Raw genomic sequence first — 129,225 nt, 5'->3', positions numbered from 1 at the left:
GAAACGTAAATTAATATTTTGGTTTAGGGTTAACTGAATATTAATTCTGACCTCATATGTATATAAAGCTATATACAAAATTAAGAGATCACTTTAGTTTCTGAATCAGTTTTTCGGATTTTGCTATTTATAGGTTTATGTTTGAGTAACATAAACATTGTTGTTTTATTCTATAAACTACAGACAAAATATTGTTATTTAGAGCATTTATTTGCAAAAAATGAGAAATGGCTGAAATTACAAAAAAAGATGCAGAGCTTTCAGACCTCAAATAATGCAAAGAAAACCAGTTTTAAGAGTTCAGATCAGTCAATCAATCAATGTTTGGTGGAATAACCCTGGTTTTTAATCACAGTTTCTGTTCATGCATCTTGGCATCATGTTCTCCTCCACCAGTCTCACACACTGCTTTTGGATAACTTTATGCTGCTTTACTCCTTGTGCAAAAATTCAAAAATTTGGGCAAAATCAAAGAAACTTATCATTTTTAAGAGGTGTCTTAACATATCAGGTAAAATATTAGATTTGGGCCACATTTACCTGCTGTGTGAACGTGGGCTAATACACAGGGACAGACAAGCAACACCTGGGGATAGTAACGAGAGGGCTGGGCAACAAATGAGGCACAGGTGGAAACACCAGTGACTAGGCGGGGCTACAGCAAAGACGTGCTACAGAGCACATGGTGAGGAAAACAAGCAGAGGAGAAGTAAGGTAAGACAAAAACAGGGCAAAGGTGTGACACACAGGAGCCTTTCACTGTGTTGGTTTTAATCCAGAGGTCGCTGCATTTCCTTCTTTCTACCCACAATCCTTCTGGTGTTTTTGTAGAATTGTAGATTCTTGTTCAAAGAACGTTGATTACTCTGGTTGATTACAAAACCTGGTAAATGTAAGATATTGTAGTAGTGATGAACTCTGAAGCTACATGAAGTTTGGAGGTGTGTAGTGCTGTAGTGTACAGTCGCTGTGGTTCTCAGTCTCTTCCACTGTGTTTTAATATCACTGACAGTTGGCTGTGGAATATTTAGTAGTGAGTTGTGAAATTTCATGACTGGACTTGTTGAACAGGTGCTGCATTCTATCACAGTACCACAGTACTGGATTTTACTGAGCTCCTGAGAGAGACCCATTCTTTCACTAATGTTTGTAGAAACAGTCCCAGCATGCCTAGCTGCTGTTTTTGTTACACACCTGTGGACACATTACCGTGGAGAGAACTAATGTTAGCGGAGAGTTAGCTAACATTACCGAAGAGCTAGCTAACATTAGCATAGAGGTTAGATCGGGCCCAAAAAATCCGACCCGACCCAGCCTGAGCCCGTGCACGTTCTGCCCCATAAACTGGCCGTTTGAATGAGCGAAATATGATCAGAATTATGTTAATTAACACTGTAACATAGAAGCATAGAACTATTATTTAATAAAAATGATTTTTAAGAACAGCTACACACAGTGCTGCAAGTCAAACGCGGAGGCGTTCACGTGCGCCCAGAGGTACGTGATTATAACATTTTTCATTATAGTTTAATTTTATTTTGTTTTTATTTTTTCTCCTACAGTTCAGTGAGTTTTCATTCGTTTTTAGGGTGGGCTTGCTAGTTTTTACATGTTTTCACACATCTTATCAGAGAGATCAATCTAAGAAACAAACGAGAGAGAGAGAGAGATTTGCGTGTTCTGGTATGAGCTCCTCACAGGTAAAGGTTCTCACATACTGTTTTTCCTCGTGCTCATATTCTAATCCCATACATACCGTATTTTTCGGACTATAAGGCGCACCGTATTATAAGACGCACCATCAAAGAACGCCTATTTTCTGGTATTTTTCCATAGATAGGGCGCATCGCATTATAAGGCGCATTAAGTGACACTAGAAAGGGTGCCTATATCAAAGTGAACAGGGGTGGCGCCATGTTTCCCTTCCCCCACCGGGGGTGGTCGCTTGCCGGTGGAGCGTCTCAGTATACAAATCTAGCTCTTTCAAAGTCAAACGAGTGCTGGATATTAATCTACACAGATTCCTCTCCTGAAAACTGTTTATTTGGGTGAGTAAAGTGCTTCAGTTTATTTACAGTAAGCTTAGATTTCCAGATTTCCACTAAGGCTTGCTGCACCAGCGTTAGCATAGCTATCCGCTAGCACGCTAGCTAGTCCCCTAAACTAGTAAAGTTAACCCAAACTTAAACGACAGCGTTACACTGAGTAATCCTGCGTGTTCTGGTAAGACAGTGAGATATTAGCTAGCGATTCGTCCCCCGTAGCTTGTTTTAACACGGTAAACAAGCAGATTACAGGCTGATAAAACTCACCTCTGAGAGAGTTAGCGCTTAGCATCTAGCTAATGCTAGCCAGGCAAAGCAGCACAGACTTACAGGCCGATAACTCACCTCTGAACAGGGAACGCTTAGCGATTAGCATCTAACTCTAATAATACTGCTCCAGCAGTATTAAAAGTACTAAATTTAGAAAATACTGATCTCTGAACAGTGAAAAAGTTAGCTAGCTTAGCGGTTAGCATCTAGCTAATGCTATTGCTGCTCCAGCCACGGAGCTGCACGGCTCTGCACGGAGTGTGTGTTTACTTTAGATAATTTAGATAATACTGATCTCTGAACAGTGAATAAGCTAGCTAATGCTATTGCTGCTCCAGCCTCGGAGCTGCACGGCTCTGGACTCTGTATAGCACTGAAACTCTCTATAACGCTGCACGGAGTGTGTGTTTACTGCTCCTTACAACCTGACGGGTAAAATCCATACAAAAGGCGCACCGTATTATAAGACGCACTGTCAATTTTTGTGAAAATTAAAAGTTTTTAAGTGCGCCTTATAGTCCGAAAAATACGGTAATTCTGCAGTTTCTCAGTGTTTTCTGTCGTATTTTGCACTTTAAACAAGAACTAACGCCACGGACCGCGATGTGCCACCGCGCACCGGCACAACACCGCCCGCTGTACAACTCCGGGAGTGAAAACAGCGCTTATGAATAAATTAAAAACGAAAATGAGGGTATTCTATCAGTAATTTCAGTTCGTTTAGTGATTATCACATTAGAGCTTTATATATAATAAAAATAGAATTAAAAAACAGATGCCTACATCTCAGATTATTTTCTGGAGCCCGACCCGAGGAATGAGGTGGGGAATCTAAGCTCTACATTAGCAGCAAGCTAGGTAACATTACCGTGGAGAGAACTAATGTTAGCAGAGTGCTAGCTAATATTAGCAGCAAGCTAGGTAACATTACCGTGAAGAGAACTAATGTTAGCGGAGAGCTAGCTAATATTAGCAGCAAGCTAGGTAACATTACCGTGGAGAGAACTAATGTTAGCGGAGAGCTAGCTAATATTAGCAGCAAGCTAGGTAACATTACCGTGGAGAGAACTAATGTTAGCAGAGTGCTAGCTAATATTAGCAGTGAGCTAGTTAACATTAGCAGCAAGCTAGCTAAAGTTACTGGGGAGAGAACTAACATTAGCGACAAGCTAGCTAAAATTAGTGGGGAAACAACTTTAGTTACCTAAGATATTATGGCTACATTTTGGGTCTTAAATTATATTTATTGAGGTCTTAAAAAGGATTAAAATTGACTTTTAAAATGGTACAAGAACCCTGGATGAGGTGAGGTGGTAATTATGCAGCATTCTGACCTCACTAACTCTAGCTGTTTTACAGTAGAGACAGTTACTCCAACAAAAGTAGAAGAAACAAAGAATGAGTTTCCCAATACTTTTGTAGTTTGTAACTAGAAGTCTAGTTGTAGTCTGGAGAGAAGTGGGCGGAGTCTGATTCAGAATAGAAAGCCTAAAGGCAATGAAGTGTGCTGAGTAAACAGTAAAGCAGTCTGACCTCATTGACTGGATGTGTTTATATCTGTGTGTGTGTGTTTGTGTGTGTGTGTGTGTGTGTGTGTGTGTGTGTGTGTGTGTGTGTGTGTGTGTGTGTGTGTGAGTGTGTGTGTGTGGTATAATAGGTTGGTATTAAATGTCTCATTGTAATCAAAAAGGCCTGACTTCCACAGAACATACATGCAGAGTGTGAAAGCACACACACACACCCACACACTCACTCACACACACACACACGCCTCACGCTAACCACACACTCCCATAGCTTGTTCAGGAACATAAATATGTTTTACATAAAAGATTTAAACAGCCATCTGCAAGCTCATGCAAATGCACATATGCTCAAACACACACATACACACACACACACACACACACACACACACACACACACACACACACAGTCCCTGTTTGCTCCATCACAAAGAGTGGCCTTGTTATGACTGTGGCGGCATTGCCAGCAGCAGGAGTGTGACCTACCGCCCTCGGAACCCAGCTGTGATAACGCACTTTACACAACAGCATGGTGCTCACACACACACACACACACACACACACACATTTAAGACAACAGGACGGCATATAAAAGATAAAACAACATAAAACAAATACAGAAGTTTATTCGTATCTGAACAACCGTCTGCTTTCAGCTATCAGTTCTTTTATCAGTGTATTTGTGTCTATATACACTGATCAGGCAATACATTATGACCACCTCCTTGTTTCTACAACCATTGTCCATCTTATTTATCAGCTCCACTGATTATACAGGACACTTTGTAGTTCTGTAGAATGATTACAGACTGTAGTTCTGTATCTGTTTCTTTGTATACTTTATTCTTTTTTATTCTCCTCATTTCACCCTGTTCTTCAATACTCAAAACCCCACAGTAGAGAAAACCACCATATAGCAGCTATTAAAACTATTATTATTATTTGGATGGTAGATCATTTATTCTCAGCACTGCAGTGATTAGCGTTGATTAGCATGGTGGTGGTGTATGAGGTGTTAGTGAGTGTTGAGCTGGTGGTACAGTGAGTGGATCAGATACAGCAGTGATTAGCATGGTGGTGGTGTATGAGGTGTTAGTGAGTGTTGAGCTGGTGGTACAGTGAGTGGATCAGATACAGCAGTGATTAGCAGTGATTAGCATGGTGGTGGTGGTGTATGAGGTGTTAGTGTGTGTTGAGCTGGTGGTACAGTGAGTGGATCAGATGCAGCAGTGATTAGCAGTGATTAGCATGGTGGTGGTGTATGAGGTGTTAGTGTGTGTTGAGCTGGTGGTACAGTGAGTGGATCAGATACAGCAGTGATTAGCATGGTGGTGGTGTATGAGGTGTTAGTGAGTGTTGAGCTGGTGGTACAGTGAGTGGATCAGATACAGCAGTGATTAGCAGTGATTAGCATGGTGGTGGTGTATGAGGTGTTAGTGTGTGTTGAGCTGGTGGTACAGTGAGTGGATCAGATACAGCAGTGATTAGCAGTGATTAGCATGGTGGTGGTGTATGAGGTGTTAGTGAGTGTTGAGCTGGTGGTACAGTGAGTGGATCAGATACAGCAGTGATTAGCAGTGATTAGCATGGTGGTGGTGGTGTATGAGGTGTTAGTGAGTGTTGAGCTGGTGGTACAGTGAGTGGATCAGATACAGCAGTGATTAGTATGGTGGTGGTGTATGAGGTGTTAGTGAGTGTTGAGCTGGTGGTACAGTGAGTGGATCAGATGCAGCAGTGATTAGCAGTGATTAGCATGGTGGTGGTGTATGAGGTGTTAGTGAGTGTTGAGCTGGTGGTACAGTGAGTGGATCAGATACAGCAGTGATTAGCATGGTGGTGGTGTATGAGGTGTTAGTGTGTGTTGAGCTGGTGGTACAGTGAGTGGATCAGATACAGCAGTGATTAGCGTGGTGGTGGTGTATGAGGTGTTAGTGTGTGTTGAGCTGGTGGTACAGTAAGTGGATCAGATACAGCAGTGATTAGCATGGTGGTGGTGTATGAGGTGTTAGTGTGTGTTGAGCTGGTGGTACAGTAAGTGGATCAGATACAGCAGTAATTAGCAGTGATTAGCATGGTGGTGGTGTATGAGGTGTTAGTGAGTGTTGAGCTGGTGGTACAGTGAGTGGATCAGATACAGCAGTGATTAGCAGTGATTAGCATGGTGGTGGTGTATGAGGTGTTAGTGAGTGTTGAGCTGGTGGTACAGTAAGTGGATCAGATACAGCAGTGATTAGCATGGTGGTGGTGTATGAGGTGTTAGTGTGTGTTGAGCTGGTGGTACAGTGAGTGGATCAGATACAGCAGTGATTAGCAGTGATTAGCATGGTGGTGGTGTATGAGGTGTTAGTGAGTGTTGAGCTGGTGGTACAGTGAGTGGCCTTTTAGTGACCTCTGATCTAGAGAAGGACCAAAACAAATTGTGCAGCAACAGATTCAGAGCTTCTTTTATGGTGGTCACTTTCTATATACTATATTCTATATACAAACAAACATTCTGGATTGTTATAAATGTCATAGAACAGGAACTGTTATCATATCCCATGACTTTGAATGTTAAATACCTGCATTTCTAGTTTAAAAATTGATTTTCCCATCCATCTGTCAGACCTATCATCAGACCTCACTCCAACCACGTTATACACACTCATTGTTCAGCCTCTGTCACAAGATAGCGCTTCACAACTTATACAGGTGTGGGGGGGGGGTTCCCAAACCGTAACCATCCCCTGAGGTATCATTTCATTATTAATTCATACGCAGCTGTCCCATGACTTTTGTCATGTCAGTGTATGTAAGCCCTAATTCATAGATACTGATCTGTTCACAATAAATGGAACTTTTAAAGACTTATCTCACCACTGTAACTACCAAAGGTGTCACGCATTAAAGTATGAATACTTTGTTACCTTACTTAAGTAGAAATGTAGGTTATCTATACTTTACTGTAGTAATTATTCTACATTTTCACACAATAATTTAAACCTTCTCCTTCTTACATTTTAATAAAAAACAGCCTCGTTACTCCTATTTTATTTCAGCTCGTTTTTTTTTTCAGCTTCTCATCGTTCAATAAACCCCCTATCCAGATAAATCTCTCCATCCAGATAGAGTGAATCTGATTGTGATTGGATGTAGAGAAGTATAAACATATACCATATATATAGACTCCCTCTTGGTTTATACTGTGATCCCACCCCCACCCCACACTCCAGCAAGAACATAGCAGACGTATGTAGCCTAGTATCCAAACTCCAGTCCAACTAAGCTTCATTAATATATACATATATATATATATATGTATATATTAATGAAGCTTAGGACTTAGCTTGCACTATAGGACTTTGTGGGCGTGGCCTACGCTTTTGTTCTTAATGGTTTCATTTTTTTCCCTTTACATTACTTTTACTTTTATACTTTAAAAAAAAAAAAACTGGTTTTAAAACTACTTAAACACTTTTACTTAAAGAGTAAAAAGCTTGAGTTGATATTTCATCTGAATGAACTTCTACAGGAACCCTAAATCCCTAATATCTACAGATCTGAAAAAAATGAAGAGGCCACCTTAGTTTTTGCTATTTATAGGTTTATGTTTGAGTAAAATGAACATTGTTGTTTTATTCTAGAAATTACGGACAAAATTTCTCCCAAATTCCACATAAAAGTATCGTCATTTAGAGCATTTATTTGCAGAAAATGCGAAATGTCTGAAATAACAAAAAAGATGCAGAACTTTCAGACCTCAAATAATGTAAAGAAAACAAGTTCATATTCATAAAGTTTTAAGAGTTCAGAAATCAATATTTGGCAGAATAACCCTGGTGGTTTTTAATCACAGTTTTAAACATGCATCTTGGCATCATGTTCTCCTCCACCAGTCTTACACACTGCTTTTGGATAACTTTATGCTGCTTCACTCCTGGTGCAAAAATTCAAGCAGTTCAGTTTGGTGGTTTGATGGTTTGTGATCATCCATCTTCCTCTTGATTATATTCCAGAGGTTTTCAATTTGGTAAAATCAAAGAAACTCATCGTTTTTAAGTGCTCTCAGGAGTCACAGTAGTTGAGTTCTTTACTTCAGTTTATTAGAGTCACTGCTGACCTCTAGTGGTAAAGATCAGAACTGTAATTCTGTAACGATTAATTCAACTTTATTCAAGAGTCATCAACCAAGCTTCAGAGTTCTCCAAACCAACCTTTAATCACGAAATATTATAATCTCTTAGAAAAAAAGAACAATCACAATGTAAATAAGGAGACGTACAGTATATTTCTCTTACCCACACATTCACACATCATACAAACGCTTTAAAAAATATGTTTTAGCACCATTTACGTAGAGCAGTGGTCCATAACGCTGGTTCTGGAGGAACACTGATCCACACATTGCTGCATTTCCACTGATTTGACACTCCTGCTTTAGCTTAATGAGTTAATGAGTAGCATAAGGCGTCTTGAAAGCAGGGAAGGCACTAAAATGTTGTGGATTGTGGGCGTTCAGGACCAGGGTTGAAGAGCACTGATGTGGACACACAGTAAATCAAAGTAGAGATGAACGAGATAAAGGTGAGATGGTTCAGGAGTGGAGGGTTTAGCCGTTTGGACACCCGTAGCAGCTTATAGATCAGACATCGTTTGTATTGTTGAGTTTTAACTGTGATTTTACAAATCACTCGATCCAGTGTTTCCCAGTCTTTGGTCCTGGAGTACCGTGGCTCTGAACGTTTGGGTTTTGCAGGTTTTAAACTGGTTCTAGCTATGAAAACCACAAAGTAGATCAAACTTACTGTCAAATGTCATGCAGTAAACAGAACAGTCCACACAGCAGTAGAGTACAGAATATATTTAAACAAGGAAACACTTCTGTTCTCATTTCCAAAATGGACAAACAGTGCTCTCTCTGACTTCGGCTGCTGATGTATATAATTTATACAGAATCTAAAAACTTTTATTAAGAAACATTTCCATTTATAGTTCCAAAATTTCTAGGTATAAACTGGGCAAGTGTAAAACGTACTAGAGAAACTAGAATAGTATTTAAAGGGAGTCTGGTTGTTGGCTGCTGAGACATTCGGAACCAACAAATACATTAATTATTTTCTTTTCTGATAAGACCTTATGTCTGTTTAAACATTGTAAGTGTTAAACTATTTTGCTTATTTAAATCAGTCTTACTTAGAATTTTCATCTAAAAAAGTCATTGAACTCAAAAGAAGCAGTGAGCAATTATTTCTGATTCTTTTGTCCAATTTAAAGCTCCACTAGGTAGGATTGAGATTTTGTGCTCGTGGGCTCCCCCTACAGTTGTAGAGTGTAATAAATGTTTCAGGAGGATTAGTTTCTCGTTCTCGTTTTCTGGCTTTCACAGACATATTCGGTCTCTTTCCAGCTTCTGCCAGAGTTTCTGTATGTTAGTTTGTAAAGAATGAACCAGTAGTCCTTGTAGAACTGTTAGAACTAAAGGTCGGAAAGCAGGTCGCAGTTCTCGCGAGCGTTGGTCGCGGCCGCCTCGGAAAACTTACAGAGTCTGGTTTGAGCTCAGAGGAGCTCCGGCACAGACACGAGAGCACTGCTATTCCTCCTATTACACCTCAATGCAGCGCTGCAGTGAGTTTCAAGCTGTAATTTTACTTCTTTAAAAAGATCAAAAATCAAGGAAATCCTACCTATTGCTGCTTTAAAAGCAAAAAAATCTGTGATTTTTGCTTGATTTACTAATTTTTGGTCTTATTTCACTCATTTTGAGACTTCCCGAATGCTTTTTTAAAAAAAAAAAAGAAATCTCCTTTTTTAAAGAAACGTTTGTACTCCATTGGCAGATTTTTTTTTGCTAAAAATAAGCATATGTCTCAATTTACATATTTCTTTCTATTTTTGCCAATGTATTTTTTGCAGTGCAAATATTATTATAATCTATAAAAATCCGTCATTTTTAATCACCATTATTATATTATTATGCACCCCTAGTACTCTCGGACAAAGACTGGGAAAAGCCGGCGGCCTAAACCAGTATACAGTATATATAACATCAAGCTTTTTTCTTCTTCATATAAGTTAACAACAATCAGTTAGATTCAATATAAAATGTAAAAAAATACAGAACAATAAGGAAAAAAAAGAAACGAAGAAAACAATGCCCTGTTGAAGAAGAAGAAAGACGAAGGATGGACAAGAAGAATGGATCAATCCAGAATAGAAATATTGCCAGTTTGTACAACCTTGGGCCTTAAAGAGTCTCTGCAGCCAGGTGGCTACTGGTCGCCCCGATGGGAATCGGGGTCCGTCTTGTTTGCACACTCTTGGAGTCCCTCTTTAAGCTGTGAGAGCTGCTGACCGTGGCTGGCCAGGGTGTTGTTGATCTGGGCCAGGTAAGTGTCCGAGTGGCTCTCCAGCTCGCTTCGAATCCTCTCGAGTTCATGAGCCAGTTCGCTCAGACTTCCGCACCGACCTTCTACCTGGCTCACCCGACTCTCAACGCCCATAACCTCTTGCTGGACGCCCAGTGCCGTACTGCGGCATCCCTGGATCTCTCCGGCCAGCCTTCTCCTCAGGCTCTGGAGCTCTGCCTTCATCTGGATGAGCCGGCGCTCTCCAGCCCCAAGCAGGTTCGACTGTCGGCCCACAAGTTCAGTTATTCCTTTCACCTGAGTGGCCAATCGATGCTCACGTTCCTCCCAGGTGGAGTTGGCGTGCCCAATTTCACGAGCGAAAAAGTGCACAGAATCCCGAAGTCCCTTCAAGGTGCGATTGACTGAGTTTACATTGATCTTGAGGAGCGTGATCTCACCCTGCAAGGAACCCTCTTGGTCCTCCTGGGCGAGCTGAGTCAGAAGACCCTGCAGGGTCCTGTTGAGGTGGTCCAGCATGTCCGAGTGAGTGTCCAACCGGCTGGAAACCTTCTTCTCCACATCTTTGCACTCCTCCATCTCTGTCTGAATGAGCTCCACCTCTGGATTGGGTGCAGGAGAGCAAGCAGAAGTGCAAAGAAGCTCAAGGTCCGTCAACTGCTTCTGCAAACCATCCAGATCGGCTTCAACTCGCCTTCGGACGTTGTCGATTTCTGTCTCCAGCGCCGGAACAACATGACCCTCTAGAAGAGCAGGAGCCGTGGCATTGCTCAGCTCTTCCACTGCCACAAACAGACGCTCCTCGAGGTTCTTCAGCTTGTCATCCAGAAGAGTTTTAAATCCATCAAGAGTTCCTGCCCCATGTCCATCAAACCCTTCTAATCTTCCTTCGCCCCGATCGCTGGTATTGAGCCGACCCTCTATGTCCAGCAAGCGGGCGTCCAGCTGGGTCTCCATGTGGTGCGTCTGCTCGGTCAGTGTCACCTGCAGCTGCCTCTGAGACTCAGTCAACCCTTTAACAGATTCCTCCAGCAGCAGAACTCGCTGGGACAGGCTGTTGACCTGGCCACAGCAGTTGTCGGTCAGGGTAAGGCCCTGAATCTGAGCCTGCAGGTCACCCAACTCCTTCCGTAGACCCGTTTCACGGCCGTCCAGTGACAGCTGCATTTGCTCCTGGCCATTCAGGTGTTCCTTTTCACACTGCTGCTGTACCTGCAAGTAGGAGACAGAAAAGGACATAAAAAATAGATCTATAGACTAGTCTTTCTTTTTTAAAATGAATCCAGGAACTGTGTGAGAATATTGGAGCTACATGGGATAAATTATCACTAGACTCTATTAGGAACCTCTACAACTCCACATGAAGATGCCTTGCACCTAATTCTGTATCTGGAGTTCAATAAACGTGAGCAAGAGTTTCCCATTTGAGTCTTTTTGAATCAATTAAAACATTTCTTAACCCATAAGAAAGTTAAAGTCCTCAATATGAAAGTACGTCCATTACATTACCTGTCCAATTCGTTCATCACAGTGGTTCTCCAGACCGGACAGCCTTCTCTCAAAGCCATCCAGAATCTCAGCCTTCACACCAGCCAGCCTGGCGTCCAACAGCTCCTCCAGCAGCGACTGGGTCCCGCCAGTAAGCACAGGCCTCGCTGTGTCCGCTTCCAGCAGCCTCTTCAGCTGCCCGTCGTGACCCATCACCATACCATGGATTTCATCCAGCATGTTGCTCTTCACCCGAAGCTCGTCCTTGACCTCTGTGACCCTGCCAACTAACTCCCCAAGCACGGGGAAGCCCTCGCCGCCATCCAGGGTCTCTGGGCCACCTTCAGGTATGACTCCAAAGCCCACAGTGGAGTCAGGTCTGCGGGGGGAGCCCAGCAGGGTGGTGATCATTTTGGTGGTGTCCTCACGGAGAGAGACGCGAAGACGGTCCTCCAGACCGGCTACCAATCCGTTCAGAGTGTCCAGACCCTGAGAGAGCCTGCGGAGGTCCTCCTCCATACGGTCCAGACGCTCGCCAGAGACGCCACCAGCCTTTGGTCCTGGACCATGAGACCAAAAAGAGATATAATTGTGGTTTTTTTTGCACTATAAAAGAAACTTTAAACAGTTAGGGATTAAGAAACCACAGAAGGTATAAATGGTTCAGTTCACTGATTCATTGAACAAAAGTCAATTGATTTAATAACCAATCTTTGCAATACCCTACTCGAAGCACAGGGGGGCAGTACAGGGTAATTATATGGTGAGCAAAAGGTGAAATTTGAAAGAGGAAACCACAAAAAGTAAAATGGTTCAATTGGATGATTTACTAACCCATTTAGCATTAACCAAATGAATCACCTACAATGGCTATTCATACTAATAGGAAACTTTGATTATTTATTATTGCAATACCCTACAAAAAGCACAGAGGGCAGTAAAGGGCTGTTCTCTTGTTTTGTTGCATTTTAAGAGGAAAAATGCTGAAACCTTGAATCAGAGTGGTGCATTAACAGAGCAAAGTGGGATGAAACCAAATAAGAAAAATGGCAAATTCAATAGGCTGATTCACTAGACAATGGTCAATTCATTTATTAACCCCTTAGAATTTGGGAAATTAATTACTTACATATGGGTCTTTAACTGTTTTATTGCACTATAAGGTGGCAAAAGATTGAACTTTTAAAAAATTCAATAATAGAGCATTGTGGAATAAATGATTCAGTTGGGTGATTCACTAGAACAAGTGTCAAGAGAGTAATTGAAGCACTCTATTCAAATATTAATGCTAATTTCACTGAGGTAATATGAATGAATGATGGTGGTACAATCTTTCAATGTGGGATTAAAACCACAGAAGGCAATAATGGTTCAACTGTCTGATTCACTGAACAAGAATCAATTGATTCATTAACCAAATGAATCACTCTGACTAAAGGAATGCAAATGAATGGAAGAATATGTGGCGCATTTGTTTCATAAATTTGGGTGATTCCATCAGATTTCAATATCATATGAAGCATGCACTACAGTACAGGGATATTATATAGTATTGTTGCACTACAAAGGTGCAACTGGGATGAATCCACAGATGGCATAAATAGTACAATTGATTTATTACTCTGAATTAATCACTCTAACTGTGTATTGATGCTAATATAATTGAAGGAATATTAATAATAGATAGAAATCGCTACACTGATTAATTGAGAAATATATAAATAGGCACATGCTCTGTGATATACCTTGTGATTCCATTAGTCTGCAATACTATATTGGGGACACACGGGGGCAGCACAGGGCTATTATATATTTTCTTTAGCACTATAAGTGAGCAAATATTGAATCTGTAATGTATGGTATCATAACAGAAGGTGTCAAGAGTCAACTATTTATTAACCAGAATGAATATTGGTCCAGTTGGTTCAGTGTAACCTTCATCAGTCACACTTTCTGACTATTTAATGCTAAGCCAAAAATAGAAATATAGGTATAAAACTTAATTATCTATTTTTTTTTCATTTGGTGTAGTATAGAAGAAATATATTTTCATTTATTTTCACAATTTTTGCCTTTTTTTTTTTTGCCAATTTCACCCCCTCACAATAACTGAGCTTTACTTGATTTTTCGTATTTTGTGTAAATTTTATCAGTTGAATTTTTTTGACCATTTGAGGTTAAATGCAAAAATAGAAAAGTGAATGTAAAAACTCATTATTTCATATGTTCATTTTTCATCTCTTCCCCTCACAATCGGAATTTTAGGAAAAATGGAAAATTTCTCTTTTTTTATTTTTCAATCTTGTAACAAAAGTAAACTTTATATTTGAGTTACAAGATATAAAAATAAAAAAATTCAATTTTTTTAAATTTTCTTGAAATTTTGTTTGCTAAATGCTAAAATGAAAGAAATAAAAACTAGAAAATTGGATGAAACCCCAGTTCTTACTCACTATATCGAAGATAAATAATAAATAATACATTTTTACACCCAATTTTATATTTTCAAATATTTTAAACTTTTAGAAAATGAAACTGTTAAATGTTAGACTGATCCAATTGGTTGGTTAATTTGGCTGATCCATTAAAAAAGAGTCAAAGGTTTCATTAACCAGAATGACTTTTGATTCAATTGTTTGGTTTAATTGGATAATTCTTTAAGCAAGAGTCAAAAGATTCAGTAAACTGATGAATATTGGTTCAACTGACTGATTCTTTAAAAAAGAGTAAAAAAAAGATTCAGTGACCAGATGAATATTGATTCAGTTGGTTGATTTAGTTGACTAATTCACTGAACAAGAGCCAAAAGATTCAGTAACCAGATTAATATTGGATCCATTGGTTGGTTCAGTTGACTGATTCACTTAACAAGAGTCAAATAATTCATTAGCCTGAATGAATCAATCAATCTTACTGGTTATTGATGCTAATCTCAACAAAAACACATGCATTTTGTGAATGCAGGAGAACAGTTTTAGTATTAATCAACCCAAATATGCCATTTAATTCAGTTAATGACGCAATCTCAAGTTTACCGTATCCTGTTTTCGGGCCTCCAGCAGGCAGATGTCCGCTGGGAATGGGTCTGTTGTCGGGGTAAGGGAACGGTTTGCCCGGTTCCAGTCCTGACCCGGGGATGAGGGCCTGATCTGGGGGGAATCTGGGCTGCCCGTGGGGGAAACCCTTGAATGGAGGTCTGGGTCCCTGAACAGAGCCTTTAAATGGGGGCATCATGCCATCTGTAGCAGTTGAGGATCCATCCAGGCAGTTATCTCCTGAGTGGCCGGGGCAGCAGCGCCATTCCAGCTCCGTCACCGTCTTATAGCCCAGCTTGTACTTGGGTTTAAAGAACGTTCGATACCTGTGAAGATAAGAGGAGAGAATAGTGGTTTTTAGTAATGGCTGTTCTGGACAATATCCAGAATTACTCAAGTATTACAGATGACATGTCTCTCCAAACCATCACTGATCAAGTTTTCAAGTTTCCACCAATCAGTGATGGTTTGGAGAGACATGTCTGTCATCTGCTGGTGTTGATCCACTGTGTTTTATTATCAAGTCTAAAGTCAGTGCAGTTTTGTTTTCCCACAAAATCTTACAGCACTTCATATCTTACAGCTTCTCTCTGCTGCTGACAACTTTTATAGAGATGCAGATTTCATTTTCCAGCAGGACTTGGCACACTGCCCACACTGTAGCAAAACGTACCAATTGATCTTATATAATATTCAAATTTTTATGAGACATTGATTTTTGGGTTTTCATTGGCTGTAACCCTTGTGAAAAAGAAGTATACTTAAATTATGCTGAAATAGGTCTGTACTTAAGTTATGTTATTTTGGAACCAATAATTTGTACTTAATTACTACTTATTTGTAATTAAAATGATACAAATTTGCACTAAATTAATATTGAGTACACTAGTCGTATGTTATTTTCGCCACTGTTTAATATAATTTAAGTATATTTGTGTGATCTGTCCGACTGAACATTAAGAGCATTTTCACACCAGCACTGTTTGGTCTGGTTAAAACGAACTCTGGTCCGTTTGTAACTTTAGTGCGGTTCGATTGAGCAGGTGTGAAAACAGTAATGGCACTCGGGTGCGGATCAAAAGAACCGGACCGAGACCTAGAGCTAGAGGAGGTGATCTCGGTCCGGTACCAAACGAACTCTGGAGCGGTTCACTTGTGGTGAGAACGTGATCCGGTCTCGATCGGATCCAGCTATTAAATATAAGCCATTTATTTGAGCTAAACTGCTGATAAAGCAAGCACAGTTTAAACTGATATATTAACCAGATAACGCTAATTACCACAGCTGTGAACAAACACTGTGTCCCGTCTGCGCTGCATTCACTGCTCACAGCCGCGTGACTCTGTTTATTATGTATAAATCTGCGCTGCATGCAGAAACACAGTGTTTGAAAGTGCAGCGTTTCAGTGTTCAGTGTTAAAGCACAGATATTTGCGCTGGAACACAAAATCTTCTCGCTGTATTTACTTTTTTCGTATATTTATATTTAACATACTCCCGTGTCAGACAGCTCTGACCAATCAGAGGACACGGGCTGCTCACGTGGTTTATTGATGCGCATTTTGGTGCGTTTACATTTATGCCTATGTGAAACCAGAACGAACAGAGCGAGAAAACGCTCCAAGTAAACGAACTCATTAACTGATTCTGACCAGAGAAACGAACTGCAGGTGTAAAAACGCCCTAAAAATTTATTAAAAATGTGATTAAAATATAGATTTAACATCACATTCATTTCGAGGAGTGTATAAAAACTGGGGAAAACAAAAGCAGTATATCTCATTGCTACAAGTTTACCGACACTAAAGTAACTAAAGTAAACTTTTTAGATATAAATTTAACACATAAAAGTTCATTATCACAGTTTTAATTTGTCAACACTAAATTATACTTTTGTAGCAAATTTGACTGAAATAGAGTTTTATTGCAGAAATATCGACTCCTTTAGACTCATTTAGTAAAAGTATAGTTTTATCATAAAAAGCACAGTTTCATAAAATAATACTAGGCATATATTTGTTACTAAGTACATCACAAGTATAAAATCAGCACAGCCAAATAAAGTATACTTTTTCAAAGTAGACTGAAATACAGATTAAGTCGGTAAAAATGTAAATGTAAGTAGAATTATTGCGCATATAGTTCAAGTACACTATTATTATATTTAAATACAAAACTTTTTCACAAGGGAAGCCATAAATCAACAACAAAATAAATACACACTTTAAATAGATCACTCTGTGTGTGTAATACATCTATAGTTTGACATTTTGAAATGACTGAATTACTGAAATAAAGTAACTTTTCAATGATAATCTAGTTCTTTATTTGAGATGCACTAGTACATGCATGCAGACTGGAGTGCAGATCTGATCATCCAATCAGATCATGACCTGAATAACAGCTTCCAACATCTTGTGTTAAATCTACTTATGAAAATGAACACTGTTGTTGCATCTAAAAGGGATAAATTAATACTCTGATATAAATCTGATTTATTAGCAGTGATTATCGACCGAGGTGCCCAGTTAAAACACTTTGGTTAGTAGAACGTTTTCTGAACGTTACATTTAACATTGTTCTAATATTTTCAGAATGTTTTTAGAACGTTTTTACTTAGCGTTTCTTAAATATTCTGGTATCGTCACTGTGTCACTTGCATCTTGTGTTTTAATTTTTTAGTTATTTCTAAAGTTTTCATAACATTATTTTGTCTATCTGGGAACATTATGTGATATTATGTTCTAATATCCTTGTGATGCAAACCATTATGTATAATATTTCTGGAAAATTATTTCGGTAACATTACAGGCTAACATTCCTGGAAGCTTTTCAACATTGCTAACATTTCGACTGTGAGACAGCCCCTTCCATCAGGCTGTGAGGATGCTGAACTCTCTTCCTGCTCTACCCCCCATCCCAATCCTGCCCCCAGCACACACTCACTCAGCATCCTGACCCCCCACTAATACAGTACTGAACCTCTGCACTACAATGCACAAAGTACTGGTCCCTTCCAAACGGACTTGCACTAAACACCCAATACCTGCACTACTGATATACTTGCACTGTCAAAACGCAATCCTTCTCTGTGTTCTGGGTGTCCACTAGGTCCAATTTTGGACATTTATTTCCAATCTACAGATCATAGTCCACTACAGGAGACAATGTGCCAGTGCTGGTTTGGTGGAGTACCTACATCAAAACCGGACACTTCTGTCCCCAGATGCACTTGGTGGTGTAATCTGCCTTGACGTAGGTGGCCACTCCATCCTGCACAGTGCAGGTGATGTTCTTCTGGACAATGTAGGCACAGTAGTTTCTGACAGAGAGAGAAAGAAAGATAAGAGAGAACAGTGTTAAATAAAGCAATGACCCATTGACAGACATCCCAAGTTGCAAAAAAAAAAAAAAAAAAATCCCCCCCACCAAAAAAAAACTTGCACACACACCAAAGGATAACGAAACTTTACTTTTATATTAATTAATTTGACCTTTTTTTTTTTTATTAAATTTAGAGTATTCAGATTCAGAGGTGAAATGAGTTTTATCTTTTTTCTTTTTGGAAGGCCCTGCCTCTGCTTTCCTTTTTTTTTTTTTTTTGAAAAAAAGCCTTTATTTGACAAAAAATGACAGTTACAATATCACAAAAAATTGCACAACATCAAAAACATTTCATATCATATTACAATAATTATTAATATTGCCTCCGCCATGTTCTGCTTTCTCTCACTCACTGAACAAATCCCGTCCGGGAGGGGGGAAAAACACTGCCCGCCCACACTAAAAACTGATTGGCTGTCTCACAGACTCTTTGCAGAGAACAGGCCAATCAGAACCCTCTCTGTTTTCTCTCTGTTTGTGTGCAGTGCACTCTTGGGGCACTCGTTTTAAATTCTGGGAGATTATATGTGACTCGCGAGCATCAGGGAGCCACTGCCGAAATGCGGGAGACTCCCGCAGCTTCAGGGAGACTTGGTTTGTCTGCATTGATAAAAGCAATTCCAGCACCTAGAACATTTCATGGGGTGACCAAACAAACCTAGAGCTGACAAAACAGACCTACGTACAGTAAATTCCTGTAAAGAAAAAGTGGAGGTTTTAGCCCACAGACATGGGCAAGGTTAGGACACAAACCAAAGGCACACAGGATTAAAAAAACAAAAGTAACCCAATCTAACAACTAATCCAAAAAGATGAGAAAACGTGCAAACAGGCAAACTGCAGGTGATAATATGCCCAGTGTGCAACAGAGAGGTTGGCAATCCTTCGCAAAGTATGAGTGCAAAGATCGAAATTTGACTAGTTTGGCCATTTTTTTTAACCATGTTGTAAGTGAATAGTCAACTGATCCAGACTATGAAGGAACACTGCAAAAAACTAAATCTTAACAAGTGAAATTTTCTAAATTTAAGGCAATAAATCTTATTTTCTTCTCTGATAAGACTTGCGTAAGTGTTTGATTATTTTGCTTATTATTTGAATAATTATCTTAATCATTCTTACTTAGAATTTGTACCTTATTTTAAGTAATTTGATCTTAAAATAAGCACAATCAAGCATCAATCACGTTATTCTAAATCTTGTGTTCAAAAACAGTGACTTTTTTTGCTTGATTTGGGTGTTACTTCACTCATTTTGAGACTTTGCCACTGACTTTGCCATCTTAATTTGCATAAATTTTGTCTAGTTTTTGCCAATGGATTTTTTTTTTGCAGTGTAAGGAATCTCTTGCTCTTCCTTTCAGGGGACTATCCTGATGAGAGCCAGTTTCATCATAACATTTTTGAATATATTGATGGTCTTTATGGTGACTGCACTTAAGGATACTTTTAAAGTTGTTGAAATGTTTCAGATTGACTGAAGTTTTAATTTAGTTGAGTAGTTCTTGCTTCTCATAATCTGGATTAGAACATTACTCAAACATTCACTATTCACTGTATACCTGTAACTCTACCTCTTTACTACTTTACAACTGAATGAATGATGAAATTTCAGAGTTAAACAGCTGAGAGTTGATTTTCACTCTCAAAGTGTAATTTTAACTCTTTCAGATTTAAACGGTGTTCAGTGTTGGAGTTATTTGACAGAGTTGAATATTTCAGTGTTAATCCCACTAAACCCAATAAATACTGGCCAACTCTACAGAGATTTAATTAAACTCCGCCCAGTTAAACATGTTATTTGCATAATGGGTGTTACCATCAGTGTAAAATCATCTTGCCCACCAGGGCTACCTTCCATTGGGTATTGTGTTATATTTTGTTTAATGGTTGTTTGTCTAGCCAATATATTGTAGGCTATAAGAGCAAGTTACAATTCTTTGTACAGTAAATTGTGATAAAGTGTTGGTAATGCACTAAGAAATACAATGGAAAATTACACGCTAACCTGTCCTGAATAATAATTTAATAATAAAAAGTCATATCAGTTGACTAATCTTCTTCTCATTTATTTTAGTTATTTTTGTATAACTCTTTTCTGTGTTAGTGTAACAATTTAGGAAGTTAAAGAAATACAAATGTGAGTTAAACTCTGGCAAGGTGTTAAATCAGGGGTGTCCAAACTTTTTTTGTTGGGGGCCAGAAGGAGAAATATATTTGAAGTCACGGGCCACAGACTCTGTAATAAAACAAATAATAAAATATACCACTTTAAATAATACATTTTCCTGATTATTTCATTTACACACCATTTTACTTGACTTACTATCTTTATCTTTGACAGTGTTGTGTAAACTAAGATTTTTCAAATTGATGTTTCATTTCATGATGTCTCTTAATATTAAACTCCTTAATTACGGCAACTTTTAGACTCTTTGGCCCGTTTTTCTGCTCTAGAAATGCGCACCCTCTCCGCTTTTAGACTCTTTGGCCCATTTTTCTGCGCTAGAAATGCGCACCCTCTCCGCTTTTAGACTCTTTGGCCCGTTTTTCTGCGCTAGAAATGCACACTCTCTCCACTTTTAGACTCTTTGGCTCGTTTTTCTGCGCTAGAATGCGCACCCTCTCCGCTTTTAGACTCTTTGGCCCGTTTTTCTGCACTAGAAATGCGCACCCTCTCCGCTTTTAGACTCTTTGGCCCATTTTTCTGCGCTAGAAATGCACACTCTCTCCACTTTTAGACTCTTTGGCTCGTTTTTCTGCGCTAGAATGCGCACCCTCTCCGCTTTTAGACTCTTTGGCCCGTTTTTCTGCACTAGAAATGCGCACCCTCTCCGCTTTTAGACTCTTTGGCCCATTTTTCTGCGCTAGAAATGCGCACCCTCTCCGCTTTTAGACTCTTTGCCCCGTTTTTCTGCGCTAGAATTGCGCACCCTCTCCGCTTTTAGACTCTTTGGCCCGTTTTTCTGCACTAGAAATGCGCACTCTCTCCGCTTTTAGACTCTTTGGCCTGTTTTTCTGCGCTAGAAATGCGCACCCTCTCCGCTTTTAGACTCTTTGGCCCATTTTTCTGCGCTAGAAATGCACACTCTCTCCACTTTTAGACTCTTTGGCTCGTTTTTCAGCGCTAGAAATGCGCACTCTCTCAGCTTTTAGACTCTTTGGTCCGTTTTTCTGCACTAGAAATGCGCACCCTCTCCGACGGTTTGGCCCGTTTCTGACACCTAGTCTTCAAACTTTGAATCTCACATTATAAAAACCTGCTTAACTGCGGGCCAACTTTCATTCTATTTCTAAAATACCTCGCGGGTAGTTTGAACACCCCTGTGTTAAATGTTTAACTATTTTGAAAGTGTTGATTTAACTCCAAAGAGTGTGGAGCTACAGAATATAAACCCTGAAAAAGAGTTAAAATCAACTGCTATTTGCTGTGTAAGATCGCAGAACAAGCGTCCAAAGAAACCCATAAGTGTAAGAATTTTAATTTGTTAAAGGATGATGATGATAAGCTCTATATTAGCATAGTTTCTTATCAAATATGACCATAGTTTCCTACTGAATTCTTTATAACAAGCATAAAAAAGGACACTATAGTCTCAGTAGCTACTTTCCCGTTCCACCTTAAAAAAAAAGTGCAACAGATAGCAGGGGCTGCAGCATTTAAGGTGGTATGTAAAAATAAAAGAAAATATATAGAAAATACAATTGTCCCAATTTTTAGGGGGAGGATTTTACCACTTCAATACTTGAGAACAGAGAACACAGTTCACCTCAGAATGAGCAACACTCAGAATAAAGAAAATAAAGAATGAAAGAATAAAAGAGTAAGAATGAAAGAGAAAGAGAGAACACTCAATAACAGGATGTTCTTCTCCAGCCAGCGAGCCTCAGGCCTGGAGGGGCTGGACCTCACGGTCAGGGCTAAACGAGAAGCATCAAGCTCCACAGCTGTCCTGCTCTCTCTCTCTTTCTCAAACACAAAAGCTTTTGAAACTCGATCGCCCATCACAGCTCCGTGTCCCTCCCTTCCAATAACAGATTAATTCATCAGGTTAAAGATCTGAGGCGCAGCTATAGCAACTGTTAAATGTTATCTGGCTTTGGACCACACCGAGGCGCAAAAACAGACCGGCTGAGTGTTTCCTGACCGGCTGCAGGTCCACATCTGTCCCTCGCCCGGCAAACGTCCAGCCCGTGCAGCAGCGGAGCACGACTGGACCTCAAACTGTCTCAGATAGTTAGCCTCAGGACATGTTTATACACGAAAGTCCAAACTAAAAAAAAAAAGAGAGTTGATGTGTTTGTTTTTTCGCAGTGAAGCTTGATTTAGGGCGAGTGTCAGCGTGTCTTTGCTATCGTAACGACGGGAAAAGTACACCTGGCTTGTGTGACTTAAAACACACAAAGGCATGTACTAATTCCCTTAATTAATCATGTTTTTTTTTTTAGCGTAACGTGAAATAAACCAATCAGAGTGTCTCTTCCCATTCCCTTTAACCCTAGAACGCTAATGCTGGGTGATTTTCACCCACACAATTTTTTTTATGTGATTTTCATTGTGTTGCTGCTGTCTGAGCTGCATGGGATTTCGGGGAGCTTCAGGGTGATGATCATTGATGTCATTAATGTTATGGTTGATTCCTCCTCCCATCTATGTTTTTTCAAGAGGCATGCATCACAAGTTGATTTTTTAATCTGATATTAGTGATAGAGAGTAAGATATTTTTTGGGTGTTTATATTTATCTGATATTAGTGTTTGTGTGTTTGAATCAGGAGCTCACATGTTCCAGTAATGGGTGGACCAAAGACTTTTTGATAGGACATTACCTGTTAAGGATTACCTGATTTTTTATACAGTCATCCATGATACCTTTTTATTTTATGTGATAAATGTTGTAAAATTAAAGAAGGGTTCCAAAACTTGTCATACAGTGTATACCCAACGTTAGTGATGGTGTTACTAATTTTAACGTTAGTGGTTTAGACGTGGTTTAACGTTAGAGTCAGGTGCGCTCTGACGTTGGCCGATTGCTATTTTAACGATGCAGCTACCTGAACATGTCCAACAAACGCTTCTCAGCAGAGGAAACTAACAAGAGCTGCTTGTTCACGCTGTAAAAGTATGCAAGCAGCTCATTTACAGGAACAGCAATGTTATTTTATTTTGCGTTGTGTTTATCGTTGATGTAAAAGTTGGGTTTGTGCACTGCTGTGTGTCCATATGTCCTTAATAAGTGGGAGTGTATGCATGATGAGAGCATGTGTCACGTCTGCGTTGCCAAGATAGCAATGGACATCTGACTGTTGACCTCTGTCTAGGTTGTATTCACTCAGTGGAGCACCTGTGTTTTCTGTTGCAAAGATAAACAAGCGAAACTCCAGAAATGTACCTGAACACACCTCATTTCATAACCAGACCACCACACCCATCAGTGTAGATATATTCACAAGGTGGAGTCTCTTCTTATCCTGGACACAGATTGGTTTATAGAAATACGTGTTCTTGGGTGTATCTTTTGTTGCCACTTCAGTAAGTTGCCTTTCCAGGTGACGTGTCGACTGCATGACCTACAGGACACAAAACCCGCATAACTAAACTGAAACGAAAGGGAGATTGCGCCTTCGCTGTGTTTCTGCTTCTAAATTAAGGAACAGTCTTTCTTTAAATATCAGACTTGCTGAATCTACATCATCCTTTATAAATCGTTTAAAACCTCCTTTTACTTTTTTGCTTTCGAGAAAGAATTGTTTTATTGTAAAGCACTGTGGCTCTGTCTTAGGAAAGCGTTTCTATAAATAAATATTACTTACTTACTTCCTGCTAACAGGTTTCAGCACAACACTTGTTCTTTTTTTCTATTCCTCTTCAAACAAAAAACAATTACTTAGATGAACAGCTTTGAACATCTCTGCTGTATTTTTTTTTCAGTCAGTTTATAAGGTAGAGTCACCTGGAATTCAGGCTTTCAGTTAACAGCTGTGCTGAAATGTAATTACTTAAATTTCTTGTAGAGTTGTAAAGTAGTGAAGAGGTAGAGTTACAGGTAAACAGTGACTAGTGCAGTTACAAAGACCAGTCAAAATGTTATGATAAAACTGGCTCTCATCAGGACTGCTCCAGGAATTCCCTCTGTTGTACAGGATAAGTTTAACTGCAATTTAACAAGCTCCCCAGATAAGAGAATCGAAATGCTTCTTCACAGAGTATTTTGTATTTTGGTTTGTTCAACACTGTTTTTAAGTTTCTACATGATTCCTTATGTGTTCCTTCATAATCTGATAGATCACTTCACCATTCATTTATAATGTAGAGAAAATATTTAAAAAATAAAAATATATAATGTTAAGCTGTGAGCAAACTTTTGACCGGTCTCAGAGAGAAGCATTTGTGACTATGTGAGTCCCCTGAGCTTTGTGAGTGTGTGAATGTGAGCTGGTCTCGTGGTGATGTAAACACTGTGTGTGTGTGTGTGTGTGTGTGTGTGTGTGTGTGTGTGTGTGTGTGATCAGCTGACTCCGGCGGGTAAAGCCGCTGAAAGCCTCTCACAGCTGAGCGAGGCGTAAACAGTCAGTGTGGGCTGGAGTCGACACATCTGGAGAGAGCTCATGACCTTCAGACTCAGAGTGACAGATCCAGATGTGGAGACTTTCGCATCGCTACACCCCAAACACACACACACACACACACACACACACACACACTCAGCCCCGCCCACTTCAGCCATGTCTGCCAATGTCTTTAGAGACTCCAGCCGTATTCTATTCATGCAGGTGTCTGTAGCTCTCTGATGAGAAGAGCAGGAGAGAGACAGAGAGAGAGAGAGAGAGAGAGAGAGAAGACAAAACCAACAATATAATCTATTACAACTACTTTCTAATATTATTGATGTATTGCTTATTATTACACGTTTATAAAGTCTCCACACTCTTATTTCCTTTTAGTTTAAATTATCCTGCATAATAATTATAATTGTTAATTCTGTAAATATTTCAAGTTCTGTTGTTGTAATTGTGTGTGTGTGTAATCTTTCTATTAATATCTTTCTTTATTTATTTATTTTTCTGTTTTCTGTTTTATGCTTTGGCAATAGTGGTGCTTGTTACACTAATGCCAATAAAGCACTGTTGAACTGAACTGAACTGAACAGAACAGAGAGGGAGACAGAGTGAAAGACAGAGAAAGACAGAGAGAGAGGGAGAGAATGAGAGAGACAGAGAGAGAATAAGAGACAGAGAGGGAGAGAAGGAGAGGGAGAAAAGGTGAGGGAGAGAGACAGTGAAAGAGAGAGAGAAAGACAGAGAGAGAAGGAGACAGAGTGAGAGAGAGACAGAGAGGGAGAGAAGGAGAGGGAGAGAGACAGTGAAAGAGAGAGAGAAAGACAGAGAGAGAAGGAGACAGAGTGAGAGAGAGACAGAGAGGGAGAGAAGGAGAGGGAGAGAGACAGTGAAAGAGAGAGAGAAGGAGACAGAGTGAGAGAGAGACAGAGAGGGAGAGAAGGAGAGGGAGAGAGACAGTGAAAGAGAGAGAAAGACAGAGAGAGCAGGAGACAGAGTGAGAGAGAGACAGGGAGAGAGAGATAGTAAGGGAGAGAAAGAGAGGGAGAGAGAGACAGAGTGAAAGAGAGAGAAAGACAGAGAGAGAAGGAGACAGAGTGAGATAGAGACAGAGAGGGAGAGAAAGAGAGGGAGAGACACAGTGAAAGAGAGAGAATGACAGAGAGAGAAGGAGAGGGAGACGGAGTGAGAGACAGACAGAGAGGGTGAGAGACAGTGAAAGAGAGAGAAAGACAGAGAGAGAGAGTAAGACGGAGTGAGAGAGAGACAGAGAGGGAGAGCAGGAAACAGAGTGAGAGAGAGACAGAGAGGGAGAAAAAGAGGGCGAGAGAGACAGAGTGAAAGAGAGAGAATGACAGATAGAGAAGGAGACAGAGTGAGAGAGAGAGGAAGACAGATAGAGAAGGAGACAGAGTGAGAGAGAGAGGAAGATGGAGTGAGAGAGAGAGAGAGAGAGAGAGAGAGGAGAGCAAGAGGGAGACAGTGAAAGAGAGAGAGAGAGAGAGAATCTCTCAGTTTAGTCTATTAAGTCTGTTAAGTCTATGAAAGCTCTTTAAATTAGCACACCATATTTTAGTTTTCAGAAACGCCGACACTGGCCTCACACAGTCCTCCATCATGGTAAAAAAATTTTATGGCCAAGGGGCTTCAAGAAGGACGTAGGACCATGACAGTTAGTATTTTTTGAAAAAAAGAAGTAGTTAAATATCTTTAAAACCGTACCAAAACGTAATATGATACAATTTAGAAACCCCAACCAGGCACCCTAGTAGTACAAGAGCAGTTCACCAAAAGTAGGGTGAATTAAGGGCAATTAAAGGGACATATTACATAGTTAGAATAGGTTTTACCAGCCATTTAATGGGTCTGTCACTTTTATTTCAGCTGAGTGTTTAAAACACATTAGTGTTAGCTTGTGCTAAATGTCAAAATAGGATCAAGCTAGTTCATCATTCTTAACTGTGATAGAAACACTAAACTGGTTATTTAAAAGTTTTTAAATCTCCCTTATCAGCTGACTTGCCACAGACAGATAGATAGATATAGATTCCTCCCTCAGACGAAGTCTTCTGGCTAATCCTGCTGTGTACTGTCTTAAGTTTTTTTAATCAGCAGACCGAAATGGTGTTTCTTCAACTGATCTAGTGGGTAGGTACGGGTGAGGATTGGTGACAGGGTGGTTCTATGCAGCCAACCAAACAGCTCAGGCATGAATGAATTTGTTTGGTGTTTGGAGTGTTTATAGAGGTAGTTGAGACGAAGCGGATGAAATAAAAGATTTTATAAAAGTTTTATTTTTATCCAAATAGTAAATTTAAGTGTCTAAACATTTCTTTTTTTTATAATTTTGTTTCTAATTTTTTCCCATTTTCTCCACAATTTACACAGCCAATTACCCAATCCACTTATTAGGACCCCCCTATCACTAGTCATGCCCCAACACACCAGGAGGGTGAAGACTAACACATGCCTCCTCCGATACATGTGAAGTCAGCCACCGCTTCTTTTCGAGCTGCTGCCGATGCTGTAGCATTACAGAGTAGCATCACAGCGCTAACGCTCGGAGGAAAGCGCAGCGACTCAGTTCTGATACATCAGCTCACAGACGCCCTGTGCTGCAGACATCACCGTAGGAGTGATGTGGGGAGAGAGCGCCATCTACTACTGTACCCACCCGGAGGGAGCAGGGCCAGTTGTGCTCCCTCTGAGCGCCGGCAGCTTGATGGCAAAGCTGCATGAGCGGGGGTTCGAACCTGCGACCTCCTGCTTATAGTGGCAGCGCTTTAGACCGCTGGACCACCCGGCGCGTGTCTAAACATTTCTGTTTGGCGATGTAGCTACAAGGCTAATATATCTTGGAATCTTATGCTTCTTCAATTAGCATACTGCAATATGCACACCATAATCATTATGCCTTCACCCTATGATGGGTTGTTAAAGGAGAATTTCAATAATTCTCATTATTAAAATGGTCCAACACCAGCAGCATCTTGAATCGAGGAATCAAGGTCTTTCTGAGACTCTGGCTTCCACTCCCAGTCTCTCTGGCTCGCTCTTTTTGCAGTTTGGTAGCTTCACAACCTCACAAAAATGCCAATTTGACAAGCCTGACAGACAGATTCACACAGTGCCAGAAGTTTATAGGCAGCAAGAGACATGCATCACTTCCTGGAGACAAAACTTGGAGGGCGAGAGGAACATTTGACGTCCAGACCCACTGTGAAGACCACACAGAGCTGTGTTGCTAAGATCTCAGCTGGGTGCTAATGGTGACGTTTCTCAGCTGTTTCTCTTCACTAATTCTCAGCAGCTCATTTCTGGAAGTGTGAGGTGTGAGGTGTAAGGTGGCTCCGGGCGTGAGGTAAAGTGTAGTGTTTTAAGAGTGAAGAGAGGAAGACGAGGAAAGGCCAGCCTTCATCAACACACACCTCACACTCGCCCAGAGAACATCAAACCTCCTCCAGCCTCGCTCTCGGCCTGGAGAGAGCTCTGCTTCCACTGTAATATTTGAAGGATCAGGTTTCGGTCACCAAATCCCGTCTGAGTTTCCCAGGAGGAAAGCAGAATTCCTTTCGGTTTTTGTCAGGATGCCTTTCCTTCACCTCCACCTCCCAAAACAGACTTTTCTTCTGTACTGTTTCTTCTATATCGCATCAGTTACCTCCATTACCTCCACTAGTGACTCACATACAGATGACTCTCTTTTAATTTCCAAATAAATTGTAAAATTTACTGATGATCCGTGATGGTTTGGAGAGACATGTGCAACATCTGCTGGTGTTGATCCACTGTGTTTTTTATTATCAAGTCTAAAGACAGTGCGGTTTTGTTTTCCCACAAAATCTTACAGCACTTCATGCTTTCCTCTGCTACTGACAACTTTTATGGCGATGCGGATTTCATTTTTCAGCAGGACTTGGCACACTTAGTCTTATATAATATTCTACACTCTAAAAAACAGAGGTACAATAAAAGTACTTTTTTGTACTCAAGGGTACACTCTTCATTATTGCACCCTCAAAGGTACAATATTGGTCTTTACAGGGTCAGATTTGTTCCCTCTGAAGTACAAAGTAATTTCTAACACCAATAAGTACAAAATTGTACCATTTATTCAGCCAAAAGGTTAAAAGTCAGCAGAGGTGGAAAGTAAGGAATTACATTTACTCACGTTACTGTAATTGAGTAGATTTTATGAGTAATTTGTAATTTTTAAAGTAGTTTTTAACATAGGTCATTTTAATTTTACTCTAGTAGATTTTGACACAAGTAATTTGATTCGCTACATTGGAAAACTCCCCGTTATTGAGTAAAAAATAAAATGCTGGAAAATAAAATAATTAAACCAATAAGGGACGTGATTTTTTCCTCACATCCACTCTAAACCCCTCCTCCCTCTGCCCGCTCCTCTGTGTTTTTTCATTTAAAACGATTATTTTTTTTTCTACATAAATAATTAAAAGTAACTATGTAACTTTTACTCAAATGACGACATTTTAAATTGAGTACTTTTTTTTACTTTTACCCGAGTACATTTTTAGATGGGTACTTTTACCTTTACTTGAGTAGAATTTTAGCAAATTAAAGGTACTTTTACTTAATTACAATTTTTCAGTACTTTTTTTTTTCACCACTAAAAGTCAGTGCAGTTTTTTTGTTTTCCCACAAAATCTTACAGCACTTCATGCTTCTTCCCTCTGCTACTGACAACTTTTATGGAGATGCAGATTTCATTTTCCAGCAGGACTTGGCACACTTAGTCTTATATAATATTCAAATTCAAATCTGAGATATTGATTTTTGGGTTTTTTCATTGGCTGTAAGCCATAATCATCAACAATTAAAGAAAAAAATAGATAATTCTGTGTGTGTAAAACATCTATATAATAAAAAATATATGAGTTTCACATTTTGAACTGAAAAACTGAAATAAATTAACTTTTCAATGATATTCAATGATATTCTTTTTTGAGATGGACTAGTAAAACAAATATACTGTACAGTCTACTGCCTGTAAAAGTATATGGAAAGAACTCGATATTGGACTTCCTGATTTTTTGGGGGTGTTAAAATCAACCAATTCATTCAGATGATCCAAAACATGCTTTCATGTTTTTCATATTAATTTAAAAAACCCACATCCCACACACAGCTGGATATCAGAGTCTGAGGCGGTGTCATTTCTGTTTCTAGTAGTTTTTAACAGTCTTGCTTCTGCACTGATATTTTACACTGCATTTATTGTTTCTTCTAAAATGTATAAAGAAGAATGATCTAAAATAACTTCAATCAGAAGCCAGACTCTCAATCAATTCATCTATCCATCCTTTTAATCACAATTGCCATTCCCTCATTGCATCCATCCATCCATTCATCCATCCACCCATCCATCCCTCTATCCTTTCAATCACAATTGCCATTCCCTCATTGTATCAATCCATTCATCCATTCTTTTAATCACAATTGCCATTCCCTCATTGCATCCATCCATCAATCCATCCTTTTAATCACAATTGCGATTCCATCATTGCATCAATCCATCCATCCATCCATACATCCATCAATCCATCCTTTCAGTCACAATTGCCATTCCATCCATCCATCCATCCATCCATCCATCCATCCATCCATCCTTTCAGTCACAATTACCATTCCCTCATTCCATCCATCCATTCATCCATCAATCCAATCACAATTGCCATTTCCTTATTCCATCCATCCTTTCAGTCACAATTACCATTCCCTCATTCCATCCATCCATCCATCCATCCATCCATCCATCCTTTTAATCACAATTGCCATTCCCTCATTGCATCCATCCATCCATCCATCCATCCATCCATCCATCCATCCATCAATCCAATCACAATTGCCATTTCCTTATTCCATCCATCCTTTCAGTCACAATTATATTCCCTCATTCCATCCATCCATCCATCCTTTCAATCACAATTGCCATTCCGTTATTGCATCCATCCATCCATCCATCCATCAATACATCCTTTCAATCACAATTGCCATTTCCTCATTGCATCCATCCATCCTTTCAGTCACAATTGCCATTCCCTTATTCCACCCATCCATCCATCCATTCATCCATAATTTTATCCATCATATACAGTATAATTGTGTCTATATAGGTATAATCTGTGTATAGCAGTTGGTCAGTATTGTTGAGCTGTATCATCTGTATAATCAGAGATATTAGTGTTTAATTCTTCACCTGTTCTGATCAGGGTCAGATGTATCACAGCTAATTGAATGTGAGCTCGGTTTAGTCATTTATCTGAGAGGGGATTAGTCTGTGGGTTGTAATGGAGTCTGGGTCTAAACAGAGGGCAGCAGTTTCTACATGCCGGGCCGGTCAGCGCGGGAAAAGGGGTGAAGGTGGGGGGCTCTAATGGGGTTCACAGAGAGCTGAGAGTGATACTGTGTCTCTCTCTTTCCATTTATCTCTCTATCAGACACACGAGCGTGAGCGCTCTTTCATCAGCCGGAGAGTTCAGGTCCAGGCCAGGCCATCAGCCCGGCTCTACAGAGGACAGTCAGTCTGAGAGTAAATATAGAGGCTGATGGACGCGAGCCAAGAGTCGCCGGCTTTTACAGACCAGAGGAGAAAAGAAAGAGAGAAAAAATGCATAAATCTAATGCTCCTGCTCAGACCTGCCACTGCAGGTATGCATGATAATACAGGATATTCTCAGAACCCTGTAAAATAGCTATTCACATGAAGACAATCCAGTTTCAATATTACAGTATGACCAATTCTCTTCTTGTTTCTACACTAAATATCCACTGATATCCCCATTTATGAGCAGTTCATACTTGTATAATAAGTACAGACTGTAGTTAGGACCCACACGAACAGTGACAGTTTCTTAATTAGGGCAATTGGGCACCACCCCACCACAGGGCAAGAAGGAGAAAAATGTTTTCAGCACATTAAACCAGTGTAAAACTAGCTGTGACTGTTTTGGACAGCCAGTCCTGCCTCTAAGTATCCCAGACCAGGAGGGCTAGTACTTGCATGATTGTTTGACATGCAAACCAGCTATTGGGCAAAGGCTTTCCCACCCATATTAAAAAAACAAGTTTTTGGACACAGCTCTATTTGCCAGTAGCATTTGCACTCCATCATTTAGACAACAGTTTTTGGACCTGTTTGGCAGTATTTACACTGCATTGCTGCATTCTAAGATTGCAGTGGCTTTAAATTCCTAACAGATATAAGGTGGCAATAAATATAAGGTAGTAATGGATTTAAGACACACCTGGAGTTAAAGGGGCACTAAACCCCCTGATTTTAGCTGACTCCACCCTCCAACCTGGATGATGTATGGGTTTAGGGGCAGGGAAGAAGGGAGAGCTGATAGGCTCTCCCTAGTGCCTCTGATAGCGGTAAAGAGAGGCAGATGGTTGGACGTCAGACGTTGTCAGCAGGGGGGCGGTATTATTGATTGACTGATCTGCATATTATCCATGCCTATAGCACAACGAAAGTGCGATGCAGTGGCAGAAATTACCACAATAAAAGCGTTTTTTTTAAAGGTTAGGAAATGTTTATAAAAATTATAAGTAGGACTGGTATGTTTTATTAATTCAAAGAAACACATTTCAGCTATTAATGGAAAAATATATGGTTTAGCACAGGGGTTACTAATAGGTGGCTCGCGGTCCGGGTCCGGACCGAGACGTTGTCCAATGCCGACCCAAACCGACAAACTACTTAGAAGGATTTCATTTTGACAGTGTTTATTTAAAGGAAACTTTAACTTTTCATGTTCACACTGCAGCGACGCAGCATCGCTCCCAATCACTTTCTCCTCCTTTCTCTCGCCGCTTTGGGGCGTGTCTCCTGAAAGAGCAAGCAGTTTATCTGCCACCAGCAAGAATGTGTAGAGTTGTAGTTCAATGCTGTATATGAACGAGGCGCTGTTCTTTTTTTATCGGCTGGTGAACCCCCAGCTAAAACATCCAGTTCAGAACCAGCTGGTCCACCATCTCTATTATTTTACAAAGGGGATCTTAAAGCACAAAAAAGCCTGAAAAAGCTGTAATCAGCCTCTCCTCTGTTTTCTCACTCTGTAGTTCAGCCTGTGTGTGGTGCTGAAGCCCTGTCCGCAAAGCGCTGATTGGCTACCGCCCAGCGAAACTCGCTTCTCATTTGCATAAAGTTAGAAATATCTCAACCTTTTGTCGCTCGCTTCGCCTCGTTCGCGCCTCGTTCCATAGAAAACAGTGGGAGGCGCCGCGTCGCTGCAGTGTGTGTTTAGCGGCGCAGTAAACGCACAGACCAATCACGTGTGGTGTAAGATCACCAAATGCTCTCCTTTGCCAATCCGATCTGTGCAGACCGCTGCCCCATCTAGTGAATTAGGACATGGCTGGGAGAAAACCCTTTATAAAGAGCCCGAGAACTGGCGGGAAAAACAGAACGGACGGAAAACTAAAGACACGCCGAGCGCGAGAGAGAGACAGGGGAGAAATGTACACAAAATCTGGCCAGAGAGGCATTTTATTATTTTTATATATTTTTTTTTTCATCATAGTTCAAAAAACCTCAGGGGTCAGATGTTTCATACACACACATTGGCGATGGTCCGGACCTTGGACTGACGACATTTTCTCCAACTGGACCATACTGAATTCTAATTAAATACCCCTGATATAGGACATTTGTAATTAAGCAATAATACACTCAAAGTCCATGCTATAACAATATTGACACTGTGTGTTTAATTTGTGTTTATACACAAATTAAGTTCATGCATAAATTAAAGCACTTTATAAACGTTACAAATGTTTTCAACATTATTAGCGCACTTTTCAAAGCCAACTTAAAGTTTGCTTAGGAACTTCATCTCATCTCATCTCATCTCATTGTCAACCGCTTTATCCGTGAAGGGTCGCGGTGGGGGGCTGGAGCCTATCCCAGCAGGCATCGGGCGGAAGGCAGGATACACCCTGGACAGGCCGCCAATCTGCTTAGGAACTTTCCTATTATATTTAGATCACATTCTGTTGAATAAATGTTGTCTAAAATGTGCTCAACTAAACCAATGCTAAAGCAACATGGTCTATAGACATGCTAGCATTTCTACAGCGTTTCTTTCACACTCAGGACTCGGATTGGACTCGAGTTCCCTGCTAATGCTCAGTCACACGTGTTTGGGTTAACAAGCACATTAGCCTGAGTATTGAGCCTGCAGTCCCGCAAGCCTAGCCACATGCTAAACAGCAGGCCCTGCTCAATAGGGCAAAGGAAGTGGCTAAACCCCTGTTTACTTAAAGTTTTAACTTGCTTAAGAAGGGCTGGCGCAGCCATTCAGTGCCACACTAACGCTCTGCGCCTGCTAATCGACTTTAGTCAGGAAAATCCCTCCATTTTCTTCTTTTTCTTTTTTTTTCCACCAGCAGCGCCATTCAGGAACTGTAAATCAGCATTCTGCTAACAGTGAAGACTCGCAGGCATGGGAAACGGATTGATAGACGAGGTTAGAGAGCGGGAAAGCGTGGAGCTGCGGAGTCTGAGGACTCTGCGGACTCTGCGGAGACGCTCTGCGCTATGTTAAATCAGATTTAACTCAATTAGGCAGCTTGTTAGCTGTTTTTTTTATTTTCAGTGTCACTCAAGCCAGGCCAAAAGCTCTGAACTCCAGGCTGGGCTAATTCATATTAGCGCCGATTCACATGACGTTCCACCGCTACAATGCTCACAGCTGTCGGGGTCAGCGGAGGCTGTTAGCGCTAATGCCATGTTTTGGGGAATGCTGGTCTTCCTGTGGGAGCTCGCTGATGGATGATGGTGGCTCTGGAGCGATGGGTCTCCAGTGGACTTGGACTTGTATAAAGTCTCTGAGGTCGTGACCTTCTGCAGCCTGTGTGACCTCTGGGTCGACTCTTTAACAGCAGGCTGATGGCCCACACACTTACATCAGCCTTCCTGAGAAAGAGCTGGAAAACCTATCGTGGCAAATCATTGTAGATGTACAGGGGTTGGACAATGAAACTGATACACTTATCATTTTGGTGTGGGAGGTTTCATGGCTGAATTGGAGCAGCCTGGTGGCCAATCTTTATTAATTAAGTGTGTAGGTTCAATTAGCAGGGTAAGAGCACAGTTCTGCTCTAAATATTGCAATGCACACAACATTATGGGAGACATACCAGAGTTCGAAAGAGGACAAATTGTTGGTGCACGTCTTGCTGGAGCATCTGTGACCAAGACAGCAAGTCTTTGTGATGCATCAAGAGCCACGGTATCCAGGGTAATGTCAGCATACCACCAAGAAGGACCAACCACATCCAACAGGATTAACTGTGGACGCTGTAAGAGGAAGCTGTCTGAAAGGGACGTTCGGGTGCTAACCCGGATTGTATCCAAAAACATAAAACCACGGCTGATCAAATCATGCAGAATTCCTCAAATGTGCACCTCAACTCTCCTGTTTCCACCAGAACTGTCCGTCGAGAAAATTTATTAAAGATTATTGTGGCCTAAAACCAGGTGCTTCAGTTTAATTTTCCAACCCCTGTATATACAGTACTGATCTTAAAATGTCTAGTTGTGTCTCTAGTATGAATGAACACCATGTGAGGAAAAAAAAGTGTTCACTTGTTTCTATTTAAACCTGTTTTAGATCAGTGAATTAGAGGTCTCTGTAGAAAGACAGTATTTGGCTCTTTCTCATTAATATACATACAAATACATGCAAATATATTGCCTCTGATTGGCCAACAGCACTGCAGCAGAGAACACCTACCTGCTGCCTTCCCCCACAGTCAATTTTACAGCTCTAAAACTCAAAAAGCAAAATGTTTTCAGAGGTACAGCTTTAGTTATAAAGGTACAGCACTGAGTGCTCGATAAAGTTAACCCCTAAACTTCACTCTTACGTCAGACTTGTTGATTAAGTCTTGGGCACATCGAAGCCCCAGAGTTGCTCTTTATCATAAAATCTGACGTAAACTGCTCTCGCTTTGACCGGTGTTCTGTCAAGTTGAGCTGCCTTGTCAAACCGTGCTTCCCTATTGTTTATGTAAGGTCTCATTAAAACGCAAAATCAACCGGAGATCCGATTTAAACCTACAGTTACTTACGCAAGATAGCTAAAGCTAACTAGCTCTGTAAACAGGAGCTAGTCCTGAGCCAAGGTGGGCGAGGCCATGAAGTCACAGGTTGACGTAGACACCTTAACATCTCTCTGATCAACTCGTATTTCTGAGGCTTTTCTTTTACTAGCTACTGCAGACAATGGACGCTGAGAAACAGTTTCATAAGCAGCATCATATACAACTAAGAGAGACTTATATTATTTCACAAAGAACAAGAAGAAGTGGATTTTAGCAGAATGAGACCTTTGATCTGGTTAATTGTGTCTAATCCCATTGGAGTTTAACTAAAACATAAAAATGTTAAATTTCCTATATTATTATTATTATTAAGTCTTGATACAGTCAATTTTTAACATCCACTGAAAAAAAAATGCATTAAGGCACTTGCTCAAGGCAAAATAAGTATCATTAAAGTATCGTCCAAAGTGTATTCATGTCAACTATGGGTAAAAAAACCCAGTTTGAGATCCCTAGTTACTGTAAATCAGACTGTTAAGCCTCTCTTTTTATTTCAGTGTATTGCGAGACGTTGCTCTATTGTCCAGAAAGCAGCTGCATCACCAGAGAACAATCCAGAACAACCTCCAGAGTGGCGGGAAACAAGCACAAGTACTTCACAGCACTTCTGTAGTAATGAATGTAGATTAGATGGAGTGTGAAGAGACACTTTGTTAAGCCACCTGAGCTGTGAAACCCTGGAATAAACACTCTGTTTCTCCAGGTGCAGAAGATCTCGGTTAGCACAGCTGCTGCATGCCGATCTACGGCTTTCTTTCATTAGCGAAGCCCACCCCGCCAAAACATCACGCCTCTACCAGTCATCAGAAAACTGATCCCACTGATTCACTCTCACATCTGAGATGTGTCAGATGATGAGGAGTTACAGTATGGAAATTTTTAACCTTCAAACTTTACTTAACATCAGAATCAAGCATCAGTTTTACCACGTTGAAGCCCCAGAGTCCGCTTTATATATAAAAAAAAACTTGTCAAACCGTGCTACCCTAGTGTATATCTAAGGCAGGGGTGCCCAAACTTTTTTTGTTGGGGGCCAGAAGGAGAAATATATTTGAAGTCACGGCCACAGACTCTGTAATAAAACACATAATTAAATATACCACTTTAAATAATACATTTTCCTGATTATTTCATTTACACACCATTTTACTTGACTTACTATCTTTATCTTTGACAGTGTTGTGTAAACTAAGATTTTTCAAATTGATGTTTCATTTCATGATGTCTCTTAATATTAAACGTTTAGAAATGCGCACTCTCTCCGCTTTTAGACTCTTTGGCCCGTTTTTCTGCGCTAGAAATGCGCACCCTCTCCACTTTTAGATTCTTTGCCCAGCTTTTCTGCACTAGAAATGCGCACTCTCTCCGTTTTTAGACTCTTTGGCCCGTTTTTCTGCGCTAGAAATGCGCACCCTCTCTGCTTTTAGACTCTTTGGCCCGTTTTTCTGCGCTAGAAATGCGCACCCTCTCTGCTTTTAGACTCTTTGGCCCGTTTTTCTGCGCTAGAAATGCGCACCCTCTCTGCTTTTAGACTCTTTGGCCTGTTTTTCTGCACTAGAAATGCGCACCCTCTCTGCTTTTAGACTCTTTGGCCTGTTTCTCTGCACTAGAAATGCGCACTCTCTCCGCTTTTAGACTCTTTGGCCCGTTTCCGCTCCAAAAAGGGAAACGGGCCGCAAATGGCCCGCGGGCCGTAATTTGGACACCCCTGATCTAAGGTCTTGGTAAAGCGCAGAACCAACCGGAGATCCAATTTAAATCTACAGTTACTTACACAAGATATCTAACACTAACTAGCTCTGTAGACAGAAGCTGTAAACAGAGTAAGCAGAACTGTTAGCTCCTCCTTAGCTATAGTCCCTAATGCTGTAGCTCGGGTTCAGCGCCACCTGTGGGCGGTCCTGAGCCGAGATGGGCGAGGCCATGAACTCACTGGTTGACGTCGGAGATCTAAAACAGCGAGAAACTCTGTGAACACAGAGTTTAAACCCAGTGTGATGCATGACACAGACCATCTATTGGGTGGCATATTGGGTACCGTATTATTTGCACTATAAGGGGCACTTAAAATCCTTTCCAGTGTGCCTTATAATCCGGTGTATGAATTTTATTGGTTGAGGTATTAAGAAAAAGTAAAGTCACCCTACTGAAGTACAGAGTTATAAGGGTGAGTTTTTTTTTTCAGTGAAGTTTCTCCAGCACTAAGGCTAGGTGCAGCAGCATTAGCATTAGCCGCTAACCACAGCACTAGCTATTTCGCCAATCAGAGGTTATATAGGTGTGTATTGGACTGTAGCCTGTGTGTATGCCATGTTAAAACAACCGGAGTATTCTGGGATGTCTTAATCTGAGTGAGCATGCATGACTGGGCCCTATTTTATCAATCTCTAGGCTGAATTCAGGACGTGTGAGTGTGTCTTTGCTATCATAACGACGGGAAAAGTTTGCACACCTTGCAAGGCTCGAAACACGTAAAAAGGCATGCACTAGTTCTCTTGATTAATCATGGGTGGGTTTCGGGCGTAACATGGAATAAACCAATCAGCATCATCGGTTACCAAGCTAAAATTCAGCTCCTTTTTTATAATATTTTTCTTATATAGACTTTTAGATCTTACTCTGATATCAGGACACACCTGAACATTGAGATTGAGAACTGCAGTAATCTGATTATGAACAGATTTTGAATGCATGTAGCTGCTAAACAAAAAATGCAAAATTAACTGTAAAAAATGACTGTTTTTTAAACATTTTTTAAGGTTTTTGTTTGACAGCCATTGCTACCAGACATTTTTTTACGTATTTCTTTTTAACAATTTATTCACAGAATATATTAGCATAACAACAGCAGAAAAGCTTTTGTTTTATTTTTAATAAAAGAATACTTTTTTTTATTTACAGTTAGTTTCTGCTTAAATTGCTAGTTAAAACAAAAACAAAAGAACATTTATGTATTGTACTTTTTTGTATTGTTTTTTTTTTTTTTTTTGCTTCATAAAATCACCATAAATTTCAATAAAATAAATAAACTTTGTATTTATGTCATTTTAATAGGATTTTCCAGAGAAAGATTTTACAGGAAAAATACTGTACTTTTTTATAGTATTCCAATTTTAGAAAAATAATATTATTGGACAAGTTTCCATGATATTTTATATGATCTGTGTCAAAGCTCTGACCCCATCTTTATCCAACTTTAAATCCAAACAGATAATCCAGCTTTTTACAGACTATAAACTGCTGTGCTGCTGACTGGAGCCGTCAGTCGTTTTTAAAAAAGGATCCATTCCTGGAGATCCTCCACATCCAGCGATTCCAAGCTGACTGGCAGGAATCCCGTCAGCTAAAGAATGGATTCTTACAGCTGGTGAGGAACATAAAATCCACGCTGTCTATTTACTGATGGTGGAAAGTCTTCTCTGGGGAGGACAGATGTAGCACTGTTTCTCCAGCACAGCAGTAGAGGCTTATTTTAGTTAATAAATCTATTTATTACATTCGGTATTGAAAATTAAAACTAAGAGACTACTTAAAAATGATGAGTTTCTTTGATTTTACCAAATTGAAAACCTCTGGAATATAATCAAGAGAAATATGGATGATCAGAAGCCATCAAACTGAACTGCTTGAATTTTTGCACCAGGAGTAAAGCAGCATAAAGTTATCCAAAAGCAGTGTGTAAGACTGGTGGAGGAGAACATGCCAAGATGCATAAAAACTTTGATTAAAAACCAGGGTTATTACACCAAATATTGATTTCTGAACTACCATTTCTCATTTTCTGCAAATAAATGCTCTAAATTACATGTTTATTTGGAATTTGGGAAAAATGTTGTCTGTAGTTTATAGAATAAAACAACAATGTTCATTTTACTCAAACATAAACCTATAAATAGCAAAATCAGAGAAACTGAAGCAGTCTCTTATTTTTTTCCAGAGCTGTAATTATCGGTCATAAAATTGTAAATCAGGTCAAAAATATGGTAACAAATGATGTCCATGCATCTTTCTGCAAAAAAAAAAAAAATGCACTAAGGTTGCACAGTGTGCATGGTGCTCCGGCATGGCTAAGATAGAAGGCTCGGGTGACTGTTGTCAGGGTTTTAATCAGTCAGTGGCGCACCTGTATTTTCCATTGCCAATAAATAAAAACTCACCAGAAATTTACCCATCAGCGTAGATTTTTTATTAAACCCTGATATGTTAAAGGTCTCCTTCTGCTAAAATTAACTTTAAGGGTTAATTTGACCTAGTACTCAGTGTTATATCTTTATAACTAAGGCTGTATCTCTGAAAACATTTTGTCCTTTGAGTTTTAGAGCTGTAAAATTGACTGTGTGGGGAAAGGGGGCAGGTAGGCGTTCTCTGCTGCAGTGCTGTTCATTTGAAATGAAATGAAATAAAACGATGGAATAAGACGTTTAACAGAGCAGGTGCAAGGCATGAAAATGGACGGTTGATGGGGTTTAAGATAGCAACAAGCATTGTGATGCTGGTAAGATAGGACCCAAAGTTTTATGCCTTGGACAGAAGAGTACAATACAATACAATAACTCCAACAAAAGCAAAATAAACTCTTTTTAATACTCTCGATTTGAGAAGGAACTATAAATGTGCCCACTTTTGTCCATATAGTAAACATACAGGGGTTGGACAATGAAACTGAAACACCTGCCATCATTTTAGTGTGGGAGGTTTCATGGCTAAATTAAAGCAGCCAATCTTCATTAATTGCACATTGCACCAAAAGAGGACAAATTGTTGGTGCACGTCTTGCTGGAGCATCTGTGACCAAGACAGAAAGTCTATGTGATGCATCAAGAGCCACGGTATCCAGGGTAATGTCAGCATACCACCAAGAAGCACCAACCACATCCAACAGGATTAACTGTGGATGCTGTAAGAGGAAGCTGTCTGAAAGGGATGTTCGGGTGCTAACCCGGATTGTATCCAAAAAACATAAAACCACGGCTGATCAAATCACGCAGAATTCAATGTGCACCTCAACTCTCCTGTTTCCACCAGAACTGTCCGTCACCACAATCAATTATTGTGCTCTAAAACCAGGTGTTTCAGTTTCACTGTCCAAACCCTGTATTAGTTTGCTTATCCTGTTTTTTGACCCACAAAAAAGCCCAAAGCCAGAGAAATAAAAAAGAAAGAAAGAGAGAAAGAAAGAGAGAGAGATTATAATAAAGTGGTGGTCGGGTGAGGAATGTGTGCCCATAGGGCGGGTGGCCTGCCGCAGGGTTAAGGGGCCGAGGGCTGAGGGTTAACACCCACCCAGCAGGTGAGCTGGAGGACTGTCTGGATTAATGCAGCTCTAAAAGCAAACCATGCAGAAGAACCGGAGGAGAACCGGCTCTCTGTGACCACAGGTTCCCAAAATTAACTACTTACTAAACTGTACTTTATCAAACTAAAGATAAAACTCATGAAAACCTGATGTTGTGAGCTTAAAAAATATATTTCAAATGTTGCTGGTAGACCTTGAGTGAGGTTAATCAATCAAATCAGATTAACTAGAACAGAATTCAGTGATTAATCACAATTAATTTCTCATTTTCTTCTTCTTAAGACTATGATTTAAATAATGTTAGCTGGCAAAATTATATTTGTATTAGTGTCAATCACTTCCAAAAATGAATTGTATTTCTAGCTCCATATTCCACATTTAACAGCTTGGAAAGGAAACGTGCCAGCAGCAGACTCTATCTATCTATCTATCTATCTATCTATCTATCTATCTATCTATCTATCTATCTATCCATCCATCCATCCATCCATCCATCCATCCATCCATCCATCCATCCATTGTGATGGAAGGTGTTTATTGAAATGATTCATAATCAATGACGTGTGATGATTCATAAACAATGACGACTATTAATGATATTACTTTTTGTTCTATGCGATGATAATGTGTACTGTGACCATTCTACCCTCAGTGAGCTTTTTTGAAATGCTGAGTAAGAGTTTTCTCTATCTGGCTATGTGTATGTGTTAAGGAATGCACGTCACAGTTGTTCTACAAATTCTGGCGCCAGGGTCATCTTCCTTTCTGCTTGCAATGTTTTGAGAACCAGCCTGATATGCTCACTAAGGGATTATGTCATATCACATGTCAGAAGAAGTTGACGTGTCACAATGGTGGCACTGTGCCCATAATTGGGAAGTAAGGGATGGGAGGATCTAAAAGGTATAAAGAGAGCTTGGCACCTCTTGCAAGGGAGGAGTTCACTCTGTATTCATTACGTGTGTCTTCTCAATAAATCTTGTTACTCATTCTGATCAAGACTCAGAGACTCTGAATATTTCTTTCTTCCTGTCATTATTTTTCCACCACAATTTGGCGTCACGGAACAGGATGAGCATGGTCTTGCGGCGGAGGGGGAGAGACTAGCACCTACCGAGGACGCTCTCCAGCAAAACAGCTGGGCCCCAGAAGCAAGGGAAAATTCCACAGAATAAAGGACAAGTACCGCGGGGGTAAGTGCGGCCTCTCCCCCCCATTCGCAAATCCAGGCCTCATCGACAAACATTGGTGGTGAGTGACAGGTTAACTAATTTACTCATTAAGGAAATTTTAAATGTAAACAATTGTTCTTAAATTAATTTACTCCCCTCCATCCTTCCTTCAGCACTCCGCCCTGGACAGTGAATAGTTACATGACGGTGTACAAGACTAGCCTGGTCGTGAGGCCTTTATTGATGTATGTAAATATATCTTTAAAGTAAAGAGAAGACTAGCCTGGTCGTGAGGCCTCTATTGATAGACGTGTCATTAGAGTATAGGTCCCGGGACCGTGGGGAGGAGTGCATAAAATAATACTAATAGTACAGGGTACTGATTGTGTATTAAGCAGGGATAGAAGAAGGAAGGTGAGACGTGATTATTGGGGCTAAATTACTCTGAGTCATTAAAATCGAATGAGAGAACAAAATGGGATCCCAAGTAACTAAAGAATTGAAATTTAATCCAAAAATTCATGACGCAGCTCTTTTCAATCAAATGAGCCAAGACTATATGTGTATGTCTGTGTGTGTGTGTGTTTATGTAGTGTTGTTCAAAGGTTTGGAATCATTAGCATATTAACCCAATATACATATATTAAAGTAGGGCAGAATATTGAGCCATGCTGGAACTGTTCAATGTAACATGTTTCATTATCTTTATGGAAAATGCTGTAGAATTCTGAGGATGGCAGTTTAGTGAATATGTGAGACTGCTTCATGTTTAAATAGTAGTGATGAGTTATGTACAAATGTCCACATTGTGAAAGTCATCCCTGATTGAAACAGAAAAGAGATGAGGATTCCAGGCTTTTGATACAATGTGTGTGTGTGTGTTTCTGCGTGTGTTGAATAAAGCAGTGAGAGAGATAGACAAAACATCTCTTCTCTGCTATCTTCTATCACATTTGGTGTGTGTGTGTGTGTGTGTGTGTGTGTGTGTGTGTGTCTGTGCGTGTGTGTAAGTGTGTATGTTTCTAACATTTGTCTAACTCTGATATTCTGTAAGCGAATCTAATGATGAATATAATGTGTGTGTGGCTGTGTCAGAATCGCTCCCTATTCCAGAAATAGTGCACTATATAGTGTAAAACCATTTTTGCAGTACTGTTTAAAACCGCAGCAGTACATTCTGTTCCCTATATAGTTCACTATGAAAAACCTAATGCATCACAAAATTTAGAAATTCCAAAATATACTATAATGCAATGCAGTGCTGTTGTATTAGACGTCCTCAGAGCAGGACAAACATGGTTTATTGTTTGGTTGTTCCATAATTCGTTTAGTAAATAGAAAATGCTACATAGTGAAAGAGTTAATGAGTGAGCCATTCTGAACACAGCTTCTGTCTTCATGTGGTTTAGGCCTTTTCTATTATTATTCTTTTTTTATTGAGACTGATTTCAGCTCAGTCTCAGCTGAATGAGATTTAAAGAATACACATATCTAATTTCTCTAGTGGTTCTCATGTATCTCAGTCTATGCTGATCTTTTGATTCTCTTAATGAGGATGGTAGATTTTAGAAACCAGTAAGGAAAGATCTTACTTTCTTTGGAAAGCTTTAATTTGACAAACTTAATATTGTATCTATTACGAGCTGCAGTGAATTGGGTCTCTCTTTCTGACTTTTAAACAAGGAGACATCAGATGTTTAAAAAAAAAAAAAAAATGGAGCTTTTTGTTTTGCTTTCCATATGTTTTCTATTTCTCGCAATGAAGAACTTGCTTGCATATTCTTGGCTATATTTTGAGTCCCCATCAGAGCACAACAATATAATGTTAATGTTTATACAGTTTAGAAATATCAAGCATCGTTTGGCTGGAAATAATTTTTGTTTTAGTTATTTCATGAGGCTAAACAATTTTTAACCATGTTAGAATTCCTTTCAGGATTTCTTTTTTTTATTATTATTTTTTTCTTTTAAAGTTTTTTTTGGAGGGATTTTTTCTCTTTTGACTGATTGTTGCTCAGTGCTGTTTTCTGGGTGTTTGAGAAGGCGGGGGTGGTGCTCATCACAGGAGTTTTGACCCTCAGAGACAGGGTCCTCTGCAACAGTACTGTGAACATCATCTGAACCAGAGCACTTCATGAGGAGAGTCTCAGATGAGAGACTGTGTTTGGTCCAGCTGTCGGTCGATGGCTGGACTGCGTCTTCACCGGACCTGCTGTGATTGAAATGTTACAGCACTGGTCCAGGAAACTGGTTTCAGATCTGGAAGAACTGAGCGATCAGAGACCGCTTCAGACAGCACCTGCTCAACCATCAACACCACCCACCCCCAGCAGCCAATCAGCCCAGTGGATTCACCCCTCAGCCTGAGCCAGCAACAGAGACGTGAGACCAGATTTTTTATTTTTATGCCTGTTTACTTTTTTCCATTAAAAGGAGTGATTTTATTTAATTTTTGATGTTTATGCCTCATGTAGAAAATGTTTGGTTAAACTTTAAATCTGGTGGTGACTCAAATTATGACTGTTTTACCTTTCCTTTAAAAAAAAAAAAAAAAAAAAAGGGAGGTTTTAGCTTTTTTGGTTTCTCTTTTAAATAGTGTTTCTCATCAAAAACTTTGATGAATTAAAAATAATATCTAGTTCAGGGAAAAATCTTTAATTTCATTGTAAACAGTAGCCAAACATGGTTGCTGGGCAGATTAATACATTAAAGGCCTATCACACATTGGCCCTCAATTTTCACTGGAAAGTTTTTTTTTTTTTTTTTAGGTTTACATTATGTAATTTATGTTGCCTAATGACTATGATTTGTATAAAACATTTTTAATAACAATCATCTCCATTAAGGCTTATGTAAGGGAAGTTGTTTACTGGCTTTTGACAAAATTAATACATATAAACTCAGATGTAGTTGTAACTAGCTAAAGTAACCAAGCATGCTGGCTTAAATAAAAATCAACCATTTAAAATCTTATTAATACATCAATGTAGACTATCAACTACAAAAAGAGCTTTGCTTGCTCCAAAGGTTTTTTAAAAAATATATATATAGGGTAAGATAGAAATCTTTCTCTTATATGTGCATTAATATTAATGCTAAATTAATTCAATATATATAATAATAACTAGCTTGCTAAACCACCAGCTAACAGTCTTGCAACTATGCCAAACAAGTGAAACTTAAATATGTTTTTATTTTTTGCAATTAATTTACAGGTAGCACAGTTCGCAAAAATATATATTGGAACTGAACAAGGAAAATAAATATTAGGCTAATGACTTCTAACAGGACCATTGCAGCTCATAGCTTCAAAATCACTGTCATAGGAACTAGTTAGTCTAAACTTAGGTGGACCATGCCTACAACAGCTTGTGGACACAACTCCACACACATTAAAATTCTAACATCAGCCAAATGTTTTTAGACTCATCTTTGGTGCATAAATACAGAATGCAACGCTAAATGTTCTCAACAAATGAGCTGGAATTGTCGATCTGTCAGGAGTCCTGATATATACTTAGCTGCTAAGCAGTTAAGAGATTTTTACACTTTTTACACTAAATGAATATTAAAATCCAATCTAAATAATCTTCTCTCTTTTTTTATGTGTGTGAGTTAGAACTGTAGCTGCAGCATTTTGACCACAATGTAATTTGTAAATTGTAGAGAATAATAATTGTAATCCAGAGAATAATGCATTACAATACTCTAATCAAAACAAAGGTGTAGATCAGCTTCTCAGCATCTAGTGTAAGAAAATGTCTAATTAATGTATAAAAAATATATACATTATTGTGGTTGAAGATTAAATTAGACAATGTGAAAGGTTAAAAGAAAATATGAAGGCATTTGATAAATAAATGTTGAGACTATGTATTCTATAGTCTAGAGCGAAAACAGTGACAATGTTGAAAAACATTGACTTGATTTTAACACTTTTAAACTTCATGTTGTAATTCTGGAAAAAAAAAAAAAGAGAAAGTTAATGTAGTAAAATTTGTTTATGAATCTTCTCAGATCCATGGTGGGCATGACGAGGCAGGGAGAGTCCGGCGTGGGGACTGGTGTGCAATAGGCCCCAGCATGTCCACAGCTGAGATGAAGAAACACTTGTTCTCATACTCTGTATGCGGACACTTGTCATTACTCCCGGGGCTTCTTAGGCGTTATGTAGACCATCATGGAATCTTGGATGATTCCATTTGGTCTAGAAGGGGGGAGTGAAGGGTGTGATTGGAGATAACCACACCTTCACACTCTTATTCTTAAATGTTTTATACATTTATATATACAGTTATTATTTTTACTGTTCACATTATAATTCACTTAATAACCTTATGATCTCTGCTCTCTTTTTAACTGTCACTATGACAAGGCTTTGGAGGTTGTTGTTTTTTTTTTTTTACTTTTTTCAGGAATCAGGAAGGTCAGAGTGTTTTCATCAACAGTGAGAGCTGTGAGGAGAATGTGACCCTGAGTGGCAGAGAAGCTTCACTGCTGTTCTGCTGTTCTGGGACCAGTGCATATGAACTAGGAGACAACAAGTTATCTGAGTGAAGTGCTGGAAACCTCTCCTCAGATAGCCAGAAGATCTTTACATCCACTCTTTTCCTCTGTCTCATCTTCTCACAGACTTTAGGACACTTAAGGACTGTCTGCTGTGTTCATGAAGGACACAGTGCTGAACAACATCATGATAAGAATCTGTTGCTCAGACAGACTGGAGCTAATCACGTCATTAAAACTGGACAACATGCTGTTAACTGGACTCTGCTGACGTAATCATATTGATAAGTTCTGTACAATCACATGTCATTTGCAAAATGTATAACTGCTTGGATGAAGTATGAGGAATTCTCTCTGGCCCTCGACTGGCTTTATTTTCTTTCTTTCTCTCTCTCTCTCTCTCTCTCTCTCTCTCTCTCTCTCTCTCTCTCTCTCTTTCTTTCTTTCTTTCTTTCTTTCTTTCTCTCTCTCTCTCTGGGGCGCGAATGTGTTGACCTATCGAGATTTTATTTGTTGATGTACTTTTACTCTTTTCTAATATATATATCTATTAATTTTTGTTCCGCCATATGCAGAAGAAAGGCCAGTTTCCTGCAAGTTACAGTAGATACAATAGAGTTAGATACTGCATTTGGGCTAGACCGTTTGTTTAATGAAGGTAAAGAAAATTAGCTGTAAAAAGAAAATTTCATTATTGATTCAGAATCAAAGGGGGGAGTGTGATGGAAGGTGTTTATTGAAATGATTCATAATCAATGACGTGTGATGATTCATAAACAATGACGACTATTAATGATATTACTTTTTGTTCTATGCGATGATAATGTGTACTGTGACCATTCTACCCTCAGTGAGCTTTTTTGAAATGCTGAGTAAGAGTTTTCTCTATCTGGCTATGTGTATGTGTTAAGGAATGCACGTCACAGTTGTTCTACAAATTCTGGCGCCAGGGTCATCTTCCTTTCTGCTTGCAATGTTTTGAGAACCAGCCTGATATGCTCACTAAGGGATTATGTCATATCACATGTCAGAAGAAGTTGACGTGTCACAATGGTGGCACTGTGCCCATAATTGGGAAGTAAGGGATGGGAGGATCTAAAAGGTATAAAGAGAGCTTGGCACCTCTTGCAAGGGAGGAGTTCACTCTGTATTCATTACGTGTGTCTTCTCAATAAATCTTGTTACTCATTCTGATCAAGACTCAGAGACTCTGAATATTTCTTTCTTCCTGTCATTATTTTTCCACCACACCATCCATCCATCCATCCATCCGTATTAAATGACATTGTGTTTACATCGTTAAACCAAAAAAAGAAAAAACTCTAAAAGTGAAAACTGCGTTAATGTGTTTTTAAAAAATTTTTTAACATGGATTATTCACATTACCAGTTTTGCTACAAACTCCTCCCATAATTCATTCATTTTCCAGAACCTGATTATGTTTTAAAGTTTTTTTTTTGTTTGCATAGACAACATGACAAAAGATGAGATAAATTACAATCAACCACAAAAATCGCTTCTGATTAATTTGATTTAATTGATTAACCTCACTAGTGTGGATAGATGGTCAGTAGGTCAGATCAGCAAGGTATGAAAAATATGTTTTAAGCTCACAACATCAGGTTTCCATAAGTTAAATGAATTATAGGAGAAGTTTGCATCCGAACTGGTAATGTGGTTAAAAAAAACACAGCATTAATTCGTACCCAGGATTAGCCTGAAGACTTCTTCTGAGGGAGGGATCTGTACCTGCTGTCTGTGGTAATCAGCAGATAAAGAAGATGTAAGCACTTTCATATAATTAGCTTAGACCTATTCTAATTTGTGTAAAAAACAAATGAAATGGCACAGAGCAATCAAACCCAATGAAACCCAAATTAACTGTAAGAAATCTTGCATTTTTTATGATATGGGGTGGTAAAAGTATTGTGATCTCTGCTTCTACATCGTTGCCATCAGTGTCAGACTGTAGCTGCCACAGTAAACCCGCTGAACTCAACTCGCCCCATTTTTCTGGACGTCCAGAGAAAAAAAAGAGCTGCACATGAACAATGCCCACCACAGGTTAACCCTATATTAACTACAGTAACTGCCCACATGAATCCTGCATGGCGGGAACCTTTCTGAGGACAGTGGAGAGGGAAAGAGGAGGACAGAAAGAAGCAGAACACCAAACAAAACAGGCTAACAGGCCAGCTGTGATATCACAGAGTTATCATCAGTACATTTAACACGTTAAATACTGAAGTAATATCTGACTGCTGGCAGTCTTTAGTATCAGACAGCGTTTGTGGGACATTCCAGGATTTTGGTGCATTTCAGGGGTGGTCACTTCTGAAAATCTGATCTTCAATTTGATCATTTTTATTCATATATTTATTAAATACAGGTAATAGACTATCAAAAAGTTTGATTGGTCAAGCTCAGGTATCAAAGCATTTTTTTAATTAGATTATGTAATATATTTGGTAACTTACAGTAACAGGGTTGCGAGTAACAGGGTTGCAAATCTAGGCTAAGTTGTGGTTTACCCCAGGAACAGATGCTAACTGTAAAATTTAGCTATGTATACAAGATCAAGGACAAACATGGTTATATAAGTATATAAAGTAAATTTTGGCTCTACTCATTATTAGTCTTACAATATGAGTAACAGGGTTGAGTTCACTGAGTGACACACACAACTTGGACAAAAACATATTTGGAAAAAAAACTTGAAAATTGTTAGAGCACTTACTCTTGGTCTTGCCATGTGGGCAGAAAATGTCCTTGTGATGTCACTTCCTTTGTGCCAGTAGACAAATATTTTTAACTCTTTCTCTGCAGGTAAAATTCCTTATGGTAACAGGGTTGAGCGCATGTTGTGGGACACAACTTAACAGCATAAAAACTGTAACATGCAAAACAATGTAGACCAAAGAAGTTGTTTTCATAAGTAAAGGAGATGCAGATCAACAATATACAAGAGGAAGTCATTTATTTAGAGCTTATTTTAATTGTTAAATTTGCCAAAGGAGTTGGTCACCCGATGTGTGGGACAAGAGAAAACGGCCATTTTTTGAGGTGGTCCAAAGGTATTCGGTCTTTTGAATAATATCTAAGGAGTTTATTTTTCCACCATATTTTCCAGTTTGTCTTATAACAAGTACATTTTTCACAAAAAATAGTCATTTAGAATTATAGTACAAAAAATAGTACATTTGAAATTTAAGTGGTGGGACAGGAAATCCTGGAATGTCCCTTGTATCAATATCAGTCTGCAGTGTAAACAACAATACCTGATGCTAAATGAATTATAGTTTGCTTGATAATTTGCTTATAGTTGATGATTATGGCTTCCCGAAAATTATAACATTATATAAGAGTACTCGGTACTTTTGGCAGTGTGGGCAGTGTGCCAAGTCCTGCTGGAAAATGAAATCCGCATCTCCATAAAAGTTGTCAGTAGCAGAGAGAAGAAGCATGAAGTGCTGTAAGATTTTGTGGGAAAAAAAAAAAAAAAAAAACTGCACTGACTTTAGACTTGATAATAAAACACAGTGGATCAACACCAGCAGATGACAGACATGCCTCTCCAAATGTCAGTCCTGATGCTGTCAGTCTGCCCATTCAGGACTATGGTTCGCCTTAAGACTCAATGAACTACAATGACGTTCAGCCTCAGTCACCTTCTGATTGCTCATTTCCCACACCTGTTTATATTAGTATAAATAGTCTTCTGTTTCTTCAGTTCCGTGCCGAGTATTATCTAGTTTACTAGCTCTGTTACAACATGGTTTCTCTGCTCTCTTGCCTTATTGCTTATTGTTACCAACTCTTTTCTGCTCTTTGTTTATTCTCTTGTCTAGCCCTATTGTTCTGCTGTTGATCTTTAGTTACTGTTGGGATCTGTGTTAACAATAAACCTGTGTTTTATAATCAGCATTTGTCTCACCTTGTCCCGGCCCCTGGTGACACCAAACCATCACTGATCATCAGTAAATTTTACATTTCATTTGTAAATCAAGGGATCAGAGTCTGGAGGAAGAGTGGAGAGACACACAGTCCAAACTGCTCGAGGTCTAGTGTGAAGTTTCCACCAATCAGTGATGGTTTGGAGAGACATGTCTGTCATCTGCTGGTGTTGATCCACTGTGTTTTATTATCAAGTCTAAAGTCAGTGCAGTTTTTATGTTTTCCCACAAAATCTTACAGCACTTCATATCTTACAGCTTCCCTCTGCTACTCACTTTTCAGGAACTTTTATATGTAGATGTGGATTTCCTTTTCCAGCAGGACTTGGCACACTGCCCACACTGAAACCAAAAGTACCAATTGGTTTTAGTTATATAATATTCTAATTTTCTGAGACATTGATTTTTGGGGTTTTCATTGACTGTTATCCATAATTATAATCAACAATAAAATAAATAATTGCTTAAAATAGATCACTCTATTTATGTGTTTAATACATCTATATAACGAGTCTCATTTTTAACAGACAAATAGAACTGACGCTTAGATACACAACTCTGGCTGATGGGCAGCTTGTTTGACATGAAGGTCGATGTCGGACGTTTTTTCCAGTAAATTCTGCTGCTTTTTGGACCAAATTTAAGAACATCAAACCAGCAACTTCTAAAGAATTATCTCAAAAAAGATCTTGGGAACATCGGGAACCCACAATGTGGTAACTACAGGACCGCACCAACACACCCACACACAGAGCGAAAGTTTGGTTACTCACTTGTGGCGGCTCATGGGTTTGCCGGGGTTGTAGTGTGTAGGGTTGAGTCCAGCCTTGAACAGGTTGTATCTGTAGGGGTTTCCATAGAAGGTTCCTTTGGCGTCGGCTGAAGCCAGTAGGAGTCCCAGCAGAAGGGGCAGCAGAAACCCCCAACAACACGTGAGCTTCATCTCTCAGCTGGCCGAGCGCGGGAGGCCAAGAGCATAGAGGCGGAGGAGAGAGAGAGAGCGAGGCGAGAGAGGGGGGAGCGAAAGAGAGAAAGAGAGAAAGAGAGAGAGAGGGGAGTTGTTTTACAGTCCGAAATGTAGATTTCCTCAAATCCTGCAGGAGAACCACTCCGATCCAAACATCTGCTGCACCGGCACCATCCTGCCCTCATCCACCACTACAACTACAGACGGAGATTTAAGGAGAAAGAGAGAGAATGCAAGTGAAAGAGGCCATCAGTAATAGTGCGATCAATAATAGAATGAGATCAAATGAGAAAGAAAGAGCAAAGAAAATTGAATAACAGCAAAAGAAGGAGAGAAAGCGAGAGATGGAGAACAAACAATATAAAGGTGAGATCAAATGAGGGAGAAAGAGAGAATTAAGGAGCAGAAGAATGAGCAAAAGAGAAAGTGAGAGAAAGAGAGAGAAAGACAGGGAAAGTAAAAAAGAGAAAGAACGAGCAAATAAGAAATTAAAACAGAGGTAAAAGAGAAAAAATAGCAAAAGAGTGAGAATGTGAGAAAAAATGGGGAAAAAGAGAGAAAGAGAAAAGATGATGGAGGGATTGAGAGAAAGGATAATAAAGAAAAAAGAAACAAGGAAGAGTGAAAAGCAAGAACAAAGAAGTAAGAAATGAAAATAAGAAAGAAATTGAGATTTAAGGAGAAAGAGACACAATGCAAGAGGAGGAGACAGTGAGTAATAACACAATCAGAAATAGATCAAATGAGATCAAATGATGAGAAGCAGAGAGCAAAGGAAATCAGATTGAGAAATGGAGAGCAAACAGATAAACAGAGTGCAAAAAAGAAAGTAAGATCAAATTAGAAAGAAAGGAGCAAGAGAATGAGCAAAAGAGAGAGAGAGAGAGAGAGAGAGAGAGAGAGAGCAAGACAGGGAAAGTGAAAAAGAGAAAGAGGGAGCAAATGAGAAATTAAAACAGAGCAAAACAGAGATAGAGTAAGGGAGAAAAAGAGTGAGAAAAACGGAGAGAGCAAGAGAGGGAAAGCAAAAGAGAAGGAGGGAGCAAATGTGAAATTAAACAGGGCAAAACAAAGGTAGAGTAAAGGAGAAAAAGTGAGCAAAAGAGTGACAGAAAGAGAAATGGAGAGCAAACAGAGAAACAGAGTGTCAAAAAGAAAGGAAGATCAAATGAGGAAGAAAGAGATCATTAAGGAGCAATAGAATGAGCAGAAGAGAAAACGATAGAGACCAAGAGAGGAAAAGTAAATGAGAAAAGGGAGCAAATGAGAAATTAATACAAAGCAAAACAGAGATAGAGTAAGGGAGAATAAGTGAGCAAAAGAGTGAGTAAGTGAGAAAATGGATAGAGGGAGAGAAGAAAGGCAAGACAAAGTAAAATAGAGCAAAAAAGGAGAGATGGAGAGCAAATTAGACGAAAGATAAACAAGAAAGGAAAAGTCAGAGCAAACAAGAGAGAAAGAGAGCATTAAAGAGCAAGAGAATGAGCATAAGAAAGAAAGAGTGAGAGAAAGACAGGGAAAGCAAATGTTAAAGAGGGAGCAAATGACCAAATGAAAGAAATGAGATAAAATACAAATAAGAAAGGAAAAGGGAGAGAGAGCAAGACAGAGAAAGCAAGAGAAAGAGTGAGCAAATGAGACATTAAAGAAATAAAGAAAGAGAGAGAGACAAAAATGCAGCAAAATGACAAAATTGAGAAACAGAGTGAGCAAAAGAGAAAGGTGGAGAGCAAGTACACAAATTATAAATATGAAAAGTTAGAGACATGACAAAGAGAGAGAGTGCAATAAAGGGAGAGAAAAAAGAAACAGAAAATGAGAAATAAGAGAGAAATTGATAAAAACAGGAAGGGTAAATGAGCAAAAGAAAGAAAAAAGACAAAACAAAGGAGAAATGAGCAAAAAAGAACAAATTTGGAAAGAAGATAGAGCAAAAGAGAGAGTGGAGAGTAAATAAGATGAAAGATAAATAGATAAATGAGCGAGAGAGCAATAGAGGGATAGCAAAATAGAAAAAGAGGAAATGAAAAATAAGAGAAAATGGATAGAAAGAGGGAGAGCAAATGAGCCAAAGGAGAAAGAGAAAGTAAACACACATCTATAGATAGACAACTATTAATAAATCCCTGAACTAATAAAACACCTATCAGATCAGGGATCAATAACACTGCCCTGAGCTCATCAATAATCAGAGCTTTAACTGCAGCTGCAGAAGAAGAGTTTCACCAGGCAGAATGAGAGAGAGAGAGAGAGAGATAAAGAAGTGATAGAGAGAGAGAGAAAGAGAGAGAGAGGAGAGATAGAGGGATAGAGATGATGATCAGGTACCTACAGTGGAGCAGCAGTGTGATATCCCTCTCTCGTGAGCGCTCAGCAGCAGCAGCAGCAGCAGTGTGTGTGCGAGTGTGTGAGTGAAAGTGAGTGTGTGTAAGAGTGTGTGAGAGTGTGTCTGTAAGAGTCTCCCCCAGTTGGGCAGCCAGAGCGGCCAAATCTGCATAGCCCCTCCCCCTGAAGCCCCACGGCCAAGAAACACACACCAACACGAGACCAGCCGCCGGGACTGGGGCAAACATCCCTCCCTCTTTTCTCTCTCTCTCTCTCTCTCTCTCTCTCTCTCTCTCAGTGTGTAAGACTGGTGGAGGAGAACATGATGCCAAGATGCATTAAAACTGTGATTAAAAACCAGGATTATTCCACCAAATATTGATTTCTGAACTCTTAAAACTTTATGAATATAAACTTGTTTTCTTTGTATTATTTGAGGTCTGAAAGCTCTGCACCTTTTTTGTTATTTCAGACATTTCTCATTTTCTGTAAATAAATGCTTTAAATGACGATACTTTTATTTGGAATTTGGGAGAAATGTTGTCTGTAGTTTATAGAATAAAACAACAATGTTAATTTTACTCAAACATAAACCTATAAATAATAAAATCAGAGAATCTGATCATTTTGAAGTGGTTTCTTAATTTTCTCAGAGCTGTATGTAAGTATATGTAAGTAATTACATATCTCCCTCTCTTTCTCGGTTTTATCACACGTTCTCTTTTTAACTCTTGTTATTTATTTTATTTCTCTTACTTTCATTTTTTACTCTTATTTGTCTTTTTTCCTTTTTTCTTTCTCTGCCTCTCTATATTTCTTTGTTTGCTCTTTTTTGTTTGTCAATTTTTTTCTTTTCGTTTAATTTTTATTTTTTTTTTTTTACTTTTTCTTGCTTTCATCCTCTGATAGGTTTTATCATTCTCTCTGTTTGTTAAGCTTGGTCATCTGTTACTTTTGTTTCTTTTGTTCTTTCTTTCATTCTTATGTCCTTTTAAATCATTGTCTTTTTTTTCCTTTTTTCAGTATTTTTCCTTGCGTTCTTTCTCTCCTGTTGTTTGTAACTTGTCTCTTTCTTTCTTTCTTTCTTTCTTTCTTTCTTTCTTCTCTCCATGTTTTTACTCTCTATCTTGTTCTCTCTTTATTTACTTTCTGTTTCTCCTTCTCTCTCTCTCTTTATTTTTTTTCTTTTTTTCTTTCATTTTTTTACTTATCCCTCTCTTTCTTCTTTTTCTTTCTTTCTTCTCTTCATGTTTTTGTTGTTTCTTTACTTACTTCCTCTCTCTCTCTCTCTCTCTCACTTTTTATTTTTCTCGCTCTCTCTTTCTCTCGCTTTTTATTTTTCTCTCTCTCTCTCTCTCTTTTTTCTTTCTTTCTTTCGTTTTCTTATTTACTTATCCCTTTCTTTCTTCTTTTTCTTTGTCTTTTTTCTCTTCATGTTTTTACTCTGTCTTGTTCTTTCTTAATTTACTTTCTCTCTCTCTCTCACTTTTTATTTTTCTCTCTCTCTTTCTCTCTCTCTCGCTTTTTATTTTTCTCTCTCTCTCTCTCTCTCTCTCTCTCTCTCTCTCTCGCTTTTTATTTCTCTCTCTCTCGCTTTTTATTTCTCTCTCTCTCTCTCGCTTTTTATTTCTCTCTCTCTCGCTTTTTATTTCTCTCTCTCTCTCTCTCGCTTTTTATTTCTCTCTCTCTCGCTTTTTATTTTTCTCTCTCTCTCGCTTTTTATTTCTCTCTCTCTCGCTTTTTATTTCTCTCTCTCTCTCTCTCGCTTTTTATTTCTCTCTCTCTCGCTTTTTATTTCTCTCTCTCTCTCTCGCGCTTTTTATTTCTCTCTCTCTCTCTCGCGCTTTTTATTTCTCTCTCTCTCTCGCGCTTTTTATTTCTCTCTCTCTCTCTCGCTTTTTATTTTTCTCTCTCTCTCTCTCTCTCGCTTTTTATTTCTCTCTTTCTCTCTCTCTCTCGCGCTGTTTATTTCTCTCTCTCTCTCTCTCTCGCGCTTTTTATTTCTCTCTCTCTCTCTCTTTTTATTTCTCTCTCTCTCTCTCGCTTTTTATTTCTCTCTCTCTCGCTTTTTATTTCTCTCTCTCTCTCTCTGCGCATGCGTGGCGTTTGTGGAGCGTGTGGAGCGAGTGTGTGTGTGAGAGCGACTGTTTCCCTTTCTTTTGTGTTTATTTTTGTTTTTCTTTGGTTATTTGGGGTTTAGTTTAGGTTTTTGGGTGTAAGGGGGGGTAGTGAGCACAGGACTGGGCGGGTGGGGGCAGTGGGGTAGGGAGTTTTGTGGGGTTTAGCGGGGGTGGACGCCGGCGTGCAGCATGGCGGGGGTGGCGGGTGCAGGTGTAGGTGTAGGTGGGAAGTTTGACGGGCTTTCTCGCCGGCATGGCGTTAAAGTGCCGGTCGGGGTTGATTTTTCGGTTGAGGAGGTCAGTTTAAAGGTGGGGGCTGTTGTGGGGTATGACTCCATTTTTTCAGCCTCCCGAATGAACAGTGCCGTTGTTTTATTTTTGGACAGTGTTGAAAAGGTGAATCAGCTGGTGGTGTCGGGGATTTCACTGAAAGGCACACACATCACTGTGTTTCCCCTGGTTAAACCAACCAAGAAAGTTATTCTGAGCAACGTCCCTCCTTTTATTAGTGATTCTGTTCTGACCCGCGAGCTGTCCCGGCATGGCCAAGTAATGTCGGGGATAATTAAGGTTCCCTTAGGCTGTAAATCTCATCTCCTCAAACACGTCGTTTCTTTTAGGAGAAGGGTTTTTATGGTTTTAAATGACAATGCTGAGGAATTAAATCTGGCTCTCAGATTCAAGATAGACGGCTTTGATTATGTTGTGTTTGCTACTACTGAGACCATGAAGTGTTTCGGTTGCGGGGCTGAGGGGCACATGGTGCGTAGCTGGCCGGAGCGGGCAGGGGGGGCTCGGGCTGAGTCTGCCGCTGCTGACGCTGCGCAGCCCGCGGTGAGCCGGGCGGAGGTTCCGTCGGCCACGGAGCGGGAGGAGGCGGAGGCGGAGGAGGAGGCGGATAAGGTGGATAAGGTGGATGAGGCGGACGTTGCTGCCGCGGAGATCGGCGACACGGTAACGCTCTCTGATTCCCAAAACAGTGTAAACAGTTTTAATGCTGACGAAATGGAGTGCGGAACGAGTCAGGCGCGAGAAAAAGAGCCCGTGTTTAAACGGCCGGCTCAGAAGGAAACCTCCGGCCGCCAGGCTAAAAAATCTAAAGTATCTAAAAGCCCAAAACCCAGTGTGTCCTCTCAGCCCCGGGCTGAAACCGGTTCAGCGAGTGAGTCGGAGGATTCTGCTGCGGAGTGCGCGCGCGGATCCTCCGACTCACCGCGCTCTGATAACCGCACTCTCGGTAGTTGCAAATACACTCCTGATCAGGTGCATAAATTCTTAAATGAAACTAAAGGTAAACGAAATGTAAAAGTAGAGGATTTTTTCCCTGATCTGGAGATGTTTTTAAAGTGTTCTAAAGTTTTAACGAGGAGTGAGGAGGAGGGGGGGATAGGAGAGCCAGATGTGCACAGGTTGCGTAAACACGTTACAGCTGTAAGGAAACTACTTGGCCATCCCGATGACGACTCAAAGGTATGAACTGCTCTTTTTCTCCGTCTCTGTTCTGTTTTTTAGCTTTGCTTTGTTTTTATTAATGAGTGATTTTAAAGTAGCCTCTTTTAATGTTAACGGAGCACGAGACGTGAGAAAAAGAGCAGTTCTCTTTGAACTTTTAAAAACTAAGCGAGTGGACGTTGCTCTGGTTCAAGAGACTCACAGTGATGGGGTGAACGCGGTGGACTGGCAGAGGGAGTGGGGGGGGGAGGTGTGTCTTTCACATGGAACCTCTAACTCCAGCGGTGTTGCTGTCCTTTTCTCACCTTTTTTTAAGCCCCAGTCCTGTGTGTCTGAAGAGGTAGTTGGGGGTCGTCTTTTAAAAGTAACTGTAAAATTTGAGCTTTTTTATTTGATTTTTATTTGTATTTATTCGCCAGTAATACCAAGAGACAGGTGTGTTTTTTTAGAAAAACTCTCTGCTACAGTGGCACAGTGTGATACACAACACTTTTTATTTATTGGGGGTGATTTTAACTGTACAGGTGATGTTTTAGATCGAAACCACTTTGAACCTGATCCAGCTTCCAGGCGCATCCTTAATAATTTTATTGAAACTCATGACTTGGCTGATGTGTGGCGCTCCAAACATAAGACTGCCCGACAATATACTTGGGCGCACACTAGGGATGGTTTTATTTCTATGGCTAGATTGGATAGGTTTTATTGTTTTAGACATCATTTGCAGATTTTTAAGGAGTGTTTTATCACCCCGGTTGGTTTTTCGGATCACAGTATGGTGTCAGGTAGAGTTTTTATTAATCATGTAAAACCTAAGAGCGCTTACTGGCATTTTAACACAAGTCTTTTACATGATCTTAATTTTAGACGTTGTTTTACTTTTTTTTGGGGCACTTGGAGGTCTAAAAAAGTTGATTTTATTTCTGTACAACAATGGTGGGATGTTGGCAAAATACAAATCCAGCAATTCTGTAAGCAGTACACTCTCAATGTCACGAACAGCATAACACAATCTGTTACTGTTTTAGAGAAAGAGATATTGTTTTTACAGAGCACTGCAGAGGCTGGGGTGGACCAGGACCGCACCCAGACACTTAAGGGCAAGAAGGCTGCCCTAGCTGACCTGCTTGGCCTTCGGGCACAGGGTGCTCTGATCAGATCTCGTTTTCAGAACCTCTCTGAAATGGATGCCCCGTCGCAGTTTTTCTTCAGTTTGGAGAAGAAGAATGGCCAGAGTAAGGTCATTCACTGTCTCCGTGCAGCCGATGGCAGGGAGCTCTCTGACCCATCAGAGGTCAGAGAGAGAGCTGTGGAGTTTTACTCGGAGCTCTATTCCCCTGAATGGATGGAGGACCAGTCGGCACAGCAGCGCTTTTTTGAAGGTTTGCCACAGGTGTCTCCTGCGGCCAATGAAGAGCTGGAGCAACCCGTGTCCATGCAGGAGCTGCATGGGGCACTTCAGGGCATGGCCAATGGGAAGGCTCCTGGGGTTGATGGTCTGCCTGTGGACTTCTATAAGTCTTTCTGGGAGGTGGTGGGGGAGGACCTGCTGGAAGTGCTAAATGGCAGTCTGGCTGGGGGGCAGTTACCCCTGAGCTGCAGAAGAGCGGTCCTTGCCCTGCTGCCGAAAAAAGGAGACCTCACGGACATCAAGAACTGGAGACCCGTGAGCTTGCTGTGTGCTGACTACAAAGTTCTCTCCAAAGTACTAGCAAACCGGCTGAAGGAGGTGATTGGGCAGGCCATACATACGGATCAGGCATACTGTGTTCCGGGTAGGTCAATTTTTGATAACATTTCTCTTATTAGAGATTTATTGGAAGTGTCTGGGTGGGGTCCCCGCTTTGGACTGGTCTCCCTGGACCAAGAAAAAGCTTTTGATCGGGTTGAGCATGAATATTTGTGGGATACTTTTAAAGCTTTTGGTTTTACATCGACTTTTATTTCCATGATAAAAGTGCTTTATACTGACATTGAGAGCGTACTGAAGGTCAATGGTGGCTTGTGTGCTCCTTTTAAAGTTGGGAGGGGTATTAGACAGGGCTGTTCCCTATCAGGAATGCTGTACTCTTTAGCAATTGAACCCATGCTTCACCGACTTAGAAAAGAGCTTTTAGGTGTTTTTATTCACTCTGAAATTCCACGCTTTTATCTATCAGCTTATGCCGATGATGTCGTTCTTGGCATCACAAGTAATCGAGATGTTGGAATTTTAACTGATATTATTAAAGATTTTAATAAAGTTTCGTCAGCAAAAGTGAACTGGGCTAAGAGTACGGGACTCCTGGTAGGGAACTGGGGAGGAGAGGAGCCAACCTTGCCAGAGGGTTTAAAATGGGCTAAAGATGGTTTTAAATATCTAGGGGTGTTTCTGGGTAGTGAAAATGTAGTTAAGAAGAACTGGGAGGGGGTTTTACAGGCTGTACAGAACAAACTAGACAAGTGGCGGTGGCTTTTACCCAGGATGTCTTTTAGGGGAAGAACACTTATTGTCAATAATCTTGTAGCGTCTTCCCTCTGGCATAGGTTGGCTGTTCTCGAACCCCCTCGAGGACTTTTAACTGGCATTCAAGTTTTAATTGTTAATTTTATGTGGGATAATCTTCACTGGGTCCAGCGTAGTGTTTTGTTTTTATCAAGGGATGAGGGCGGGCAGGGTCTTATTCATCTTGATAGCAGGAGGGCAACTTTTAGATTACAGTTTTTACAGAGATTTTTATTTGGTTCTTTTAACTCCCTTTGGAGACATTTGACTGGTTTTATTTTGCGTAGAGCGGGGGGGCTGGGTCTGGAAGAAACTGTGTTTTTATTACGAACTGATGAGTTTTTATGTGCCAGAATGTCTTCTTTTTATGCAAGTGTTTTTAGGGCCTGGCAATTATACTTGGTGGAGAGACAGGCCTCCAGTATGTCCATGTACTGGTTTCTTCAAGAGCCCGTGGTCCATGGAGCCCGCCTGGCCATCGCAGAAGGTTCCTTGTCCAAAAGACTGATGGAAGTGGGACTGGTTACTGTGGAGCATCTCCTAAAGACTGTTGGGACGACCCTGGATGGTGTGGAGGAACTGGCTCACAAGCTTGGAATACGGTCAGTCAGGGTCGTTTCTCAGATGCTCCACAGGTTTCGGGAGGCGCTGACAACAAAAGAAAGGAACCTTCTGGAAAAATGGACACCTGGGCAGGCGGAGCTTCAGAGGACGGACCCTTTTCCATGTCTTTGGGTCAGGCCCAATTTTAACATTTTAGACACACAGAGCCCTCTTTTATCGCTGGACGGACTAACAGACATGCGGTTTGACGGTCTACATGCCAAGGCCATGTACAGGGGGTGTGTGAAGGTGTTCCATCAAGACAAACTGGCCGGGCTGGTCGACACCCCCTGGAGGGCGCACTTTGGCCTTGGCTGTGACGTCAGACCAGCATGGAGAGCATTGTACAAGCCACCATTGACCAAGTCCGCTGGAGACTTGCAGTGGAGAATCTTGCATGGAATTATCGCTGTGAATGCTTTTGTATCCATTTTAAACCCTGCAGTGACCTCTGAGTGCCCTTTTTGTTTTGAAAGGGAAACTGTTTTTCATTGTTTTACTCAGTGTACAAGACTGGCTTTACTGTTTAGGGTTTTAACCTCCCTTTTTACTTGTTTTAATGAATGTTTTACGCTGTCACTTTTTATTTTGGGTTTTCCATACTGCCAAAAGAGGAAAAAGAAATGTCACTTGTTGAATTTTATTTTGGGGCAGGCCAAGAGTGCAATTTATTTTAGTAGAAAGAAGAAAATAGACTCAGGCCAAGTTTGTGATGTTCTTTTACTTTTTCAACGGTTAATACAGGCCAGGGTGAGGGTTGATTTTATGTTTTATGATGCAATGAACGATCATGTTGGGTTTGAAAATGTGTGGGACTACGAAGGAGCTTTATGTAAAATTTTAAATGGTGAACTCATTTTTAATGAACTTTTAGCTTAAACCAACCTGTGTTTTTTATGTAACTGATGGTCTGTTTTAACTAATATTGTTAATAAAGTGTGGTTAAAACTCAAACTCTCTCTCTCGCTTTTTATTTCTCTCTCTCTCTCTCTCGCTTTTTATTTCTCTCTCTCTCGCTTTTTATTTCTCTCTCTCTCTCTCTCGCTTTTTATTTCTCTCTCTCTCGCTTTTTATTTTTCTCTCTCTCTCGCTTTTTATTTCTCTCTCTCTCGCTTTTTATTTCTCTCTCTCTCTCTCTCGCTTTTTATTTCTCTCTCTCTCGCTTTTTATTTCTCTCTCTCTCTCTCTCGCGCTTTTTATTTCTCTCTCTCTCTCTCGCGCTTTTTATTTCTCTCTCTCTCTCTCGCTTTTTATTTTTCTCTCTCTCTCGCTTTTTATTTCTCTCTCTCTCTCTCTCTCTCTCTCGCTTTTTATTTCTCTCTTTCTCTCTCTCTCTCGCGCTGTTTATTTCTCTCTCTCTCTCTCTCGCGCTTTTTATTTCTCTCTCTCTCTCTCTTTTTATTTCTCTCTCTCTCTCTCTCGCTTTTTATTTCTCTCTCTCTCTCTCTCTCTCTCTCGCTTTTTATTTCTCTCTCTCTCGCTTTTTATTTCTCTCTTTCTCTCTCTCTCTCGCGCTGTTTATTTCTCTCTCTCTCTCTCTTTTTATTTTTCTCTCTCTCTCTCTCGCTTTTTATTTCTCTCTCTCTCTCTCTCGCTTTTTATTTTTCTCTCTCTCTCTCTCTCTCTCTCTGTGGAACATAAGTTTCAATGCTAAAGCACATTAGCCATAATTAGCTATTAACAGCACCCTGCTCCCACACACACACACACACACACACACACACACACACACACACACTTCCACAAGCATTCACACCTTTGTTAAATTAGGTTTTATCGCGCTGCTACTAAAAGCTGCTGAAATCAGCCTCTTATTATGTTTATTATACGTCTTTTTCTTTTTTTCTTTTGTATTTTCTCTGTTCCAGGCTGCTGTGAGGTTTGGCCTGAAGTACAGATCTCCCAAAAACCTTCCAAACAGCTTCTGTATCAGTTACACTCAATTAGCTTTATTATCAATAACTTTATATAACTTTCTGATATATTTGTAAGTGTACTGAAGAGTTTTAGTGGTAGTTTGTGATGAAACCCTGGCTCACAGAAGGTTTTAGGTGATGTTGTGTTTGGTCTGCTGGATTCTTCTCCTCAGAGCTGCTAATCCAGATCTTTGTTAGTAACAGAGAGCTGTGAATGCAGAGCAAACGCTCCAGTGTAAACCCAGAGTTCCTCTCACTGAACTCTAAACTGCTTCCTATTGTTGATCCAGCAAACACAGCAGGGTCGTTAGCTCCACCTGTCCTTCTCTTAGACATCCACCCCTCCATCCCTCCATTCTTCCACCCCTCCACAGTCTGCTGCCTGGGTGAGGGACTGGCCGACCCGTCATCTGTCCCCCACCCATTGTCTTCATTATACTGATAACACTGTAGTAACACTGAGGTCAACCCTCAGTTGTGTGAAAAGGTGTTTGCCCCTTCATGATCCTTCTTCATGATTTCCTTTTTTTGGATGATTGTCACTCTTAAATGTTGAGGATCATCAAAAAAAATGCAGTTTTTAAATAAAAGTTTTTACTATTAAGGGAGAAAAAATATCCAAATATCCAAATACCCAATATCCATCCATGACCCTATGAGAAAAAGCTTTAAACGATTCTTTCACAGCACTGTGAGGGAATTTTGTTCCAATCTTTTTTAAAAAATAGTTTTAATTCCGCCACATTAAAGGGTTTTAAAGCATGGCCCTTCTTTTTTAAGCTCCTGTCACAGCATCTCAATACGATTCAGGTCAGGACTTTGACTAGGCCACTTTGACAAGTCTTCACTTTTTTTTCTTCAGCCATTTAGAGCTGGACCTGGTGGTGTGTTTTGGATCATTGTCCTGCTGCAGAACCCAAGTTTGTTTCAGCTTGAGGTCTTTCAGCTCATTTAAGACTTTTTGGTAGACAACGGTTCTTTTATGGCTTTATTTATCACAGCAAGTCTTCCAGGTCCTGAAGCAGCAAAACAGCCCCAGACCATCACACTACCACCACCATGTTTTACTGTAGGTACAGTATAACGTTTCTGGAATGCATTTTTACTTTTATGCCGGATATGAGACACAAGTTAAGACGTCTCTTTGTGATGGTGGAGTCATGAACACTGACCTTAACTGAGGCAAGTGAGGCCTGCAGTTCTTTGGATGCTGTTGTGGGGTCCTTTGTGACCTCTTGGATGAGTTGTTGCTGTGCTCTTGGGGTAATTTTGGGCGGCCAGCCACTCCTGGGAAGGTTCACCACTGTTCCACATTTTTGCAATTTGGGGATAAAAGCTCTCACTGTGGTTCGCTGGATTCCCAAAACTTTAGAAATCTTTTCCAGACTGATAGACCTCAATTACGTTTGATTCTCATTTGATCCTGAATTCCTTTGGATATTGGCGTGATGTCTAGCTTTTGAGTATTTTTTGGTGGACTTCACTTTGTCAGGCAGGTTCTGTTTAAGTGATTTCTTGATAGGAACAGCTGTGGCAGTAATCAGGTCATGGTGTGGATAGAGAAATTGAACTGAGGTGTCAGAAACCACAGTTATGTTTTAAATGGGGGAGCAAAAACTTTTTTACACAGAGTTAAGTAGGTTTGGATTTTGTGTTTAATTCATGATTTCTTAAAAATCTTGTCCTTCTTTCTCTTTTCCACTTGTTTTGTTTCATTTTTTCTCCTCATCATTTAATTTCATTCTCCATTCTCCACCTTTCTCGGTTTCTTTTTTACTTAGGCTTTCTTTCTATTCGTACTTTCTTTTTTTTAATCATTGTCTTTCTTTATATTATATAAATTTATTAAACACGGAGTGATCAATTTTAGGCGTTTATTTCTTTTATTGTTAATGATTATGGCTTACAGCCAATGAAAACCCAAAAATCAGCGTCTCAGAAAATTTGAATATTATATAACTAAGACCAATTGGTACTTTTGGCAGTGTGATCAGTGTGCCCAGTCCTGCTGGAAAATGAAATCCGCATCTCTGGGAAAACACTGCACTGACTTGGGCTTGATATAACGCAGTGGACCAACACCAGCAGATGACATGTCTCTCTACAGGTATTAGGAATGCTGTGAGCTTGTGTGCATTTGCACATCTGTGTCAGCAATGGCTTTAATTTAAAATATCTAAATGAAGGATTCATTATAAGGGTCTCCACATACATTTGGATTTATGGTGTAGATGTTGGAGGTTTGGAGAAGAGTAGTTAAGGCAGAATGATGGATTCTGTGGCTTCTTCACCTCTTTTCCACTAATCACACTACAAGGCAGGTCAGGTGGCAGCAGACAGTCGTCAGTGACGGGTCAAACAAGAAGAGGAAATCACGTTCCTCAGAAACGTGTCTCTCCTGGCCTGGGCAGCTCCTCAGGGAGCCGTATTCTTCAGCCTGCCCAGAGATGATCACTGGCAGCTGCCTGAGCTCTGCACTGCCTCCCTCCCTCCCTCCCTCCCTCCCTCCCAGTTACTCCAGATCCAGCTCAGAGAACCCAGGAGGAACTGGGGACAAATAGTGCTCAAGAATCTGAAGCAATGATTAAGTTAAAAAGTTCCTATAGAATGATAAAAGGCAGAGATAAAAAATCTTAATTGATCCTCAAACAGATCTGCTGTCCCTCCTTCGGAGCTGTAAAACAGGCCATTTTCAAAACCCCTAAACTGTTACATCACAGTCTTGACTCCTAAATAATATCCTAAGATTCCTTTGCCTTCCTATCATTTTATTTGTTTCTCTCTCAATTTCTTTTTTACTTAGTCTCTCTATCACAAATTCTTTATTTCTTAATCTTTCTTTTTTTGCATCTCTGCATTTCTTTCTTGCTTTCTTTTTATCCTATACTTTCTATCCAAAGTTCCTAATTTGTCTTTTTCTTTCTTTCTTTTTCTTTCTTTCCATTGTTCTTGTTTTGTTTTGTTTTAATTCTTTTATGCTCTCATCTATCTTTTTCTTTCATTCTCTGACTCTTCTTTGTTTTTTCTTTCTTGTTTTCTTTTGTTTTATTTAAACTTGTCCCTGTTCCTCTTTCTTTCTTTGTTTCTTTGTTTGTTTCTTTCTTTGTCTATTTTTTCTTTCCATTTTTCTTATTTTGTTTTGTTTTTTTTTTCTTTTCTTTCATTTTGTAACTCACTCTCTCTTCTTTGTTTTTTCTTTCTTTCTTTTGGTCGTCTGTTTTTTTATTTCTGTTTTCTTTGTTGTTTCTTTCATTTTTTCTTTTCTCTGTCCTTTTTAATGATTGTCTTCCATTACTTTTTTCAGTATTTCTTTCTTGCTTTTTTATCTCCTGTTCTTTTTATCCTAACTTGTATTTTGTTCCTTTTATTTCCTTTTTTTCTTTCTCTCTAGCCAATCAAAGGAGAGTTTGTTCAATTTTGAAAAATACAAGGGACTTTATTCTGAGGTAAAATAACAGGGTGGTAAATAGACATGTAACATTATGTTTTATTATAAATACATCAAAGAAAAATGTAATTCTCAATAAATAGATTCTATACGATTCTAACGATGAGCTCTTCATTTCATGTGGGATGAAATGAAGAGCCGGCTGTTCTTCAGCTCTTCAGTGTGTTAATGTGGTTCTGCTGATGTTCTGAAAGTGGATTTCTCTGGTGGATCAGTTTAATATACAGAGCTGAATTCCTCTCTCTCAGATGAAGCGTAGAACATCTGCTAACGGTTAGAGATAAGCGCTCTTATCTATCTTATCTCTCAAATAGCTTCCATACACTGCAGCTAATATAGCGCTGCCATTTCATTAGCATATATCCTGGGTTCTGCTCACCTCATAAAGAACCGCTCAGTTCCTCTCAGGGTCTCTGGGAGGAGCTGACGGCTGGTTTCTTTATAAACTGAGGAATTTCAGTACCAAGAGGAGCAGCTTTTAACTGCTGCCCAATTACAGCACTGATTCTGCACCTCTGTAATGACCCGACCCGAACCTGCAGAACCTACAGCAAAACCTACAGCAGAACTTACAGCAGAACCTACAGCAAAACCTACAGCAGATACTTCAGCAGAACCTTCAGCAGAACCTACAGCAGAACCTTCAGCAGATCCTACAGCAGAACCTACTGTACAGCAGAACCTTCAGCAGATCCTACAGAACCTACAGCAGATCCTAAAGCAAAACCTACAGCAGAACCTACAGAACCTACAGCAGATCCTACAGCAGAACCTACAGCAGATCCTACAGCAGAACCTACAGCAGATCCTACAGCAGATCCTACAGCAGATCCTACAGCAGAACCTACAGAACCTACAGCAGATCTTACAGCAGAACCTACAGTAGATCATACAGCAGATCCTACAGATCCTACAGCAGAACCTACAGAACCTACAGCAGATCTTACAGCAGAACCTACAGTAGATCATACAGCAGATCCTACAGCAGAACCTACAGAACCTACAGCAGATCCTACAGCAGATCCTACAGAACCTACAGCAGATCTTACAGCAGATCCTACAGCAAAACCTACAGCAGAACCTTCAGCAAATCCTACAGCAGAACCTACAGAACCTACAGCAGAACCTACAGCAGATCCTACAGCAGAACCTACAGCAGATCCTACAGCAGATCTTACAGCAGATCCTACAGCAAAACCTACAGCAGAACCTTCAGCAGATCCTACAGCAGAACCTTCAGCAGATCCTACAGCAGAACCTACAGAACCTACAGCAGATCCTACAGCAGATCCTACAGAACCTACAGCAGATCCTACAGCAGAACCTTCAGCAGATCCTACAGCAGAACCTACAGAACCTACAGCAGATCCTACAGCAGATCCTACAGAACCTACAGCAGATCTTACAGCAGATCCTACAGCAAAACCTACAGCAGAACCTTCAGCAGATCCTACAGCAGAACCTACAGAACCTACAGCAGATCCTACAGCAGAACCTACAGCAAAACCTACAGCAGAACTTACAGCAGATCCTACAGCAGAACCTACAGCAAAACCTACAGCAGAACCTTCAGCAGATCCTACAGCAGAACCTACAGAACCTACAGCAGATCCTACAGCAGAACCTACAGCAAAACCTACAGCAGAACTTACAGCAGATCCTACAGCAGAACCTACAGCAAAACCTACAGCAGAACCTACAGCAGATCCTACAGCAGAACCTACAGCAAAACCTACAGCAGAACCTACAGCAGATCCTACAGCAGAACCTACAGCAGATCCTACAGCAGAACCTATAGCAGAACCTACAGCAAAACATACAGCAGAACCTACAGCAGATCCTACAGCAGAACCTACAGCAGAACTTATAGCAGAACCTACAGCAGAACCTACAGCAGATCCTACAGCAGAACCTACAGCAGAACCTACAGTAGATCATACAGCAGATCCTACAGAACCTACAGCAGATCCTACAGCAGAACTGACAGCAGAACCTACAGAACCTACAGCAGATCCTACAGCAGAACTTATAGCAGATCCTACAGCAGAACCTACAGAACCTACAGCAGATCCTACAGCAGAACCTACAGAACCTACAGCAGATCCTACAGCAGAACCTACAGCAGATCCTACAGCAGAACCTACAGAACCTACAGCAGATCCTACAGTAGAACCTTCAGCAGATCCACAGCCTTCATTTAATCATCAGCTGTTCCAGCAGACCTCACTGTAGACCATCAACCATCATCCCACACACATCACCCCGAGACGAGCCCAGAGAGCCATTACACCATTACACATCTTCACCCGCTCATCATTTATCTCCTCCACTCAATCCTTCTTCCATCTGTCCATCCATCTCTCCGTCCGTCCGCCCGTCACACAGCATCCAACAACTCTATCAGCCTCCATCAGCATCCATCATCCAGGAGCACCAACACTCCTCCTACAGCTTCAGTCTATCATTCTATCTATCTATGTTTCACTCTGTCTTTATCTTTTTCTTTGATTATTTTCTTTCTGTTCTTTTACCTTTGTTTTGTTTTCTTTTTTAGCCTTTCTTTCTGTTTCTTTGCTTTTCTGTTTCTTTCTTATTTTCAAAATTCTTTACTTACTTCTTCTTTTCCCCATAATTTCTTTCTAACCTTCTTTCATTTATTCTTACCTCAATACCTTCTTTCCTTCTTTTTAACCTTCTTTCCTTCATTATTTCCTTCTTTCTTTCCTTCATTATTTCCTTCTTTCTTACCTTCTTTTCTTCATTTTTAACTTCTTTCTTACCTTCTTTCCTTCATTCTTTCCTTCTTTCTTACCTTTTTACTTCTTTTTTACCTTCTTTCCTTCTTTTTTACCTTCTTTTCTTCTTTCCTTCATTATTTCCTTCTTTCTTACCTTCTTTTCTTCATTTTTAACTTATTTCTTACCTTCAGAGAGCCGACCCATTTAGAGGAAGGTATTTTTAAATGTTTGATCACGTGTCTCACAGAAGGCCGATAATCGATAGCGTGACCTCATCATTTACACAATAAACCCAGATATTAACATCCAACAGTGTAAAATCAGAACTCTGACTTTAACAGGCCTGAACTGACAGCAGTACTTTAACCCTTAACTCCCCTCACTTCTGCTTAGAGAGAGAGAGTTGGTGACTCCTTCAGGGGGCATTAAGTACCCACCCCTGATTCCTAATTGAAAGATTTAAAGGTTTTTGTTCGTGGTTTTGAGAGGAATGTATGTAACCCATATAATTTAACTGCACAACCCAACTGGGACCGATCTCACACAGGTCATTCCAGATTCAGACCCTTCAGAAACTGTAGAGGCTGGATTTGTTCCTCTTGAAATACACTATGTGGATAATGAAGCATTAGATCATCTTCTCCTTCACTGTTTATTACCAAATCAAGGATATTAAAGGATAAATCCAGTGTCAAATTGACTTGGGTTGTAGTGAAACATGAATTATAATGAGTATGAACTTTTGTTGAATAGCCCACTTCCATTCTCCTCCAGCATTCACAAATACAGCACTTTTAGCTGATACTTTACCATTTAAATTCACAATAAGTCGACGGACAATCATGAGCGAATAGATAGGTTAGGGAAACAGATTGCAAAATTAAAAACCCTCATATTTTGCCTTTCTTTCCATATTTGTCCCAATATCAATTCCTGTTTCTCTAGTCCTCTAGTCCAAAATAAATGCAAGTATTACCATATTTTGATAAATATTTTTTTCAGTATTTTATCTCTTTTTTAAATCTCATAAGTCTGTACAGTCATTAATTGTAGTACTTTTCTTTCCATTTATTGTATATTTTTTACTCTGGGCCTTTTATTATGAAGCCCAAAATGGCAGGTTAGCCATAATGGCTTACAGCTAATTGGCGATGCTAACTGTTCTCTTAGCTGAATGAATCTCTAGGGTTTGATAACAGATGGATGGTACTCTGCTGGTTAGATTAGTAGGTTCTGGGGTTTGATCATTTTGAACTCCTAGTCTCTAGCTGATCTTTGGTATATTTTTTGTTGTTTTTTATTTATTTTATTGTTTCTTTCTTTTATTTCATTGTTTTTAGTTATTGCTTATTTACATTTTGCTCTTTTATGTGTTTAGTTTTATTTATTTATCTGTAGTTGCATTTTTATGTCATGCCGCCATGCTCTCCTTCCACACTCCCGGACTCCATTTCCCAAAATCCAACGGGCAGTAATGTCAAATGTTGAGACGTATTGTCGAATATCTGTTGCTACTGAACATTGCGTATTTTCCTGTATCTTCCTACTGCCTTGTTACAACCTATTTTTTTCTGTATATGGTTTATTGTCTTTTTGTCCAATAAATGTTTGCCCTCTTTTTAGATTTGATGCACTGTTGGGCTGTCTTTTGGTCGAGATCCTGGACTGTTTATTCTACTACGATTCCTGTATCTGGTGAGAGCTTTGTTTGCTTGGCTATTCTGGTTATTATATCTGGTTTTCTGCCTGTTAAACACCTGTGGTTTAATGATTCCTACACTTATTTGCTTATGCTTATTTTTACCTTATTTGTTTTATATATTTTTTTATAATATCTCATGCATCTTATTATAAAGCCTTTTTTTGTCAATCCCTTTCCTATGTAATTTCTTGGCTACATTGTAAACAAGGGCCACCCTCAATGTTGATTGATTGATTGATTGATTGATTGTTATGATATGTGGATCATGTCTATAGTTCACTGCAGTCTTTAGTTTTTGAATGCAGTTAGCGGCTCAATGCTAGCTAAGGGCTGAACTCAGCAGTGATGACTGGAGTGTGTTAGCCCTGATGTTGCACTGCTGGTTAGATATGGTAAGTTCTTCTGTTTGATATTGATATATTTATGATGTCTGTATATTCCTGTGATCTTCAGTTATGAAGGTTAGAACACCAGCACCAGGATACAGCGCCGGTCACTGGGTTTTACTGTCTTCTACACTCTTATATTAACTCCCATTCAGAGAGCCCTCTCTGAGGATCATTCCAGCCTGAGTGCTGGTTATTGTATCAGGCACTAAATTCATCCCCACAGGTCTGGAGACGACAGAGCAGCTGAAAGAGAAGACAGATTGGAGAAGGATTGTTTTGCTTCTCCACTGAGATAAGGAATGTTTAGGAGCTGTGAGAAATACACACTCAGCCTGCAGAGCCAACACAATACCATCAGTCAATCATTCACTAACAGCCTCTGTCCTCTGAGGATAATTACTACAAGCCTTGGTCTGCAATGGACGTGTGAGACCAGACACTGAGGACACTGTACTCTCAGGGAGGTCTGGGGTCATCATTCAGAGCCATGGAGAAGACCAGGTGTACAGGTAAATTAAAGAAAAGTTCATTCATCTCAGTAATTAATTTGAAAATGTGAAACTCATATATTATATAGATGTACTAAACACAGAGTGATCTATTTTATAAGCGTTAATTTCTTTCATTGTTGATGATTATGGTTTACAGCCAATAAAAAACCCAAAAATCTCTCCAAACCATCACTGATTGGTGGAAACTTCACACTAGACCTCAAGCAGTTTGGACTGTGTGTCTCTCCACTCTTCCTCCAGACTCTGCTCCCTTGATTTACAAATGAAATGTAAAATTTACTGATGATCACTGATGGTTTGGAGAGCAAGTTGGGGAATTGGGGATGAGATGGGGAATTGAGAATGAGTTGGGCAGTTGGGGATGAGTTGGAGAACTGGGGATGAGTTGAGGAATTGGAGATGAGTTGAGGAATTAGGGATGAGTTATGTAGTTGGGTATGAATTGGGGTTGAGTTTGGGATTGATGAGTAAGGGAAATGGGGGTGAGATGGGAGTAGGGGAGGAGTTGGGGAATTGGGAAGGAATTGGGGATGAGTTGAGGAATTTGGGATGAATTGGAGAGGAGTTGAGGAAAAGGGAAGGAGTTGGAGAATTGGGAATAAGTTGATAAATTGTGGATGAGTGGAGGAGTTGGGGAATTGAGAATAAGTTGAGGAATTGTGGATGAGTGGAGGAGTTGGGGAATTGAGAATGAGTTGGGGGATTGGGGATGAGTTGGGGAGTTGGGGAATTGGGGATGATTTGGGGAATTGAGAATGAGTTGGGGGATTGGGGATGAGTTGGGGAGTTGGGGTTGAGTTGAGGAATTGGGAATGAGTTAAGGAATTGGGAATGAGTTGAGGAATTGGGAATGAGTTGAGAAATTAGGGATGAATTGAGGAATTGGGAAGGAGTTGGGGAATTGAGAATGAGTTGAGGAATTGGGAATGAGTTGAAGAATAATGGATGAGTTGGGGAATCAGGGATGAGTTTGGTTGGTGCTTTAACTGACATTTACAAACACCCTGATCTTATGAACACTCTTTCAACTTTTGTTGCTGTATGCAATCAAATGCTCACTGGAAAGCTCCAAAGCAGTCTTGTAGAACGTCTTATCTGGAGAGAAGAAACAGTTACTCCAACAAAAGCAAGATAAACTCTTCTTTTTAATAGCATTGACTCCAGAAGTTCATGATCTGTATGTGTGTGTTTTGGCGTAACTTTGAGGTGATTTGAGGCACTGAGTGACGTTAAATGCATTGATGCTTCAATGGAAAACTGATGTTAACTGACGTAAATTTTTCGCGATCACATCTAATCACATCTAATTTACTGCATTTATGGTAAACTGCGAGTCGTATAAATCTGATTATTGGCAGAACGATGGCTTTAACTTAATCAGACTGAAGACTGGAGCTCTGTGAGCTAAACTACGCTCAGTTCTGAAGCGTACATTAACCAGATGGCGTACGAAGTCCAGCTCACTGCCGAGGAAATCAAATCTGACTCTCTCCTCCAATCCAATCACACGAAAAGCAGGCATGCATGCATCACTGCAGATTTTCTCTTTCTGTGTGTATATGTGTGTGTGTGTGTGTGAGTGTATAAGTGTGTAAGTGTGTGTATATGTGTCTGAGTGTGTATCCTGGCCAGGCTCTTGCAAACAGTAGAGTTATTCTATGCGATCCATATGAAGGATGAGATCATAGTGTATCCAGCACTACATTTGTCTTACGCCACTACAGTTCAGTCTAGATGAGGTTATATTAGATTTTTAATCAAAGCTGCTGTCTCCAAACACACACACACACACTTATACACACACTTACACACACACTCATACACACACAAGCACATGTGAACGCACATAATGCGTATATATACATCGATCCTCGTGGGTATACAGAACTAAGCTGCAAAACATCTGGATTTAATTACTATCCCAAACTTTGAGCACACACTCAAATCCACACACTCCAACTCCAAGACAATGCCTCTCTTCATTTAACCCCAACATCTTCACCCAGTGCCTCCCGAGCTCCCTCTCTCCAAACCCCGGGACCAACGAGAAACAAAAAGAAGCTCTAAGGCATCAATTATTCCTTGTTTCTCTCTTTTTCTCTTCCAAACCCACTTAATTTATTAAGCAATCTCTGCTGGAACTGCACTCCTAAACTTAAAGGGGGGCATATTATAGCTCTTTTTACAAAGGTTTACATTTAATACGTCTATTTTTATCAGACCCGTTTAAGGGCTCTGTCACTTTTATGCAAATAAGCTACTTCTGGCCACGCCCCATGTTTATAATGAGCATTTACCACATGTTAGTGTTAGCTTGTGCTAAATGGCAAAACACAAAAAAGCTAGTTTATGCTTAACTGCTTAACTATTTGCATGTACTTACATCATTTTCCTCATCTGCTGCCTTGCAATAGACAGTAGGTACAGATCCCTCCCTCAGAAGAAGTCTGCTGGCTAATCCTGTTGTTTGAGGTTTTCAACTAATGGGCAATGTTTCTTTAACTGGTCTAGTAGGCAGGGCTCTAGTGGGAGTTAACAGGTGAGAGGTGGTACCCAGTGTTGGGCACGTTACTTTGAAAAAGTAATTAGTTATAGTTACTAGTTACTTCTCCAAAAAAAGTAACTGAGTTACTAACTGAGTTACTCCACTATAAAAGTAACTAGTTACCAGTAAAAGTAACTATCATGTTACTTTTGTTATTCGCCCGTAAAAAAAAAGAAAATCAATTATGTATTTATTATTATTATTAGAAAAATAACAAACAAAAATGAACCCAAAATGTTGACAAAAATATAATCTAGCAAATTAAAAAAAATAAAATAAAAATTCTCCACACAACCAAAGAAAATTACTAAAACTTGTAATACTGAAAAAAACGGAAAAACGCGTCTGGGGATGAAATTAAACAAACCAAGCCACACTCAAAGGAAATATGTATATATAAACAAAACAAAATAATGAACAAAAACAACAATCTAATGACCGTTAAAATGCTATTAATATTACAGTTTAACAGCTGGATCAAACAGCTTCGCCAAGGAGGAAAAGAGAAACCGGAGCAGCTAAAAAGAGCTTAACGTCCTTAAATCGGAACTTGGGCTGTCCACGGCAATTACTGAATTAATTAGAGCAGCAAATCGTCACAATTGTGCCTCACTTCACCACGCCAACCCACGTAAACCACAGGCACAGCGGCCAGAAGCTTAAGTTCACCGGAAAGAGGAGGGGTTAACCAGGGCAAAGAGAAGTAAAAAAAAAGAAAAGTTCATAGAGCTGCTAAAGTAACGTGCAGTAACGGGGTGTGGGAAATGGTAACGGCGTTATAGTTACAGTCATAGTAATTAGTTAGATCAGTGTTTCTCAACCAGGGTGCCGTCTGGCTTCATCGGGGGTGCCGTCAAAATATTGCGCCTCACGTGCATATTTCCTTTCCAGAGTCAGCTCGTGTCGGGGTGTGTCCCAATTCACAGGCAGCACTAATCGCGCTAATTGTGACGCGCTATTTTATTTCATATTCCGCCAGCAACACCCCCCGTTCTCACCTGAAGTACTGCGCCAGCACCCCCCCCCCCCCGTTCTCACCTTAAGTACTGCGACAACACCCCCCACCCCACCCCCCCGTTCTCACCTGAAGTACTGCGACAGGCCCCACCCCCCCCCCTTTCTCACCTGAAGTACTGCACCAGCACCCCACCCCCGTTCTCACCTGAAGTACTGCGCCAGCCCCCCTTCCCCCCATTCTCACCTGAAGTACTGCGCCAGCACCCCCCCCCCGTTCTCAACTGAAGTATTGCGCCAGCACCCCCCCCCTTCTCACCAGAAGTACTGCGCCAGCACGCCCCCCCCCGCCCGTTCTCAACTGAAGTATTGCGCCAGCACCCCCCCCCCCCCCTTCTCACCCGAAGTACTGCGCCAGCACCCCCCCCTCCCCCGTTCTCACCTGAAGTACTGCGCCAGTACCCCCCCCCCCCCTTGACATCGCGCATATATTTAAAGGGTGACGTGATAGAAAAAAGGTTGAGAAACGCTGAGTTAGATTACTCCTTACTGAAAAACAGTAACAGCGTTAGTTGGTTCTATGCAGGTTTCCTTATTGTGATGTCACAATAAGGGAGGAGGAGCATCCAAACGGCTCATAGAAGCTCATATGATTCCTGACCAAAAACTATTTTAGCTGATTTTTTTTAAATATACAATTACGCTTATACAAAGTGCACAAAATATATTTTTATATTAACTCCGGTTATCTTTGTCTGATAATAAAGTTTGTTTGATAATCGGAAAAATATCAGAGTGACAAAAAAGCAAAAACAAAAGAAATCTGAAGGGGGATATTTGCTGGGAATATTTACATTATTCCACAGAGCACCAGCTCTTTAAGTTCAGTAGAAATGCCGCTGCCCTACACGCCTCATGTTTTCAGCTGCACACATGCTTGTCGTTTCTGTTGTTTGGCCGGCTGTAGAGCTTAATGTGGACCCCGGCTCTGTTGGCTGGGAGACTGGGGGGGGACATGCTGGAAATACGAGGTGTGTTAAGATGCACATGGAGCTACAATGAAGCCTTTGTTTCTCAGGCCGAGGCATGTTTATGAGTCCTGCTCTCAAACGTAATTAAAACAGGGTTTTACAGGTGAGACCCTTTAGCTCCCGCTGACTGACGCAACCGCGAGGGTCTGCAGATTTTCAACATCCCACTGAAGGCTTTTCCAAACCCCTGTGGAATTTACCTACACAACAATTCATACGGTGGAAATGATTATAATTATTAAAAGTGGAATCAGGAAATTAATGCATTTGAAGAGGCCTAATGTGCCTGAGGTCATAAAAAATGACCATTTTCACCTTCCTTATCCATTAAGAACATAATCCATCATCTACCACATGTTTACCACAGTTGATGTAATGTAATGAAGTTAAATATGTGTGAATGAAATGATGGGATACAGTGGGGAAAATAGGTATTTGATGCCCGTTGTGCATGTGTTCCCACCTATGACAAAGAATAGACAGATCAGTCATTTGTATCGTAGGTTCTCTTCAACTGTGAGAGACAGAATCTAAAAAAAACAAAAAATCCAGAAAATCACATTTATGATTTTTAAATAACTAAGAATTTGATCATCTCCCAACCAGCGAGAATTCTGGCTCTCACAGATCTGTTTTCTTTGTCTGTGCTGACTACATGTATTAATTGCACATGTTTGAACTAATTAAAGACACCTTTCCACACACTTAATCAATCAGCAGTGTTGCAATCCAGTGTAAATATTCCTGGGAAGCCCTTGCTGTGTGTGGGTGAGCATTCCCAGAGGAAAATTTTATTGCTTAAATGTTGCTCCATAATGTCTCAGGAGACATATTTGTGATTCTCCCTTGTCTCATTTAGATATCAACTTTGTCACAGATGTTTCTCCTAAAAATTTTTTTTCATGGTCTACATTTATTTAAGCTTCTCTGTATTTAGTAAACTATTACTGTTATTTTTTTTTATCAAATCTGAGCACAATGTAAGACTGTATTGAGATCTGTAGTAAAACTCAGGAGGAGATGCATGTGAGATCATGGAAGTCTTTGTCTCAGGAGAAACAGCTGAGCAGCAGGAGATTTAAAGTAAAATCTCTCTTGGGTTTCCTTCTAATCTCATATCTGTCTAGGAGAAACAACAGAGACATTAAGGAAATCTCCTTTTTAATTTTTCTTTCCTATGGGTTATCCTGCTGAAAAATGCCAGAGGAATCCCTGCAAAAAAAAAATGTTCTGAACATATCAGTGAGCTAGTACTGTCCCTATTATCTCCCCTATTAAAGTCTGTCAACTAGCCAAAATGCCTTTGTCTGCAACATTAAGCCATGGCACTTCCAGCAAGTAGATCACCTGAGTACTAGCCACATGGTTTAGCCCTATAAAAGGGGCTCATTTGCTCACAGTCAGTGCTGAGTATTAATGGTTCTATCCTCGTTCAACGTGTTCTTCTATTGTCTGTGTTTATCTCTCGTTTTTTTACGTATTTTGTTTCGATTCCTGCCTGCCTTTTAATATTTCCTTGCTGTGTATAATCCCTGGACTATTTACCTATCCTGATATGATATCTCTTTGTTCCTGCTGTTTGCCATTGTTGCCATTGTCTTTTCTCTTTGAACATCCCTTTGCCTGATAAAAAAATATATTTTTATATATCTGCCCAGCCATGACAATAGTACATTTACATGCCTTGCAATAGACAGTAGGTACAGATCCCTCCCTCAGAAGAAGTCTGCTGGCTGATCCTGCTGTTTACTGTCTGAGGTTTTCAACCAGTAGACTGAAATGGTAAATGTTCCTTCAACTGATCTAGTGGGTGGGCTCATATGCTTCCTGACCCAAAACTCTTTTAGCTGATTCGCAGAAAATAGATGGATCTTTTAGAAATATACAATTAGTTCTAAAAGTGAGCAAAAGTGATTTTTATATTAACTCAGGTTATCTTTGTCTGATAATAAAGTTTTTTGATAATCGGAAAAATATCAGAGTGACAAAAAAGACAAAAAACAAAAGAAATCTGTAGGGGGATATTTACGTTATTCCACAGAGTGGCACTTTGACTTCAGTAGAAATGTCGATGGTCCTACACGCCTCATGTTTTCAGCTGCACACATGCTTGCCATTGTTGCCATTGTCTTTTCTCTTTGAACATCCCTTTGCCTGATAAAAAAGTATATTTTTATATATCTGCTCAGCCATGACAATAGTACATTTAGTATGTATTTAAGTATGTATTACTTAAAATGCTTTAAATGCTAAAAGTATGCACTTTTCTATGTTAAGCATACTTTTATAATATATACTTAAATACCCATTTATTTTACAAGGTTTTGCTGTCTGTGATTTTTCACCAAGACGTGCACTACCCAAAAGTGGCAACTAAGAGCCTTTTTTAGGGCAATAAGGGGAGCATTTGTTTGCATTCTTGAGGCAAAATTTAGGGTCTAATCAAACCACATCTTTAATCATTTACCAATTTGTCTGAGACACAATTGTATGTTTGTGCTAATTAATAATTTTTTTAAGTAATCTTGGAGCTCCTCTTGAACTCCAGCCTGTTGAAGTTATTTCCATACTTAAGGTGGTCTGATCAGAACATACATAAAGAACTAATCTAATCTGATTCATGCTTTTGAAGAATTGCACCACAAAAAGCATAGAAATCCTTCAGAATTATCATTAAACAAATCCAAACACTGGGTCTTTCATCTGTCACTGTTAATATCGTTTAAATCAGGGGTGTCCAAACTATGTCCCGCGGGCCATTTGCGGCCCGTTTCCTTTTTTGGAGCGGCCCGTGAGGTATTTTAGAAATAGAATGAAAGTTGGCCCGCTGTTAAGCAGGTTTTTATAATGTGAGATTCAAAGTTTGAACGCTAGGTGTCAGAAATGGGCCAAAGAGTCTAAAAGCGGAGAGAGTGCTCATTTCTAGCGCAGAAAAACGGGCCAAAGAGTCTAAAAGTGGAGAGGGTGCGCATTTCTAGCGCAGAAAAACGTGCCAAAGAGTCTAAAAGTTGTTGTAATTAAGGAGTTTAATATTAAGAGACATCATGAAATTAAACATCAATTTGAAAAATCTTAGTTTACACAACACTGTCAAAGATAAAGATAGTAAGTCAAGTAAAATAGTGTGTAAATGAAATAATCAGGAAAATGTATTATTTAAAGTGGTATATTTCATTATTTGTTTTATTACAGAGTCTGTGGCCCGTGACTTCAAATATATTTCTCCTTCTGGCCCCCAACAAAAAAAGTTTGGATACCCCTGGTTTAAAGGCACATGGCCTGTGGTGTTGCTAATTAGGCTTAAGCTCATTTATATCTTCGTATGGGTCCAATAAGTATATCCATCTGCACAATTACTGTTAAAAATGCTAAATACTACAGCAACTGTGGGACATGTTTGTATGCAAAATATGAATTACAGGACCAGTGCACATTCCACCCTGTGTGTCTCTCTCTTCCCAGTTCTTCTGGAAAACTTCCAGAAGGAATAATTATGAACCAGTATGAAACTCCAGTGCCCAAAAGTCAATGTTATTCACACCATGATTATTCTGAGGCTAAATATTATTCCAAACACTGGGCCAACATCACCACTCTTGCTGATATGAGAAAGGTGAGTGTGTTTTGAGTTGAGAAAACCAAAGAGGACTTTAAAATCTAAAGATAATACTAGACTTAATGGAGGTCAATGAGTTTCTCATGTAGTTGGTGTACATGATGAAATCTAGTATAGCCATGAATTGAACATTAAACATTTGAATTGTTTCCTTTTTGTACAAAACAGCTCAAAAACATCAAATAAGAAGTTAAAATAGTGTATATAACGATATCTCACCAGCTCTATTCTTACCTGTTTTAGTCCTTTTCAGAACAAGCCGTTTAAGGGCTCTGTCACTTTTATGCAAATACACAGTTGCTGGCCACGCCCCATGTTTACACTGAGCGTTTTCCACAGCTTAGTGTTAGCTTGTACTAAATTGCATAACTGTGATATAAACACGAAGCTCATAATTTAAAAGTTCTTACATCTCCCTCATCTGCTGACTTTACCACGGACAGTAGATACAGATCCCTCCCTCAGAAAAAGTCTAGCTAGCTAACCCTGCTGGGGTAACTACTGTCTGAGGTTTTCAACTAATACACTTTGAGTGGAGTTCACTAGAACTTCACAGATTGCTACAGTAATCCTTCACAACTTCTTCATTACTACATCATGGAGCTGGTGCTCCTCCACTTTCTGTTTGAGGATGCCGCACAGATGCTCAACAGGGTTTAGGTCATTGAGAGACATTAAGAGCATTAAAATTGTTTTCAAATTACTATTATACTAAAAGTACATTTTCTATTCAATATAATTCATGAAAATACACATTATTTGTTCTCTGTATTTTCATAAAATGTATTTTTTAAGCGATATACTTTTTATTTTTTAATTAAATGGTGTGTAGAAAAAAAATAAGTAGTGGCATTAAATACTGCTGAAAGCGCACTTTAGTGTTTTTTTTCCAGTAGCATTAATATGCAAAGTAGTACATTTACTACATACTTAAGTGTGTTAAAACATTATACTAAAATTTGCATTGTATTTAAATATAGGTTAATTACAATTAAATACACTTACGTTGTCAAAAACTGTTCCAAAATAGTAAATTTATTATGTATTTAAGAGCATATTATTTTTAATGCTAAAAGAACATACTTTTCCATGTTAAGTATACTTTTAAAATATATACTTAAATGCACCTTTTTGTACACTATGGATACTTTATCATCCATCCATCCATCCATCCATCCATCCATCCATGGCCCGTTCAGAACCTTAACCCTCAGATTCTTTAACTGATCCATGAAAGCAAAATGCAGTGCACTTTAAAACTAAACCACGACAATTAGTTGCGCTTCTGGAACATCATGAACATCATTCAACCACACAGTGCTTTTTTTCGCTAATATTTCGTATTACCCTACTACCAATGAATCAAATGATTCTGTGCCAATAGAGCATCAACATCAAAGCCCTGCAGTCCTGCAGGAATATTGGAAATGTAATGGATGAGGCATGAGCTCAGCTCCTAATGCGCCTCCATGGTACTTTAAAATCCTTCACTGGTGGATCAAACCACTGTTTCCAGGAGGTAGCGGCTGTAATTACAGCGCACACAGGACAATCTGCTCATTATCGGCCCGTGACCGAAACCATGACTCAAACCTACAAAGCTGCACCACCTCCCCGGCCGGGGGCTCGGAAACCACACTGTGTTTTGATTAATATCATCATGTTACGATTACATTATCAACAAGCGTAAAAAACAAAATTACCCCCGAAAAATAAGCCTGAGGTTTGGTCTGATAGTGGCTTGGGTTGTTGGCTATCAGTATCTCACAATGGGGTTATTGTGTGAGTTTGCTTGTTTTGTGGTTTTAGGGACTCTAAGGGGTTTTTAATGGGGTGGTACAATCAAACTACAGCCTTCCAGACACCAGATACTGAAGATACTGGGTGGGCTGGGGTCAAACCAGTTCGTTTAAACAACATTTGAATATTTAACATTACAGTAAAAACTAAAGTCTAAAACTTAAGACTTAATGTTTTGAACTCTTTCAGGTCTTAGAACACAGTAATTATATCAGACAGACACATGCCCTGATCTCTTTTACTCCAGAAGACATACAGCTGCTCAAAGATATAATCATTTAAAATGTAAAAGGAAGCAGAATTGTTATATTTTCCTGGAACTGATAATGTTTTGCTCAAATTTTTTTTACACATTTTTGAATGTATAGACTTTAAATATATTTACACCTGAGATATATTTTTAAAAATGGTTAGACTAGAGTGTTTATGAGCATAAGAAACAACACTCACTCAGTCTGCTGGTTGAGAAGCTCAGACAGTACACAGCAGGACTAGCCAGCAGACTTCTTCTGAGGGAGGAATCTGTACCTACTGTCTATGAGACACAGTCAGCAGATATACGCGAGATGTAGGTACTTTTAAATTATGCGTTTTGAGTCTTGCCATTTAGCACAAGATAATACTATAATGTTGTAAATGTTCAGTAGCAACAACTTTTTTTACATAAAAGTGAAAGGGAAATGAAACCTGAAAGGGAATGAAACCAGTAAGTATAGAGCTGGTGAGATCTCTTTATGTAAGAAAGAATTTGTCTTAAATGTCTTAAAATCAATTCTGACGTTGAAGATCCAAGATGTTTCAATAGATTAAAGTTATTTACTTTTCGTAATGAAATTCATTACATTGTGTTACATGTTAAATGGAAAAAGGCATTTTCAAGCTTTAGTCCAGGCAATACTGTCCTCCTAGACCTCCTGATGTCTGTAACCACAGTGAAATTAGCTCTTCTCTTTGGCCTGGATACAATAGGCTTTCTTCCCAGCACCAGTTAGCTTCTTTACTCTTTTTCTCAACTCTTTCCCATCAATCTGTAGATCCACGCCAAGTCGATTTGCCATCTGACCTCCTGAGGAAACCGAGATTCTCATTTCTGCCTCCAAATCTGGGCGTATTTTACTCTTTTTACCCCTCAGGCAATGCAAGCAGTTTTGTCGTCTTTGTGGCTTTGCCTTCTCCATTGTAGTCTTGGACCAATAGTGCAATAGTGTCCAAGGCTTTAGACCCAGCCAAGCTTCTTAGAAGCCTTCAATAGAGGGCTGCCACCCAAAGTGCCCCAACCATTAACCCGAGCGAGGCCGCTGGAGGCACGAAGCTGAACGCCAGCATCTCAAGTGCAAAAACCGACCCCTTTTTGGCAGAACTCAAAGTTGGCTTTTCCTCAAAGAGACCTCTTCTCCTGTCAGAGCTTCCAGAACTCTGTTCTCAAATCTGTCTCTTAAGCTCTACGATAAACAAGGAGCCTCACTTCAGATCTGCTGCTGCAGAGACTTGGGGGATGAGGGTTTCTTGCCAAGTGAAGCAAAGCAAGTCAGCTAGAGCTCGAGTAAAACATATACAATAGATGTCAGGAAACTTACCGTACTTCATTATTCCATTCATTAACCTTAACTGAGTAGATGTTCCAGTGGGAATCTTCTGGTTCATCTAATGCAGGGGTGTCCAAACTACGGCCCGCGTGCCATTTGCGGCCCGTTTCCTTTTTTGGAGCAGCCCGCGAGGTATTTTAGAAATAGAATGAAAGTTGGCCCGCTGTTAAGCAGGTTTTTATAATGTGAGATTCAAAGTTTGAACGCTAGGTGTCAGAAAAACTCGCCAAAGAGTCTAAAAGCTGACAGAGTGCGCATTTCTTACGCAGAAAACCAGGGCAAAAGAGTCTAAAAGCGGAGAGAGTGCACATTTCTTGCGCAGAAAACCAGGGCAAAGAGTCTAAAAGCGGAGAGAGTGCACATTTCTTGCGCAGAAAACCAGGGCAAAGAGTCTAAAAGTGGAGAGGGTGCGCATTTCTAGCGCAGAAAAACGGGCCAAAGAGTCTAAAAGCGGAGAGAGTGCGCATTTCTAGCACAGAAAAACGGGCCAAAGAGTCTAAAAGCGGAGAGAGTGCGCATTTCTAGCACAGAAAAAACGGGCCAAAGAGTCTAAAAGCGGAGAGAGTGTGCATTTCTAGCTCAGAAAAATGGGCCAAAGAGTCTAAAAGCGGAGAGGGTGCGCATGTCTAGCGCAGAAAAACGGGCTAAAGAGTCTAAAAGCGGAGAGAGTGCTCATTTCTAGTGCAGAAAAACGGGCAAAAGAGTCTAAAAGCGGAGAGAGTGCACATTTCTTGCGCAGAAAACCAGGGCAAAGAGTCTAAAAGCGGAGAGAGCGCGCATTTCTTACGCAGAAAACCAGGGCAAAGAGTCTAAAAGCGGAGAGAGTGCACATTTCTTGCTCAGAAAACCAGGGCAAAGAGTCTAAAAGCGGAGAGAGTGCGCATTTCTTACGCAGAAAACCAGGGCAAAGAGTCTAAAAGCGGAGAGGGTGCGCATTTCTAGCGCAGAAAAACGGGCCAAAGAGTCTAAAAGCGGAGAGAGTGCGCATTTCTAGCGCAGGAAAACGGGCCAAAGAGTCTAAAAGCGGAGAGAGTGCGCATTTCTAGCACAGAAAAAACGGGCCAAAGAGTCTAAAAGCGGAGAGAGTGTGCATTTCTAGCGCAGAAAAACGGGACAAAGAGTCTAAAAGCGGAGAGGGTGCTCATTTCTAGCTCAGAAAAACGGGCAAAAGAGTCTAAAAGCGGAGAGAGTGCGCATTTCTAGCGCAGAAAAACGGGCCAAAGAGTCTAAAAGCGGAGAGAGTGCGCATTTCTAGCACAGAAACAACGGGCCAAAGAGTCTAAAAGCGGAGAGAGTGTGCATTTCTAGCGCAGAAAAACGGGACAAAGAGTCTAAAAGCGGAGAGGGTGCTCATTTCTAGCTCAGAAAAACGGGCAAAAGAGTCTAAAAGCGGAGAGAGTGTGCATTTCTAGCGCAGAAAAACGGGACAAAGAGTCTAAAAGCGGAGAGAGTGCGCATTTCTAGCGCAGAAAAACGGGGCAAAAGAGTCTAAAAGCGGAGAGAGTGCGCATTTCTAGCGCAGAAAAACGGGACAAAGAGTCTAAAAGCGGAGAGGGTGCGCATTTCTAGCGCAGAAAAACGGGGCAAAAGAGTCTAAAAGCGGAGAGAGTGCGCATTTCTAGTGCAGAAAAACGGGACAAAGAGTCTAAAAGCAGAGAGGGTGCTCATTTCTAGCGCAGAAAAACGGGCAAAAGAGTCTAAAAGCGGAGAGAATGCGCATTTCTAGCGCAGAAAAACGGGACAAAGAGTCTAAAAGCGGAGAGAGTGCGCATTTCTAGCGCAGAAAAACGGGGCAAAAGAGTCTAAAAGCGGAGAGAGTGCGCATTTCTAGCGCAGAAAAACGGGACAAAGAGTCTAAAAGCGGAGAGGGTGCTCATTTCTAGCGCAGAAAAACGGGCAAAAGAGTCTAAAAGCGGAGAGAGTGCGCATTTCTAGCGCAGAAAAACGGGACAAAGAGTCTAAAAGCGGAGAGAGTGCGCATTTCTAGCGCAGAAAAACGGGACAAAGAGTCTAAAAGCAGAGAGGGTGCTCATTTCTAGCGCAGAAAAACGGGCAAAAGAGTCTAAAAGCGGAGAGAGTGCGCATTTCTAGCGCAGAAAAACGGGACAAAGAGTCTAAAAGCGGAGAGAGTGCGCATTTCTAGCGCAGAAAAACGGGACAAAGAGTCTAAAAGCGGAGAGAGTGTGCATTTCTAGCGCAGAAAAACGGGGCAAAAGAGTCTAAAAGCGGAGAGAGTGCGCATTTCTAGCGCAGAAAAACGGGACAAAGAGTCTAAAAGCGGAGAGAGTGCGCATTTCTAGCGCAGAAAAACGGGACAAAGAGTCTAAAAGCGGAGAGGGTGCTCATTTCTAGCGCAGAAAAACGGGCAAAAGAGTCTAAAAGCGGAGAGAGTGCGCATTTCTAGCGCAGAAAAACGGGACAAAGAGTCTAAAAGCGGAGAGAGTGTGCATTTCTAGCGCAGAAAAACGGGGCAAAAGAGTCTAAAAGCGGAGAGAGTGCGCATTTCTAGCGCAGAAAAATGGTCTAAAGAACAAAGAGTCTAAAAGTTGCCGTAATTAAGGAGTTTAATATTAAGAGACATCATGAAATGAAACATCAGTTTGACAAATCTTAGTTTACACAACACTGTCAAAGATAAAGATAGTAAGTCAAGTAAAATGGTGTGTAAATGAAATAATCAGGAAAATGTATTATTTAAAGTGGTATATTTCATTATTTGTTTTATTACAGAGTCTTTGGCCCGTGACTTCAAATATATTTCTCCTTCTGGCCCCCAACAAAAAAAGTTTGGACACCCCTGATCTAAGCAGTTTGACTCTGGCAGCAAGACCCAACTAAAGGCAATCTGCAAGTGATAGAAGGATAGAAGGAACTCTTAGCTCTTCAACACTTCAGGAAAATGCTTGTAGTGAAGCTATAGCATTTAAGCTAATTGTTTTCTACATCTTTAAGCAATTAGCAATTCATTTTTTTCAGTATTTGGGGACTACATTCACTTTAGAAAGCTGAACTGACTTTGAATCTACGTTTATTTGAAGAGAACATATTATGCAAAACTTACTTTTTGCCTTAATAAATAATAAATATACATATGAGCATCTATGAGACATTTGGATGCTCCTCCCTTATTGTGACATCACAATAATAAAACCTTGGCTCCACCCCTCACCTGTCAACCCCCACCAGAGCCCCACCCACTAAATCAGTTGAAGAAACAACACTCACTCAGTCTGCTGGTTGAGAAGCTCAGACAGTACACAGCAGGATTAGCCAGCAGACTTCTTCTGAGGGATGGATCTTTACCTACTGTCTGTGGAGACACAGTCAGCAGAAGAGGGCGATGTAAGTACTTTGAAATAATGGGTCTTTGAGTCTTGCCATTCAGCATAAGATAATGCTATAATGTTGTAAATGTTCAGTAGCAACAGCTTTTTTTACTGTATAGAGCTGGTGAGATCTCTTTATCTGAGAAAGAATTTGTCTTAAATGTCTACAAAATGTCTACATTCACTTTAGAAGGCTGAACTGACTTACATCAGATCTGATTTCACAGCTTTTCATGACTGTGTGAACGTGCAGTCTCTTTCATACCTGTTCCCAAATCAGATACATATCCGATCCATGGACATGCGTCATGAATGTGAACTTTTTGCTTTTATGCATTAGCATTAGCGCTACTTGCTTCTCTCTCATACCTACACATCTTTTGGTGCAGCTGTGCAGCTATAGCTGTAGAAAAAACAGCAAAAGCAAACCACCTGGCCTTTTTTTTCACCTCCTCGACCTGAACATGAACTTCAGATCAGCTGTTTCCTGTTTCTCCACTCCAGCAAAAGATGCTCCACATATGAGCTGCTAACAAACTCATCCATTTCCCTTTATAAAGCTACGAGTCTCTCGTCTCTCTAATATGAGTATTTTTGTGTTTGGTAAAGAAGGTAAAAGAGCGTAAACCCGACTTTTAACTCAATAAATATATAAATAGATAGAATAAAGAATAAAATAACATTGCTGACCTGAAATGTAGGAATGGACGTATATTAATAAATAAAATGAAGCTGAGCAGACAAAACATGAAATGTCTTGAAATCATACGGTATGTAATCAAAAGAAAAAAACATCCCTGCTAAGCCTAATAACATATTCATTCTAAAAACTGGGAGGTCGGGTCGTTTTTCGCGGGAGTTCTTCTTCTGGCCACGTCACGTGTCTTTACATCATTACGTCAAGCGTACAGCCTCTAAAAGAGGATCCGGCTCAGTTTTACTGAACGCGAGCGGCTGGTGGAGCAATGGAGACTTCAGAAGAGGAGACTCAGAGCTCAGTAGCTTCATTCACTCATAGTAAAACCAAAGAAACAAAGGAGTTAAGTTTCTCACTGAGCTCTCTCTCTCTCTCTCTCTCTCTTTCTGACTGAACATAACCTGGAATCGGATTCATCCGCTCTGAAAGGAGGAGACCGCATCACACCCACCCAGTTTAAAATGATTCTTTTTCCGCATGCTCGGTGCAATTACCAATTCTCACCAGAGAGGGACCTCAATCCCTCAAATCCTAAAACATACGGACACCAGCTTTAACCATAAGAAACTTTGGGGTATTTACACTGCAAAATACTAAATCTTAAAAAAAGTGAAATTTTCTAAATTTAAGGCAATAAATCTTATTATTTTTTCCCTGATCAGACTTTTTTTGTCTTACTAAGCATTGTGTGTAAGTGTTTGATTATTTAGCTTATTTTAGGGATAATTATCTTAATCATTCTTACTTATTTGTACCTTATTTTAAGTAATTTAAACTAAAAAAACGCACAATCAAGCAGCAATCAAATTATTCTGATTGTTTTGTCAAATAACAGGGACTTTTTTTGCTTAATTTGGGTGTTACTTCACTCATTTTGAGACTTTGCCATTGTTTTTTGTAAGAAAAATCTTATTAAGAAAATTGGTCCCACTTTAAAAAAATAAGTGTCCCTAAGTACTATGTAGTTACACGGTAACAATCCATGTAACTACAGTGTAACTACTAATGAAGTACACATTGTTACAGATTAACTACATAGCTACAGGTTATGTAATTACACATGTGTATTAAGGTAAATTTTGACTTGTGTAAGTACACATGTGTACCAGGGTGAGTGTACTTATACATGTAATAGAGCAAGTGTACTTACACAAGTGTAACAACGTGTGTGTACTCAATCAGCCCTAATTACATACTAGACAATAGCTGTTGGATAATTTTATACTTAATTATTTTAACTTATCACACACGCTATTACACATGTGTAAGTACACTTACTCTATCACTTGTGTAAGTACACTCACCCTGGTACACGTGTACTTACACAAGTCAAAATTAACCTTAATACACATGTGTAATTACATAACCTGTAGCTATGTAGTTAATCTGTAACAATGTGAACTTCATCAGTAGTTACACTGTAGTTACATGGATTGTTACCGTGTAACTACATAGTACTTAGGGACACTTATTATAAAGTGGGACCTTTGTCTTAGTTTGCATATATTTTGTCTAGTTTTCTTAACATTCACAGTGAGGGGGAAAAAGTATTACATTACATTACATTTGGCAGACGCTTTTGTCCAAAGCGACTTACAATAGTCAAGTACAATGTAAAATAAGTTTAAAGGTAAAAACAACTTTGGATAGGGATAAGAGGAGGTCAAAGGGGAATAATAGGATAGAGGAGTGAAGGAGGGGAAGAAGGAAATGAGGTTAGAAGTAGTTAGTGTGTTAGAGGTGTTAAGAGAGTAAGTGCTCTTTGAAGAGTTGTGTCTTCAGGAGTTTATTAAAGATAGTGAGAGATTCTCCTGATCTGGTAGTAGAAGGTAGTTAGTTAGAGGTGTTAGGAGAGTAAGTGCTCTTTGAAGAGTTGTGTCTTCAGGAGTTTATTAAAGATAGTGAGAGATTCTCCTGATCTGGTAGTGGAAGGTAGTTTGGTCCACCATTGGGGAACTCTGTATGAGAACAGTCTGGATTGATTTGTGTGAATGTTTGTTTGGTAAAGCGAGACGACGTTCATTGGAGGAGCGCAGCGGCCGGGAGGTAGCGTAAGCCTTCAGGAGCGAGTGCAGGTAGGAAGGAGCCTGTTCTGTCATCACCTTGTAGGCGATTGTAAGAGCTTTGAATTTGATGCGAGCATCAACTGGTAGCCAATGGAGCTCAATGAGCAGCGGGGTGACATGTGCCCGTTTTGGCTGGTTGAAGACCAGACGTGCTGCTGCGTTCTGGATCATCTGCAGTGGTTTTACTACACAGGCCGGGAGGCCAGTTAGCAGGGCATTGCAGTAGTCGAGGCGTGAGATGACGACCGCTTGCACCAGGAGTTGGGTGGCCTGTTGCGTCAAGAACGGTCTAATTTTTCGGATGTTATAGAGCGCAAAGTGGCAGGACCGAGCAACTGAGGCCACATGGTGCGTGAAGGAGAGTTGGTCATCAACCAGAACACCCAGGTTCCTAGCAACCTTTGTCGGTGAGAGAGAGAGAGAGTCGATACTTATAGAGAAGTTGTGTTGAAAAAATGGTTTTGCAGGTATAACCAGAAGTTCAGTCTTTGAGAGATTTAATTGAAGGTGATGCTCCTTCATCCATGAGGATATGTCAGAGAGACACTGCGATATTCGTGCAGAGATTGAGTGATCTTCAGGTGAGAACGACAGGTATAGCTGGGTGTCATCAGCAAAGCAATGGTAGGAAAATCCGTGTGAGCGGACAACCTGACCAAGAGAGGTGGTGTATATGGAGAAGAGAAGGGGTCCCAGTACCGAACCTTGGGGAACCCCAGTGGATAAGGAGCGGGCTGAGGACAGCTGTCCTTGCCACGACACCTTGAACGAGCGCCCAGTGAGGTACGATCTGAACCATGACAGCACATTGTCTGCGATCCCCATGTTTGAGAGTATAGTTAGTATGTGAACTAACTATAGTATAGTAACTAAGTAACTAAGTATGTGAACCCCTAGACTAGTTACTTTTCTAAGAGCTAATTTTGAGTTTGCTCTTAGAAAACCTACGTTCAAGAATTGTTGACTTGCATGAAGCTGGAAAGGGTTACAAAAGTATCTCTAAAAGTCTTGGTGTTCATGAGTCCATGGTAAGACAGACACTCTACAAATGGAGAAAGTTCAGCAGCACTGTTGTTGCTACTCTCCCTAGGCGTGGGAAAGTCCTGTAAAGATGAATGCAAGAGCACAGCGCAGGGACACTTAGGGACACTTATTATAAAGGGGGACCTTTGTCTTAATTTGCAAATATTTTGTCTAGTTTTTGCCAATGGATTTTTTGCAGTGTAGGGTATTTTACAGTCTCTAGTCCTGGAGCAGGTGTTTTTCTCAGACTGTAGGAAAATAATATTCTTCACAGCCAGAAAAAAGGAAGCATCTCATGAAGGTCATCAGAACAGCCCCAGCGCTGGGAGAGAGTTACTGACGGGGTTTTCTCAATTTCCTGTGGAGTGAGGTTTTATAAATCGGGCTCATATGAGCCACAATCCCCGCTGGGACTTCCTGGAATGCCAGGTCGGCATACCTGAGGGAGTCGAGACAGGAAGTCAGGCAAAGCTTCAAACGAACAAAAGAATCTAAACGGAGTGTAAATTCACTCATGGAAGAAGAAGAAAAAGAAGAAGCAGCAGGAAGAAAAGGTGGTCTCATATTAGGTTTGTTGGCAAGAAAACCTGCCATGTTTTGGACAAGACCAAGGGCTCTATCTTACACTCTGAGTAAGGCAGAATGTTAAGATGCTCATCGCTATCTTACACCCCAGCAACAGTCTATTTTCACACCTTCCACTTGCATTGTTTACATAGCAACAGTGCTTCTGAATATATCTACACTGATGGGTTGTAGTGGTCTGAAAATGAGGTGTGTTCAGGTGAATTTCTGGTGTATTGTTATCTCTATCTTGGCAGCAGAAAACACAGGTGCACCACTCACTGAATACAACCTAGACAAACATCAAAAGTCAGATGTTCATTGCTACCTTGGAAGTGAATTTTTAACACAGACACATCACCAACAGGTGTATACCACCACATAGACATGCAGCAGTGCACAAACCCAACTTTTACATCAACAATAAACAGAATACAAAATAAAAAATAACCTTGCTGCAAACGTTGGACATGTCCAGGTAGCTGCACTGTTAAAATAGCAATCCGCAAAAGTCAGAGCTCACCTGGATCTTAAAGGGAATGATGAGCAAGTGACACTCTGACGTTACGCCCAAAATACACCCTTAATTTCTTAATTAACCCTTGTGTGGTGTTCATATTTTTGTTACTCGTTTACTTTGTTACTTGTATTTAATTCAGCAAAATTAAGCAATTCTACATTAAAATGCTTTACACATGCTTGCTTCACCTAAATTGCAAGCAATATAAACAGCTTACATGGTTAATATTTACCTTTCTTATGTTACATTTCTTTTAAAAAGTGCTATTCTTTTTTTATTAGTTTTTTAATAAAATGTAAAAGAAAATGAATTAAACTCAAGATTTGAGTAGAAAATTTGTTTAGTTTCAAATTTACAAATGAAGCAATGTTTATTAGCCCTTGGCCAAACATACTGTATGTAATATAAATGTTTTGGGGGTGTTCACAAAAAATGAGCCAATGCCAATGAGTTTGAGTTAGAAAAAATATTTTTTTTGTATCATTTGATGAAAAATGAAAACGGGTCCCACAGACCCGAACACCACACAAGGGTTAAGAGAATAAGTACATGCATTTTGCACATTTCCAGATGTGCAAGGTCTTAGTCACTACATGCATTTTAGATCTAATTTGCTTGCACAGATTTGCAACACTCACCTGTAACCTGCTGCTGCTATTGGTTTCCAGTGTGAACTGAAACGGCTGGTGATTGGTCAGACCTGACAGAGGCCTGTCTCTCTGAGCATGAACTGAACCAAATGGCTAATCCAACTTTCCAAAATGAGGTGAGAGAGGGGATGTAGTAAAATGTCTAGCCCAGTACTGCCCAGTAATGCAGAGTCCCACTGGTCAGCCATACTGAGACCAGACATATTTCTATACAGCCAGCCAGTCCTGGCACTGGTCCTTCTCTTTCCATCATATTTTCCAGATGTCTGGTCAAACCTGCTGCCCACTACGTGTCTTTTTTAGAATTGTGAATATACATTGAAAAGCAGAATTATACAGTTGCAAGAAAAAAAGTATGTAAACCCTTTGGGATTACTTGGATTTCTGCAAAAATTGGTCATTAAATATGTTCTGATCGTCATCTAAGTCACAACAATAGACAAACACAGTCTGCTTAAACTAAAACCACACAAAAAATTATATGTTTGCATGATTTTATTGAACAGAACATGTTAATATTCACAGTGAGGGGGGAAAAGTATGTGAACCCCTAGTCAAATGACTTTTATAAGAGCTAATTTTGAGTTTGCTCTTAGAAGACCTACGTTCAAGAATTGTTGGCTTGCGTGAAGCTGGAAAGGGTTACAAAAGTATCTCTAAAAGTCTTGATGTTCATTGTGTTCACGGTAAGACAGACGGTCTACAAATGGAGAAAGTTCAGCACTGTTACTGGAGCTGCTCTCCCTAGGCGTGGTAAAGTCCTGTAAAGATGACTGCAAGAGCACAGCGCAGAATGATCAATGAGGTGAGGAAGAATCCTAGAGTGTCAGCTTTTTTTACAGAGCTGTATATAACATTATTAAATATCATTTAAACATATAAAGCTTCATTCCATTCCAAAACTGTGTTAGTGAGTGTATTTGCTGAATGCTTGGACCCCCAGATTAACAGCCACTGTTCTAATCTTGTTAATCCAATGTTTATGAGCATAACTGCATTCTGTTAAGCTCTTTATCTCAGCAGCTACAATAGATTTTATTATTCTTTTTTTTCAGGTATTAACAGGGCGATGGCTTTGGTGTGATTTACACACATGGACGCTCACAGGAACACACACACAAACCGCCACACCGTCCACTTTTTCGGTCCCCCGGGGGTCCGCGCCAGTAAACCTTGCACTATAAATAGGGTCACACGATTCCTCGGGGCCCCGTAAAGCGCATGTGGCTGCTTTTGCTCTTTCCTCACCGCATGCGGCGTCATTTGTCATATCTGCGGCTGGCAATTAAATTTAAGACGATGCCGTGCCAGCAGCCGACGGAATGCTAAAGCTCACCGCAAAGTGAACAATCTGGCAACCGTAAGAAAGGCCCGGGGTTTAGCGATAATAAGGAGGGGATTAGAAACGCTTCTATTACATTACTGATGCAAAGACTGCAGGTTTATCAACAATAATCCAGCCTTACTGAGGCCTGCAGAATGATAGACAAGCTCCTCACATTATAAACCAGATGTTCTAAACTTAGGTGGTCTATTCTGGATCGGAAACTGCTGCAGAAATGTGCAATTTAACGTACATTAGCCATAATTCTGCATGACTTTTTATTGAACGGGAAAACCCCGGCAGACTGCTATATGAGGCCTTTCCCTCACTCTACCCTTTCATTTCAGCTTCCCAAACACATGCGTAACAATCTAATCCATCTAGACCAAAGGTTAGCTAAAAGCTCCACACACTGGCTCTGTTACAGTGCAGCCGAACACCTCCAGCTTTTCATTTTAGCCGTCATTCACTCCCTAGGGCTACAACACCATGGCTAAAAGTAACGCAGTGGCATGGTTAAAGCCCAACGCCAGCAAAGCCACGCCAACACTGAGCTGATCTGTTGATTTAGGCAAGAAACCAAGAAGAATAAATCTGAATAAACATGGCAATGCCCTAGACAACCACAGTTGCAAAAACTTACCTTAGTGACTGACAGCTAAAGCATTGTAACACCCTAGCAACCGCTCAACAAACCCTTAGCATCAACCAACCCAGTACAGCAGAAATTGCCTAGTAACCACAAGTAAACCCCTCAGCAACCAATATTTTTTACTTCAGCAAGTACCTTGCAAAACCAAACCAACCACCTAGCAAATTCTACTTATACCAGAGCAACACCGTAGCAACCACTTAGCAGCCTAAAAGCCAGAAAGTTACCCTAAATATCAGGCACTTCATCTAAAAGTTAGACTCAGCCTAAATGATGTTGCCTAAGTGTACAAAATTAACTTAAAATCTGAGACTTGGAGAGTTGGAGAATGAGCCGAAAAGTAAGAGACTTAGCCTGAAAATCAGAGACTCAGCTTAAAAGCCAGGGATTTAACCTAAAGGGCTGATACTCAGAATAAAAGCCAGGGATTTAGCCTAAAAGTTGGAGAATCAGCCTAAAAGCCAGAAGCTTTATCCTAAAAGTCAGAGACTCAGCCTAAAAGTTGGAGAATTAGCCTGAAAGTCAGAAGTTTTATAATGAAAGTCACAGACTTAGCCTAAAGTTAAGAGACTTAACCTAAATGTTCAAGACTTAGCCTAAAAGTCAGAAGCTTTATCCTGGAAGTCGTAGACCCAGCCTAAAAGTTGAAAAATTAGCCTAAAAATCAGAAGCTTTATCATGAAAGTCACAGACTTAGCCTAAAGTTAAGAGACTTAGCCTAAACATTCAAGACTTAGCCTAAAAGTCAGAAGCTTTATCCTGAAAGTCATAGACCCAGCCTAAAAGTTGGAGAATTAGCCTAAAAGTCAGAAGCTTTATCCTGAAAGTCAGAGACTCAGCCTAAAAGTTGGAGAATTAGCCTGAAAGTCAGAAGCTTAATCTAAAAGTCATAGTCTTAGCCCAACATTGAGAGACTTAGCCTAAAAGTTGGAGAATCAGCCTAAAAGCCAGAATCTTCTCTTAAAAGTCAGAGACCCAGCCTAAAAGTTGGAGAATTAGCCTGAAAGTCAGAAACTTAATCTAAAAGTCATAGACTCAGCCTAAAAGTTCAAGACGCAGCCTAAAAGTTGGAGAACTAGCCTGAAAGTCAGAAGCTTTATCATGAAAGTCACAGACTTTGCCTAAAATTGAGAGACTTAGCCTACAAGTTAGAGAATCAACCTAAAACTGGAGAATCAATCTAAAAGTCATAGACTTTGCCTAAAAGTCTTAGACTTAACCTAAAAAAAGCTGGAGAATTAGCCTATGAGTCAAGAGTTAGTCAGAGAGTAAGTAAGAGACTAAGACTAAACGTTGGAGAATTAACCTAAAATCAGAGACCCATCCTATTAAAAAAAAAAAATATATATATATATATATATATATAGTACTCTATAAAATTTTATCAGTATAAAGACAATAAAGCTGAGTTTAATTGAGTTTAATTTATTAGTAGATTATTAGATGGTTATACAGAACAGACCTCTGTGGAGAAACAGGGAGAACGTATACTGTAGCTCTGTAAATACAGTATACTGGGTGAACCCACCTGGTAATTAGTGTGTGTGTGTGTGTGTGTGTGTGTTCAGTCAGGTGTATTAGAGCAGGGAAATCAGTGGAGTGTAATGAGGAGGCCCGGCAGCAACACTAACACACTGTTCAGCTCGGGAAACATCTGCAGCAGTGATTGGGCTTTAAACCTAGCGGAGGCTGAACACCACCCCGACCATAACGACCAGTTATGACTACACTTTTAATGGCACTGGTTTATACATGAAAAAACACCAGGCCTGGGTCAATTAGCCTCTCTCAACAGGTGTCGGGGCCGATGCACAGCCGCCCTCCATCAAACAGCGTGTTTATACACCTGAAGAACAGGCAGCACACCTGGGTGGTGTTCAAACACACACACACACATACACACATACACACTTCTACAGTCTTTGCCCAGGCATCCAGAAGGTCTGGTATCATGGTGTGTGGTGCAGTTTCGTGCAAAACCAGATCACCTGTGGTCTTCAGACACTTTGGCAGCTCAACGTTTGGTTAATGAGGTCCTGCAACCTTTTATTAGAGCCTCTAAACCAGGGGTATCCAAACTTTTTTTGTTGGGGGCCAGAAGGAGAAATATATTTGAAGTCACGGACCACAGACTCTGTAATAAAACAAATAATGAAATATACCACTTTAAATAATACTTTTTCCTGATTACTTTCATTTACACACCATTTTACTTGACTTACTATCTTTATCTTTGACAGTGTTTTGTAAACTAAGATTTTTCAAATTGATGTTTAATTTCATGATGCCTCTTAATATTAAACTCCTTAATTACGGCAACTTTTAGACTCTTTGGCCCGTTTTTCTGCGCTAGAAATGCGCACACTCTCTGCTTTTAGACTCTTTGGCCCGTTTTTCTGCGCTAGAAATGCGCACACTCTCTGCTTTTAGACTCTTTGGCCCGTTTTTCTGCGCTAGAAATGCGCACCCTCTCTGCTTTTAGACTCTTTGGCCCATTTTTCTGCGCTAGAAATGCACACTCTCTCCACTTTTAGACTCCTTGGCCCGTTTCTGACACCTAGCGTTCAAACTTTGAATCTCACATTATAAAAACCTGCTTAACAGCGGGCCAACTTTCATTCTATTTCTAAAATACCTCGCAGGCCACTCAAAAAAGGAAACAGGACGTAAATGGCCCGCGGGCCGTAGTTTGGACACCCCTGCTCAAAACCTTTTCTGAACACACACTTCAGTGCACTATTCCAACAGGATAATGCTCATCCACATGCTGCTGCCATCGGCATCTGATCCGTGAGGTTGTTGAACTATAATGAACGATAATGATAAAAAAAATAAAATAAAATAAAATGCTTCTCTTGAGAGCTTTTGTTTATATACCTCTCTTGTTCTTACTGTCGTGCTTGGTGTAACTTTAGTTTCCACCCATTCTTGGGCTCCCTATATCCTTATAAGGGCATTTTTTTCTGGCTGTGTCCCAATTCACTAGCCAGGGCAGTGGTAGTGTATTGGATTGCGACCCTGACGACACAGGTTCGATCCCACGCGAGGAGCGGTGTGTTTATTTATTTATTTTTTTCCTTTTTTCTTGTTCTGCAATTGGGTTCAACAACCCTCTGGGCTGGAGAGATACTTTTGTATGTGTAGCTCAATAAATATGACAAAGCGATATAACAGTCATAACAGTCTACATTTTAAATAATTTGATAATAATTTGATTGTTCCTGGTAACTTTTATTGGTACCACTTTAAAACAATTATACTTTATACAGGGTTTATTAATGGTTATTTATTAGGTTAAAAAGCATTAATAAGCTGTTATAACACATGAATAGAAAGGGCAACAATGGCCTGTTGTGAACAAAATAGTGATTCCATGTTCTTTAATACTGTTAAACCTCAGGTCTTACTAGATTCTTACCTTACTTTGTTTTTTCCATCAGTCATCATTAACATTTCTGTTAATAACTTTATTTATTTAGCTATAATAACATATCAAATGACTAAACTGACTTTCTATGTTCTTTTATTAGATATGTAAAATCTCAAAAAAATTCACTGTTGTTCTTTCTATTTATGTGTTGTAATTGTTTATTAATACTTTTTTCCTTTACATTTCATTTACACACCATTTTACTTGCCTTACTATCTTTATCTTTATCGTTCACCCTCTCCGCTTTTAGACTCTTTCGCCCATTTTTCTGCCCTAGAAATGCGCACTCTCTCCGCTTTTAGACTCTTTGCCCCGTTTTTCTGCGCTAGAAATGCGCACCCTCTCCTCTTTTAGACTCTTTGATCTGTTTTTCGGCGCTAGAAATGCGCACTCTCTCCGTTTTTAGACTCTTTGGCTCGTTTTACTGCACTAGAAATGCGCACTCTCTCCGCTTTTAGCTTTTTTGGCCGTTTTTTCTGAGCTAGAAATGCGCACTCTCTCTGCTTTTAGACTCTTTGGCCCGTTTTTCTGCGCTAGAAATGTGCACCCTCTCCGCTTTTAGACTCTTCTGCTCCATTTTTCTGCGCTAGAAATGCGCACCCTCTCCGCTTTTAGACTCTTCTGCTCCATTTTTCTGCGCTAGAAATGCGCACCCTCTCCACTTTTAGACTCTTTTGCCCCGTTTTTCTGTGCTAAAAATGCGCACCCTCTTATAAAAACCTGCTTAACAGCGGGCCAACTTTCATTCTATTTCTAAAATACCTCGCGGGCCGCTCCAAAAAAGGAATTTCTGATTGGTGGACTATTCTAGCCCAGCAGTGATACTATGTTTAAAAACTCAACATCCTGGAATCTTGGCAAACAAAAGACTGGCTTAAACCATCTGAAAGCTGCCAACAAATCTGATCTTCCCATTGTTTTACAGCACGTCTTTACTAAGCTAATAGAGCATTAATATTAACCGTCTGTTTGATGTGGTGAAAAATGGTGATACAGTGTTTTGACACAACAGAAACTGTATTTTCTCAGTAAACAGTGAAAAGGTGGTTTCAGTAAGTGTCCGGTCTGCTCCAACTCCCTGACCTCCATACCCAGCCCAGTGTAACACAATGGGCCTTTGATCCAGAGACTGGGAAAAGCCCGAACACCAGTATCAGAATGCAAATTAGAGGAGGTCCAAAGTCACCAGGAGCACTCGTGCTCATCCTGACACTACAGCCCAATAATGCCTCATCTCCCCGTGCTCTTCCCACCACTCCCAGCCCTCCTCTTCCTCCTCTTTCACTGGACACTGGGCTGACTGGAGTTCTTCTTCAAACTCACTGACATGAGACCAATTTAGACTATTTGTCTCAGAAAGTTTTCCCATAGCAGCTCATAATGACCAAACGATTCACTGAAAAAATAAAAAATGTTCATGTTAAAAATCACTGAAAGTTAGTTAGGAGTCGATTTTATAAAGAATATTCGACACATCTGAGACTTAAATATTTTATACATTTTTCGCATAGTAGTTTGTAAAAAAGTTACTTCACCCAAAAAAGCTAAAATTGATAAATGACTAAAATTTTGTAAAGATCAAAATAACATAAACAGCCTGTTACGTAGGTGAGGGGATGGACAAAAGTGCAGGATAATTACTTTATTTATTAAACAAACTAAAGCAAACTGACAAACAAACAAAATAAACCAAAGTTTCACTGAATATAAACAGAAAATAAACACGGGTAAACGCAAGACAAAAATACAAGACTGAAATAACTAAAATAACAAAGATGAGAATAAAGTATAAATCAAGACTAAGAAACCAGTAACTCTAGAAACAAAAACCAACCTGACAGACACACAGCAAGGAATCACACAAACCTGATCAGACAGCAAACAAACTAACAAAAGACTAGACAAAGAAGGCTTGAAACAAAGGGGCTTATATACACATGGAGGGAACAGGAAACTGGAAACACCTGAGGATCAATCAAGAGGGGGCGGGGTTACAAATCACTAATGACAGGGTGGGGCTAGGGCGGAGACAGGACCAAAACACAACAGTAGCACATGGCTGGGAAACATGACAGGAAAACAGAGGGGCAGGAGCACAATAGACCAGGAGAGGGAGACACAACGAGACAGACACGGGCTAAACTGTGACATTACCCCCCCTCAACGGCGCCACTACCAGAGGCGCCGAGAGAGAGGGAACAGAAAAACAAGACAAGGCTAGACAAGACCAGAGAAAGAACACAGGGGCAGGAACTGAGACAGGAGACTAGACAGGAGAAACATACTGGGACTGGAATGGAGACTGGGGAGGCGGAAAAAACAGAGACTGGACAGGGGACGAGAACTGAGACTGGACAGAGGGCTGTACATTGGGCAGGGATGCAGAAAGGGCAGGGGACATGAACAAAGACTGGACAGGGGGCTGAGACTGGACAGGGGGCTGGACGTTAGACTGGGACAGAGACTGGACTGTGGAGAAGAACATAGACTGGGCTAGGGGCTTAGACTGGACAGAGGACTTGGGCTGGACAAACTGGGTCTGGACAAGACAGGGCGATGGAACCGGGACAAATACACTTACTGGGACTGACACAAATACGGTGACAGGGATGGGAACAAACACAGACACTGGGACCAGGACAGGGAGAGACATGGGAACAAACAAAACTTGGGGATGCCCAGGACTGGCTAAAGGCTGTGGGGTAGTTAGAGGGGCCAGCCTGGGCACAGTTCTTGGGCAGAGGTCCGGGGGCCTTGGGGCGGGCCTAGGAGCCCGTGACCTGGGAGCAGGCCTGGGGATAGGCCGGGGGGCATACAAAGTTCTGGGAGTGGGCACAGGGTCAGAGGCGGCCGGAGCCGCGGGCACAGGGTCAGAGGCGGCCGGAGCCGCGGGCACAGGGTCAGAGGCGGCCGGAGCCGCGGGCACAGGGTCAGAGGCGGCCGGAGCCGCGGGCACAGGGTCAGAGGCGGCCGGAGCCGCGGGCACAGGGTCAGAGGCGGCCGGAGCCGCGGGCACAGGGTCAGAGGCGGCCGGAGCCGCGGGCACAGGGTCAGAGGCGGCCGGAGCCGCGGGCACAGGGTCAGTGGGTACCACAAGAGTGGCAGGCACTGCTTGCACTGGAGCAAGTTCTGTAGCAGAGGCAGCAGGTGCTGGAGCAGCAGGTGCTGGAGCTGAGGCAGCAGGTGCTGGAGCTGAGGCAGCAGGTGCTGGAGCTGAGGCAGCAGGTGCTGGAGCTGAGGCAGCAGGTGCTGGAGCTGAGGCAGCAGGTGCTGGAGCTGAGGCTGAGGCAGCAGGTGCTGGAGCTGAGGCTGAGGCTGGAGCAGCGGAAGCTGCTGGAGCTTGAGCTGGAGCTGAGGCTGGAGCAGCGGAAGCTGCTGGTGCTTGAGCTGGAGCTGAGGCTGGAGCAGCGGAAGCTGCTGGTGCTTGAGCTGGAGCTGAGGCTGGAGCAGCGGAAGCTGCTGGTGCTTGAGCTGGAGCTGAGGCTGGAGCAGCGGAAGCTGCTGGTGCTTGAGCTGGAGCTGAGGCTGGAGCAGCGGAAGCTGCTGGTGCTTGAGCTGGAGCTGAGGCTGGAGCAGCGGAAGCTGCTGGTGCTTGAGCTGGAGCTGAGGCTGGAGCAGCGGAAGCTGCTGGTGCTTGAGCTGGAGCTGAGGCTGGAGCAGCGGAAGCTGCTGGTGCTTGAGCTGGAGCTGAGGCTGGAGCAGCGGAAGCTGCTGGTTCTTGAGCTGGAGCTGGGGCTGGAGCAGCGGAAGCTGCTGGTGCTTGAGCTGGAGCTGGAGCAGTGGGTGCTGCTGGTGCTTGAGCTGGAGCTGAGGCTGGAGCAGCGGAAGCTGCTGGTGCTTGAGCTGGAGCTGAGGCTGGAGCAGCGGAAGCTGCTGGTTCTTGAGCTGGAGCTGGGGCTGGAGCAGCGGAAGCTGCTGGTGCTTGAGCTGGAGCTGGAGCAGTGGGTGCTGCTGGTGCTTGAGCTGGAGCTGAGGCTGGAGCAGCGGAAGCTGCTGGTGCTTGAGCTGGAGCTGAGGCTTGAGCAGGCGCGGCGGGTGCAGCTTGAGCAGGCGCGGCGGGTGCAGCTTGAGCAGGCGCGGCGGGTGCAGCTTGAGCAGGCGCGGCGGGTGCAGCTTGAGCAGGCGCGGCGGGTGCAGCTTGAGCAGGCGCGGCGGGTGCAGCTTGAGCAGGCGCGGCGGGTGCAGCTTGAGCAGGCGCGGCGGGTGCAGCTTGAGCAGGCGCGGCGGGTGCAGCTTGAGCAGGCGCGGCGGGTGCAGCTTGAGCAGGCGCGGCGGGTGCAGCTTGAGCAGGCGCGGCGGGTGCAGCTTGAGCAGGCGCGGCGGGTGCAGCTTGAGCAGGCGCGGCGATCCTAGGAGCTCGTGATCTGGGAGCAGGCACAGGAGCAGAGGCGGGTAGCCCAGGCACACGAACTGGGGTGGCAGTGGTCAGCGCAGAATCAGAGGCGGCGGAAGCCGCGGGTAGTGCTGGATCAGGGGAGGATGGATCACCTACAAGGGAGGTACTGTGCAGGTACTCTTCAAGTACTTTGAGTGCCACAAAAGTCCAGCAATCCTCTCCCAAATCCTCCCTACCTCTGCGTATATATTCTGCTATGTCCATATTTAGGTCTAGTCTTATGTTACGTAGGTGAGGGGATGGACAAAAGTGCAGGATAATTACTTTATTTATTAAACAAACTAAAGCAAACTGACAAACAAACAAAATAAACCAAAGTTTCACTGAATATAAACAGAAAATAAACACGGGTAAACGCAAGACAAAAATACAAGACTGAAATAACTAAAATAACAAAGATGAGAATAAAGTATAAATCAAGACTAAGAAACCAGTAACTCTAGAAACAAAAACCAACCTGACAGACACACAGCAAGGAATCACACAAACCTGATCACAGACAGCAAACAAACTAACAAAAGACTAGACAAAGAAGGCTTGAAACAAAGGGGCTTATATACACATGGAGGGAACAGGAAACTGGAAACACCTGAGGATCAATCAAGAGGGGGCGGGGTTACAAATCACTAATGACAGGGTGGGGCTAGGGCGGAGACAGGACCAAAACACAACAGTAGCACATGGCTGGGAAACATGACAGGAAAACAGAGGGGCAGGAGCACAATAGACCAGGAGAGGGAGACACAACGAGACAGACACGGGCTAAACTGTGACACAGCCCTATTTTGGTGATCTATAAACGAGCTGTCAATCGTGCACTTTGCAGTTTGATTTAGGGCGTGTCAGTGTGTCTTTGCTATCATAACAACGGGAAAAGTACACCTTGCACAACTCTAAATGCACAAAAGGTATGTAGTGCTTTCTACTAGATTTTGGAATAGTGCTGTGAAAATTTGATTGCATTCAGCCACAGAAGCCTCAGTGAGTTAAGGATGTTGGATGATCATCACCACCTCGTCTCATTCTTTCCCAACTTCCCAACTCATCCCTGAAGTATTGGATGGAGCTCCATAATTCCAGAAAACACAGCTCAATACGATAAGAGACCACTTCAAAATGAACAGTTTCTCTGATTTGTGAGTAAAATGAACATTGTTGTTTTATTCTATAAACTACAGACAACATTTCTCCCAAATTGCAAATAAAAATATTGTCATTTAGAGCATTTATTTACAGGAAATGAGAAATGGTTAATATAAAAAAACATAAAGAGCTTTCAGACCTCAAATAATGCAGAGAAAAAAAACATTTAGAAAAGGAAAAAAGGTTTATATTCATGCTTTTATGCATCTCAGCATGCTCTCCACCAGTCTTTCACACTGCTTTTGGGTAACCTTATGCTTAAAGAGGTTTAGCTTTGTTTGATGGCTTGTGACCATCCAAAATATTTTTCACTATTTTGACCACTTCTCATTTTCTCTAAATAAATGCTATGTTTACTAAAACATAAACATATACATAGTAAAATCAGAAAAAAAATAAAATATATATATATATATATATATATGTGTGTGTGTGTGTGTGTGCATGAGTGCAGCTTTAAGAGTGCCCTCATCTGAAGGGGTACCAAAACTTTTGGACATATACAGAACATAGTGTATATATGAAATCATGCTAACTGAGAAAGAGATGTAGAGAGAGAGAGAGAGAGAGAGAGAGAGGGGGTGGGTAGAGAGAGAGAGGTAAAAAAGAGAGAGGTAGAGAGAGAAAGAAAGGGAGTGAGAGGTAGAAAGAGAGAGGTAGAGGGGAAAAAGAGACGATTTGATGCTTTGGCAACATTGTTTTTTTTAAACACTCATGCTAATAAAGCTAGAACTGAATTGAATTGGGATAAAGATAGAGATAGAGGGTGGTAGAGGTATAGAGAGAAACAGCACAAAGAACCCATTTGAATCGTTGTGTTAGCTGCTGTAGATCACAGTGTGTAATAATAATAATAATAATAATAAAGCAGGTTTAATGTAAATCATTAGTTGTGATATTGTGTCAGAAAGTTGGCTGAGTTCTGGTTGTACGTCAGTTACAGCAGTGCAGTTTACCGCAGCCTGTCAGGTGGGGAGACTGCGGTGACCTTTGACCTGAGTGTATATGAGTAGGATTTTGGGAGCAGAGTGAGAAAAGGTCGAGAGGGTATAATAACAGCGTGCGGCTCGAGGGCTGTCGTCAGAGTCCTTCAGCACGAGCCGCCGAGCGCCCAACACGCCCCGAGCCAGCGCATCAAGAACCAGCCCAACGCAGCGCAAATTAAACCCAACACAATGCGGCTCCTGTAGTCCGGGAACAGCCCCCTCCCCACCTTCACATCTGCCAAATCATTAGCAGATGTTTTAGTGAGTGAGGCTCCCTCTACCACACTCCCCTACATCACACACACACACACACTCAGGTTTGTATTCATACTTTTCAGGACATGGTTTCATACATATATCCCAAATATATTATACATATACCTTAACTCTTTCAGACCTGAATTATGTTCCAGTGATTGAATAATATAAAAATGATGTTTCCTGTTTATAACGCACACAAAAAATCTAATCGTCTAATATAAAATATTTGAAAAAAAAATTATATATACACATATATACATATATATATATATGTATATATGTGTATATATATTACTTTGCCACATTGTCTTTAGTGCTGCCATGCCCTAATGTCTGAGTTTCTGTTTTTCCCAGTGCAGTAGGTGGGGCTAATCTATTGTTTAAATGGTTTAAAAACATTTTTATAGGCTGCTTCATGAAAACATAAATATATATATATTATATTACATTACATTACATTACATTTGGCAGACGCTTTTGTCCAAAGCGACTTACAATAGTCAAGTACAATGTAAAATAAGTTTAAAGGTAAAAACAACTTTGGATAGGGATAAAAGCGTAAGCCTTCAGGAGTGAGTGCAGGTAGGAAGGAGCCTGTTCTGTCATCACCTTGTAGGCGATTGTAAGAGCTTTGAATTTGATGCGAGCATCAACTGGTAGCCAATGGAGCTCAATGAGCAGCGGAGTGACATGTGCCCGTTTTGGCTGGTTGAAGACCAGACGTGCTGCTGCGTTCTGGATCATCTGCAGTGGTTTTACTACACAGGCCGGGAGGCCAGTTAGCAGGGCATTGCAGTAGTCGAGGCGTGAGATGACGACCGCTTGTACCAGGAGTTGGGTGGCCTGTTGCGTCAAGAACGGTCTAATTTTTCGGATGTTATAGAGCGCAAAGCGGCAGGACCGAGCAACTGAGGCCACATGGTGCGTGAAGGAGAGTTGGTCATCAACCAGAACACCCAGGTTCCTAGCAACCTTTGTCGGTGAGAGAGAGAGAGAGAGTCGATACTTATAGAGAGGATGTGTTGAAAAGATGGTTTTGCTGGTATAACCAGAAGTTCAGTCTTTGAGAGATTTAATTGAAGGTGATGCTCCTTCATCCATGAGGATATGTCAGAGAGACACTGCGATATCCGTGCAGAGATTGAGTGATCTTCAGGTGAGAACGACAGGTATAGCTGGGTGTCATCAGCAAAGCAATGGTAGGAAAATCCGTGTGAGCGGATAACCTGACCAAGAGAGGTGGTGTATATGGAGAAGAGAAGGGGTCCCAGTACCGAACCTTGGGGAACCCCAGTGGATAAGGAGCGGGCTGAGGACAGCTGTCCTTGCCACGACACCTTGAACGAGCGCCCAGTGAGGTACGATCTGAACCATGACAGCACATTGTCTGCGATCCCCATGTGTGAGAGTATAGTTAGGAGGAAGTCATGGTTGACTGTGTCAAATGCGGCCGAGAGGTCCAGCAGAATGAGCACTGAGGACTGACCTGCAGCTCTGGCAGTTTTCAACGCTTCAGTCACAGACAACAGAGCCGTCTCGGTAGAGTGTCCTTTTTTGAACCCAGATTGGTTCTGGTCCAGAAGGTCATTCTGGGAGAGGAAGCCAGAGACCTGATTTAGAACTGCTCTCTCGAGTGTTTTAGAGAGAAAGGGTAGCAGTGAGACCGGTCTGTAGTTGTCAACCTGGGCGGGGTTGAGAGAAGGCTTTTTAAGCAGTGGTGTCACATGTGCTTGTTTGAAAGCAGTCGGGAATACACCAGAAGTTAAAGAGGCATTGATCGTGTGAGTGATAGCCGGAATGATTGCAGGTGCGATAGTTTGCAGTAGGTTTGAAGGAATTGGGTCAAGCGGACACGTAGTAGGACGGCTACGTGTTAGGAGAGCCAGTGTCTCGTTCTGAGTGAGAGGAGTGAACGAGGAGAAAGCAACGCCTTCGGTGGAGGGACACCGGGCAGTAGAGGATGTAGTAGGACTGCTACATTGTGCATCAGTAAACTGGTTGCTGATGGCCGCCACTTTGCCAGCAAAGAATGAGGCAAGTGTTTCAGCCGTAAGGCATGTAGCCGGAGGAGGAGGCGGAGGGTTGAGTAGTGATTTAAATGTAGCAAATAGTTTCCAGGAGTCTGTGAGAGAGCAGAATTTATTGTGATAAAATTCAGCTTTAGCAGTAGTGAGGTTGGCTGAAAAAGAAGCCAGGAGCAGTTGGTAATTTTTTAGGTCTGCTTGTTTTTTGTTTTTTTGCCATTTTCTTTCGGCAGCTCGGAGTTTGGAGCGTAGTTCCCTGAGTGTGTCATTTTTAAGCCATGGCTGCGGTTTGTTTGAGCTAATGGCTCGAGATGTAAGAGGACAGAGGTTGTCCAAACAGGAGCTTAGTGTGGAGCAGAGAGTGTCAGTGGCATCATTTACATTGAGTGATGAAAATGAGCCTGGTGGAGGCATATTGTCAGTCACCAGCGAGGAGTACTGGTCTGCTGAGAGATCTCGAAGATTTCGGCGGAACGAGACCATAGTAGGAGTAGCTGTGGGTTTATTTGAAATATGAACATTGAGTTTCATAAAGTAGTGATCTGAGACGTGCAAAGGAGTGACAGTTAGAGAGTCGGTGTCACAGTTACGAGTGAAGATCAGGTCTAGATGTTTGCCAGCTTTATGTGTTGGAGGGCTGGGGACCTGCTCCAGTTCGAAAGACTGCATGAGGGATAGGAAGTCTGTGAAGCTGGTACTGTCATGGTGGATGTTCATATCCCCTTGAATGAGCATGGGACAATCTTGCTCAGGGATAGAAGACAGTAGCATGTTAAGTTCATGCGTGAATTCGCCCATTTGTCCAGGAGGACGGTAGAGAACAATAATGGCAAGTTTTGCTGGAGTATTAACCAGTGTGGCATGATACTCAAATGTATTGAATGTGTTTGCCGGTAATAGTGGAGTATGTTTTAAGCCATTAGCGATTAATAGGCCCGTTCCACCTCCTCGTCCAGAGAGACGAGAAGTGTGGGAGAAGGAATAATAATTGGAAAGAGCCGCCGGAGTAGCAGTATTTTCAGGTTTGATCCAAGTTTCAGTCAGTGCCAGCAGTTGTAATGACTGATGATTCGCATAAGAGGAGATAAAGTCTGCTTTATTAACAGCCGACTGGCAGTTCCATAGCCCAACAGAGAATGAGGTAGTAGTGGGCGTGGTTTGTTTTAGTGGACGCAGGTTAGTATGATCCTGGCGCCTGTTTGTGTTTTTACGCCTTCTGTGCATGCCGGACATAACTGAGATGTGTTGGGAGCACATTTTAGGAGGCAGTAGGACGGGCTGCCTTGTCAGTGGATATATATATATATATATATATATATATATATATATATATATATATATATATATATATATATATATATATATATATATATTAAATACATGATGTCCATTGTAATGGGAGCAGGGTGTAAATTGGTCAAATTCATTTTTTTTTTTGAAGAAAAACATATGGAATTATTTAATAAAAAAAAATTAGTGTTAAACAAACCAGAATTTTAATATTTTAGATTCTTCAAAGACAGTTTTACACATCTCTGCTGTTTTTTCTCAGTCAGCTTTATGATTTAGAGTCACCTTGAATTCAGGTTTTCAGTTAACAGCTGTGCTGAACTCATCAAGAGTTAATTACTTGAATTTCTTGTCTCTTAATAAAGTGTTTGAGAGCATCAGTTAAAGTAAAGTAGTGAAGAGGTAGAGTTACAGGTATACAGTGAATAGTGAATATTTGAGTAATGTTCGAATCCAGATTATGAAAAACAAGAATTACTCAACTAAATAAAAAAGAAAACATGACTTCTAAGAACTTTGGAAGTGTCCTCAAGTGCAGTTGCAAAAAAGACCATCAAAAATGTTATGATGATGGAACTGGCACTCATCAGGACTGCCCCATGGAAAGGAAGTTCATCAGAGTTAACAGCTCCCCAGATAAGAGCACCTAAATACTTCTTCACAGAGTATTTTGGTTTGTTTAACACTTTTAAGTTACTACATGATTCCTTATATGTTCAGTATTCATTTACAATGTAGGAAAATGATATATTAAGTACTAATTTGCATTTAAAATCTATTCAATAGCTTTGTGTTGTACAAACATATAGTATATGGGTAAGCACCTATTTGTTATTCTATTTGTAATAGTATACCTTATACAGTATATTGCATTGTGTTGCATATACTAAAGGTTCTTATATGCATTAACCCTCCTGTTATGTTCATTTTCCAGGAACAGCAATGCTTTTTTTAATGTTTCACTACTTTATTACTTTTGAAAGACTATATAAAATATATAAAAATATATATATAAAAAAACATTAGTTCTACATACTATTGAAACATATCATTGCAATTTTGTTTTAGTTTTAGTTTTAGTTTTTGCAGGGGGTGGTTGCGAATGTGTGAGATGAACCATTTTTATATTATATGTTGATTACACTGATTAATGCAAGCAGAAGAAGTTTCATACTGAAAAAAAAACGACTTTTTAACTATTTTTCCTAGATCTTCAAACTTTAAAACGTGTCAATTTGACCCAGAACATAACAGGAGGGTTAATAATCCATCCCTAATGTATTATATATTTAATTGTCTAAATCAGGGGTGTCCAAACTACGGCCCGCGGGCCATTTGCGGCCCGTTTCCTTTTTTGGAGCGGCCCGCGAGGTATTTTAGAAATACAATGAAAGTTGGCCCGCTGTTAAGCAGGTTTTTATAATGTGAGATTCAAAGTTTGAACGCTAGGTGTCAGAAACGGGCCAAAGAGTCTAAAAGCGGAGAGGGTGCGCATTTCTAGCGCAGAAAAACGGGCAAAGAGTCTAAAAGCGGAGAGAGCGCGCATTTCTAGCGCAGAACAACGGCCAAAGAGTCTAAAAGCGGAGAGAGTGCGCATTTCTAGCCAGAAAAAACGGGTCAAAGAGTCTAAAAGCGGAGAGGGTGCGCATTTCTAGCGCAGAACAACGGCCAAAGAGTCTAAAAGCAGAGAGGGTGCGCATTTCTAGCGCAGAAAAACGGGCAAAGAGTCTAAAAGCGGAGAGAGTGCGCATTTCTAGCGCAGAACAACGGCCAAAGAGTCTAAAAGCGGAGAGAGTGCGCATTTCTAGCCAGAAAAAACGGGTCAAAGAGTCTAAAAGCGGAGAAAGTGCTCATTTCTAGCGCAGAAAAACAGGCCAAAGAGTCTAAAAGCGAAGAGAGTGCGCATTTCTAGCGCAGAAAAACAGGCCAAAGAGTCTAAAAGCAGAGAGAGTGCTCATTTCTAGCCAGAAAAAACGGGCCAAAGAGTCTAAAAGCGGAGAGAGTGCTCATTTCTAGCGCAGAAAAACAGGCCAAAGAGTCTAAAAGCGGAGAGAGTGCGCATTTCTAGCGCAGAAAAACGGCCAAAGAGTCTAAAAGCGAAGAGAGTGCGCATTTCTAGCCAGAAAAACGGCCAAAGAGTCTAAAAGCGGAGAGAGTGCACATTTCTAGCCAGAAAAACGGCCAAAGAGTCTAAAAGCGGAGAGAGTGCGCATTTCTAGCCAGAAAAAACGGGTCAAAGAGTCTAAAAGCGGAGAGAGTGCTCATTTCTAGCGCAGAAAAACGGGTCAAAGAGTCTAAAAGCAGAGAGAGTGCCCATTTCTAGTGCAAAAAAATGTGGTAAAAGAGTCTAAAAGCGGAGAGAATGCGCATTTCTAGCGCAGAAAAACGGGCCAAAGATTCTAAAAGCGGAGAGAGTGCACATTTCTAGCGCAGAAAAACGGGTCAAATAGTCTAAAAGCGGAGAGGGTGCACATTTCTAGCGCAGAAAAACGGGTCAAAGAGTCTAAAAGCGGAGAGAGTGCGCATTTCTAGCGCAGAAAAACGAGGTAAAAGAGTCTAAAAGCGGAGAGGGTGCGCATTTCTAGTGCAGAAAAACGGGTCAAAGAGTCTAAAAGTTGCCGTAATTAAGGAGTTTAATATTAAGAGACATCATGAAATGAAACATCAATTTGAAAAATCTTAGTTTATACAACACTGTCAAAGATAAAGAGAGTAAGTCAAGTAAAATGGTGTGTAAATGAAATAATCAGGAAAATGTATTATTTAAAGTGGTATATTTCATTATTTGTTTTATTACAGAGTCTGTGGCCCGTGACTTCAAATATATTTCTCCTTCTGGCCCCCAACAAAAAAAGTTTGGACACCCCTGATCTAAATGTAACAGTAATATACAGACCCTCAGAAACAGAATGGGATAAATCCTGCTGCTGGTTGTAGCTGAGCTCCAGCTGAAGCAGTGAACCCACAGCGCTAGCAGACTGCAGCAGCGGCTGCGGCTGCGCTGATGTCAGTGAGCAGATCTGCGCAGGGTAAACTGCAGGAGATGGAAATGATGCGGTGAGGAAGTTTGCCTCTCTTTCCTCTGAGGAGGAATAAAAACACACTGCGGATCCAGCAGATTCCCCATCACCCAGCCCTGCAGCTCCGCAGCCAGGCAGCCCTGCAGCTCCGCAGACATTTGGGTTGTAAATGAGTGGACAGAATTTCACGTCTGCTCACAAAATCAACACCAAACAGCATCCAGCAGCACAGCCGGAGTAACAGGAGCCTGGCATATTATACCACACACACACTATACTCTACACACACACACACACTAACAAGTACATACACATACATTACTGACTACACACAACCTTTTTCAGAAAAGAAAGGAGGAGTTAGTAAACTAGAGAGTGGCATTCAGTGGCGTTAGAGTGGAATACAGTGAAGTAAAATTTACTAGTGTTAAGTACAGGAAGTATAGGGAGGATAGGATAGTCTAGATACTCTAGTTTAGGGTATTATAGGAAGTATATGTAGCATAAGATATAAAGGGTAGTATAGGATAGTATAGAAAGTATATTGAGCATAAGATAGTATAGGAAGTATAGGCTATTATAGATACTGCAGTTTAGGGTAGTGTAGGTAATATGGAGCAGTGTAGAGAGTATAGGGTAGTACTGGGTTGTAAATGGTACTAGTGGATAGTGCATAAGATGCATAAGATAGTATGGATAATCTAGTTTAGGGTATTATAGGACATATATGGAGCATAAGATGTAAAGGGTAGTATAGGACGGTATAGAAAGTATATTGAGCATAAGATCGTATAGGAAGTATAGGCTAGTATAGATACTGCAGTTTTGGGTAGTATAGGTAATGTGGAGCATTTTAGAAAGTATAGGGTAGTATTGGGTTGTGCATTGTAATAGTGAATAGTATATAGAAAGTATTGGGAGCATAGGATAGAATAGTTACCGCAGTTTAGGGTAGAATAGGTAATATGGAGTTGTGTAGAGAGTATAGGGTTATACTGGGTTGTAATATTGGGTTGTAAATGGTACTAGTGGGTAGTACAGAAAATATAGGGAACATACGATAGTATAGATAATCTACTTTAGGGTAGTATAGGAAGTATAAGCCATATAGGGTATTATAGGAAGTATCTGGAGCATAAGATATAAAGGGTAGTATAGGACAGTATAGAAAGTATATTATGCATAAGATAGTATAGGAAGTATAAGATAGTATAGATACTGTAGTTTAGGGTAGTATAGGTAATATGGAGCAGTGTAGAGAGTATAGGGTAGTACTGGGTTGTAAATGGTACTAGTGGATAGTACAGAAAGTATAGGGAGCATAAGATAGTATAGATAATCTACTTTATGGTAGTATAGGAAGTATAAGGCATATAGGATATTAAAGGAAGTATATGGAGCATAAGATATAAAGGGTAGTATAGGACAGTGTAGAAAGTATATTGAGCATAAGATCGTATAGGAAGTATAGGCTAGTATAGATACTGCAGTTTTGGGTAGTATAGGTAATGTGGAGCATTTTAGAAAGTATAGGGTAGTATTGGGTTGTGCATTGTAATAGTGAATAGTATATAGAAAGTATTGGGAGCATAGGATAGTATAGATACTGTAGTTTAGGGTAGTATAGGTAATATGGAGCAGTGTAGAGAGTATAGGGTAGTACTGGGTTGTAAATGGTACTAGTGGATAGTACAGAAAGTATAGGGTGCATAAGATAGTATAGATAATCTAGTTTAGGGTAGTACAGGGAGTATAAGGCATATAGGGTAGTACAGGACAGTACAGAAAGTATATCAAGCATAGGAGTATAGATACTGCAGTTTAGGGTAGTATAGGTATTATGGAGTTGTGTAGAGAGTATAGGGTAGTATCGGGTTGTATAGAAAGTATAGGGAGCATATGATAGCACTCTTGGATATTATAGGGAGTATAAGACATATAGGCTAGTATAGCAAGTATAGGATAGCACAGAAATTGTACAGAGAATAGGGTAGTATAGCGAGTATAGGGTAGTATAGATACTGTAGTTTAGGATAGTATACGGTAGTATACAGGTGCATCTCAATATTTTTTATATAATTTAAAATGTACTTTTTTTCAGTTATTCAGTTCAAAATATGAAACTCATATATTATATAGATGTATTAAACACAGAGTGATCTATTTTAAGCGTTTAATTCTTTTAGATGATTAGTTGATGATTATGATGATTATGGCCAATAAAAAAACAAAAATCAGTGTCTCAGAAAATTGGAATATTATATAAGACTTATATAATAATTTTGGCAGTGTGGGCAGTGTGCCAAGTCCTGCTGGAAAATGAAATCCGCATCTCCATAAAAGTTGTCAGTAGCAGAGGGAAGCTGTAAGATATGAAGTGCTGTAAGATTTTGTGGGAAAACAAAACTGCACTGACTTTAGACTTGATAATAAAACACAGTGGATCAACACCAGCAGATGACAGACATGTCTCTCCAAACCATCACTGATTGGTGGAAACTTCACACTAGACCTCGAGCAGTTTGGACTGTGTGTCTCTCCACTCTTCCTCCAGACTCTGATTTGACCCTTGATTTACTTTAAATGAAATGTAAAATTTACTGATGATCAGTGATGGTTTGGAGAGTCATGTCATCTGCTGGTGTTGGATAAAAAGCATTTGTGCTTAGGGCCCCTCGAATGGCATTAATGAGAAACAGGATTGGGCGATAGAGAGAGAGAGCTTTTTTTTTTTGTTTGGCATTCTCCGGCTGCATTCTTGTGCTGTTTACTGTTAACGGCAACCGTCTACATTCAGAGCCTGACCGTCACGCTCGTCCTCCGGATCTTTCCCCAACAAAAGCAGCAGTCTGTTTGTCTTTGGGGCCCCAGCACAACTTCACTCGGCTCTGGCCCCCAGCATCCCGGCCAACGGCCACCGAGCTGTTCGGCCAAAGACAACAAGCTGAATCTGGAGGAGAGCGAGGCATGGTGGGAAGGGCACCGGCAGAACCGCCGCGAGGTTAATGAGCCGGGCTCGGCCCGTAAACACACATCTGAGCGGCGGAAGACCTCCTCCCCTGGTACACTCTCAACTCATCTGATCTGAATCCACGACTCTGATCCACGATCAGAACATATATATATATATATATTTAACACTATACCTCTACTGGGACAAGACTTCGAGAAATGCACGTTGTGGTGCTCATTGCTATCTTAAACCTCGGCAACAGTCTATTTTCATGTTTGGTGCTTGCATCAAACCAAACTGAACTGCTTGAATTTTTGCACCAGGAGTAAAGCAGCATAAAGTTATCCAAAAGCAGTGTGTAAGACTGGTGGAGGAGAACATGATGCCAAGATGCATAAAAAAAAACTGTGATTAAAAACCAACCAGGGTTATTACACCAAATATTGATTTCTGAACTCTTAAAACTCTATGATTATTATTTGAGGTCTGAAAGTTCTGCATCTTTTTGGATATTTCAGCCATTTCTCATTTATTTTCTGTAAATAAATGCTCTAAATGAAAATATTTTTATTTAGAATTTGGGAGAAATGTTGTCTGTAGTTTATAGAATGAAATAACAATGTTCATTTTACTCAAACATAAACCTATAAATAGCAAAATCAGAGAAACTGATTCAGAAACTGAAGTGGTCTCTTCATTTTTTTCAAGGGCTGTATATCAACACTGTACGGCTGTATAGAACACATGGCACATTTTTTAAAAAATACACGGGACACACTAATTGGTTTATTTCACGTTATGCCCAAAACACACCCATGATTAACTAAGAGAATTACTACATGCCTTTGGTGTTTTCGAACCGGGCATACTTTTCCCATGGTTACGATAGCAAAGACACACTGACACGACCTAAATCAAGCTGCACCGTGCACAGTTAACGGCTCGTCCAGAGAATGCTAAAATAGCATAATGAGCATGTGCTATTGTTGTTGCTTGGCCTGATTGGTTTGTATTTGTTGAGCTGGGTGCAGTTTATTGGGCACAGTTTGCTTGGCATTGTTTTCTGGGCATATTTCGCAGGCAATCGTTTGATTGGTATATTTTGTTGGGCAGAGATTTCTGAGCACTCTTTGGGCAGAGTTTGCTTGGGATGATTTACTGGACGCAGTTATTGTTCACAGTTTGCTGTACATAGATTGATGGGCACAGTTTGATTGGCATTATTGATTGATTGGAATTAATTTCAGAGGTTAGTGGGCACAGATTGCTGAGGTCTGTTTGGATGGCACAGTTTTTTGGACTGGGTTTGTTGGGATGATTTACTGGACACATTTATTGGTCACATTACAGTAGAATATTGTGGCCAAACTTGGTGAGGCAAATAATCTGCAATAAATATACAGCTATGGAAAAAATGAAGAGAGCACTTCAGTTTGATTTTGCTATTTATAGGTTTATGTTTGAGTAAAATGAACATTGTTGTTTTATTCTATAAACTACAGACAACATTTCTCCCAAATTCCAAATAAAAATATTCTCATTTAGAGCATTTATTTACAGAAAATGAGAAATGGCTGAAATAACAAAAAAGATGCAGAGATTTCAGACCTCAAATAATGCAAAGAAAACAAAAAGTTCATATTCATAAAGTTTTAAGAGTTCAGAAATCAATATTTGGTGGAATAACCCTGGTTGGTTTTTAATCCCAGTTTTTTTCATGCAGCTTGGCATCATGTTTTCTTCCTCCACCAGTCTTACACACTGCTTTTGGATAACTTTATGCTGCTTTACTCCTGGTGCAAAAATTCAAGCAGTTCAGTTTGGTGGTTTGATGATCAGCTTGTTATCATCCATCTTCCTCTTGATTATATTCCAGAGGTTTTTAATTTGGTAAAATCAAAGAAAATCATCTTTTCTGTTGTGTGTTTATGTTAAATCCCTACTTGTGTCGCTTAGTGCAAATAAACTGTTAAAAATTGTTACTGTAACAAAAACAGGATAAACTCGTTTTTTGAATAATCTTGCTTTCAGAAGAAGCTATTATTAGAAGCTAGTGTTTCAATAATTTTGATTATACAGTATACAGTATTAATTAATAATGTGATTTTTGTGGTCAGATGTTATGGTTCGATCACATGCTGCAGCAGAATGCTGGCTCCATCATTAAGTCATCAATCCAAGATCTCCAAAGAGACAATAGAAGAGACAGGAAACAGAGAAAGCCAGAGGGGCACTGAACGAATGAACCAGTTCCAGGACTTTATGCAGTCAAAACACGCTCGTATTATTTACCAGCATAAAAGCCAGTCCTCCCAGCGCTGTACTGGGATAACTTTCATATTCCGGGGGAGGGAATGGAAGGAAGCTGGTGAGCGGGAGAGTGCTAATCCACCGCGGATTTGCCAAGCTGGGAAAAAATGCTGTTTAGGGAGCTCGCGTTACGCTGGCGTTAGCGGAGGAGCTAGCATGGCGGCAGAAACAACTGCTGCACAGTGTTGTGAAGCGAGCAGCTGGGTTTAAAAGCACATTCAGTCCAAAAATAATATCCTGCTGAAAGACCCAGATTAAGACCGGCTTTCGGTTTCAGATGGTCTTAAGCTGGGCTTTGATGTTCAAGGTGAAAACATGGCTTTAATGCTAAGCTAGCTGATTAGCGTGTGTTGTAATGTTGCAACTGGAAACAGGAAGGTTATGATGTAATGGTACATAAATAATCCCTGGTGAAAAAAAAAATATATATACACTTAATTGTACTTAAAACATATTGAGAAATGTCTAAGTATGCTGTAAATATACTAACCGATTTTTGAACAGTTAACAAAACTATACTTTCATATACTAACATTTGTCCAATTTAGTCCCAAGAAGTATTGAAATGTAAGGGCTGGCTCCAGGGCTAGGCAGCCTCCAGCCACTAGAGGGGGGCGACGGGTAGATTCTGGAGGCAATCAGGCCTAATCAGCAACACCTGTGACCTGCCTTTAAAAGAGGGAGAAACACAGACCAGCAGTTGCTGTTTCTTTGTGTGTGTGAGCGTTTATGAGTGTGTGTGAGCGTTTATGAGTGTGTGTGAATATTTATGAGTGTGTGTGAATATTTATGAGTGTGTGTGAATATTTCCATTTACTAAATGAAATGAAAAGAAAAAGGAAAGCAGCAAAGTTTAAGTTTCAAAAGTTACCTTTAACTGTGGAAGGAAGGATGTCTCTTCCTCCTTACTCTTTCTGTTTCCACCGTTCAGTTTCTTAGTTTCCTATTTTTGTTTGATTAGCCAAATCTGGTTTATTTTGTCCATTTTTCACTTTCTCCTGGGAAAGCCAGCTTCCTTCTGGCATCCTTTGTTCTTTTCCCGCCAAAATCCCCACATTAGGTGTGGGCATTTTTGTTTTCCACCTGTTTTCAAGATCAACATTTATTTTTATTTTGACTCAATCTGCTCTCAGTCTTGTTTACTCTCCACTTGGGTCCTACTAACCACCTTTAGTTAGTAGGTAGTTCACCCAGTTAGGAAATTTTGCTGTGAACAGCAAGACCTAGTTTTAACTCCCTAATCTGGGTTTCCATGAAATGCTACATTTACCAGTCTTCTACAAGTGCATTGATCAGAGTATACTAACTACATAATATATACTTGGAAAATATACTTTATATAAGATTACTTATTAAAATAAACGAATAAGAATACTTTTTTTTCGTAAGGGTTGTCATGCCTGGTGCTGTAAGCACTTGTTGGGTATTTTAGTTTCTCCCACATGCATCTCTACTTGCGATCTTCAGTCTACAGACTACATTGCCCAGAATGCATCTCATTTTGACACTGCACACACTTCTGGTCACATGACACCACACCAGGAACTAATCACTCGGACTCCTAGCTCTATAAAAGCAGCTCATTTCTCACTCTACCTTGCTGTGTATTGATGTATCTTCCTCATATAATGTGTTTCTCTGATCGTGTTTTGACCTGTTTCTGTTTGACCATCCTATTATCTCACATTTCTGTTAATAAAACTCTATTTTTATGAAGTATGCATGCGCCTGTATTATGTGCAGCCATGACGAGGGTGGACAAATACTTTATGGCAGGGGTGTCCAAACTTTTTTTGTTGGGGGCCAGAAGGAGAAATATATTTGAAGTCACGGGCCACAGACTCTGTAATAAAACAAATAATGAAATATACCACTTTAAATAATACTTTTTCCTCATTATTTCATTTACACACCATTTTACTTGACTTACTATCTTTATCTTTGACAGTGTTGTGTAAACTAAGATTTTTCAAATTGATTTTTAATTTCATGATGTCTCTTAATATTAAACTCCTTAATTACGGCAACTTTTAGACTCTTTGGCCCGTTTTCTGCGCTAGAAATGCGCACCCTCTGTGCTTTTAGACTCTTTGCCCCGTTTTTCTGCTCTACAACTGAACAGGCTCTCCACTTTTAGACTCTTTGCCCCGTTTTTCTGCTCTACAACTGAACAGGCTCTCCACTTTTAGACTCTTTGCCCCGTTTTTCTGCGCTAGAAATGCGCACCCTCTCCACTTTTAGACTCTTTGGCCCGTTTCTAACACCTAGCGTTCAAACTTTGAATCTCACATTATAAAAACCTGCTTAACAGCGGGCCAATTTCATTCTATTTCTTAAATACCTCGTGGGCCGCTCCAAAAAAGGAAACGGGCCGCAAATGGCCCGCGGGCCGTAGTTTGGACACCCCTGCTTTATGGAAATGTTAAAAGTATCGTTTCCAAAACTAAAACTTGAAAAACTGAAATACACTGACACAAGTAATGTTACCAGAACGTTTAAAAATGTTAAATACATAGAAATGTTCTAATAGCATACAGAAATCTTGACAGATTGAACCGTATCAGATCATTCTACTTGTGACATTCAGAAAACGTTTTATTAACCAAAAACTGTTACCTAGGAGAATAGTTATGCTGGTCTACAAGCTTGGTAGTTCTAGTATTTCTACAGCTAAGTCTTTCTGCTCCATTTCTGGTCCTGCTACTCAAGCAGCTTGGTCTTGCTGGTCAAACAAGCATTGTTAAATTTAACAACATTTATTTCTGTCCAGAATTGCATTAATTTCTCCCCAAGATCTTGTTTTGGTGATGGAAGATTCCCAAATGCCAAAGATACTCAATGAGGTTAAGGTCTGAACTCTCTCTCAATCCATGTGTGAAAATGAACGATCTCATGCTCCCTGAACCCTGAACTCTTTCACAATTCCAGCATCATGAATCCTGTTATTGTCATCTTGGAATATTTCCATTCCCTTAGAGGAGAACAATATTATCTATTGATGGAATAATCTGGTCTATATTCAGTATATTCAGGTAGTCAGCTGACCTCATTCTTTCAGCACATATTGTTGCTGAACCTAAACCTGAGACCAACTGCAGCATCAACCAACCCCACATCATAACCCTTGACACTAGGCATAAATTAAGAGCTAAAATGGTCAACCAGTTTATCAGCATGTCCAGCTTGAGGGATAAAGCAGAAATAAATATTTTAAAATTGAATAATAAAAGTGATTTATAGGATTGTTGGCGTTCATGTTCAGTATTTAGCATTATTTTCAACATTTGTATTCTACAGCAGTGTGGGATTGGAGTCTCTGGTGTACAGTAGAGCTGTATGTAAACAATGACATCATTTCATTCTGTGTTTCTAAATCAGGAGTACCTAAAACAGTGCAGTGATGACAGGAAACAATGCAGTGGGTCAACAATGCCACCCTGAGTGTGTAATAAATACACCACAGCTGTTGGCACTCCTTGCTTTCTAGGATTCACATGCGATTGATGCACAGGTGGCTGAGCATAGTCCTGGACATGTTGATTGGGTATGGTTTACTGGGCACTATTTGTTGGGCACAGTTTGTTGGATATGGATTACTGGGCACAGTTTGTTGGATATGGATTACTGGGCAAAGTTTGCCAGGCATAGTTTACTGAGCACAGTTTGCAGGGCAGTTTACTGGGCACAGTTTGTTGGATAGGGATTACTGGGCACATTTGTTGAGCAGTTTACTGGGCACAGTTTGCCAGGCACAGTTTACTGGTATAGTTCAGTGATTGGTTGGGCACGTATTATTTGGCAAATTTTACTAGGTTACTAGGTGTTCTGTATGGTTTTCTGGGCACAGTTTACTGGGTATGGATTACTGGGCACATTTGTTGAGCAGTTTTCTGGGCACAGTTTACTGGTACAGTTCAGTGGACGTGGTTTGTTGGGCACAGATTATTTAGTAAATTTTGCTAGGTTGCTAGGTGTTCTGTATGATTTACTGAGCACAGTTTGTTGGATATGGATTACCGGGCACATTTGTTGAGCAGTCTACTGGGCACAGTTTACTGGTACAGTTCAGTGGACATGGTTTGTTGAGCCCAGATTATTTGGAAAATTTTACTAGGTTGCTAGGTGTTCTGTATGATTTACTGGGCACAGTTTACTGGGTATGGATTACTGGGCACATTTGGTAAACAGTTTACTGGGCACAGTTTGTTCGGCACAGTTTACTGGTATAGTTTAGTGGTTTGTTGGGCACAGATTATTTGGCAAATTTTGCTGGGTGTTCTGTATGATTTTCTGAGAATAGTTTGGATATGGAATACTGGGCACAGTTTGCCAGGCACAGTTTACTGGGCACAATTTGTTGGATACGGATTACTGGGTACATTTGTTGAGCAGTTTAGTGGGCACAGCTGGCTGGGCACAGTTTACTGGTGTAGTTCAATGGTTTCTTGGGCACAGATAAGTTGGCGAATTCTACTAGATTGCAAGGTGTTCTATATGATTTACTGGGCACAGTTTACTGGGTATGACATTTGTCAAGCAGTTTACTGGACACAGTTTGCTGGGCAAAGTTTACTGGTATAGTTTAGTGTACATGTTTTGTTGGGCACAAATTATTTCACAAATTTTGGTAGGTTGCTAGGAGTTCTGTATGATTTACTGGGCACAGTTTGTTGGATATGGATTACTGGGTACATTTGTTGAGCAGTTTACTGGGCACAGTTTACTATGCACAGTTTACTAGTATAGTTTACTGGGCACAGTTTGTTGGATATGGATTACTGAGCACAGTTTACTGGTATAGTTCAGTGGACATGGTTTGTTGGGCACAGATTATTTGGCACATTTTGCTAGGTTGCTAGGTGTTCTGTATGATTCACTGGGCACAGATTACTGGGCACAGTTTCTTGGACATCGTTGGCTGGGCACAGTTTCCTGGGTATAATTGGCCGTCTGGGCAGCAAACACTAGTAAATGTGGTAATGCTGATCCACATCCAGGTGGAAATCCTGTAAGAACAGCTTTTTAATCCTACAGAGAAAAAGACGAGCGCCTCACCCTGAAGGATCATCCTTCTTCTCTGATGGCAGAGTGAATGAAGCAGTAGAAGTTTCGGGATATGAGTTTCTACAGCAGAGCGTAAAGCGTTAAAGCGTGATTTACTTTACTGCGTGTCCGGCGGTGAGGCAACGTTCTGTAAACGTTTCAAAAACCATAAAAGGTGCAGAAGTGAAGTCCCTGTTGTGTGTTTGAGGAGTTACACCTCATATACTGCAGTGCGAGCCTGAGAAACCAGATGAGCTCAAAGCAGACCCAACATCCTGTACGTGAGTGTGTGTACCCTGACGGAAAATATATATACTTAATTGTACTTAAAACATATTGAGAAATGTCTAAGTATTTATTTATTTATGTACTTACCTAAAATATATTAAGTATATAAATATTTAAGTAAATGTATAAAAAGTACAGTATAGGGTTTAAAAAATACTTCTAGGAAGTACATTTTTAGTTTAATGTAATTCAATAGACTAATACAAATACTTTTTGTACATTTTTAGCAAAGTGTGTTAAAAACAACTGTTACAGTCGTTCACTTAAAGTACAATGTATCATGTAATTTTTTAGATAATAAATCTAAGTAAATTCTATAGAATACAGTGTTAAATATAACATTTAAAAAAACAAAAAGTCAAAAAAACAAAAAGGTAAAGTAAATTTGTAACACGTTAAAAATTGTAGTACAGTATATTTAAAATATATTTTTATACCCAATGAAGTATGCTTGAAGTGTGCTACTTACAAAAGACAGAAACAAGAAGCATGTTTGTACTCTAATGTAAATATATCACATATATTTACCATCAATTCTTATTACATTTCTAATCTAATATACCTGGTGTATAATAATAATAGTGATACAGTTGTTGTCACGAAGTGACCCAGGCAGGTAGACGAGGAAAGCGGACGCAAGTGCAGGTAGGGTGAAATCAATAAACAATTTAATAAATAAATAACAAGATAACAAGGAACAAGTAACATGAAACAAAGATACACCAATAACCAATAACCAAAACAAATCAAAGAACCTAAACTAAACCAACTAGAGATAATAAATAAACAAACAGGGAATATATACAAGGAGCTAAACTAGGAATCAACACAAGCAGGGTATAAACAGGGAGCTAGGGAACAAGAAACTAGAAATAAACAAGGAAATAAACTATAAACGAGAAAACAAGAAATAAACAAGAAACAAGGAACCAAGGCTAAGAGAGACACTGAGAAACGTTATGAAAACACAGAGACGAACGACAGGTGAAGGTGCAAAGACCGACGGAGACAAAGTGGCAGAGGAGGGCTATTTAAAGAAACAGGAAACACACTATAATTAGAAACACCTGGGGAAGGGGCGGAGCTACAAATGAGACACAGGTGGAAAAGTGCTGAGATGGGAGACACAGGAGAGCACAGGTCACGTGGGGAAGACACACAGAGACACGAGACGAGGCCAAGACATGACAGTTGTAATACTCATTATTAAATGTATTATAATTTCACTGTGAGCATATTTAAAATATGGGGTTACATACATGAAGTAGTTTGTATGTTTAAATGTTACTTAAGTATATTTAAAATAGTTCCATTTTAGTACAGTTAAGTCCACTTAGCACAATTTAAGTTAGACTTTTGTACTGTTTTTTATTATTTTATACAATTAAAGCACTCTTTAAAGATACTGATTAATAATGTGGCTACAAGAACACTTTGATGCACTTTAAGCTAATTGGTTTTCACTAGGGTAACAATACATACAATACATTTTATACGTGTATAGAGGAATAGAATTAACCTTTACTTTTCTATACAGTTTATAGAGTAACGTATGATGTTATGATGTGTTTTTTTCCAGGTTTTGTTAGACAGAGAGATTCATCACACAGTTGATAGCAAGATGTAAGCAGGTGATATTTAACTACAGGGATTTGAGATGTTTTAAAGAGAAGAGCTCTGCTGACAAATTACTTTAATCACCAGCAAATACTGCGTCTCTGGCGCCACAGACTCCTGAAGGGTCTGGACCCACCGGAGAAGGTCGAGGGAGGGCCATGTGGCCTCAAACTTCAGGGTGGAGACTCATTCACCATTTAGAAAACCCTAGGAACGTATGAGCAACCTCACAGCAACCACCTAGCAACCAATACGCAACACTAATAGTAAGCAACCACCTAGCAACACCAGTAACATCATACAATTGCCTAGAAGCCCCCTTGCAGCAACCTAGCAACATCTTATTAACCACTAAGCAACTCCATAACAACCACCTAGGAATCATCTAGCAACCCCAAATCACTAAGCAATCCCATCATGCTGTAGCTCAGTTTCAGGGAGTTAGCAATCTTATTATTGCATAGGTCATCTTTACGTAGAGCAACAATTCTGTTTTCTCACATTCTCAGAGAGTTCTTTGCCATGAGTTGGCATGTTGAATGCTGTGTCTAGTGGTCAGTATGAAAGAATAGTAACCACCCTGCTGCTTTTTCACACCTGAGACCTTTTAAACTCTTACGAGTCACATGACACCAGGGAGGGACAACAACACAATTGGGCACAACTTCGACATGTTCACTATGAGGTGTACTCACTTGTGTTGCAGCTATTTAGACATTAATGGCTGTGTGTTGAGTTACACATTAATTTGTATTTTGCAAATCCAATCCAATCAGTATGGAATCATGTCCACAGATAGGAGTTGTACCGTACTGTGTGTACGACTGACTTAATGAGACACAAACTGAGTTTACTGGGTTTACTGGTGTTAATGTGTGGGGCGGCCATCTTTGATTCTAAAATTCAGGGTTGTTGAGGCCAGAAAATCTCTAGAGAGGAGAATAACCCCTTAAAATTCTCTTCTGGATTTGTCAAGCCACAAGAAGGGTTGTTTTAGGGCGTCCGTGTGTCTTTGCTATCGTAACGACGGGAAAAGTACACTTTGCGAGGCTTGAAATGCGCAGTAGGCTTGTACTAATACTACTCAACTCAGAACTCAGTAATGAAAAGTAAAAAAATATACTTTATCAAATAAATATCTATTTTAAAGTCCATTTTAAAAATTTGACTTAGAAAAAGATAATCAAAAGCGCTATGATGATGAAACTGGCACTCATCAGGACTGTGCCAGAAAAGAAGGAGTCAGAGTTCCCTATGTTGCACAGGTTAAGTTCATAAGAGTTTCCAATCTCAGAAAGCAAAAGTTTGGTACTGTATTAAAGATATAAAGATCTTAGTTCTTCGAGTTCTTCTGTTCCTGCATATGATCAATGATTTTAATAAAAAATCTGAAACTTTTGCTTATTTTTATTAATCTCGTTCTGTGAGGTCGGATACACAGATATAGGCTTTATTAAGTTTATTTCTATATTTGACAAGATTGTCTTTTTTCAAGCAGATTGGAAAACTTTGATCATACTTTTAAAAAAGTACAATATAGTGCATTTTTAAAAAAATAGACTACTATGAAGTACACTTTTAGTTTAATGTAACTCAAAATACTTCTAAAATATTTAATTCCAAATATACTTTTGTACATTTTTAGCAAAGTGTGTTAACAGCTGTTACAGTAATTCAATTCATTTGTACAAGACAATCTTGTACAATGAATCATGTAACTTTTTAGAAAGTAAATTTAAATTAATTTCAAAAATATATTTGTAAAATGTTTCAAAAATATATTTAGGTATTACATTAATATAACAGTTTTTTTCAAGCAGATTGGAACACCTCCAGTTGAGTTGATTGATATTTATGCTCTAAATTTCAAATTTCAATATATTTTTTTGGTCTAAATTCTTGCTTTTTGATGACAGAAATAACTCAAACACACAAACAAACAAGAAATCTAAAAAAAAAATGTCGATTTCCAAGCTAACTCCCCCCAGAAAAGAACAAGGAAAAAAAAAACCAGCTAAAAGATCCAACATGTTTGCAATTGAAGCATCACAACTTCAGAGTCTGGAGCTGCCAAATGGAGAAGAAGCTCTTGCCATCAGTTGACCCAGAGACGCCAGCTTCGTTCCCCCGGCTCCTGGATCAGCCCCGGCCTTTGTCATTAAAGACATCTGGTGGGAATGAGAAACATTTTCCAGATTAGAGGACCCTCGCCTCGTCCCGCCCTCCCCCTTAAGAGAAAGTGAGGCAATTAACTTCAGCATCAGAGCCAAGAACTACACGCAATACTGCAGCACACGAGCAGAGGTGGACAGAAGTCATTAATTACATCTAATTACTTTACAGTACTCAATTAAACAGGATTAAATGTCTAAATACTCATGGTAACATATGTCCTCTATATATATATAGAATTTCCCCCCGGGGATCAATAAAGTATCTATCTATCTATCTCTATCTATCTATATATACTTAATTGTACTTAAAACATATTGAGAAATGTTTAGGTATGCTTAGCTAAAATATATTGAAAGTACATTTAATATTATGCTTTCATCAAATGTTTGAAAGTAAACTTTGATCATACTTTTTTTAAAAATCACAATATAGTTTAAAAGACTGAAAACATTAGACATTCCCATGAATGTAAAAAAAAAAAATCCAAAAACTGTCTAGTAGAGGCTTTTGAGTTTACACCAAGTGGATTCACAATCATTTACCAATCATTTATGTTGGATGTAACCTAAAATGTGTTGTGTTTTGTCCCAGGTTAACAGTGTTAGCAATAGCAATCGAAAAGAAAACATTAATCTGTATTTTGCAAATACATTTAAGCAGTTGAGACACAAAGTGATAATAACCTGAGATAATAATAATAGAACTGGGTTTAGTGGTGTGTAGATGTGTGGGGCGGCCATCTTGGATTCTAAAAATCAGGGTTGGTGTGGCCAGAGAATCTTTTAGAGATGAGCACACTCCCTTAAAAATCTCTTCTGGATTTGTCAGGCCATAAGAAGGCATGTTTTGGGGCCTGTCGGTGTGTCTTTGCTATCATAATGATTGGAAAAGTACACCTTGCATGGATCAAAATGCACAGTTGGCATGTTCAAATTCTGTTAATTAATCATAGGTTTGTTTTGGGGTAACATAATGTGAAATATAATAATCAGTGTGTCACTTGTTCATTATTCCCTTTAAGAGCCAGGTGCACTCTTTTCACACTTTGGCGGATTGCTATTTTAATGGTGCGGCTACCTGGATGTGTTCAATTCTTTTCAGTAGAAGAAACTGACCTGCTCGTTCACGCGGTGAAGGCGCGAAAGCAGCCCATTTAGAAGAACATTAATGTTATTTTATTGTGTATTGTGTTTATTGTTGTATGTTTAATGTAAAAGTCATGAGAACTAAAACATATGGTGCATCATTCAATAGAATACAGCTCCACAGCTCAATACTGGGTTTACTGGTGTTAATGTGTGGGACGGCCATCTTGGATTCTAAAAATTCAGGGTTGGTGTGGCCAGAGAATCTCTAGAGAGGAGAATACCCCCTTAAAAATCGCTTCTGGATTTGTCAAGCCATCAGAAGGCATGTTTTAGGGCGTGTCTGTGTGTCTTTGCTATTGTAACGATGGGAAAAGTACACCTTGCATGAATTGAAATGTGCAATTGGCATTATCAGATTCTCTTAATGTGTGTGGTTAATTTTTGGGTGTAACAGGAAATTAACCAATCAGTGTGAGCCAGGTGAGCTCTGACTTTGGCAGATTGCTATTTTAAAGATGCAGCTACCTGGACTAACCTGCTCGTTCACTCATTTATGAGAACATTAAATGTTATTTTATTGTGTATTCTGTTTATTGTTGATGTAAAAGTCATGAGAACTAATACTAAACATGTGCTGCATCATTTAATAGAACACAGTTCAACAGTTCAATACTTTGAGACTTTACACCATCTATCCAGCACATGATTGGTATTATTTAATGACAAAATATTACAATGCTGAAGATGAACGGTTATTATATCACTGTGACATAATTCAATAAAAAAAATCTTGGAAATGCAGTTTACAGTTCCTGCTGACGCTTCAGAAGAATGCCCTGAATCATAAGGGTGGGATGAAAAATCTGAAAATCAGCCAGCTGACAGCAGATGGTTCAGAGTTTGGTGGGAACTTTTCTTCTTTTAACAGAAAAAAAACTTGCTGAGGTAATGCGCTAATCGCTAACTTGTTGTTGTGCTTGTTTTTATTCTGTTGTTGTTTATTGAAAGCGTGACCGCCGTTGACCCTCCGGAGAGCAGTAGAGGAAATATCCAGAACTGACCTCGGAACAGGGGTCATCACACGGCCCCCCGACAGGGAACAGCAGGGCCGTATCCTGATCCGCTCACGTCCCTGGTGGTTAGCGTAGCTGTTCTGGAAGCGATAAGCTAGCACACCCCTCTGAGAACATCAGGGCAGGAAAAACAGCCGCCGCCGTCCAACAGATCGACCCATAGATAGAGGTACGGTCTGCTCTGCTGAGTGTGTGTACACACACATACACACACACACCAACAAACACACACACACACCAGTCATATTTCCTCACACATCAACAAGTAACAAGGGTGTGAAGCCATCACAGCAACGGTGCAGACGCTCCCTTAAATTTACCAACAGTTTACAAACATATTCCAGAGGTTTCCATTGGAGACCCAAGTGAATCAGTCCAATAAACACTAATAAAAGAATACACCACCTTAAAAGTACCAGTATGTGTATTATTATTATTATTATTATTATTATTATTATTATTATTATTATTATTATTATTAAAAATCAAAAACCTTTTCCTGTTGGCCCTCAAAATGTGATATATATATATATATATATATATATAATTAGACTTGATTCTTTATCATATACAATAAAAATTGAATTTTGTTTTTGTATTCACTTTGGTAAAAGTAAAAGTTGGGTCTGCGCTCCACTGCACGTCGATGTGTGCAAAACAAGCGCAGGTGTAGGCCTGACGCACCTGTGTTGCCAAGATATCAATGAACATCTGACTGTTTGTAGACGTCTGTCTAGGTTTTATTCAGTCACTGGCGCTCCTGTGTACACCAGAAATTTACCTGAACATACATCATATTTCAGACCACCACGCCCATCACCGTAGATATATTCACAAGCACAGCTGCTATTTAAACGGTGCATGAAAATGGACCTGTTGGCAGGGTGTAAGATAGCAATGAGCACTGCAATGCTCCTTGTGCAGGATGTAAGATAGAGCCCTTAGTCTCTTTGGTGTCTCTCTGTCTCTTTTTTTTATCCTCCTTACCGTCACATCTCTGTGTCTTAAGGGCCCTATTTTAGTGATCTATAGGTAATCCGTAAACGGTGCATCGTGCTGCTTGATTTAGGGACTGTTAGTGTGTCTTTGCTATCGTAACGATGGGAAAAGTATGTGGCGGGGTGTATGTCATTGCATGTGGCTATAATGGTACCCCAAATCATGACATATGAGGCACTAGCATATGTAATAAAATTTAAACAAATTTAAAAGAGATTAACATTTAAATATTTGCTTCCCCCAACTGTAAAAAAGGTGAATTCACTGTTAGCCAATAGGTAACCAATCTGCACAACCACCACAACCCAAAACTATGAGTTTAATTGGAATGAAACATGGTGTAAATTTGTTAGTAAACCCGACAGGAGACGAAATAATACAAAAAGCAACCTTTTATTTAATACATTATCTTGCCAACTAGTAAAAGCTGCAGATTAAGAGCCCAATTCAGTGTCCTAGATCAGAAACATCCAACTTTGGCAGATTGCTATTTTAATGGCGCAGCTACCTGGACGTGTACAACGCTTCTCAGCAGAGGAAACTGACCTGCTCATTAACCCTTAGATCCCTACGGACAAATTTTACGTCCAAAATCGCACCTTGTGTTCTCAGCTTAATTACTCAGGAATCCCTTCACACATAAACATAATCCATATATGGTTAGAAAGGGCGGAGCTTACTCTTTCTAAAAATAGTGATCACATCCCAGTGCAGTAAAGCTAAATCTACAAGAAACCCATTGAGAAAAAAAAAACACCTAAAAAAGTGAAAAATCTCCTTCCCCAACCAATATTATTTACCTTTAGTGCTTCAAACATATTTATATGATGTTTCAAACCAAATAATATCAGTAAATAAAGACTCAAAAGTGTCACAGAAAAAACAGTGTGAAACTACCTGCTTTACTCAAACTAAAGCTAGGTATGGTGTGCGCACTACTTTATATAGTTTTTATTTTAATTGCACATTTTAGTTATTTTGCACTAAACATTTTTAATAATTTATTTAGACTAAAAAGTTTACATTTTTGTATGTATATATATAAAGTTTTCTTTGTGTTTCCTGATTAAAATACTGAGTGTCAGGTTTTTAGTATCTACATGTATCCTAGAGGTGTGATTATTGATTATCAAGATAAATAAATAAATCCGCCTGATGCTGTTTCTCCATGTATTTTATCAAAGTAATAATTAATAAATCATGTAATGAACTCAAATCATCAATATTCTTATGCTTTCTTTAACTCAAACACTCTAGTCTAAACATTTTTGAAAAGATATCTTAGGTGTGAATATATTTAAAAATAAATTTAAAAATAAAAAACAGGCGCTTGGTAAAATTTTGACCAAAACATGATCAGTTCCAGGAAATAACAATTCTGCTTCCTTTTAAACCAGGGGTGTCCAAACT

The 129,225-nt window shown here is 40.2% G+C and overlaps 1 protein-coding gene across 2 annotated transcripts; it reads right to left on the bottom strand.

Annotated features, from left to right (window-relative positions):
* Positions 1-8,013: 8,013 nt before the first annotated feature.
* LOC103033885 (EMILIN-3) lies at positions 8,014-54,112 on the bottom strand. Of its 2 annotated transcripts, none has more exons than XM_049463125.1 (6): positions 54,008-54,112; positions 51,482-51,872; positions 17,909-18,031; positions 14,709-15,034; positions 11,695-12,233; positions 8,014-11,397 (listed from the first exon to the last, which is right to left on the bottom strand). In XM_049463125.1, the coding sequence occupies exons 2-6, from the start codon at positions 51,649-51,651 to the stop codon at positions 10,090-10,092; spliced, it is 2,466 nt and encodes an 821-aa protein (XP_049319082.1). In that variant the 5' UTR covers positions 51,652-51,872; positions 54,008-54,112; the 3' UTR covers positions 8,014-10,089. The 2 variants fall into 2 exon arrangements, with proteins under 2 accessions (XP_049319082.1, XP_049319083.1); XM_049463126.1 differs by having other exon boundaries at positions 54,004-54,106.
* Between the last annotated feature and the right edge of the window lie 75,113 nt (positions 54,113-129,225).

The sequence above is a fragment of the Astyanax mexicanus genome, chromosome 13, assembly GCF_023375975.1.
Source record: "Astyanax mexicanus isolate ESR-SI-001 chromosome 13, AstMex3_surface, whole genome shotgun sequence".
NCBI classification, from domain to species: domain Eukaryota; kingdom Metazoa; phylum Chordata; class Actinopteri; order Characiformes; family Acestrorhamphidae; genus Astyanax; species Astyanax mexicanus.
This window is presented reverse-complemented; position numbering and strand designations above follow the sequence as displayed.

Bases quoted from the DNA above. Each gene is read 5' to 3' on its own strand.
- LOC103033885 (XM_049463125.1), bottom strand. From the start codon at position 51,651: ATGAAGCTCACGTGTTGTTGGGGGTTTCTGCTGCCCCTTCTGCTGGGA. The intron at 18,032-51,481 runs GTGAGTAACCAA...TCTCTCTGTCAG, and splicing joins AAACCCATGAGCCGCCACAA to AAACTACTGTGCCTACATTG. The intron at 12,234-14,708 runs GTAAACTTGAGA...CTCATGGTCCAG, and splicing joins AGGCCCGAAAACAGGATACG to GACCAAAGGCTGGTGGCGTC.